This window comes from Monodelphis domestica, chromosome 4, assembly GCF_027887165.1.
Source record: "Monodelphis domestica isolate mMonDom1 chromosome 4, mMonDom1.pri, whole genome shotgun sequence".
NCBI classification, from domain to species: Eukaryota; Metazoa; Chordata; class Mammalia; order Didelphimorphia; family Didelphidae; genus Monodelphis; species Monodelphis domestica.
This window is the reverse complement of record NC_077230.1, coordinates 378,796,764-378,940,942: the sequence shown is the minus strand read 5'-3', so window position 1 is coordinate 378,940,942 and position 144,179 is coordinate 378,796,764. Positions and strand designations below refer to the sequence as shown.

General features: G+C 40.6%; 1 protein-coding gene across 3 annotated transcripts; it reads left to right on the top strand.

The window, feature by feature from the left end:
• The first annotated feature begins 49,249 nt into the window (after positions 1 to 49,249).
• Positions 49,250 to 126,974, top strand: WDTC1 (WD and tetratricopeptide repeats 1). 3 transcript variants are annotated; one of them, XM_007491383.2, is made up of 17 exons: positions 49,250 to 49,906; positions 53,447 to 53,509; positions 60,395 to 60,542; positions 64,701 to 64,784; positions 102,329 to 102,375; positions 103,317 to 103,428; positions 105,298 to 105,485; positions 108,303 to 108,485; positions 108,830 to 108,924; positions 110,100 to 110,215; positions 111,705 to 111,780; positions 112,307 to 112,403; positions 114,864 to 115,037; positions 121,055 to 121,290; positions 122,175 to 122,340; positions 123,793 to 123,985; positions 124,943 to 126,974. In XM_007491383.2, exons 3-17 carry the CDS (start codon positions 60,435 to 60,437, stop codon positions 125,138 to 125,140), a joined length of 2,073 nt encoding a protein of 690 aa, XP_007491445.1. In that variant the 5' UTR covers positions 49,250 to 49,906; positions 53,447 to 53,509; positions 60,395 to 60,434; the 3' UTR covers positions 125,141 to 126,974. The 3 variants fall into 3 exon arrangements, with proteins under 3 accessions (XP_007491445.1, XP_001363872.2, XP_056651441.1); XM_001363835.3 differs by lacking the exon at positions 53,447 to 53,509 and having other exon boundaries at positions 49,251 to 49,906; XM_056795463.1 differs by lacking the exons at positions 53,447 to 53,509; positions 60,395 to 60,542 and having other exon boundaries at positions 49,254 to 49,906.
• Positions 126,975 to 144,179: the final 17,205 nt, after the last annotated feature.

The following is a 144,179-nucleotide window of genomic DNA, read 5'->3' as shown; positions in this document are numbered from 1 at the left end:
TGTATTTTCAGCACTTAGCACAGTGCCTAGCATATAGGGTGCTTAATAAATGCTTGTTGGCAAGGGAAACTAGATGGCTCAGTGAATAGAGAGCCAGTTTAGAGACAGGAGGTCCTGCCTCAGAGTCTGACCTCAAATTTCCTAGCTGTATGACCTTGGGCAAGTCACTTAATCCCAATTGTTTGGCCCTTATCTCTCTTCTGCCTGAGACTTATACTTAGTATATTGATTCTAAAACAGAAGGCAAGAGTTTTAGAATAAACAAAAGCTTGTTGTTTTCATTATTTACTACACTACTGGGGAAGAGGGAGATAGATGTATGTAGATAATAATATGTGATCAGGGAGCACATTTGTAAGTAAGTAGCACTAGAGGCCAGGGAACAGGAATAGCTTTGGAATCTGCAGAAATGCTGGCTTCCTCTGGTGATGTCTTTGCTTTGCTTTCCACTGGGTACCTCCCCTGAGATGATCTAGGAGATGTCTCCAGGCTCTGCTAGGCATTTCTGCTCTCTGCTGCCATCTGTTGGTTCTCGGTTATGATGCAGTTTCTCTCTAGTTCAGCTACTATCTGCTGCCACCTGCTGGTCCTTACCTACAATGTGGCTTCTTCACCACCAGAGCAGGAATTTGCCACTTCTTTAGCATCCAGCCCCCAGGTCTATCTCACCTTTTGATGTTACTGACCTCCCTGAGTCGTACATAGTTAACCAATCAGAGAAGTCCCTTCCTTTTCAGCTCCTTTTCTCTACTTCCCTGTTCCTTCATTATTAAACTTTATTTGACTCAAAGGGAGAAAATGTCTCAGTCTCATTCCACTGTCCTGAGGCCAGTTGTGTCCGGGTCAGCCTTCAGAGCCTTGCTGATGCTTGCTTTCTGGTCCTCCAACTTGTTGAATTTCACAAGGCTGCAGCCTAATTCATTCCATCTTCAATATTCTTTCACCTAAGAGTAGGAAAAAAGAGATATTAATGGACAGAGAAAAGAAACATCATCTCCTATGTCTTGGCCTGAGTTTAGGATATACCTCACTCAAATTCAACCAAGAAACAGAGAGATCAAAGCAGCCAATTAATGCTTGCTGGTAGCATTCTCACTTCTGGCTCAGCAATGACTCAAAAGGTTTCTTCATGTGGTAAGCAGATGAGAAACAAAACCTGCTTATGGAGATTGTGTCAGGCAGAAGACACTGAGCATTACTCATTTACTGGCTCACCCTGAATTTGTTCCCTGAGCCCCCTTCCCTTCTTTCCCTATATCCTCCCTTCACATCCCCTAAAAAACCTTTCTCTTCTACCTTCTGTTTTAGTATTGGATCCAAGGTAGAAGAATAGTAAGGGTTAGGCAACTAGGGTTAATTGACTTTCCCAGAGTCACAGAGTTAGGAAATATCTGAGTCCAAATTTAAACCCAGGATTTCTAGACCTGGTTCTCTATCAACTGAGCCACCTACCTGCCCCCTTTCCCTATCCTCTCTAGGGGATTCCATCAGATTTCATTGAAATTAATGATTATTTCTGTACAAATAGATCTGTGGATCTTAGCTTCACTTCTACATCACTAACTGCCTATTGAACATTTCAAAATGTATGTCCCAGAAACATTTCAAACTCAACATATGCAAAATAGAACTCTTCATCTATCCTTTCCCCCAAACTCCTTATACTTCTCTTTTATTTTTTTTATCAGAGATACCACCATATTTCCAGTCCTCTGGAATTTCATCTCAATGTTGTCCTCAACTCTTCATTGGCCTTTATCACACACGTCTGATCCCTTTCTAGATGCTCGTGCTGTTTCCCAATCACTTGCCCCATCTCCCTGCTCTCGCAGCCATCACTTGTGTTCAGGGACTCATCACATATAGCTTAGAATTCAGCATTGGCGAAGTATTAGCACACGTGCTGGTCCCAGCCCTGAGGGAGTTGTCGTGTTCCCCCTCTTTCCAGCACCTGAGGACAATTTTTTCATGCCCTGCCCCTCTGTCCAGCTGCCCAAAGCAAGCACTTCCTCCCACTGCTCTTGGGTAATGAGGTGGGGAGCTCACAGACAGCTTGAAGTTGCCCTCTGGGCACAAGAACTAGAAAACCTTGGCCAATGCTGGCTTAGATCATTACACCACCACCAGTGTCTCAGGCCTCTTCTCACTCCCAGATATCCTCATGTCCATACTGCTGTCAAGGTGATTTTCTTTAAGCACAGCTCTAGTCAAATGGCTCTCTTACTCAGTTAACATTAGTGGCTCCCTACTGTAAAATATAAACTTTTCTGTTTAATTTTTAAGGCCTTTCACAACCTGGTCTGCATCTATCATTCTAGCCTCATTGGATATTTCTCTGATTCCCACACATTTTCTTTTTAAACACATATCTTCTGTCTTGGAATCAGTACTAAGTATTAGTTCCAAGGCAGAAGAGCAGAAAGAGGCATTAGGGCTTAAGTGACTTGCCCAAGGTCATACAGCCAGGAAATGTCTGAGATCAGATTCATCCACTCTTTTTGATCCAGTAACACTGGTTTTTCTATTCTTCACACATGCCCCTCCACATCCCAGCTCTTTGTCTTTTCACTAGCCATCCTTCATGACTTGAATGTTATTTTTTCTTAAGCTCTGTCTTGTAGAATCCAAGTTCAGGGGTAGGTAGGTGACTCAGCGGATTGAGAGCCAGGTCTAGAGATGAGATGTTCTGGGTTCAGACTTCCAGATAAGCATGGTGGCAGTCTAGACATGGAACGTTTCCCCTCCTCAGACCCACCCATACAGGTGACCTAAAAAGACCCCAAAATCCATTCTCATAAGAATGAAGGGACTCTACAGTAGGGTGCAGCATTGAAGGCACTTGGGATTTGGGCATTTCCACACTATAAGGGAGTGAAAAAGCTCCCACCCAAACTTGAGCTGATCTACCCTCCCCACCCCACCTATGGAGCCAGAGTTAGAGCCAACACTTGCCAGAATCAACAAGTGAGCAAGGGGCACCTCTGGAATGAGCAAAGGGAAGCTCTAGGTCTTGGGAGCCGACTAAGACCACCAAGGACCTACCCATGAGATCAGTTACACCCGAAACCCCGGCGGGTGGGGGAGCTCAGACCTTGGGCACCCCCAGGAAGGTAGCACAGCTGCAGAAGAGCTTGCCTCAGGCAAAAGCCTTGCTCCTTAGCTCCATACACAGAGAGCCTGCCCTCCTCACTCAAATTTCTGACTGGAAAAGGAAGGAAAAACTACCATAGTGATGGCAAACAGTGCCCAGGAACAACTTCCCAACACCAATATAAACAAGAAGAAGGGGTTGACCTTGGATAATTTTTACAGAGGAAAAATACAGACTACAGAGAAAATAGCAGAAGAGGAAATCCAAATAAATGCTTCAAAACCTTCCAAAAGAAATGGAAATTGTCCACAAGCTCTGGAAGAATTTAAATTGGAGCTTATCAAAAAGAGATGTTCTGGGTTCAAATCTGACAAGATTCCTCCTAGGTGTGTGACTCTGGGCAAATAACTTAACCCCCATTGCCTAACTCTTTACGTTTTTTCTGCTTTGGAACCCATACATAGTATTAATTCTAAGAGAGAAAGGAAGGTGTATTTTTAAAATCAAATTACTTGCCACAGGTGGAAAAGGAGAAAATTTGGAACTCAAAATACTAAAAAATATTGTTTAAAAATGTTTATATGAAATTGGGAAAAATTTGGTGAAATAAATAAAATAAGTTTTAAAAAGAGAAAAAAGATATAATATCTCAAGTACTACTTTCTATCTAAAACCTTTCTAGATCCTGACCAGCAATTGCTAGTATCCTCCCTCCCTCCCTCCCAAATTACTTTGTATTTTTATTTTACCTATAACATATAATAACAAAGTTCCACATAGGTTTTCTGAAGTTATAGGATGAACTTGCCTCTGTCCCTCACTTTCTTTCCCCCTCCTAGAACTGTCAAGCAATTTGATTTGGGTTATACATGTATTATCATGCAAAAATATATTTCCTTTTTGTTCATCTTTGAAAGTGAATATTCATATAAAACCAAATAATCCTTTGAATTTTTTTCAAAACCCTTACCTTCCATCTTAGAATCAATACCATGTATTGATTCCAAAGCAGAAGAATAGTAAGGGCTAGACAATGGGGGTTAAGTGACTTGCCCAGGGTCACACAGCTAGGAAGTGTCTGAGGCCAGATTTGAACCTAGGACCTAGGTCTCAATCCACTGAGTCACCCAGCTTCCCCCAATACTTTGTATTTTTAAATACATATTCTATGTTGTTCACTCTCATTCAGTTGTGTCCAGTTGTAGCCCCATGAACCATGACTAACCATGGGATTTTCTTGGCAATGATATGGGAATAATTTGCCATTTCCTGCTGTGTGTGTGTGTGTGTGTGTGTGTGTGTGTGTACACACTTGTAGATTCCAGTTAGAACATAAAATATTTGAGAACAGGGATTGTTTCATGTTTGTTTGTGTTTTTAATCCCCTGCATCTAGCACAGTGTTTAGCTTGAAGGAGGTACTTAATTAATACTACTACAAAATATTCACCACATTGAGGAGGCTGAAAGAACTAAACTGCCTCATAAGTAGACTTGATCTCTTTGTCAAGCAGAGAGATGGAGACCTGCAGCTTATCTGATTTGAAGATGACACAAAAGTAGGAGATGTAGGTAACATGCTAGATGACATGGTTAGGATGCAAAAAAAAAATCTTGACACTGAATCCGAATCTAATAAGATGAAATTTAACAGGGAAAAAATTAACATCTTACATTTGAGTTCAAAGAACCAACTTCTCAGTTATAAGATGGAGGTAGCTGATAGTGACTGTCTTCATCCTGGAAAGTTTGGTTTAGTTTCCTTTTTATTTTATTCTATTCTGTTAGATTAAAATCAATATCTTCAAGTTCTTATTTTCCATAAAGTTTATTAATAATCACTTGAAACAGAAAAGGTAGATAAGCATAGATTTAAAGTCTCTTTCTTACTCTAAATCTAACCACATGTAGCTCATCCTGCAGGATTCCCCCTCCGTCTCAACTGCCTGCTCAAGCAAGTAGTGACCCCGGTGGGCTCCACTCACACCCTTTTATTTATGTTCATGGATGCAGCGCTGGCATGTAAAAAATGGGATGAACCAGGTCGGCAATCCAGGAGGGGGAGGGGATGAAATTCCCTCTACACAATGCACAATAAATTATGTGATCACAGCTGTCTTCACTTCTAGCAATACATTGGCAAGTGACCTGAGAAAGTATAATATTTCATTGAGTCAGGGCTAAGTCTGCTGTAAATAGTAAATTTCATTTTTTTAATATTTGGATTAATATTTCATTTCATCCCTTAAATTTAATACATAACACAACTAACCAAAGTAGAGGACATGGAAGTAGAGAAAGTCACCAAGATGTTTGTTGAACTAAAGAGTTTCTGTTCTCAAGAAAGAACACTGGAAGATGGTAGAAAAAGTAAACAGTCCCTTTTTTTGCTCTTTACCTAATTACCCTCCCCAAACCTATGATATAACACCTCATAACAAATTTTGGAATAGCATAACCCACAAAAAGACAAAGTCAAATAATTTTTCAGCCCCAAACGACTTGGAAGACCAGCATAAAACATCTATGGCATTAGGGTGGGAGTAGAGTACATAGCAGCACCCCAAGGCAGGCCCCTCAATGGCAACAGATCTTGGTGGCAGCTGAATAATCAGCAAAGACTTTCAGTGTTCTCAGACATAGATGGTAAGAGGGATTGGACAACTACTCAGAGGAAGATGAAAGGGGTCCCTTTGCTGGTTCTATGTGCAAGACTTGTGTTGCAGTACCCATACTCAGAACCAGGTAAGGAGTCCTGGGGCACAGTCTGAGTGGGGAAGAGCACCAGTATATACCAGCACTTGCAGCCACAGGGGAGTAAGGGACTCTGGTCACGGTTCTAAGGGATAAAAGAATGCTTGTGATTAATCAGAGACCAGAGTATACTCCAGAAGAGTATTAAACACACCTCTCCTTACATCATACCATCTTGGAAGAATTAAAAGCAGATAGATTCCCCAGAACTAGCTCAAGAACCTGAAGCTTGGAAAAATGTTCCCTTTACCACAGGAACAAAGAGCCCACCTGTAACCATTTTTTTAAGTTAAAAGAAAAGAAAAGAAAAAGGCTAGAAAATGAGCAAACAACAATGACAAAAACTCAAAATAGAAAGTAATTTTGGTGATAGGGAAAACCAAAACACAAACTCAGAAGACAACAAAGTCAATACTGCTACATCCAAAGCCTCCAAGAAAAATATGAATTGCTCTCAAGCCCAAAAAGAATTAGTGTAAGAGCTCAAAAAAAAGAATTTTAAAAATAAAATAAGAGAGGTAGAGGAAAAATTGGGTAGAAAAATGAGAATGACACAGGAAAATTATGAAAAAAGAGTCAATGGTTTGGGAAAGGAAGCACAAAAAAATACTGAGGAAATTAATATCTTAAAGAATAGAATAGACCAATTGGTTAAAGAGGCACAAAAATCCAAAGAAGAGAAGAACTTTTTAAATAACAGAATTGGCAGGGCAGCTGGGTGGCTCAGTGGATTGGGAGCCAGAAGGTCCTAGTTTCAAATCTGGCCTCAGACATTCCCCAGCTATGTGACCCTGGGCAAGTCACTTAACCCCCATTGCCTGGCACAGTGATGGTGCATCTTTTAAAGACCTCATGCCATGCCCCACTCCCACCCCCACCTAGAGATCATATGTATTACCCCAGCCCCCCCTTCCCTCTCTTACTCCAGATGGTAAAGAAAGAACTCCCATTGGGCATTGGGCAGAGGAGTGGGGGCAGTGAAAAAGTATCCATAGGGTTAGGATTAGAAGTGAATTTAGGGTTAGAAATGACTTTAGGGTTAGAGTTAGAATTTAGGGTTAGGGTTAGAAACAAATTTAGAGTTAGGGTTAGGAAGGGGCATGAGCACTCTATTCTCCTCCCCTCTAGCTCTGCCACCTATGACCCACTCACCTTATCCCAGACAGGGGAGGGAACAAGTGCTCCCATTGAGCTGCTGGGCAGAGGAGAGAGTCAAGTGAAAAAAATGTCCTCACACTGGTGGAGAGGGGGAAGGGAGTAGTTCAACTCAAGTCCCTCTGCCTTCCTAGTAACAAACTCTGGGGGCAACGAGTGTGTGCCCACAGAGAGGTTTCTGTGTGCCTTTTCTGGCACATGTGCCATAGGTTCATCATCATCATCATAGGCCTAGTCCTTGCTGCTCTTCTGCACTGGAACCAGCACAGTATTGATTCTAAGAGGGAAGGTAAGGGTTAAAAAAAATCAGAATTGGACAAATGAAAAAAGATATACCAAAGTGCACTAAAGAGAAGAATTTCCTAAAAGGCAGAATTGGCCATATAGAAAAAGAAGTACACAAATTCACTGACGAAAGAACTTTTTTGGGTAGCTTTTTTGACTATGTTTTTTTTACCATTTCTATGTAAAAAAAATTTCCACACAAGTTTTCCTAAGCTATAAGATTGAACTTATCTCCCTCTATCCCTTCCCTTCCCCCTCCTGGTGCTGACAGGCATTTCAATCTGGGTTATGTATTATCCTGAAAAATATTGAGGAAAGAACTTTTTATAAAGTAGAATTGGCCAAATGAAGAAAAGGTACAAAAGCTCACACAAGTAAATAATGCTTTAAGAATTGGAATTAGATAAGTGGAAACAAATGACTCCATGAGGCATCAAGAAACAATCTAACAAAGTCAAAAGAAAGAAAGAAGAAAATGTGAACTATTGCATGGGAAAAAACAACTGACCTGGAAAATAAATCCAGGAGAGACAATCTAAAAATTATTGGATTACTTGAAAGCCATGATTAAACAAAACAGAATAGACATCATCTTTCAAGAAATTATCAAGGATAACTTCTCTGATGTTCTAAGAACAGAGGGTAAAGTAGAAATAAAAAGAATCCACCAATCACCTTCTGAAAGAGATCCCAAAAGGATAACTCCCAGAAATATTATAGCTAAATTCTAGAACCTCCAGGACAAGTAGAAAATATTGCAAGCAGTCAAAAAGAAACAATTCAGATATCATGGAGCCACAATCAGAATAACAGAAGATTTAGCACCTTCCACATTAAAGAAGCAGAGGGCCTGGGATATTCCAGAGGACAAAGAAGCTAAGACTTCAATCAAGAATCACTTTCCCAGCAAAACTAAGAATAATCCTTCAGGGGGAAAAAATGAGTATTTGGCGAAATAGAGGACTTTTTAAAGTTCCTGATGAAAAGATCAGAGGTGAATAGAAAATTGGGCTCTCAGATATGGGACTCAAGAGAAACATAAACAGTAAAAAGGAAAGAGAAATCAAATGACATTCAATAAATTTAAACTGTTTATATACCTACCTGGGAGGATGATTCATGTAACTTCCAAGTACTTTATCATTATTAGGGCAATTAGAAGGAGTAAACTAGACAGAGAGCAAGGTGGTGAATTGAATATGATGGGATGATATCAAAAGTTAAATTAAAGCATGAGAAAGAGGAATTAACTGGGAGGAAGAGAAAGGGGAAAATAGAATGGGGTAAATTATCATACATAAAAGAGGCATGAGAGAGTTTTTATAGTGAAAAGCTAGATGGGGGAGGTTGGGAGGGGAACATGTGAACCTTAGTCTCATAAGAATTGGCTCAATGAGGGAAGAACATACAAAATCAATTGGGTATAGAAAGCTATCTTATCCTATACGAAAGTAAGAGAGGAAGAGGATAAGAGGAGAGTGGCACATAAAAGAAAAGAGGGCAAATTGGGTGAAGTGATGGTTAGAAATTATATAGGGAGAAATAGAATGGAAGTAATACACAGTAATCAGAATGGTGCAAAAATTTTTACAAGTTTCTCTAATGAAGGCCTTGTTTTTTACATATATAGAGAAATGAGTCAAATGTATAAGAATACAAATCATTCCCCAACTGATAAATGATCAAAGGATATGAACTGGAAATTTTCAGACCAAATAATTAAAGTTCTCTATAGCCATGCAAAAAATGCTCTAAATCACTATTAATTAAATACGACTTAAAACAATTCTTAGGTACCAGTCCACACCTAACATAGGTTTTAAATCAATGTCCAACACTCCATATATTATATTTTATAAAGTTTATTAATAATGATTTGAAGTAACCCTTACACTATCAGATTAGCTATTATGACAGAAAAGGAAAATTACAAAGCTTGGTGGGGAAGTAGGAAAATTCAGACACTAATATACTTTGCGGGGAGTTGTGAACTGATTCAACCATTCTGGAGAGCAACTTGGACCCATATAATAGAGTAAAAAAAATTGGGTTAAGTTTCATGTTTCTAGCTTAAGCCACATTTCCCCACCTCCACATCAGCAGCACATAACAAGTAACACATGATAGGTTAGTCCTTTAAGAGGTTAGCAGGTGAAGTTGCTTTGATTGGTTAAAACTCATGTGAATGATCAATGGGGTAATGAGGCATTGTAAATTGTGCCCATTCTGATCAGCTTGTAACTCTCTAGGAACCGGCCAATGGTGAGCAAGGTTAAGGATGGATTTGCATTAGGAACTAGGATAAAAGGGAGCCTGTGTGTCCTCATTCCTTATACTTGCTGGCTGGCTAGGATGGTGGCTCATGAATACCTATTCTCCTGAGAAGGAAATAAAAGCTTTTGCCACATTAATGCTGAGTTCAAGATTCTTTTGAGTAGGGAATCATCCCTCTCAGAAGGTAAGGGGTTAAACAAAAGTAATTGGAAATTAACAAAATTAATAAAAATGCAACATAGGTAATGCTGATTTGTGGTTTACTATGTCAACATACAGCCTGTGTCTATTCTATTGTCTCTCTTAAGAAGTGGATAACATGATTCATCATAGAGCCCAAGGCAATGTGGTTGCTCATTACATTGATCAGAATTCTTGAATTTTTTTTAGTTACTTTTCTTTTCTAAATCAATATGTGGTCCATGAGGATCTTTATGTATGATTTAGTGACCCCTGTTTCTACTTGAGTTTGACCCCAATGGAGTAAGGCTTGGAGGGAGAAGACATCAAATAAACTTCATTCCTATCTGAACTAGACAAAGGAAAATTGAATACACAAATACACATGCTTTTTGGTGCAGAAATATATTAGTCTCAACAAGGAAACAGATGTAGAAGGAAGAACAGTTACAAGAACAATAACTTTCTTATCTGAAAAGGAGGGATTAATTCCTTAATATTAAATTTTATTTTAAGAGGGAAAATAAAGTAAAAGAAACTAAGGAAGTGCTCATTAATTAGGGGCTGGCTGAACAAATTGTAAGATATGAGTATAATGGACTGTTATTGTACCATTAACAAATTAAAAAAAAAAAGATGATTTGAGAACATCCTTTATGTTGAGTCCAAAACACCAAGGGAAACACTGCAAGGTGTCAGAGAGGAATAGCTCAGCAAGGACTGTGAAAATAATGTAAAAATGAGGCAGAGAGCAGATTGAGGGTTTGAGGAGGCTACAGCTCTAGCTGAAGCATTTATTAGGAAAATCAGTCATGATGAAGTAAATCATGTCAGACTAGGGTAAGCAACACAGATGGCTACTTCAAAGGAATTCTTTTGAGATAACAATGAAATCCAGATTAAACAAGGGTTTGCCAAATCCTCCTTACAGGTAAAGCTCATGAATAAATTCATGGCTACGTGACTTGGATAGGAAAGATAGAGATGGATGATCAATAAGAATAAACAGACAGATACTCCAGGGGACATTGTGAGGTGCCTTTGAATCTGGGGGCAGAGATGTCCTTTATGACATCCTGATCGTACTGGGATCTGCCTGGGGACATAAAGATTCCTTAGTTTTAGGGGACAAGCAGATGTCTGATAGGATCGAGGTGTGGTCTGAAGGTGCATCTTTCTGACCATCTAGAGGACGATCAGAGGGAGATAGTCATCTCAGGACCCTAGGTGGGGTCATTGGGTGTTTTTAGGCTCAGAGTTAGAAAAACAACAAGGGAGTTTCCTTGACAATATTTCACCTGGGTTTCTGGGGTACAGTGCCCATGCCACCATCTGCACTGCAAGGGTGTAATTGCTCATGAAATCTCTGTCCAGTGGTTTCTCTAGGAATTTAATTAATGGAATCATTAACTCATGAGGTTTTTCTGAAATGTTCACAAGAAGAAAACATTTTTGCACTTTAAATGACCAACTGATTCATAATGAAGTGGGCAGAACCAGAACAATTTTATACAATGACATTTTGATAAAAATAATTCAAAAAGACTTAAAAATTCTGATCAAATCAATGATGCATGTAAAACCCAGTGGAATTGCACATTGGCTGGGGTGGGAGGGGAAGAGGGAAGGGAAAGAACATGAATCATGGAACCATGGGAAAATATTCTAAATTAATTAAATAAATTTTTTCAATTAAAAAATAAAATGACATTGGAGACAAAAAAAAATTCTGATCAAAGCAATGACAGGATCTATGATGAAGCATGTTACCCACTTCCTAATAGAGAGGCAATAGGCTCAAAGTGCAGAAAAAGACATATTTTTGGAGATATCTCCTGTGGAATTGCTTTGTTCAGCCATTCTTATTTATTACAAGGGCTTTCCCCCCCTCTGCTTTTAACTGGGAGGGGGATGGTTGTGGGGGAAACTAGGAGGGTTAGCAACAGTGGTGCAAAAATAAGTCAGCCACAGAAAGTGTTTAAGATGCCAAGCTGAAAAAACACAGACCTAACAGAGTAGTTATAATAGAACAGATCTTTAATCAGGACAAGGGAGACAATGCTCATAGGCTACTAATGGAGCCATTGCTCTGGGAACACTTTCTCAAGAAAGACAGAAATTAGGGTCATATATATGTATATATACTTTAGGGAGTATGGACAAGGAAGGACAACTGCCCAGTTACTTAGAGGCTTGGGGAAAAGGATATAGCCAGACTATAGAATACCTGGGAAGAAGCCTAGATACAACAAGAGAAGCTAAGACAAAAAGGATACTTGAGTTTTGATTATGTCTGCTAATCCTATCTAGCTTGAGGGTTTATTGTTCAGTCTAAGGTGTCAACTTGAAATCTGGAAACCCCAATTCTGCCCCCCCCCAACCAGGTCCCCAGAGAATTCACAGGAGGGAAGTCACAGATTTAGCCATTTCAGATTGAATAATAGACCTTAAAGTACTTAATGGTCCTAGTTGGGTGGAACCAGTAGACCAAAACCAAATGCTAAGTATCCTTTTAGTCTTGGAAGTTTCCCCTATTCCCCCAAACTACAGCCCGCAGGCCACATTCAGCCCCCTGAGGACATGTATCTGGTCCCCACTGCACTTCCAGAAGGGGCACCAGTTTAATTGGTGGTCAGTGAGAGGAGCACTGTATGTGGCAGCTCTGCAAAGGGAGGCATCTCTCATGTACAGTACTACTTCCTGTGACATAATCCTTTGCATGGCACCTTGTTCTGAGAGTAACTGAACAAGAACGAGGTGCTGCACAAAGGTTTATGTGGCTGAACTATGGAAGACATCAGCATGGTGAGTGGCTATCTGGGGGAGGGGATTCCGCACTGTGCATACTGCTGCCCTGTATAGTGGTGGCTGTGGTGGGCCTGTGCAAGGTGTGACTGGCCCATCACAGCCAGCACTGCAGCCTCTGCTATCCCAGACAACGGTATACAGATTTGTTCATAGTTTTGTTTTTTTTTTAATAGTCCAGCCCTCCAATGGTCTGAGGGACAGTGAACTGGCCCCTGTGTAAAAAGTTTGGGGACCCCTGCCCTATTGTATCAGATAGGTTCCCCAAAAGACCAACACCAGTGCAGGAACTATCCTTTTAGTATCTATTGTAAGTATCTCTCCCTGATACCCTACCCTCTGGCTATGGTTTCTTTCCCAAGTCTGTTTTCATCCTGTCAATGTAGGTTGGATCTCTCATTTCCTTGTAGCCATGGCAATGTCAATCAATCATACTTCCCTGTCCTTGGTTCCCCAAATGATACATAAGTTCCCCAAATTCTATTATTCTTTGGAGAATCATCTAGCACAGTGATCCTCTCAGAGATACTGTTCCCAGAGTGCCAGAGCCTTTAGCTCTGGGTGGCTTTTAGGCACTTGACTCTGTGTGGCAGCCAAAATATTGAACACTATCTCTTTCCTGATTAAAGACTGGGTTTTTCTGACTACTTTAGTAGTTCTGTGATTTTTCTCAGGTTAACAGAGGCAAGGAGAAGTTAGGGACTTTCTTTTCATTTTTTTCCCATTTGAATTAATTTATTTAGTCAATTTAGAACATTATTCCTTGGTTACAATGATCACATTATTTCCCTCCCTCTCCTCTACCCACCCTTCCTATAGCCAATGTGCAATTTCATTGAGTATTACTTGTGTCCTTGATCAGAACCTATTTCCATGTTGTTGATGTTTGCACTAAGATGTTCATTTAGAGTCTACATCCCCAATCATATCCCCTCTACCCATGTATTCAAGCAGTTGTTTTTCTTCTGTGTTTCTACTCCCACAGTTTTTCCTCTGAATGTGGATAATGTTCTTTCTTTTTTTTTTAAACAATATTTTATTTGGTCATTTAAAAACATTATTCATTGGAGACAAAGATCATTCCCCCCCCCCCCCCCCCCATAGCCGATGCGTGATTCCACTGGGTTTCGCATGTGTTCTTGATTCGAACCCATTTCCATGTTGTTGGTATTTGCATTAGAGTGTTCATTTAGAGTCTCTCCTCAGACATGTCCCCTCAACCCCTGTAGTCAAGCAGTTGCTTTTCCTCAGTGTTTTTACTCCCACAGTTTGTCCTCTGCTTGTGGATAGTGTTTTTTCTCCTAGATCCCTGCAGATTGTTCAGGGACATTGCATTGACACTAATTGAGAAGTCCATTACATTCGATTGTACCACAGTGTATGTCTCTGTGTACAATGTTTTCCTGGTTCTGCTCCTTTCACTCTGCATCACTTCCTGGAGGTTGTTCCAGTTTCCATGGAATTCCTCCACTTTATTATTCTTTTAAGCACAATAGTATTCCATCACCAACATATGCCACAATTTGTTCAGCCATTCCCCAATTGAAGGGCATCCCCTCATTTTCCAATTTTTTGCCACCACAAAGATTGCAGTTATGAATATTCTTGTACATGTCTTTTTCCTTATTATCTCTTTGGGGTACAAACCCAGCAGTGCTATGGCTGGATCAAAGGGCAGATAGTCTTTTAGCACCCTTTGGGCATAGTTCTAAATTGCCCTCAAAAATGGTTGGATCAATTCACAACTCCACCAGCAATGCATTATGTCCCCACTTTGCCACATCCCCTCCAACATTCATTACTTTCCATAGCTGTCATGTTAGCCAATCTGCTAGGTGTGAGGTGATACCTCAGAGTTGTTTTGATTTGCATCTCTCTGATTATAAGAGATTTAGAACACTTTTTTATGTGCTTATTAATAGTTTTGATTTATTTTACTTAAAATTGCCTATTCATGTCCTTGCCCATTTATCAATTGGAGAATGGCTTGATTTTTTGTAAAATTGATTTAGTTCTTTATAAATTTGAGTAATTAGTCCTTTGTCAGAGGTTTTTGTAATGAAGATTGTTTCCCAATTTGTTGCTTCCCTTCTAATTTTGGATGCATTTGTTTTGTTTGTACAGAAACTTTTTAATTTGATGTAATCAAAATTATTGATTCTACATTTTGTGATTTTTTTTTCTAACTCTTGCTTGGTTTTAAAGTCTTTCCTTTCCCAAAGATCTGACATGTATACTATTCTGTGTTCACCTAATTTGCTTATAGTTTCCTTCTTTATATTCAGGTCATTCACCCATTCTGAGTTTATCTTGGTGTAGGGTGTGAGATGTTGATCCAAATCTAATCTCTTCCATACTGTCTTCCAATTTTCCCAGCAATTTTTATCAAATAGTGGGTTTTGGTTCCCAAAACTGGGATCTTTGGGCTTATAGACTGTCTTGCTGAGGTCATTTACCCTAAATCTATTCCACTGATCCTCCTTTCTGTCTCTTAGCCAGTACCAAATTGTTTTGATGACCAGTGCTTTATAGTATAGTTTGAGATCTGGGACTGCAAGTCCTCCTTCCTTCACATTTTTTTTTCATTATTTCCCTAGATATCCTTGATCTTTTGTTCTTCCAAATGAACTTAGTTATGTTTTTTTCTAATTCAGTAAAAATGTTTTTTGGCAATTCAATGGGTATTAGAGACTTTCTTGAAGCTAGGTTATCAGGGACAAGAGTCAATTTGGAGTCTCATAAAACAAAGTTCCCATTCCCCCCTTCTAGTCATAGTGATTCCATCACTGACCATAGCAAGGAATAAGGGCAGTATGTGCAGAAGGGCTCCAGAGTAGCTCTCTGTTACCAACAGTAGAAGGAGATAAGAGGCCTTCTTAATCTGGAAAAAATGTGTGAGACAGAATTGAGTGTGCTATTCTCAAGATGAGCATTGGGTTTACAAAGGCATATTTGTTACCTTTTGTTGATTGGAGGACTTCAGGACAAGCTTGGAGGGAAACTGATGTAAGACAGAAAGGGCAATAAACAACTCCCTTAACTCACCTGAATTGGGTTGGAAGCCCAGGTGTTTTCATTTATAGATCAAGGCCTGGGGGGAGGGGGAAGGAGTTGGGGAGGCCTGCTATGGGAGTGGGGAGGAGCCTTGTGTATATATTGCCTGCTTACTGCCCAGTCAGTCATCACTTCTTAGTCCATCATTGAAGCACTCTCTTTCAGGAAGGGGAATAAATAACTCCCTCTTTTAACTCCTACCTTCTGATTGCAGATTTTGTTTATTTGAGTGAGTGGGGCACTTGTCATCATTTTTTCTCACAGTGCTCTTATGGCCAACACACATAGTCATGCACACATATAACACCACAGCAACCTAAGCTCTGAGACTGGGAACACAGTCAGGGAAAATGTACCACAAATGAGAATTTCCATCAAACTGGAGCACTTGAGGTCTTAAATACACTGTAGGGAGTATAGGAGAGGAAGAACAACTGACTAGTTCAGTGATGGGCAACCTTTTGATCTTGGTGTGTCAAAATTTGCCAAAAAACTAAGCATAATTTGGGTGACAGGTCACTTCAGGGAAAAAACCAACCCATAATTTCATGATATTTATAGTTTAAATAACAAAAGTGTATAATTGTAACATATAACTGTGTTTAATAAACCAAAAACTAATTATTTAACTTACCTGCTTAGTGACTTCTTTGTTCATTTCAGTTGGTTTCTTTTGTTGGTCTTAATATTATTTAACTTTTGTATGGGGTGCCATGAACTTACATAAGTGAGGGGGAGGGGAGAATTCTTTAACTAACCTACCTATTAGTGACTTTTTTGCTGCTGAATTTCATTGGTTAAATCTTCAATTGAAGGTTGGTATTTTGTACACTTCAAGCCCAAGCAAGCACTACTAACTTCATCTGTCAATCTGTTTCTTTTGTTGGTTTTGATATTATTTAACGCTGAGAATAAGGTCTCACAAAAGTATATAGAAGGGAAAAATCATGAGTAAAACCATTGCTATATTTTTCAGGGTGCTAAAAGTGTCTGATAATTGGTTCCAGGAATTCTTCCTTTCCATGGGGGCTGGAGCCCCACCCAGTATTCCCCTGACAATCAGGGTCAGGTGGAGCCAAGAAACTCTTCTTATCTCCAGAAGCCTCTCCCATTGTATCACACCCTCCTTTAGAGTATCAAACTCAGTACCTTCAGCTTACAAGATTGATGCACTGCCTACTGCTCTAAAGAGTCACTTGGCTTGGCCCCCACCGAATTGGGATTGCCATTTACCTTAGGATCCATTATTCAGTCTGAAACTGCTATCCTGAGATTCTCTTCAGGGTGGATTCTCATGTGAACAGAGAACAATTACAAGCTTTGGAGTCTCCAACTTATAAGCTAGTCCTAAAACTTGGGGTTCATCAGATATTACTAGGCTACAAGTTTGGGGTTTCTAGATTCCATGTTGACACTTGTAAGCAAGTTTCCATGGGACATGGTCAGCCTATGCATGGAGGTGCATTGACAGCCAGAAAAGGGGCTCTCCACTTCAGCAAAGTCTTAAAAGAGAAAAAGTTTTCCCATTTCTCATGGTCTAACATGTCTTTCAAGTCTTGGGGGTCTGCGGTAGACATCAGTGACATTCTTCTTCCATAGAAGTCTCCTTTGCAATGGATAGGTTCTCACACAGTTTCATTGCTGGAAAAGAAAATATGCTTAATCTATAATCAAATTCTCAAATGGGAACCAATTGACTCTGGGTATTTGCTCATAAGTATAGTAGATAGGACTAAATTATGCTGCTGGCCACAGTAGGTAGTAATTTGGACAGATTGTAAAGTTCTGATAATCCTTTTATATTAATGCTTAAAGAATAATAATGAATAGGTAATCTTATTAACTAGTTTTTAACAGCATCTTATTATAATTCCCTTAAAATCCACTTGTAGCAGGCAGAAATATACTTTACCTAAAATACCATAGTAGCTGCAGAGTAAAAGCAACATTAAAAATAGATAGACTAAACTATAGAAATATAAAAGCAAAAAAGCCACTGCACAGGTTTATCAAGGTTTGTAAACCTGGAAATGCCCTCAATCACCATTTGTGGAAAGAAATAATAAGAAATATCACCTAATACTAAATAACAATTCTCTCTTTAAAAAAACAACAACAAAGAACCCCCCTTACCTTCCATCTTAGAATCAATACTGTGTATTGGTTCCAAGGCAGAAGTGTGGTAAGGGCTAGGCAATGGGGGTCAAGGAACTGGCCCAGGGTCACACAACTGGGAAGTGTCTGAGGCTAGATTTGAACCCAGGACCTCCTGTCTCTAGGCCTGGCTCTCAAGCCACTGAGCCACCTAGCTGCCCCCATTAAATAATACTAATTGAGTAGTCTATCATAAAACCAAAACAATATTTTTAAATGCTTTTTTAGGCACATATCAGATTACCATTGCAAGATTTACATGCTAGGCATTTTATGTGAAAATTTTTAGTGTCAAAACAAATTAAAATTTTAATTAAAAATTCTCAAAATTACACATTAAATTCAAAAATTTTAAATTAAGCTCAACCTTTTCACTTCCCTTTGTGGAGAATGAGGTGCTAATTCACCTATGTCCTCCAGGAAGAATAAGTAATAACTTAACCCTTTTGAAATCATCGCATTCAAATCAAAAGAATACCTAGGATAAAGATGCACCTCATTACCAATCAACAACAGCAGTATACACAGTATTTTCCACATTCACCATGACAAAAACTATGAACACTAAAATATAAAGTCAGGAATCCTCCTGGCCCTTTCCTTTGGCTTCTGCTAGAGATTCTGATACTCAATCACAAGTTCTATATTCTCAGCAGTTGGGAAATCAACAGTTAGTACAATTTCAAACAGTATTGCCTAACATTTAAAGTGCAACCATTTAAGGCCATTAAAGAGATAATTAAGAAATACATTAAAAATACAACATGGACAAACTTTAGAACTTAAGTTCTCAACCTTCTAGAAGAAACTTTAAATAAATTTACAAATTTATCATAAAAAACTTAAGTTATAGCATTTTATACCATGAGCAACCTTCCTCCATTTTAATTGGTCCAAAGCAGTTACTCCAACTTAGATTAAACAAATTGGGGTTTAATAACCTAGATTCCAACACTCTAGCTCAGCTTCCATTCAGAGCTTCAGCCAATCATCCAAACTGATTGTTCTGCACTGCATTTACATCTCTCATCTGTACCACACCAGCCCCTCTCCTACTATTGTAGGATAAGAATGGAGAGAGACACACAGATACCCTGCTTCACTCACACACAATTGAACACACATCTTTGAGTGTGGATGTGGCAAATACAGGCCAGACTGAATTCCTTTTTAGCCAAAAGTGCTCAGGGTAAGATTTAGTTCACTTTTGCAAATTATCTAAACACCTACAGGTTTTTGGCCCATAGTTTGAGGACGTATATCCAGCAACCTTCCCCTACATGTTGAATGGCCAGGGAAGGCAGGAGCAGGTGAAATAATGCCTCCCAGAGGAGATGGAGTTTAGGATACTTATACCCTCCTGACCATAGGGTATACGTGACTAGAGATGAGATGATGGTGGGGTGATAGAGTGATGTTTCAGGGACTCTGGGACCCGAAATGGGTCATGTGCTTATGTCCTATGCCTCAAAGTCAAAAGCAGGTGAACTTGTCCATTTTAAGGGATGATTAATAGGAGCAAGCTAGGAGATCTATGTTCATTAAGAATGAGGGGAAAGGCCAGAAGGGATAGCCCTCTCAGCTCAAAGTCACCTTCCCTTAACAATGCAGGAATGCAAAGGAAAATGAATTCTTTATGGACTGTCTGACCTGGGACACCTTTGGGGGTTTGCGGGTATCTAGGGGAAACCCATACCTCCATATTGTGAACTTGGAAATTACTCCACCCTAATTAGACATACTTTAGGGGAAGATAAAGTTGTAAACTCCTGATTGAACAATGAAGGTACTTAACTCATACCTTATAGTGAAGCTAAAACTTAAGCTAAGTCTATTTTTAGATTTAATACAAAATGGTGTTAAGTGCCTATAAAGGTTAAATTAATCACAAAAAGGTCAAGTAACTCACAAAAGGTAAGCTTAACAAAGAAGTGTGAAGTACCTCAGAAGATATAATCTAACCAGAGAAGGTGAGAACTAAAGATTGGACAGACCTGGAGAAAATCTAATCAAAGAAGGTGAGAACTAAAGAACGGGCAGTCCTGGAGAAAAGCGACTGCTATGATTTAGGGGAGGTGACATGAGAGAAAGTTTATTTAAAAGGAGGCTAAAAAGTCAGTTCAAGCAAATGAATTCAGTTCAGAGTGCAATTGGATTCAGAGTTCAGTTCAGTGAGGCCTGGAACTCAGCCTGGAGGATCTCACTCAGGCAGCTTCCTTAGAGACAGTCTCATGGTGAGTAATAAGACTGATTCCCTTTCCCTTAGGCTCAGGGAGGCCACTTTGGCTAAGGCCTTTAACTACTGCCTGGCTCAGCCTGAGCCAGAGCAGTTTAAATTAATTCTTCCTTCTCTCTCTCTCTCTCTTCTCTCTCTCTCTCTCTCTCTCTCTCTCTCTCTCTCTCTCTCTCTCTCTCTCTCTCTCTCTCTCTCTCTCTCTCTTCCTTAAAATCACCATAATTCCTAGCTGACTTGGGTATTTTATTATTTGGGAATTTTCCCTGGTGACCAATTATTTAGATTTTCAAGTCACAAAGCTAAAATCATCTTTACAATATCACAAATGCATTAGAATTTGTGGTAGAAAGTTCATTCACTCAGCCAACCTGCCAAGACTCGATTAGTTCCTGTGGGCATTGAACATCTGGGGTCACTTTAGCAAATGACTCAGGAAGCAGAAACTTGAATCTTGAAGGGCACTCCAAATAAATTAATTAGAAAAAAACACAAACAACCAAAGTAGTTATAATAGAACAGGTCTTTAATCAGGACAAGGGAGACAATATTCATAGGCCACCAGAAAGAGCCACTGCTCTGGGAACACTGTCTCAAGAAAGACACCAATAAAGGGAATTTCCATCAAACTAAAGAACTTGAGATGATATATATATATATATATATACACTTAAGAGAGTATAGGCAAGGAAAAATAACCTGCCTGGTTACAGAAGCTTGGAAAAGAGGATGTAGGCAGAGGCTAGAATACCTGGAAGCAGCCTAAATATAATAAGTGAAACTAAAAAGACAAAAAGAGTGTTTAAGATTTGATTTGAGGGTTTATTGCTGAGTCTAAGACAAGGATCTGTCAGGGAGTTTCTTAAAGGCAGGTTATCTAAGTGTATCAGTAAGTACTGAAGGAAGTTCAGAAGGAAGCATAGATAAGCAGCATAATTTGCATAATAAATTGTGGAAATATAAATACACACACACACATATACACATATTTTGACAACCTGGTTCCTTGTCCCTGCTAGCCTATCTCTAAGAAGCCCCTCTACCTGACCCTTGTCCCTTGATCACTTTAGATAGGATTAGCAGATATAATCAAGTCTTAAATACCCTTTTTGCTTTCTTAGTTTCTCCTTTTGTATCTAGGTTACTCCCAGCCTTTGGCTATTGCATCTAGACCTCTCCTAGTCAGTTTAGATAGTGATGGAAAACCTATGACATGGGTGCCAAAGAAGGCATGCAGAGACCTCTCTGTGGGCATAGGCACCATCCAGGCAGAGGTAGTTACTAGAAAGGCAGAGGGACTCTGGTGGAGCTTCTCCCTTCCCTATCACCACTGTGCCTCCCTGTCCCTCTCTGTTAACACCGTTCCCTGAGCTGAGTGCTCAGACCACTCCCCTCCCTTTCTCCTTCCCCTGTTTGGGACTAAGGGGGATGGTGGTGGAGGGGGGAGGACATCTCCTCTCCCACCACCAGGCCTGGCCCTACCCCTTAAAAGATCTCTACTTTCCTTCCTTCCCTACCAGCCATCAGTCTGGGGGGGTAACCCCAGCTCCAAAGGCTAACTGCATTCCCTCCAACCTCTGCTCCCACCCTCATATGAATTGCAGCCCAATAGGCAGCCCCCTCGCTTGGTCCCAGTGCATCTAGATGCAGCAAGGGTCCTTGGAGGCAGGAGGTGGTCCCTGCTCCCAGGGACATGAGCCTAGGAGCCTGGCTCTTGCCCCCCCAACATAGGGAAGGGGCAATCTGTCTGGGGGGGGGGGGAGAACAGCATATGGTCTCTAAAAAGTTCTAAAAGGTTTGCCATCACTGGTTTAGATTGTGGCTAGTGTAGGTCCCAAGTGAGTGATAGGACATAACCCCTCCCTGTTCTTCAAAGTCTATATAAGCACCCTCCTTTCTGTTGCTCAGTGGAAGATCCAGGTCTGAGGTTCTATGCAGCTTCCCAGGTTCATCTTTCTACTTCAATTAAAGATCCTTATTATAATTACTTTGGTAGTTTTGTGTTTTTCTTAGGTTAACAATTACAAAAGTGAATAGTAGGAAATGGAGATTCATGATTTTATAGGAAAATCTCTTTTTGTGTTTTGTGGTATATATAAAATGCTTATTTGTGTGTTTTATTAAAAAAATAAGGTTTCTAAGAATGTATTTGCTGGGTGTTTTGCAAATCTAAACAAAAGCTACTAGTAAATTAGATGAGAGGAGAGTATTGCCTATATAGATATTGGTGAGTGCTCCATGAGATTTCAGCAAAAACTGAAAGTCTACAATGGCTAAAGGAAAAGTTATTGAAAAAAAATTTAATTGAAAAGTAAAAGGGAAATTCTTCAGAAGAGAAAGAGACACACTGCACCCCACCCTAGAAAGTATGGAAAATAGAACTATCTTAATTGCATTTGAAGAGGCCAACTGGAAATGAAATGCCTCCTGGGCCAGATTGCATTCACACCTTTGTCCCTAGCCACTCATCTAAATAAGAGTCCTAGGTATGGGAAGTTGAAAGAATTAAATTGAAACTAATCATTCTAAGGTAAAATGGAGTGCTTTATGAAAGGAATGATGGGATTTTGAGCCAGGATATATTTCTCAAAGAAGAGGCAAGCCTTCTTTCATCTCTTGCTTCTAGCTGACCAAATAGAAGCTTTCAAACAGTCATTGCCTTAGCTGAAAGAATATTCCAAATCCCATGTTTTTGACACAGCTGTGGAGGCTTGAAAGGGTCTAGCCTGATGGACTTCTGGACCTCACTATGGGCTGGTGTGAGGGTATGGGACTTCAAGGGGTTGGTCTGAGGTGCTCTTTTGCTGGTTTAGCCCCTGTCCTGAGATCCCAAAGTTAGCCTACACTCAATCACAGAACCTAGCACAGTGGGGGGATGGGGGTTGACCAGCACTCCTTTGTATGAAGTTTTGCTTCCAGTTCCCCCTTATCTGTGAAAGTTAACTCTCTCTCTCTCTCTCTCTCTCTCTCTCTCTCTCTCTCTCTCTCTCTCTCTCTCTCTCTCTCTCTCTCTCTCTCTCTTTCTCTGCCTACCTTTCAAGTTATATCTAGTGGGAGAGCCCCCTGACTCGGTCTTGCTGTTGGATTTTTATTCCTGTCTTTTTTTAAGTGATTTTAAAAGATTGGTTTAGAAGGATAGTCAGAGAGATTATAGTTTTTGCTGCTACTAAACCACCATCTTGGTTCCACTCCCCCCCCCCCCCATACCCATGTGTTTTTTTGTTTTTGTTTTTAAAAACCCTTACTTTCTTCTTAGGATCAATACTGTGTCCATTTTTCATGGCAGAAGAGCAGTAAGGGTTAGGCAATGGGGGTTAAGTGACTTGCCCAGGGTCACATAGCTAGGAAGTGTCTGAGGTCAGATTTAAACCCAGGACCTTCCATCTCTAGGCCTGGCTCTCAATCCACTGAGTCACCCAGCTGCCTCAATATGAATTTTTTTTTTTTAAGAGAATGTAGTATCCCCTATTGGAGTCATTGCCCATTAAAATGTGAGACTAATTTGACCATCTAGAAGAGGTACCTGCTGACTTGAATCAAAGAAGACTACCAAAATAGCAATAATAAAGGTCTTTAACCTAGGCAAGGTGATTGGGAAGGGGTGGGATTAGGGAATGCCCAAGAAGAATAGCGGGAGGCAGCATTAAATATATTTAGGGAGTCTCAGGGAAAGCACAGTATCCAGAAACTGTTAAAGTTGTTTTACATAACAACCAAAAGTCCACAAAGGAGGTTTGGGAGACTAGGAGGGGCAGCAATATCCAGACTTGGGAGGCTGGGAAGTGGTTATATCTGGTTAGAACAGCAGACTTCAGGAATAGACAGTTTCTCTTCTTCCTTTAAAAAAAAAAACGAAAAACAACCAACTGATTTGGATCACCCCTAGACAATTGTGATTCTGGGATCTGAGAAAGATCAGCTCATATTTAGCAGCTGCATTTAACACACCAAACCCAGCTGAGTAGTCTGACTGGCCCTGTCTGACAGTTACTATCTGTGAGTCGAACTGATAAGTATTTATTAAGCACTTATTAGTGCCAGGCATTCTACTAAGTGTTGAATATATAAAAAAAGGGGGGGGGGATCCCTGCTTTCAAGGAACTCCCAGTCTAATGAGGGAGACAACATCCAAACAACTATGTACAAATGAGATATATATGGGATAAATTTCAATTTTAAAATAATCTAGGAGAGAAGTTACTAAGGTTAAAGAGAACCAGGAGAGGCTTCTTGCAGAAGCTGGTGTTGTCCTTCATTTTTCCATGTGGATCAATGACATCATAGGGTGATGTCTTGACTTGTGTATGAATTGGATTTAGGTGAGTCAGAGTTACCCAAAGCCATCAGCCACACTCTCTCTTTCAGAGTCATCAAAATCCAGTGGCAAGACAAAAGTCAGGATGACTACAGATGGCCCGGGATACAGTGGAAGGCCATGGCATCTTTGAGGTCTCACCAAGCTCTAAGTGCTCTGTAGCACCTACTTCTGTGACTTTCATGGTCATTAGAAAAAAATGCTCTCATCTGCCTATTACATGGGGGAAGCCTTCACATGCCTGGGACAGACACCCCACTAACTCACCAACAGATTTGTGGTCCATTAGTTGACCTCAACCAGGTTTAGCCCATCTGCTAAGATGATTTACAGCGGTGTGGGTGCTATAGCTTCATGGAGCCATATGGGAGAGTTGAGGGCCAAGTAGATACCAAAGGTAGATAAGCAGCCCTGAAAATAGCTTAGCAAGCCCCTACACCAAAGGCTATAGTCCTCCTAGAACACATCAAATATACCCCTCACAGAAGGGAGGACTTTAGCGGAGTCTCTATTCCAATGGCAGTGTGAATTAGCCCTGAAGGATATAACATTTATCTATCAAACAACTAATGAACTCTTTTTTTTTTAACCTTACCTTCTCTCTTAGAATTGATTCTAAATATTAGTTCCAAGGCAGAAGAGCAGTAAGGGCTAGATAATTGGGGCTAATGACTTCCCCAGAATCACACAATTAGGAAGTATTTGAGGCCAAATTTTGGACTCAAGGCCTCTCAATTGAAGGCCTGGTGCTCTATCCACTGAGCCACCTAATTGCTCCTGATAAACTCTTGAGTACAGATTAAAGCATACTTTTTTCACTTACATTATTTTTCATGCTGCTTTTTTTTTTGTTTGCAACATGTCTAACATGGAAATGTTTTGTATCACTTCACATGTATGACTAGTATCATATTGCATGCCTTCTCAATAAGTAGGGGGGGTGGCAGAGAAAGGAAGAGAAATGTTAAAATAAAGTATAATTTTTTCAAACAGAAAAACATTTATTTCTGGCTAAATGCTATTATTACAATTATATTATACAGTTTATAATATAACATACAACTATATTATAAGCTAAGTACAATAGAGGAGCAGCTAGGTGGCTGAGTGGATAATGTGCTGGGCCTGGAGTCAGGAAGACTCATCTTCCTGGGTTCAGATCTGATCTCAGATACTTTCTAGCTAGGTGACCATGGGCAAGTCACTTCATCCTTGTTTGACTCAGTTCCCACATCTGTAAAATGAGCTAAAGAAGGAAATGATAAACCACTCTAGTATGTCTGTCAAGAAAACCCCAGATGGGATCACAAAGAGTTGGATGCAACTGGAAAAAGTCTGAATAGCAAATAAAATAGACTATAGCTACAGTGAAGGAAGAATAACAGTTGAGACACTAGAGATAAAAATCCAAGAAAGGAGACATGTTTGCAAATATCTATTCACAAGTGTCCAGAGTTTTGGTAACAAGAACTAGAGATCCAAACAGTGTTAAATCAGGAAATCATACAGGAAATTTTCACAGAAATATTGGAAATAGATAGCAATAAAAGTTCAAGGGAAGCCATAAAATGCCAAATACTCCAAAGAAGGAAACAAGTTCCACTCACCAAGAAACAACATAGTCAAACTTCAGAATTACAATATCAAATAAATTATAAGGGGAATTTTTTTTCATGTTCCAAGGACACTTTGTTTATAAGAAATCCAAGGAGACATTAAAATATGATCTTCTGAATGTGGGGTTTTCCTTAATGGACTTCCCTGACCAGCAGGGTCCCACAAGGGAAGGGGCTCACCTTTGTGATGGGACCCGAGGAGAGGTAGGAACTGAGAACCAGGGTGGAAATGAAAGACACAGACAAATCAGTGATTGGATAGGGCAGGCAACCCCTATGATACTCCCCTTGATAGGAGAGTATGAGTACAAAGGAACACGAGGTGGATGAGGAGATTGAGATAGGGAATGCAGGCCGAGATGGTTACAGCCTCGGGGAAGGAGAAGGTCAAGAGGAGAGAGAGACAGTCATTGAGGAGCCCAGTGGAGCTCCATGGAAGGGAGAGAAAGCCAAGAGGAAGTTCATGGGTTTGCCTCTGAATTTATTCCTGTCCTGCTTGGGCGGTACTCCCAAGCACATAGTAACCATATCACAAAGTATAGACACTTAAGATTGGGTGGCAAGGTAGAGGGAACACCTTTGGGTGTGTAGATTGCAAACCGCGCTTTCCCCGGGGAATTGAGTCTGAGCATGTTAATGAGTTTGTCTTGGCCAAGGGCCGCATGGCCAGTTCAAGGTTACATTCACAAACCTCATTGGTATAACCTTATGCTTGGAGACACAGTAGCCATACAGTCATTTATATTTCATAGATGTGAATATGCTTGGGATGCTACACTGAAAAACCAGATCAATTGGTATCCCAAAATAAAAGAGCTTTCAAAGCTGAGATCTAAGCATCAAAGAAAATAATTGAATGTTAAACAAAAGGGAAGAATTTGAATTATTTTTCTTAAGAACTGAAAAGTAATCTGGGTATTTAATATATAAACTAACTCAACAGAACCAAATTAAATACTGTCAGATAGCAATGAAAGACTAAAAAACGAAATGTTTGTTTTTCTGTGTCAAAGCCATGTATATGGGATGGGAGGTCCTTTTAAACAAAGTTTCTCTAGACAACTCCCTACATGAAGAGGGGATACTCTTCAAGCATTGGAATGTTTCATATGTAGTTACTTTTGTGCAATGTATTGTTATTTTTTTGTTGATTTAAATAAATCTTTTGGTCAAAGGATATGAACAAGCAATGAACAATATGAAGAAATCAAAGCCTTCAATTTCAATCATATGAAAAAATGTTCTAAATCAAATGCAAATTAAAACAATGCTGAGGTATCACCACACACCTATTAGATTGGCCAGTATGACAATAAAGGAAAATTTTAAATGTTGGAGGGGATGTGGCAAAATTGAGACACTAATGCATTTTTGTTGGTGGAGTTGTGAAGTGATCCAACTGTCCTGGAGGGCAATTTGGAACTCTGCCCAAAAGGCTATAAAACTTTGATCCTGTAATACTACTACTGGGTCTTTATCTCAAAAAGATAATTAAAAAAAAGGGGAAAGGACCTGCTTTTACAAAAATATTTATAGCAGCTCTTTTTGTAGTAGCAAAGAATTGGAAATTGAGGGGATACTCACCCATTGGGGAAAGGCTGAACAAATTATGGTACATGTTGCGGATGGAATACTATTATGCTATAAGAAATAAGCAAGATGCTTTCAGAAAAAGTTGGAAAGAAGGACCTCATACAGAGTGAAATAAGCAGAACTGGGAGAACATCATACAGAATAACAGCAACATTGTACAATGATTATCTATGAAAACTTGGCTACTCTCAGCAATGCAATGATCTGGGACAATCCTGAAAGGCATGATGAGGAATGCTATCCACCTCCAGAGAAAGAACTGTTGGAATCACCTTTCACATCAGTGTATTATTGTTGGTTTTATTTTGGAGTTTGGGTTACATATGAGTTTGCTTTTACATCAATAGACAATATGGAAGTGTGTTTTGCATGACAAAAATAAAAGAATTCCTTGTTATAACAAACAGTTCTTTAGGAAACAGAAGGAAAATAAATTGGGGGAAATTAGAGCAATGTAGAAAAGAAAACACATTGATAATTTTTTTTTAATTTCTCTTAAAAAGGGGAAACTAGGTAGCTCAGTGGATTGAGAGACAAGCCTAGCAATTAGAGAGGTCTTGGGTTCAAGTCTAACCTCTCATCCCTGTGAGACCCTGGGCAAGTCACTTAACCTTAATTGTCTAGCTCTTATATGAAATATTGATTCTAAGATTCCAAGGTAAGAGTTTCTTTTTAAATTTCTCTAAAAAAAACCCCCAAACCTCAAAAAAACTCAATTTATCTAGGAGACATTAAGAAGGCAAAGAGAGCACTGACTGGTTAAAGTATTGAAATAGCAGAAGATATATATGGTAAAATCAGGAGAAGAGTAGGAGGAAGAAGAGAATATTTTAGAGGCAAAAAAAAACTCTCACTCCTTTGTCAGTAAAATAATATTGTTGGGGGTGGGGGGAGATCATAGTAAGAAATTCCTCTTTGGCAAGGGGAAAGGGTGGGACAGGGGCACCTAGAAAGTGATTCATTAAGAAGAGGTAGAAAAAATTATTTCAATGCTCCTCCAACCTTTTGGGTGGTGAGAAAGTAATAAAATGTTTGGGGTGGGTCCATGAAGGAAGATTGGGAGTTAAAGTGACCCACTGAAGTCATATAGTAATATGAACTTCCCACTAGAGGGGAGGAAGTGGTTGTATCCCCCAGGGAAGCACAGTATGGAGAGGTACTAGTTTCAAAGGGAAGATCACATGACATTAAAATGCACAAGACACAAGCATGTAAGATTGGGGTAAGGTAAAAAGTAGATTTATCCTCCCTCCAATATTACCACCATCCAATACAAATCCCCATCACCACACACCTGGGCTATTGTAATAACCTGCTGATTGGTCTCTGTGACTCAAATCCCCTTTCCACTCCAGAACATTCTCTACTTACATAGCAAATTGATCTTCCTAAAATCCAGGTATAACTGTGTCATCTTCCACTCTTCCACTCTTCCACTCAGTAAAGTTCAGTGGCTCCCTATTACTTCCAAGATCAAACAATAATAATAGCTTACATTGATATAGAGCCTACTATGTGCCAGGTACCAGGTGAAGCACTTTACAGTTCTCTCATTTGATCCTCATGAACCATGGAAGGTAGTGGCTATTATTATACCATTTTTATAGATAAGAAAATTAAGGAAAATAGAAATTAAATGATTTGCCCAGAGTCAACCAGCTAGTATGTGTCTAAGGCCAGATGTAAACTAATCTGATCCTTTTGTGTAATTGGAATCTGAACCCCAGAACTACAACTCCCAGCACCCTACTCTCCTCACATTAAGTGCTGATGTAGGCAGAATATAAATTTTGAGTAGCCTCACCTCTCATGCTCTCTTCCTATGATCCCGTTTGGTGGAGGTGGTATGAGGTGAGTGGCAGGAGGATCTACTCATGTGGTTTTATATTTTGTTAGATAATTACCTTTTATTCCTTTACTTCAAATTTTATAAAATATAATACTTGGAGTATTGGACATTAATTTAAATCCTACATTTTCCATACCTTTCTAGTCTCCTATTCTTTCTCATGTTTATTCCCCTTCACATACTGTGTAATTCAGTGACACTGACATTCATGCTTTCATTGAAGTGATTGTCCTCTAGATTGGAAGTATCAAAATCATTCTAGCAAAACTCCTAGAAACCCAATTAAAACATAATTGGGAAATGTTTAACAAAATAAATAAAAATACAATATACATCTGTGGTTTTCTAAATCAATATACAGCCAATAGGATCTATTTCCATTTGAGTTTGCCACCACTGCTCTGGACAGTTAAACCCAATATGTCCTAAACCTAACTCAGTATCTTTTCCCCACAAGTCATCCCTTATTCCTATCTGCAAAAGGGAGTGATTTAAGGAACAGTAATTAAGCCACTTTGGATATATAGATTTATTCTGCATTTGAAATATAGATTAAAAAATAAAACCTATACTTTAGAATCAATATTAAGTATAGATTCTAAGGCAAAAGAGCAGTTAAGGGTTTAGCAAATAGGGGTTAAGTGACTTGCCCAAGGTCATATAGCTATGAAGTGTTTCAGGCCAGACTTGAAGTCAGGTCCTTCCATCTCCAGACCTGGCTCTATCATCTGAGCCACCTTGCTGCCTCTGAAATATAGATTTTTTTTTAAGAAGGTATGGCATAATTAATCCTAAAACTTAGGAAGATTATTTTGGCTACTATATAGAGAATGGAGAAAAGAGAGTAGAAATGGAAAAAATTGATTATAAGACTGTATCAGTAATCTAGTGGAGATGGATGGACAAATATAGCGGCCATGGGAGTGGAGAGTTAGGAATGAAAGAAATGTTGTGGGTGAAAATGGAAAAGCCACAACAACAAATTAGATGCAGGGGAATTGAGGGAGTGGAAGGATGACTATAAGATTATGAAACTACATGATCGGAAGGATGGTGTCAGGTTATGACCCATATTAAAGAATGAGGAAATTGTAGCAGCTAGGTGATTTAGTAGATAGAGAGCCAGGTCAGGAGGGAAGAGGTCTCAGGTTTAAATCTGCCCTCAGATAGCTCCTAACTGTGTGACCCTGGGCAAGGACCCTTTCCATTCTTCTGCCTTGGCACTGATATCTATTATCTATTCTAAGGCAGAAGCTAAGGATTTTTTTTTTTTAAAGAGAGAATGAGGAAACATAAAACACATTCAGGAGTGGAAAGATAGGATTGGCCAGGATCAAAGGTTTGAGCGATTTGATGGAGTCTAGCACAGTAATTCCCAACAATGATTTTGTAACTACCTAGGAGTCTCCAGTCTTTTATCTTAAGGAGTATCCCTGAATTATCAAGGCAAATCCAATTCCAACTCTTAAATAGAGATAGAGGAATCTGCTAGAAGGAGCACTGACATTGGGACACAGGGTTATCTAAAAGAAAGACCAATTGATTTGGACTGAGAGTTTGTGTTCAAATCCCAGCCAGTTACTGCTTGTGTGAATTTGATCAAATTACTTTCATTCTCCAGACCTTGGATCCCTCATCTGGAAAAGGGAAGATATTGGAATGGGTTCTGATTTCTTGATACAATTCCAAATCAAAGGATTTGAGACCTGAATGTAACATAAGGAAGCCAGTCAATAAGCATTCATTGCCTACTCATTGCCAGGCAGTGTGCAAAGAAAGGTAAAAGATAGTCCTTGTTGCCACAAATGAATGGTTCTAAGGAATCTGTTGTTCACAAGGTAGGGTCATTATACCCATTTCCACTTCCTTAAGGCCTCCTCTGCTGAATGAGGTAGAACCAGGTTCAGTCTTGGGGACTCTGACCTCTAATGAAAGGATTAGGCTCACTTATCTCATACAATTCTCATTATGGCTTGGGTTTTGGTTTACATCTAGTTTTCCTCAAAAGGAGAGGGGAGAAATGTTGATTTGTCACCAGAAATGTCACAGCAATCTGAACATTTATTTAAGACAGCATAGTGGGGGTGGGGCGGGGGGAAGCTAGGCAACATTGTAGATAGTCAGGAGGACTTAGATTCAAATCTGCATAAAGACACTTCCTACTTGTGTGACCTGGGGCAAGCCTTTTTTTTTTTTAAACCCTTACCTTCCATCTTAGAATCAATACTGTATATTGGTTCCAAGGCAGAAGAGCAGTAAGGGTTAGGCAGTGAGGATTAAGTGACTTGCCCAGAGCAACCTAAGAAGTGTCCAAGGTCATATTTGAACCCAGGATTTCCCATTTCCAGGCCTGGCTCTCAGTCCACTGAGCCAGCCACCCAGCTGCCCCCATACCTGGGGCAAGTCTTAATCCAAATTACCTAGTCTTTATTGCTCTTCTGTCTAAGAATTGATATTAAGACATAAGGTAAAGGTTTAAAAAAATAAATAGCATAGCAAGAAAAAAGGAGAAACAATCACCCTTAGGCAAGCTGCAGCCCTATAGGATTCCAAGAAAAGATGAGAGCTTGACAAAGAAGCAGCATCTTTTTATACAGTGGGTCTACAAATGCAGTTTGGGACAGTTTGTCTTATTGGAATTCTGCAATAGTTTTATCAAACACTTCTGCTTCCTTTATATATCAGGGGTCTGTCCAACATAAGGTCAAAAAGGGGTTTATTTTTAAAAGGGTTGGTCTTGATTATTTAAGAGTGGTTGACAGGAATTTAATTTAATTTCAGAGACAATTATTTACAAAATGTAGAAAGAGTGAAACAAGAAATCAGAGAGAGGATAAGGTAAGATATCTAGCCTGAGCACTAATTTAATTTGCTTCTGGCCCCTGGGCAGGGAGAGTTAGTTCTTACCTGGAGGCGCCTTGGCCCTTGTAGCCAAGGCCCTGGGTACACAGGGAGCCTCTCTCAAGAAGATAAGTCTTTCCTGAAGCCAGTCTCTTCAGAGAAAAACCAGCAGTTAAGAGTCAGCTTTTCACTCACCACATGTCAGTCCAGTCAGGAACAGGGTCTCAGGTTCAGTCAGCAGATGAAAGAATGAAGAATTTCTCTAGTCTCCACTTCCAAAAGATGAAGAACTGTCCCTCACAGGAAGTAACAGCTCCTTTTAAAGACTTTTCTCTTATGTCACTTCCTGTGCCTTCCCCTAATTCAACATCTATCAATCACAATTGAAGTCCTGCTCTAGGACTGCCCAGGAGGCAGTCAGTTGATTCTGATTCATCACCCACTATCATATACAGACCTCCCACTTCATGATTAAGTGGGATATTTGCACTTTTGGTGATTAGATCTAAAAATGGGCAGATCTCCACACTCAACTTTAAGTTCTGTGTTTACTCTTAATGGGATTAAATCTAAAAATAGTCAGATCTTAAAATTTTATCTTCTCAATCAGGGGAGAGCTAATTATTTTCATTGTTATAATCATGGGAGAGTTAAATTTAATCTTCACACATCTTAGCATGCCTGGACCCATACTTTGGGGTTGGCCAAATATTCAGGTTGCTCTTCAAGGGAGGATGTTTGAACACCTTAGGTTTCCTTCATTAGAATATATGGTTGGTCACTGTCTAGAATGGGTTGAATCAGTCTTATTAGGGCTACCAAAATTTCTTCTGGAATGGAAGCCATGGGTCTCTGCCATTGGACTTAGCAGGAATATGAGCATTACCAACAATTATATTCTATACTATTACAATGTAAACATCACAGTTATATCTATATTATATTTTAAATATTCACAGTTAACAAAAGGTACTCCATATACAATGTAAATCAGATAGAAGGCAGGTATTTATTTTCTATACACAGAAGAAATAACACAAAAGACTCATAGCACATTTCAATAAGGTTTCAGAAACTTCTTTTGTTGCAATTTCTTGTGAAGCTAATAATTGAATCTCATCAGAACATAGAACAATTTGTAGACCTAGCAAATAAGAATTCACATTTATCCTTGGGTTTGTATAATTTTTTTTAACTCTTACCTTCTTTCTTAGAATCAATTCTAATGCAGAAGAGTGGTAAAAGCTAGGTGTTGGGATTAAGTAACTTACTTCCACTCAATAAATCTGATGGACCTCTAAACATACAAGGGCAAGTCCAAGATGGAATATGTCCTTCTGGAGTGAAGAATAATGTTCAGTTATTTTATTTCGGATAGGAAACAAAAGGCAGAAAATATGACCGGGGCCCAGGCAAAAGCTCAACTAATACTTGGGGTCCACACTCCGTAGGGAGCAGTCATAGGTTCCCAGAAAAGAGTATTTATTGTTCATTCCCTTCCTCCCCATCTTCTTATGGGAAATCTAATGAAAGGGAATACCATTAGGCATAGAAGATTATAAGGTTGTCACTAAAAGGATTAGCAGAGTCTTTTCTAGAAAGATACTCACTTTATAGAGTTAGATATTATGTAAGAAACAATTATTTATTTCTTCTACCATAAAAGAAATACTTAATATTCCAGATACAAGTTCATATTAGCAAATACTTAAAATGTGAGCCAGTAAGCTACCACCTCTATCATACTTCTTTCTAGAAGGTTAAAAACTCCTAGGAAACTTATGGAAGATTTCATATTCACCATAGATTTATGCTATCTGAGCAAATAAAAAATTCCTTCTATTTTAGCCATTCAAGTATGACTTGGGTTTTCTTAGTCCTTTCAACTATACTAACCTCCTGGAAGAAGTCATCTCCTCTGAGAAGAGTGTAGCTACAGAAAGCATCTCCTTCTGGGCAACTAGCCCTGAATCAGGAACCCTAGCCCACTCCATCAAGCTTGGAAACAACCATCTTCCAGGATCACTTTTTGGTCACCTGTGCTCAAGGTAAGAAACACAAAACAAAAGGAGCCAAGGACTCAAGGCCCTATCTCAGTCTCCCCTAGGAAAGCATCTATTGGTTGTCATTGCCTTGTGCTCCCTGTAGGCTGCTAAAGCTGCCTGGTGGGGAGTGGGGAGTAGCTAGCAGGGAGTGGGGGAAGGATGGAGAGGGAGGAAGGGAGAGAAATTATTAAATGCATTTTATTGTTTCAAAGGTTTTTCAAAAGATTGCATTTTGTATTTTGCATTTCTGTAATTGTATGTTTTGTACTTGCAGTTGTGCAAGTATATTTTCATTGATTATTTGTTTTCTTGAAACTTTCTTTTCTTGAATTTATATCCTTAGTGCAGGTTAGCATAGATAAGGTATAGCAATAAGAATAGGATAAGATAAGCATAAGATTAAGACTATTTGGGGGGGGGATGTAATAAAAAATAAAGTTAGGTTTAGCTTTAGAATTACATAGAATAGTGAGCATATGAGAGAGATTTTTTTTTTTATCTCTCCATATGCTTGAAGGGAGGAAATTACAAGGATGATATTAGAAATTAAGTCTTGTTATATTAGTTTAGAGATAAAAAGTAGAGAAGCTGGCTTGAGAAAGAATTGGAATTTGAAACAGAGTTGAGACAGTGTCAGTTTCAAATGTTGACAGTCTAACAGTTTTTCTGTGGCAGTTGGTCTCTTGTGAAGATAGGATTAACTCTCCCCTGCCCATTTTTAGATTTAATCACCAGAAGTGTATACACCCCACTTATTCTTAAGTATGGGGAGGTTTGTGACCCACATATGCTATAGTGAGTGATGAGTCAGAAACCCACTGACTGCCCTTTGGGCAGTCCTAAACAAAGCTATAGCTTCAATTAGTCTATGTAAAGTGGAAGGAAGACACAGGAAGTGACAAAAGGAAGGGTTTTTAAAAGTGGCAAGAACTTCCTGTGACCAGCTCTTTCACCTTGGAACTTGACCTTAAAGGAGCTCTGGCTTGGGGACCTCAGACTGCTCTTTGATTTTCCCTTAGAATTACCACGTGGGTGAATGAAAAGGCTGACTCTCTTTCCTGGCTTTTCTGGAGGTGCTAGCCTCTGGAGAGGCCCCTTGTCTTGGGAGGAGGCCTCATGGCTAAAACCCTTGTTTAATTTATCTCTGGGCCCCCTTTGCTGGGGCCTCTCAATCCCTGCCTGGTTTAGACCAGGCTGGAGTAAATATCTACTCTCTCTCATTTTCTTATTTTGACTCTTTCCCTCTATAACTAAATTGCTATAAAGTCATTCTGACTTAAGTAGTAATTTCTGGCAACCACACTCTTAAATATTTAGTCCAAACCTTTAATTTTTAACCTCTACTCTCTGGCAGTTGGACTCTCTCTCAGAAAACTAGGAAGATTTGACATATTTTTTCTCTCTCCTCACTGTCTGAGATAGAAGAAAAGGAGGGAAAAACTTGAAGGAGCTACATGATTTTCCTTTTCCAACTTGGGAAACACTAGTGTGAGATTAAAATGGTTGAGGTCTTAAACTGTAGTGATTAAAATAGTGGAAGATATAAATTGTGATAGATATAAGAGAGGGTGAGTAAATTTGACCACAGAAATATGTTTCACTACAGTGTCTTGGTTTTTAAATCAAATATAAGGTGGTCGCCAGGGAAATATTCCCAATTATTCAAATACCCAAGTCAATTGGGTTTTATAGAGATTTTTAATTAACAATACAATGAATAATCAGAGAAGGAGAGAGAGAGTAAGAAAAGAATCAGTTTTTTAACACTCACCACAAGGTCTGTCTAAGTAAGGATTTCTAATGACACCAGGCCAGCAGCATCTCAGCTGCTTTCACCAGCTCCCTCCTCCATATGAATGTTTCAGAATCAGTCTCCTCAGAATGAGTCTCTCCAATCTGAATGTTTCAGAATGACTTTTCAGCTCTTCCCTGAGCTCTTATTTTTAAGGGCAAAATCTTCTCTGTCACCTCCCCTAAGTCCTTACATCTACCAATCACTGTAGATGTTTCTAAAGGACCACCCATTTTGAATTCACAGCTGAGTAGTTTTAATCTCTTTAGTAAGTCAGGAAAAAAATGCTGCTGTGTCGACAAATTTCATTAGAAAAAACCTCTGAATAAGTTATCACCCTTTTAGGTTTAAGTAGTTTACAAGTTGCCCCACCTTTATAGGTACTTAGTATCCCATTGTATCAATTCTAAAACAGTCATGACTCAAAGAACTTCCTGTCCCTTCCATAAGCATGGATCAAAGTACTTCCATTGTTCTCAAGGAGCTCTCTGTCCTAAAGCAGTTCCAAGTAGGGTGGAGTAGGGATATTTCCAAGGCAAGGAGCCCCCACACTCAAGTAGAGTTCTCACCATCTGCTAGGGAATTTTTTTAAGTAGAAGATTCCCCAATGGGGGAAACCCCTAACATTCATAAGTCTGAGAAATTTTGAGGTTTGCACTCTTTTCAGGAGAAACAAATATCAACAGCTCATAAGAACTCCAAAAAGGATGTAAATCCTAGTATCTGAGTAGATCATTGGCAGATATACTGACAACAGAGAGGCAAAAAAATAATAATAAGTGGAGGGGGCAGCTAGGTGGCTCAGTAGATAGAGTGCCAGGCCTGGAGATGGGAGGTCCTGGATTCAAATTTTACTTCAGACACTTCCTAGATGTATACCTGTAGATAAGTCACTTAACCCCAATTGCTGAACCCTGTCCTGGAACTGAGGTTTTTTCTAATGAAATTTGTCGACACAGCAGCATTTTTTTCCTGACTTACTAAAGAGATTAAAACTACTCAGCTGTGAATTCAAAATGGGCGGTCCTTTAGAAACATCTACAGTGATTGGTAGATGTAAGGACTTAGGGGAGGTGACAGAGAAGATTTTGCTATCCTGGAACTGAAATGTATTGACTCTAAAACAGAAGATAAGGGTTTTTAAAAGAAAAGAAATGGATTAATGAATAATTATTCTCTTTTTCATTTTTATTAATATCTTTTGTTTTTACTTTGCCTAGATTCCTACTATATCTGTTCCCTCTTGCCTTCCCTTATAACAAAGAATTTAAAAACCCAGTTCAGCAAAATTAACACATTAAAAAAGTCTTATGTTATCTCTAGAGTTCCATACCTATATCCCCAAACTCCTGCCAAGAAGGTAGTTAAGTGCCTTTAAGTTCCTTGTTAATAGAAATAATTTTATCCATTATATTTGTATCCCCACTGCCTAGCAGAAACAATTAATCAATAAGCATTTATTTATTTTAATAATAATTTTAATACAATTATATAATAGTAATCATAGTAAAGAATTAATGTGATTTTAATAATATTTAATTTATTTACAACTATATATAAAAACAATTTTAACACTTTTTTTAGTTCCAAATCCTCTTTTTTCCTGAGATTGTTAAGCAATCTGATATAGATTTTACATATTAGTAATTTTATTTCTTTTTTAAATATTTACTTTCTGTCTTAGTAGCAATTCTAAGACAGAAGGGCAAGCTAGGCAAGGATTAGTAACTTGCCTAAAGTCATACAACTAGGAAGTAACTGAGGCTGCATTTGAACCCAGGTCCTCCCAACTCCAGACCTGGTATTCTATCTACTGTTGTATAATTTGAATCTGTTACCCTAAAAACCCCAATCCCCAGCAAAATTATGATTCCCAGCACCTTACTCACTTCCTGTCGTTACATGCTGAAGTAGACAGGATATAAATTGGGTGGAGTTCCATGTCTAGCCCTTTTTTCATTCCTGTGGTTGCTTTAATATAGAGGGCTTTTTTGAGCAGGTAGAAAACTTAGTCACAGGGTTCAATTTTGTTAGATAATAAACTTTATAAATATAATACTTGAAGTATTGCATGTTAATTTAAATCCTACAATTATGGTGACAAGAAATGGGGTTCATAACCCTTAATTCTCTCTGAGTAAATTAGTTTGAAAAGAAACCACGTTTTCTCCTGCCATGACTTTTTGCCACCACCACCCCTAACCCACCAGGAATTCTCTTTGTTCCCAGCACTGCTGCTGCTGCCTGTTGCTGTAAATCCAGCCTCCTGCTGCTATCTCCCTGGGTGGTCTCAGCTGCCTGCTCCTGCCTCCCTACCTGGGTGGTTCTTGTGAAGCCATTGCTTCTACTGCTACTGCTCCTGCTCCTCCCGTTACTGCTCTCTGGAGGCTTGGAAAGTATAAATCCCTCTTTTCCTTACATTGCCAACAGCTGAGTGCTTGCTAGCTGTTTACCTTGGAAGTCTGGATGTGTTTTCCTTAGGCAAAAGAGCTTCTACCCTCTTAACTCCCTGTTCACATGGTAGGGGAAGCAAGCTTACTCTTCTAAACAGGAAGGAGAATTGCAAGCATGACTCACTCTATGAAAGAGCTGTGCATTACCTATCTCAAACAGCTCCCAGGTGTAGGGTATCTTTTCTTCCTACTGTTCCTGGGTGCACTGGTCCATATGATTTGCTTGAATAATCCTGAGATTCAGGGGAGAAATTCATCTTCCTACATCCCTTTGCCATTCTGGCCTGCCTAGTCTTTACAATACATCTAATATGGGATTCCTTCACACTATGTTCAACAAGGAATTCTCCCTCACTATGGGAGATCCCAGAGGTGTGACCAAAAGGAATCAAGATGGATGGTGATACTGGGGAGGGGACAGAACCATAAGGAGTCTGGAGGTGGACTTGAAGCCTTTTCAGACTCCATTGTTTTACAAAAATCTCTGTATTGGAATTAGAAAAAAAAAGGACTCTTGAATTCAGTGTCTGTATCCTGTCACATATATTGTATTTGCAGACTGCTTTTTTTAAGATTTTATTTTATTTAAGTTCTGTTACACTATGTTGCTTTAAGTTACTGTGTTTTGACAATTAGCTATATGTGCTGTTATATTCTCTTTATTTGTACCTCCTCATATGACTGGACTGGAGAAGATACCATTATAAAAGTACCTTTGAGTTGTTTGTAACAAGAGGTAAGGGTCCATTTAGTAACTAAAGTGAAGTGTGATCGTACTAATCCCCACCTCCACATTTATAAAAATGTAATGGATGAGACATATAAAGACATGCCTTTTATAGCTGTTATCGTCTCATACCAGAGGAGCTAGGAAGGTTTTCCTAGGGTGTGGTACCTCTCCCAAGAGGGAGAATTTCCCATGAAGACTAAATAACTTATGGGTGATTTTTAACTCTTAAGTTTACTCTACCTCTACCAGAATGATCTAGATTCTTGGTGACATTTTAGACCCAAAAGGTTTTCTTGAATTAGCTGCTATACTACTGTTTTTTATAAAGCTATTTTCTTAGTGAAAATTAATGTATCCTGAGTTGATTAGTGTGTTTGTCAATACTCTCTTCAGAGGTGATTGTATAATTGTCATAAAATTCTAGTTTTATAAAAGTTAAGAAACTTGCTACCTCCCAGAATCTAGGAAGTGAACTGCTTGGACAAGGTGCCATGGAAATGTCTGCAGAAACCTCACACTGTATGAAAAGATCCAGAATGAACTTTGGGTTGTAGTGAAATTGAACTGTGGGGGATTATAACACATTTATTTTTTATGTATACTCTTCTGCTAAAGGGGACTTCCCCCCAATTAGCCTTTTGTCAATGCACCTAGTAATCACTGGTTTTGTTATTTTTCCATTTTATTCCCAAATTATTGTAATTTATAAATTGGTTATGTTTATAAGATCCATTGGGGAGACTAGTCTTCCAAAGGATCTCAGGGGTATTTGAGTAATTTGAATCTGTTATCCTAAAAACTCCAATCCCCAGCAAAACTACAATCTCAAGCAAAACTATGATTCCTAGTACCCTACTTACTTCCTGTTGTTACGTGCTGATGTAGACAGGATATAAATTGGGTGGAGTTCTGTGTCTAGTCCTTTTTTTTCCCTTCTTGTCATGGCTTTGATGAAGCAGGCTTTTTTGAGCAGGTAGAAAACTTAGTCACATGGTTCTATTTTGTCAGATGGTAAACTTTATAAAAATAATATTTGAAGTATTGCATATTAATTTAAATCCTACACTGTGCTTACTAACTTCCACATAGCATTCAGTTTTAATTGTTTCATTGTTGGTTTTTAAAATTTATCATATATATTTATTATAATATTTATGTTATATATGTTTTATAAAAATATTTTTTGGTCTACTTATTTAAATTTCTATCAAATGGTATGCCTTCCCCAGCTCCTCTGTATTCATCATAGTTATTGTTTTTTTTTCTTTCTCTTTTTTTTTAAACCACAACCTTCCATCTTAGAGTCAATACTGTGCATTGATTCCAAAGCAGAAGAGTGGTAAGGGCTAGGCAATGGGGGTTAAATGACTTACCCAAGGTCACACAGCTGGGAAATATTTGAAGCCTAATTTGAACACATGTCCTCTGGTCTCTAGGCATGGTTCCCAATTCACTGAGCCACCTAGCTGCTTCCTTCATAGTTTCTTTTTTTAAAAACCCTTACCTTCCATCTTAGAATCAATGCTGTGCATTGGTTCTAAGGTAGAAGAGTGATAAGGGCTAAGCAATGGGGGTCAAATAACTTGCCCAGGGTCACACAGCTAGGAAGTGTCTAAGGCCAGATTTGAACCCAGGATCTCCCATCTCTGGGCCTGGCTCTCAATCCACTGAGCCATACAGCTCTCCCCCCCCCCCACTGCATAATTTCTTAAAGCACAGTCTATTTATGTATTACAGCTTGTTAAACCTTTGCAATACAAGTCTACCTATTTTGTTTTCAGTTCTTGGCTTGGGGTGTATGGGGTGCTCAGGGAGGGGTAGTATCTCTGGTATGGAGGGCTTGTTGTGCCCTCCTAGGGCAGCTCTCCAGCCTCTGACCCCCACCTGACACCCAGCTCTCACTTGTGGCTCCCAGTAGCTGTTAGCATGCGGCAGCGGCCACACCCTGGGCAACGGCTTCGACAGGCCAGCTAAACCTTGTGAGGGTAGCCATCGGGTCGGTGACCCCTGGTGAACCAGGGCTTTGCTCACCCAGCATGTGAAGACTGTTTCAGCAGAACAGGCGGAAGAAACCAACAAGAAGTTTCAACGGCTGAGAGGGCGACACAGCAAAGCACTGTGGAGTGCTTAGGGCGTGTTGGAGCACAAAAGACAACACGGCCATCCAATGCAGCTGAGAAAGTCTCCAGGCGTAACAATTTTTCATGCCAATGGACCCAGGCTTCCAAAGCCGAGAAAGTGGGACTGTCTCTGTGCATCGACTTTTCCACTTAAATCTCTTTCACGCACAAGTATCTTTGTGCACACTCATCTATCCTAACTCCGTCCACCCTCTTCAAGACCTGCGGCGATGGGGGAGTGGTGACGCAACAGGTGGAGGTGACCACTGGCAGTTGTAGTCACGATCCTGCACGTAGGCGGCCCACGGACCAGTGGTCGCTTGGCCCTGTAGGGCAGCAGGGAAGTTTGGCAGCATCCTGGGTGACTGAGCAGCCCTCTCTAGGACAGCACTGCTTACCCTAATCAAGGGACAGGACTAGAAAAGGTGTCCCAAATATTGCCTGCACTACAAACACCCGGTCAGCACACCATGGCTGGCGGGTCATCCCTTTAAGTGGTTGAAATCAAAAGAAACAAAATATAAAGAAACTCCTACTAGGCGCATGGAACATCAGAACATTACTTGATAGAGAGAACACCCCAAGACCTGAGAGAAGAACAGCTCTAATCGGTAAAGAACTGGCGCGATATTACATAGACATTGCAGCATTAAGTGAAACATGCTTACCAGAAGAGGGATCACTCAGCGAACCCACCACTGGATACAACTTCTTCTGGAAAGGTAGAGCCTCAAATGAGGACAGAATCCACTGTGTTGGCCTGGCTATCAAGACCAGTTTGCTCAAACAGCTGCCAGACTTGCCTGTGCCATTTGCCTCTCAGCAAAGACCGGTATGCCACAATCATCAGCACTATGCCTCAACACTGACCAGCACAGAAGAGACCATTGAGCAGTTCTACTCTGACCTGAGAGCCCACAAATGACAAGCTGATACTACTGGGAGACTTCAATGCCTGCGTTGGCCAGGACCATGAAAGATGGAAAGGAGTGCTCGGCAAACACGGCATGGGCAAAATGAACAACAACGGCCTACTGCTACTCAGCAAATTCTCAGAGTTCGAACTCACCATTACAAACACTGTGTTCAGAATGGCGAACAAATATAAAACAACATGGATGCACCCACGATCAAAACAGTGGCATCTCATTGACTACATCATTGTCCACCGGGGAGACATCCAGGATATAAAGATCATCAGAGCCATGAGAGGAGCTGAATGCTGGACAGACCACCAATTGATTAGAGCAACTCTTCAAATGAGCATTGCGCCTCGCCATCCAAAACGCGCCCAGACAGTTCGCTCATTTTACAACGTGAGTCGTCTTAGAGATCCATCTTATTTAGGAACATTCCAGTCCTGCCTGGACAACAAGCTGTCTGTCAAGGGACCACTTCCCTGGAAGCTCAACCAAGAAATGGAACCAGTTCAGAGATGCAGTGAAGGAAACATCAAAGGCAGTCCTAGGCCCCAAACAACGCAACCACCAGGACTGGTTTGAGGAGAACAACACTGCTATTGAAGACCTATTGAGCAAAAAGAACAAAGCCTTTATGGAGTGGCAAAATAACCCAAACTCTGCTCCTAAAAAGGACAGATTCAAGTCTCTCCAAGCCATGGCACAATGTGAGATCAGGAAAATGCAAGACCGATGGTGGGAAAAAAAGGGAGAAAAAATCCAGCGCTTTGCTGATACGAAAAACTACAAACAATTTTTCAGTGCCCTCAAGACTGTCTATGGGCCATTAAAACCCACTACCAATCCCTTGCTATCCTCTGACGGTGACACTCTCATAAAAGATAAAAAAGGCATCAGCAACAGGTGGAAAGAACACTTCAGTCAGCTTCTCAACCAACCTTCTTCAGTCGACCAAAGAGCCCTTGACCAGATCCCCCAAAACTGCTCCATTGAACAACTTGACATCCCTCCTTCAATAGAGGAAGTCCAAAAAGCCATTAAACAAATGAGTAAGGCACCCGGTAAAGACGGGATCCCAACCGAGGTGTACAAGACCTTAAAGGGAAAGGTGCTTCAGGCATTCCACATAGTGCTGACCAGCATATGGGAAGAGGAAGACATGCCCCCAGAATTCAGAGATGCCTCCATCGTAGCCCTATACAAGAACAAAGGTGCACGAGCAGCCTGTGACAACTACAGAGGCATCTCACTACTCTCCATTGCTGGAAAGATCCTCAGCCCTGTTATACTCAACAGACTCCTGTCATCTGTTTCGGAGCAGAACCTGCCTGAATCACAATGTGACTTCTGACCAGATCGCAGCACCATCAACATGGTCTTCAAGGTGAGGCAAATGCAGGAAAAATGCCTTGAGCAGAACCTGAGTCTCTACATTGTCTTCATAGACCTGACAAAGGCATTCGACACAGTGAACAGGGATGCATTGTGGGTGATCCTCAGCAAGCTCGGTTGCACAGAAAAATTTGTCAAACTGATCCAGCTCTTTCATGTCGACATGATAGGGGAAATCCTATCTGGTGGAGAGACTTCCGATCGCTTCAATATCTCCAATGGCGTGAAACAAGGCTGTGTCCTCGCTCCGGTACTATTCAACCTATTTTTCACCCAAGTATTAAGACATGCTGTGATGGATCTAGACCTGGGCGTCTACATCAAATACCGACTAGATGGCTCACTATTCGACCTTCGCCGCCTGACTGCAAAAACAAAGACAACAGAGAGACTCATCCTGGAAGCTCTCTTTGCAGATGACTGTGCTCTCATGGCCCACCAAGAAAATCATCTCCAAATCATTGTGGACAGGTTCTCCACTGCAATAAAACTGTTTGGCCTGACTATCAGCCTCAGCAAAACAGAGGTGCTGTTCCAACCTGCACCAGGGAGGTCAACTAACCAGCCGTACATTACAATCGATGGCACGCAGCTTTCTAACGTCAACACTTTCAAGTACCTGGGCAGCACCATCGCCAACGACGGGTCTCTAGACCACGAGATTAATGCCAGGATCCAAAAGGCCAACCAGGCACTCAGGTGGCTGTGCTGCAAAGTCCTCCAACACAGAGGTGTAAGCACTGCGATGAAGCTCAAAGTCTATAACGCAGTGGTCCTCAGCTCGCTCCTGTACGGTTGCGAGACATGGACACTGTACCGGAAGCACATGAAACAGCTGGAGCAATTCCACCAATGCTCTCTCTGGTCAATCATGAGGATCCGATGGCAGGACTGAATCACCAACCAGGAAGTCCTCGACAGAGCCAACTCCACCAGCATCGAAGTCATGGTCCTCAAAACCCAGCTACGATGGTCTGGACACGTCATCCGCATAGACCCACAGCGAATAACAAGACAGGTATTCTATGGTGAACTGTCAGCTGGACTCGGGAAACAAGGCCGACCAAAGAAAAGATTCAAGGATCAGCTAAAGTCCAACTTGAAGTGGACTGGCATTACACCAAAGCAACTAGAACTCACTGCCTCTGTCAGAAGCAGCTGGCGAACCCACATTCACCATGCCGCCGCCACCTTTGAAGATGAATGACATCGACGTCTTGCTGCTGCATGTGAACGCCAACACCAGGCCACAACCGCACCTCCCGAAACAGCTGGCATCCCATGCCCCATGTGCCACAAACTTTGCATCTCAGTCTTTGGACTTCAAAGCCATATGAGGGTACACCGTACACACAAAGACAATTGTCATTCTCGGTCACCGAGAGACTACTACTGAACTGATACAACCATTCTGGAAGGCAATATGGAAGTAGGTTCAAAGGGCCATAAAACTATGTATGTCGTTTGACTCAGCAACATCACCACTAGGTCTGTATTCCAAAGATATCAGAGATAAGGGATAAAATATTTTTAGCAGCTCTTTTTTTTTAGTGGCAAAGAATTGGAAACTTGAAGAATTGTCTATCATTTGGGGATTGGATAAACAAGTTGTAGTATATGGCTATAATAGAATACTATTGCACCATAAGGAACAAGGAATAGGATAAGTTCAAAAAAACTTGGAAAGACTTCTGTGAATTGATGCAAAGTGAAGTGAACAGAATCAGAACAGTGTATATAGTAACAGAAATATTATATGACGATCAACTGTGAAGATCTAAGCCATTATCAGTAAAACAAGATTGCTCAAGGGATTCATGAAGAAAATGCTATACATAGCCAAAGAAGAAACTGTTGGAATCTGAGTGCAGGCTAGAGTATGCCATCTTCCACTATGCATCCTTCATGAGATTTCTATTGTATGTGTGATGTGTCTTCTATCATGCCAAAAGCAATATGGAAATACGTAATACATGAAAGAATGGGTATAACCTATATCAGACTATTTACCACCTGAGGTGAGGGAGGATAGAGAGGAAGAAATTTTGAATTTTAAAATATCAAAAAACAATTGTCAAAAATTGTTTCTACTCGTAACTGAAAAAATTAAAAAAGAAGAGAGGACAGCCTAGACACATATCTCACCTGGCTGTACTCATTTTAGACTTTCTTTTGATTTCTTCACCTGTGCTGAGTACCTTTCCCTTTCTTCAATTTTTGTGTGTGTGTTGTCTTTCCCACATTAGATTATAAGCTCCTTGAAGGCAGTGACTGTCTTTATTTTTCATAATTGTATTCCTAGCACAGTGCCAAGCACATCACTGTCATTTAGTTGTTCAGTTGTGTCTAAGTCTTTCTGGACAATAGCAAGCCAATACCATCCATGGGGTTTTCTTGGCAAAGATACTGGAGTGATTTGATATTTCCTTCTCTGGTGGATTAAAACAAAGAGAGTTTGCAAACAAATTAAGTGATTTACCCAGGATCACACAATTAGGGAATGTCTAAGGCTACATTTGAACTCAACTCTTCCTGACTCCAGAGTCAGTGCTCTATCCCCTGAGTCACCTAGCTGCCTGACATATAGTAGGTGCTTAATAAATGTTTATTGACTATGATTTGATTAAAGACATATTGCCTTTGGAATTGAACTGAGTTTCCCCTAAGTGCAAGGGACAAGTTTTCCCAATATACTTGAGTTCTCCTCAAAGAGTAATCTCATAGGATCACAGTTTAAATAAGTGGAAGGGCCTTTAAAAGTCACTTAGTTCATTTCTTTATGTCAGAATCATAAGCCAATCATAAGCATTTATTCCTGTTACATTCCATGTACTAGGGTTACAAAGAAAAAACTTTGGCAATTCCTGCTCTCAAGTGCTTACATTCTATCAGAACAAGGAAACCAGAGCCCAGAGAATTTAAAGTAACTTGTGGAATGTTACACAGGCTGGTAATTAAGTTACAGAACAAAGAATCAAACTGAGACACCCCACACCCCCTCACCATTTGTGTCATTGTATATGCTGCCTTATTTCTAAAAAAAAAAAAAAACAAAAAAAAACCACCCCTTATTTTCTGTCTTAGAATCGATTCTACGCATCCATTCTAAGGCAGAGAAGCAGTAAGGGTTAGGCCATAGATAGTGAACCTTTTAGGGATAGGAGTGCCAGGCCCCACCCCCTACAGATTGAGTGCTGTGTCCACCTCCCCAGAGACTATGTGCTGTGCCCCTCCCCCCACCAAGTGCCAGGCAAGCCCTGCCCCCTCCTTACGCACTGGGGGGAGGGAGAGGTGAAGTGAGGAATGTCCTCAGTGAGTGTAGAGAGGGGGAGGGGAATGGCCAGAGCTTTCTGTGATCCTCCAGCTCTGCCACCTGTGTGCCACCCACCCATCTTACTCAGTGTGTTCCCATTGAGTACTGGGCAGAGGGCCGGGGGATGTGAAAAAATGTCAGCAGGTAGGGTGGAGAGGGGGAGGGAAGCAGCTCTGCTGGAGTCCCTCAGCTTTTCTAGTAAGGAACTGGGGAGGGAGGCAGTTGGGTGCCCACAGAGGGCGCTCTGTGTGTCATCTTTGGCACCCACGCCATAGGTTCAATATCACTGGGCTAGGCAGCTGGGGTTAAGTAATTTACCCAAGGACACACATTTAAGAAGTATCTGAAGCCACATTTGAACCTTGGTCCTCCCAACTCCAAGCCTGGTCCACTATCTATTGTGCTACCTTATCTATTCTGTCTTATTCTCTTCTTCCCCATCACCTTTTACAGGACTGGTTCATAGCTTAAATTAGATTCTACATGCAAAATTTCCAAACTTTAAAGGACCATATAAATCTTAATTGAAGCAGCTAGGTCACACAGTAGTAGAGTGCTGGACCTGGAGTCAGGAGGACCTGAGTTTAAATCCACCAACCTAACCCTGGGCAAATCATTTAATCCTGTTTGCCCCAGTTTTCTCACCTGTAAAATGAGCTGGAGAAGGAAATGGCAACACACTCCAGCATCTTTGCCAAGAAAACTCCAAAAAAGAACATGAATTGTCAGCTAAAACATTCAATTTAACCCCCTTCCTTTTTTTTTTTAACAATTGAGGAAACAGAGATATTAAATGATTTGTCCAAAACCACCTAGTAATATGGAATAAGTTAGATTCAGTGCTGGTTAAACTTAAAGGAAGGTGAGATGGGAGAGTAGCCCTTTAAATCGGGTTCTTCCTTTTTATTGGTTTCTTTCTCTTTTCATCCTTGTAGAGGAAAAATGTTATCTCATCAATCACCTAAAAAGCTAGAACGAAATCACAGATGGCTTAAAAAAATCCTTACCTACCATCTTAGAATCAATGCTGTTATTGGTTCCAAGGCAGAAGGGCAGTAAGGGCTAGGCAATGCAGGTTACAGGTCACACAGCTAGGATGTGTATGAGGCCATATTTGAACCCAGGATCTCTAAATCTCTAAACCTGACTTTCAATCCACTGAGCCACCTAGCTGCACCAGATGGTTTTTAATCTAATCCATTCCTGAAAAGATAATCCCTTCAACCACACCGTGGGCCCCAAAAAGTCATTCAGTCCTTGCTTTGAGACTATCCTGGAGGGGGACCACTTTACTTCCCTAGGCAGCCCAATCCTCTTTGGAATCGATCAAATCATAGTGTTCGATGCAATTTTCACTCCCTGATCCTAGTTCTTGACTCAGAGGGCTGAGCAGAACAAATTTAAAATCATTGGTTTAGCTTTTAAACTCTTCCATTAACAGGTCCCTTCCTACCTACTTAGTCCTTGTACTTCCAACCCCACGTAGTCTGCCATCCGGTGACACTGACCTCCTAGTGGTTCTTTGAGCAAGCCACTCCATCTTCTGACGCCAGGCATTTCCTCTGGTTGTCCTCCATGCTTAGAACTCTTTCATCTCTGCCTCCCAACTTCTCAGTTAGAATTCCATCTTCTGCAAGAAACCTTTGCTGGCCCCCTCTCCCTTAATTCTAGTGTCTAAACCCCGTAGTTTATCTCCGATTTATCTTGTATATGGCTTGTTTGTACCTAGTTTTTAGCGCGTTGTGTTCTCTATTAGACAGTGAGCTCCTTAAGAGTAGAGACTCTTTTACCTTTATCCCCAGCGCTTTGCATAGTACACAAAGTGGCGCTTAATAAATGCTTGTTGACTGACTCCTTGAGGAGTTTTCCAGCAGCCACGGTGGCCGGGAACTTTGGGGTTGCGTGGTGCTAAATAGGAACAGGTCACTGCAGGTACTTTCAAACCCAATATGAAGGGATGGGGTGGGGAGGCACTTGGTGAATAGCTCTTTTCGAAACTTTGTATCTCTTCACCTCGCGTCGAAGCTATCTGCGAACTGCAGGGGCTTAAGAAATGCGGGCTGCGCCGAACGGAACGTGTTAGAGGGTTCGCGACCGCTACGGCGGAATCTTTCTGGATGGTGGTGGGGACAGACCCCTAGGTGTCGCTAACGCAAACTGCGGTGGCGGGGCAGCCCGCGAGAGTCCCAAGAGGCCCGGGGAGGCGGAAAAACTACCAGTCCCGGCATGCCCTTCGGGCGCGTCCCGCTTCCCCCTCCCCTCCGCCCATACCCCTCAGCGGGCGCGGAAGCCCATTGGCCGCGGCCTGGCGAGGGTCGCTCCCTCCCACTAGCAGGTTAGTGGGCGCCCCCGGCAGACGTTGACCAGGGCGGGGGGCCTCCGCCATTCTGCAAGCGGCCTCCCGCTCTCGGCGTAGCGTAGGGCCAGCGGAGAAGCGCAGGGCGGGGGCGCAGACGGCGTGGCGCAGGCGCACTGCGCGGCTTCGCCCGGGTCCCCAGACAGCTGGCGGAGATAAACAGAGGAGGAGGGAAGGGAAAGAGAGCAGTAGAGGGAGGGAGTGCGTGTGTGTGCGTGTGTGTGAGGGGGTGAGGGCGGGCGGGCTCGCGTGTGTGTGCGCGTGTGTGAGTGTGGGTGAGGTGAGGGAGACGGACGGTGGGAGCGGGTGCTGGGCCGGGGGCCCGCAGCCCCAGCCGGGCTGGCCGCGGGGAGCATGGGAAGGGCTTAACGCGTTGGACCGACCGGCGGAGCGACCGAGCAGCGAGCGGGCGACAGGCGGACGGGCGGGCGGACGGACCGACGGACGGACCGGAGGACGGACCGGAGCACGGGCTGCCGCTGCCGCCTGACGGGGCCGGCCCGGCCCGCAGCCCCCCGCCGCGCCGACATGGGCTCCTGAAGTTGCACCGGCCACTCGCTGCTCCGTTCCGGGACAAGGCCTGACAGGTAAGCCCGGCCCGGTCCCCTGACCCCCGTCCGGGTCGGACAGAGGCCTGGGGGGAAGGAGGAAACGCCCCCCCTCTCACGGGACACCCCCAGTTCCCCAGCTGAGGGTGAGGTCGGGGGAACTGGGGGAGTAGAAAGACGGAGAGACTGGTAACCGGAGGGAGAACTTTGGGGGAGTCGAGGGGTACCGTATTAACTAGAAGAGGGACTTTGGGGGAGGAGAGGGGACCCTGGAAACCGTAAGGAGTACTTTGGAGGAACAGAGAAGGACTCTGACAGTCAGAGTGGGGGGACTTAGGGGAGAAGAGAGAGAGCCTGGTAACCAGAGACAGAACTTTGAGGGAGCCGAGGGGGACCTTAGCAACCAGAGGAAGGACTTTGGGGAGGAGAGGGGAGATTTGGGGGAAGCAGAAGGAACCCTGGCAACCCCAGGGAAACAGAGAAGGGACTCTGGCAATCGGCTGTGGGGTAGGGGAGGACGAGACTTGGGGGAAATGGAAAGAGAGCCTGGTAACCAGAGAGAACTTTGGGGGAGCCCAAGTAACCAGAGAGAACTTTGGGGGAGCCCAAGGGGACCTTAGCAACTAGAGAAGGGATTTTGGGTAGTAAAGAGATTTTCTGGGAGCAGAGAGAGAGCCTGGTAACAGAGGGAGAACTTTGGGGAAACAAAGGATGGACCCTAACAACTAGAGGGGGGCACTTTGGGGAGTAGAGGGGAATCTTTGGAGGAGCAGAAGGACCCTGGCAACCAGAGAAGAGACTTCGTGTGAGGAGAGGTGTCCTTAGGTCCCTGAATCAAAACTTTTGAGAAGAAAGGAATTACTTGGATCCAGAGAGAGGAGATGGGTCACTGGATCCCAGAAGAGAGGGATTTGGGGAGAGAAGAGGAGTCATTATATTCCAGAAGGGGAATTTTAGGACAGAGGAAAGTAGAAGGGTCACTCACTGGATCCCAGAGGGGAACTTTGGGAGAGGAGAGGGGGTCATTGGTACCCAGATGGGACCTTGGGAAAGAAAAGGGAAATTTAGGGGAAGGGAGAAATGAACTTTGAGGATTGAAAATGGCATACTAGAACTGACAAGCATAGGGGAGACACTGACTCCTAGAAAGGAGATTTAAAAAGGAGAGCAGGCCTTACCCATGCTTAGGCACTTAATAAAAATTTATTGACCTAAGAAGTTTGAAGGGGGGATATAAAAAGAAATTTCTTTTTCCCTGGATACTGAAAAAAATGTAGGACCCGGGAAGTTAAGGGATCAATGAATATGGAGTTTTGGAGATTCCTTTTAGATGCCTGGAGTAAGGAGACAGAGCTGAGAGAGTGGTTGGAAGTCCCACAATCACGAGACTTTGAGCAGAGTTTTTGTTTGACATCTGATCTGGCTCAGAGTTCAGGAAGAGGGGGCAGGTGGAAATGCTGGGAGGGCTGCCACACTGACCTGACCCCTTCTGTTTCCTGAGTGTGTGTGTTCAAGTTCAGCTGACGAGTTCCCTTTAATTGTGCTTCTGTGACTAAACTAAACTGTCCAGGTATGCCCCCAACTGATACTGACCAGTGACAAAGTCAACTTTTATGTGTAAATACCCTATTCAGTCATCAGTTACAATGGTATGGGAGACAGACACTTCAGTGAAGGAGAGAATCAATGAATTCCATTTCTTTTTACTGAAGCAGCCTAATGGGACCCCTTTGGCTATTCCCCTGGATGTGCTTGGCCATTACTGGTCTGATCCTTGGTCTAGCTTGTACTTTCACTTATCAAACCTGCACTTGTCTCTAGCAACTTAAAAGAGCGCTCGCTCATGAGAGGCTTGGAGAACTTTGGCATATCTTATCCAGAACATCTTACTTTGTGATCTGCTGGGCCAAGATTGGGATAGTGTTCAACTTGTTAAAAAACAAACCAAACAAACCTTCTTTTTCAGTGCCAGGAGTTTGAAAGTCCCTTGCCTATTGGGAATGTCTGTACCAGTTGGGATATTCTGACAAGTTCGAACTGGAGAGGTAGATTGCTTCTCTCATATACAAGAGCTGAAATCTAGATCAAAGGAAAACATTGGCCAGTGATTCTCCATTTTGATCAGTAAAACCTAAAACCGTTATGAAAATTTCCTGGGTAACTAGACATTCAAATAGGTAGAACCCCAGTAATCCTAACCAAATTCACACCTTTCTCTCAGCTTTTGTTTCCTCTCATTTGGCTAATCCAAAAAGTCATTCAGATGATAGGATAGGAATCTTTGTAACTACATCAAATCCAACTTTATTATCTCATTATTTTCTTATTCTTAAAAATCACACTGTTAGAACCCATAGGAACTTTGGAGATCATCTACTCCCAACTCATTAATTTTAAAGAGAAGTGAAATTTAAGAAAGGGGAAAGTTAGTTAGGAAAGTCAAGATTAGATACTGAGGTACCTGATTCCTGATCATTTGCTAGTTCCACAATAACAGGCTGTGCCTCTCATGTTTGAAAAAGTTCAGATTAGACACATGATTTTTAGATTTAATAGCTAGACTTTTTTTTTTTAAGCTTTTACCTTCTGTCTTAGAATTAATACTGTATATTGCTTCCAAGGCAGAAGAGCAGCAAGGGCTAGGGATTTGGGGCGGGGCGGGGCGGGGAGGGGGGGGTGGTACACAGTTAGAAAGGATCTGAGGCCAGATTTGAATCTAGCCTCTCTTAAATTGACCATGGGATTAATGGATTCATTTGGGTGGTAGTTATCTGTTGGGCCTTTCTTAATGTTCATATTGTAAATTTTTTTTTTTAAGTCACCCTTTTTGGTGCTGGACACTTGAGATTTTGGGATTCTTTTAGAGTAAGCAATTTCTTTTTACTCTTTAGAGAAATACGGTTAACCTGAGTTCATCTGAACAGTATTATACAGAGGTCATTCTATGAAGAACTAAATCACTACATTTTTACCTTCCTTGGTTGCAATCCTGTAGCCTCACAGGATAGATCTGGCTTGGGGTCATCTAGAAGAGCAGAACATTTTGTATAACATAGTTTATTGAGTAGCAGGGTGGACTTTGAGTCAGGAGACTTGGATTGAGATTCCATCTCAAACCTTTACCTCTGAGTAACCAGAGGCCTTTCAAAGCTTCAGTTTCTTCATCTATAAAATCAGAGAATAGATAGTTAAGTTAAGTTACCTGCCTCCTAAATTTGTTTTGAAGAAAGCACTCTTTAAACCTTAAATCTTGCATAATCCCTAGAGATTGATCATTTTAGTATTGTGTTAATTATAATGACTTTTGGTACCTCTACTTTTCCAGCCCTCATCCTAAACCTGTCAGCGAATCAGTTTTTATTCCTAGAGGAAACTCTTAGCATTGGTTCATTAAAAGGTTGCATCCCTTTTGTATACAGCTGTTTCGTGTAGAGGCAATTGGTTGTCATGCTTGAGTCCATCTGGCTATTGAGGCTCATTGGTACTTTGTGTGCTATCTGCAGAAACAAATCCAAAGCTAAGGACTGGTGTTTAAACTCTAAACATTGTTTTTCCCTTTCTTCTTTCTAAACTTAAAAGTGACTCTGTTGTTGAATAGAACATTGGAGAACGGGAACTGCTTGCAACATCAGTGGGGCCCAGGTAGGAAGAGTCTTGATGTCTTCCTTTTCTCTAATATTGATCAATTTTATAGTTTATCTCAATTCCTCTCTCCTTCATTCTTTGCTTTCCCAAATCACCCCCTTGCTTCTTTAGGCTGTTGCTTTTGATCACTGGCAAACTCCTGGTTAGAAGACATTTTTATTAACTATTACCACCTTCTTCTGTATGGACTGGAGATATTGCTGCTATAAGATAAACCCAGCTGTTGAATTTAAAAACTATTAACAGGGGCCAGTACTGATTTGTCCCATGTTCCTGAGTTTCAGAGTCCATTTTGTGCTATTAGTAATAGTTGTAAACTTCACACTGGGCTTTTTGGCATTAGTGACTAATAGCTTAAAAACTTTAGGGCTGAATATAGTCCTAGAACTTGTTAAGTGAGTGGAAGTGTCCCAAATGTGTATAGAAAATCCCTATCCCATTACCATCAATGGAATCCCTTCAAGTCTTGACTCTTTTCATGCCTTTAAAAAAAAAGAGGGGCAGCTGGGTAGCTCAGTGGATTGAGAACCAGGCCTAGAGACAGGAGGTTCTAGGTTCAAATCTGGCTTCAGACACTTTCCAGCTGTGTGACTCTGGGCAAGTCACTTGACCCCCATTGCCTAGCCCTTACCACTCTTCTGCCTTGGAACCAATATTGATTCCAATATTGTGTATTGATATACACAATATTGATTCCAAGACAGAAGGTAAGGGTTTAAAAAAAAAAAGTATAACTCAACAGATTGGTGCAGTTTTCCTCTAAAGGGAAGTCAGATATGATCTGAGGTGAAAATCCTATTTGGGTAATGCCTCTGAAACTTAAAAAAAAAAAAGAAGTACCTGAGAGTTTTGGGTTAAAAGGGGTCACATTAGATGAGGGTCAACTTCTTGTTTTCCCAGGACTAAGGACACCTCTTCTGGAGCCTTGATAGGAGAGTTACTAGTGCTGAGAACAACAGTGAACCACAGATGCTTCCATTTGGGAGACATATTAACCCCATTTCCCCTGGGGAATGGAAGGGGGAGCCCAACAGCAGGAATGGACTGAGTTGGGACTTTGCCGAGGTTTTTATCTTCTTTGCTGGTCTGTCCTTCAACTTCTGAATCCATTTAAACTCAGCTTCCACTGAACTGCTGTAGAATTCTTCCCTTGCAGCTCAGAAAAAATGTAGGCTAGTCATTGAGGTGCTTTCCTGGTGATGCTGAGTTATTCAAGGGCCAGTGGTCCTCTCTCCCTATGGGAGGACTGAATTTAAAAGCAATTCTAGTATAAAAGAAGGGATTTCCATCTGGTCCCCTTGAGTTTCCCAAGTCTCTCTGCCAACATGACTGTATTCAGAGAATAAAACTTCAGTGTTGGAACTTCCCAGTCACTTGTTTCAAAAGTTCTACGAGTGTCACTTTAACCAGGATCATTCCAAATCCTGACACAATGTAAGGCAAGATCCATTGAGCAGACAGCCTTTAAATGTGGTGAGAAAAGATAGTTATTAAATAAAGACCCACTTCTCTCTGTCTCCTATTAGCTTAAGATAAGTAGGGATGAAGGAAGTGGGGAAGTTGGAGAAACTGTGATAATTCAAAATCAAAATCCTGAAAACCTGAAGGAAAAATTGTTACAAAGAGTAAAGCACTTTAAAAATTAAATAATCACAAAGAAAAACTTTAGGGTTAAAGCAATATTGGCTAGTTTTCATCAAAAGTTCTTTGGAAAATGAAGCATTTTTTGATGAGCCAGATGATTTTGGAAAAATATGGAAGGAGTTACATAAAGTGATGCAAAGTGAAGTGAGCAGAACCAGAAGAACATATACACAGTGACAGCAATATTTTTTAATGAACTGAATCATCTAAAGATTCTCAGCAATGCAGTGATCTAAGACAATCCTAGAGACTCATGTTGAAAAATACCATTTGCCCTCTGAGAAAGAACTGAATGAGTATGAATAATACAGATTGAAACATACTAAATTTCACTTCTTTTTAGTGACTAATATGGAAAAATTCTTTACATTATTGCATATATAAAATCTATATTAGCTCACTTACCTAACTAACACTCAGGAAAATGGGGATAAGAGGGAAAAGAGGGAGAGAATTTGAAACTTAAAGGTTTTTTAAATTGATATTAAAATTTGCTTTTAGATGTCATTGGAGAAAAATAGAATATTATTTTTTAAAATAAAGCATTTCTTGGGAGAGATTATTCCAAACAAGGGAAAAGCTTGCCTAACTACTCTAAGACTGGATTGACCAAGATGAATTGATAGTCTTAAAATTGACATGAAAACTCTATAGATCCTTATGCAAAGACAGTGTCCTATAAAATGATCTAGTTTTAAAATTGGAAGGGACCTTTCAGGTCATTTAGTGTAAACTGTACCTGAATAAGAATCCTCTAAAATTACTCCTCCCCTCTCAATGGTTATCTAGCTTCTGCTTAAAACGCCTCATTATGTTCCACTTTTGGAAAGTTCTTCCTTATGTCAAGCCCAGATCTACCAATTTCTACTCATAGTTTCTCCTTTTTGCTGTCTGGAGCCAAACAGAACAAATCAGATATTTTTTCTATAGAATATTTTGTAAGTATTGCTTACTTTGTAAGACAACTCTCATATCACCCTTATATATTCTCTTCTCTGGGCTAAACATAATCAGTTCCTTCAACCAAATTTCCAGTGGCATGGTTTGTAGGTTTCTTTCCTTCTGGTTATCTATTCAGAGGGCCCCTGTTTTGTCAAGGATCTTCCCAAAATGCAACCTCTAAAACACTACTCTAGATGTGGTAAAAGGGTTGCCATTCCCTTATACAGCCTAGTGTGTCTGTTGCCATATCATGTTATTAATTCATTGAGCTTGTAGTTCACTACAATCTCTTCATCTTTTTCATAGTTACTGAGATATACTTCCCCTGTACTTTGCCTGGAACTCCTTGTCTGAATATGATTCCTTTTTGTGGATATAAAATAATACATAAGGTTCAATTACCTTAGAAGTAACCACTTTATGTGAAGTATGACTTAAAACTAGGTTACAAAATTCTAGTGCTTAGAAGGGAATTTGGAGATCATCTAGGCTTCTTTCTTCGTTTTGTTGGTGGAGAAGCCAAGGAAGACAGACCATAGAAGGAAGCAAGGAAGCCCAAGAGAATAATGGTGATTCCTCATCTTCTATTTTGTAAAAAGTCACAGATCCTTAGTGATCCAGAGAGCAGCCCTAGGCAGATAGCTTCCTTATACTTGTCTAGCACTGTTGAGAAAAATTTGCCCTTCATCACATATATAAGTGCATTGATTATACTTATCTTTTTTTAAGCCCTTACCTTGCATCTTAGGATCAGTATTGATTTCCAGGAAGAACTGAACTGTAAGGGCTAGGCAATTGGGGATAAGTGACTTGCCCAGGATCACATCTCTAGGAAATATCTGAGGTTAAATTTGAATCCAGGACCTTCTCCTGTCTTCAGGCCTGGCTCTATCTACTGAGATACTTAGTTTCTCCCATACTTACTTCCAAGTAGTATGTCCCAATTATTTTCATAAATCTTTCTTTGAACTTTATAAACTAAAATGTTGGTAGATTCTCCCTACCCAGTGTGAACTCCTTATAGAAAGGTTAAATATGAACTATTGTTAAATTCTCTAGATAGAAATGTATCTAGTTGTATTTAATGTCTGCAGAACTTTAGGACTTAAGGCTTCTTTGTGACTGAATTCAAAAGAATCCTAGCTCTGCTGTTACTGATGTCTGTGACCTTGGGAACATCACTTAGCCTCTGTAGGCCTCAGTTTTTTCATCTGTCAGATGGAGATTAGACCAGATGATCTTTGTTTTCAATATATTATTATGTCAGTCTATAACCAAACATTTGTGAAGCATCTACTATGAGTTGGGTCTTATGCTGGCGAGGAAGGAGAACCAGGCAGGTAAGTGAAGGGGAGGTGAAACATTTATTGAAGAATAAGATATGATTCTTTGCTTGTGAAACAAATACTTCACTCATAAATAATAAAAATAGACTTCCTCTATTTTGAGAGAAGTATGTGAGAACCAAGAACAAAGATAATTTTTGACTTTTAGCATCTGAATTGGGTCTTGAAACATGTTTAGGATGACAGCAGAAGACATGGATTTGGGAAATAGCTTTCCAAGCATAGAGAATGGCATAAAAAAAGACAAGAAATGGAAAGGCATGCTGGGAATGGCAGCTTCATTTAGGATCATAGACCGAGCTTTCCTCTCTGGCCAAAGGCCTCAGCTAACTAAAAACTACGTAGTCAAATCTTGTTCCCGCCTTCATGTCATCTTTTCTGTATTTCTCTCTATTCACACAGCTACCACCCTAGTCCAGGCCCTTATCCCCTTTCACCTTGGACACTTGGATTGTTATAATGATCTTCTTGTCTCCCTGCTTCAGATTTCTCCCCACTCCAGTTCAGCCTCCACTAAGCTGCCGAAGTGATTTTCCTAAAGCACAGGAACTCCAGTACTCACATAAAATATCCAATTTTGTGTTCAGAGTTCTTCACAGCCAGACCTCTTCTTACCTGTCCAGTCTTCTTGAACTTGGCTCTTTTCCATGTACTCTGTGATCCAGCTCCACTAGCCTACTTGCTGTTTCCAGCACATAATACTCTAGCTCCTTCATGCCTTTGCATTGATTGTACCCTATGCCTGAAATGGACTCCCTCCAAATTTCTGCATTATAGCTTTCTTGGCTTTCTTTAAGCCTCAGCTCAAATCCCATCTTTTGCCAAGAAAGCAAGCCTTTCCTTATCTTTGTTGCTGATAGGCCCTTCTTTCTTAGATTACCTTTCAATTATAGAATCTATATCTTACATGGTTATTTACATGCCTCCTCCATTAGAAGAGGAGTTCCTTGAGGGCAAATCTTGCTTCTCCTTTTATAGTAGAGAGATCTGGGATAGCCTGTTAGTGTAATACCTCAGTAGCAATTGCTCCAGAAAACTCAGCAATTACTTTGTTCCTGATTGAACCCTCTCCATTGTTATAGGTGATGGTATAGACTTTTTGCTTTTGACTTTTACATAACATGCCAAAATGGTAGGTGTACTTGGATAGTCTTTGGCTCTTGCTAATCATTTGAGTTAGTTTTCATTTGAAACTTCTGCTCCAAACCTAGGAAATTAGAAGGCCTAGGGCATCTTTTTTTTTTTTAAACCCATATTTTCTGTCTGAGAATCAGTACTTTATACTGGTTACAAGGCAGAAGAGTGGTAAGGGCTAGGCAGCAGGATTGAGTAACTTGCCCAAGGTCACATGGCCAAGAAGTGTCTGAGACCAGATTTGGACCTAGGCTCTCAATCCACTGAGCCACCTAATTGCCCATGTAGTAATAGTTCTAAGACAGAGGGGCAAGGGGTAGGCAGTTAGGGTTAAGTAACTTGCCCAGAGTCACAAAGCCAGAAAGTGTCTGAGGACAGATTTTAACTCTGGACTCCAGGCCTGATGTGCTATCTACTGTGTTACCTAACTGCCCCTGGCCTGGGGTATCTTAGGATGTTTTTTTGTAATGATTTTTTAAATCTTCTTTACAAGTATCAGTGCCCAGTAATTGATGCGTGCTTAATAAGTTTTCATTGATTAATTCATGAGAATGGAATCATACACTCTTAGAACCAGAATGGACACTAAGAAAGCATCCAGTCCAACTCCTAAGAGGTCCCAAAGGAAGGGAAGCAACTGGCTCAAGGTTTCTTGTTCAATGGCAAGAAGTTGAAATTTTAGGTATTCTGGCTCCCATTCTTTCCTTGTGCTCTTTCTACCTCATTAGCTAACAGGTTGCACATACCTAGTGTCCTGTCTGAATATTAAGACAAGGCTGTCCTTGCCCCACTTTGTGGGCTCACCAGGGCATTTGATAGGATCAAGTAAGAACTACACTGCATGTGGGAATGTGATTATGTTTCTATTGCTTTAGCACTGAGAATAAATCTAGATTGTAGGTACAGACTTCATACCAAGTTTGCAGTTGCTATTAATGTTTCTCAAAGGAGTCCTGCTGACCAAATGCAGATGAAATTCTCTGTCTCTCTCTGTCTCTCTGTCTCTCTCTGTCTCTCTGTCTCTCTCTGTCTCTCTCTGTCTCTCTCTCTGTCTCTCTCTCTCTCTCTCTCTGTCTCTCTCTCTCTCTCTCTCTGTCTCTCTCTCTCTCTCGTCAACTCAAAATTTAATTGTGAAAAATGTATGTGGCCTTCACACACACACACACACTCCTTTCTGATCATGTGACCTGTAATGGGGGTGGGGGGTGATCCAGATCCTGTGCTCTGAAGGAGAATAGCTAGGAAAACCTTTCTTTAGGCAAGGGCTCATTGTTGCTGAGAAACAGTGTGGAAGCATGTAAGATGGCCTTCTGGATCTTGGAACTAGCCTAAAGAATTAGCAGTGGGAAGCATGTGGTGGCTACTCTGTTCATCACACTAATTCAGCTTGGAGTAGAGTCTGGTATGTGGAGGAAATGGGCTAGGGGGCAAACACTTAGAAACCCATCAATTTGTCAAGCATCTATTATGTTCTAGGCATTATGCTAAAAAACTGAAAATACTCTGAAAGCCCCTCCCCCAAATAAACAAACAAATAAACAAATATACACACACATACATATATATATTCTTGTGAAATATCCATAACCCCATTAGCATTTATTCACTTTTCTAGTAATTAGCCATTGCTTTCCACCCCCATTCCTGAGATTCTTCTATAACTTGGAATGGAACTCATCAAGTATTAGAGGAGCAAGACTCTATTTAGACAGTAGTTCATTAGCTAGAGTGTGCTCTAGGAGGGATAGAGAGGGATTCTGATACCCACATTCACATATTGCCCAGCCAGTATTTGATGATGGTTTTTTCTTTTCAGGTAATTACATGTGTGCTCCCTGGTCCTGGGCTTGGCTGGAATGCTTGGGGGTACAGAAGATCCTTCTAGAGCCTCTCTTTTCCTACCCCATTTTGAAAAGATGGCAAAAGTCAACATAACTAGAGACCTCATTCGGAGGCAAATAAAGGTAAGCAGCACAAGGTCACAGGGTCTCAGGGTCTAGGGGCCTACAGAAGCCATGGAGTCCAACCCTTTATCTCATAGAGCCAAAAGATGTTGGAGTTGAAAGGAACATCAGAATATGGAGTGTTAGAGATAGAAGGGCCCTTAGTGATCATTAATCCCCTCTTACAAATGAGGAAACTAAGGCCTAGAGTAGTAACTTTATAACCATATAGTGGGTTAATAGCCATACCCTCTTCCCTTCCCTCATGGGTTTGGCTTTATGGAGACCTTCAAGTGGCTGCTTGTGACTTGACTGCTAAAAAAAGCTCACAGCCAGGTTGGTGAGGAGGAGGTATGTGTGAGATTGAGCAGCCCTGGAATGGAATAGATGACTGATTGCCATACCAGGTCATCATGCAGTCCCACTTCAGCCACAGAAGGGTGGATCTTGATCAGACAACTTTGTTCTTTTCAGAGCCTACCCTCTTGGAATGAGCTGAGATAGAATGGGACAGAAACCTCTGTTTAATTTCCTATGTGACCTCCACTAAGTCTTTATACCACCTCTCTGGGACTCAGTTTCCTTATCTGTGAAATTAGTAGGTAGTTAACCATAAGGGTCTTCTTGAGCCCTCTCCCAAGTTGCCTCATCTGAACTTGGAGGCTTTATTTAATTCTCTGTGTTGGGAGAGGCAGCACAGTGTCCTGAACCACGCACTGGAGCTGAGGGTGGAGGAGCCTGGGGTCCATATCTCCACTGACTGGCTGTTTAACCACAGTGAGTTGTTTCATTTCTCTGACCTGAGGTTTACTCAAATGTAAAATGGGGTTGTAAATACAATATTTAGAGTGAGCAAGATGGTTAGAGTAGAGACAGTCAGGGAGACCTGAGTCAGGACACCTTTCTTGGGAAGAGCTTGAGTAGAGACACAGGGTAGTCAAATGACGACTATGGACTTGGAAGTTGCCTCTTGGGTTTTAGTCCCAGTTCTACAATTAATTATTTGGTGACTGAGGGAGGTTACAGAGGAGTGGCCAGCATGGCAGAATAGCACTAATGGACTTGCTGTCAGACTAGAACCAAATTCTAGGTCTAGAACTTGGAACTTACAGTGACCTCTTGGGGTCTCAGTTTATCTATAAATTGAGGCAGAGGATGGGGTATGTATATGGACTGAATGGTTTCTGGAGTCCTTTCTAATTTTAAAGCTATGATCCTCTAATTTAGTCTAACCTATACCTGAACAGAGACCAATGGGTAGCAATTATAGAAGATGGTGACTAAGAAAAATTTCCCAATAATGAGAACTGTCCTAAAAGTGGAATGAGTTATCAATGGATGTATTAACTTGAAGGCTGGTTGGCCCTTGTCAGAAATTTGTAAAGGGGATCTCTGTCCTTCTCCCTCTCTCCTCTCTTTCTGTCTCCCTCTGTTTCTGACAGTGCGTGGACACACACACACACACACACACACACACACACACACACACACACACACACACTCACTCACTCTCTCTCTCTCCCTCTCTCTCCCTCTCTCTCCCTCTTGTCTACTTCAGGGTAAATGACTACACACTGCCTTCAGCTGATCCATACACTATCATGCCATCATTTTTTTAAAAACCTTTACCTTCTGTCTTAGAATGGATACTAAGTATCCATTCCAAGGAAAAGAGCAGTAAGGCTAGGCAATGGGGTTAAGTGCCTTGCCCAAGGTCACACAGCTAGAAAGTGTCTGAATTCAGATTTGAACCCTGGACCTCCCACCTCCAGGCCTGACCTGAGTCACTAGCTCCCCTATGTTATCATTCTTGTTGCCATGATCACAGTATCACTTAGCCACTCAGAACCTCATATTTCCTTCACTGTTAAATGTTGATAATTATTAATGTTACTGTCTAATTGTGAGAATGAAATCAGAAGGCATTTGGAAATCTAGAATGTGCCACATTCATACAATATGATGATATGCCTTTACCTTTTCTGAGCTTTAGTTTCCTCATCAGTCAAATGAGAGAGTACTCATTATTCTTACTACCTGATATAACTGTTAAAATTGTAATGTTTTAAGTACAAGTTTTTTTAATGCCATCATGAAGAAACCATTTAGGATGTGCCTCTACCACAATCCCTATTCCCCAAGAATAGCATTGTTTATTAATAGGGACATATGGTCCATTAATAAAAGATGGGTCCATTGCATCTGCCTTTATCTTGGAAAGATGCTTCATAAGCCCTGACTCTCTTATAAGGAAGTGTGTCCTCTCTCTGATTGGCCTGATGGTGCCTATTTTTGCTTGGGCCTGTGGTTAAGGCTAGTTGATTTGCTCTTTATAAAGTTAGTGAAAGCTGCAGAAAAGCAGATTTAGAACCTTCTTAGAACTGTGCAGAAATGGAATAGGCTGCCTCAGGGAGGTAGTACGTGAGTTCTCCCATCACTAGTCTTTGAGTGGAAGCTGAATGACCATTTGTGAGTGTGGCGGTAGAAATTCTTTCTAGCCCTGAGAGCCTAGGATTCCCAGGTCATAGCCGTAGCTCTAGAATCTTAGTGTTGAAAGAGATTTTAGAAGTGAAATAGGCCTTATGTTAGTACTTGGCTCTATAGACTCAGTCTTTAGTATAGGATTGTATTATAACAAAGTAATTAAGTACTTAGATATGGGATCCAAATCCATGTCAAATGGGCTCCTAAATTATTCTCAAAATTATAGTGTAACTCTCCTGTAATTGTATCATATTTAGGGCATTGGATGTGTGAGGGCAAAGGCTTACCAATTCTAGGGAGAATCTTCATGTGTAAATTCTATGCTCAGATAGTTTAGGATGATAGAAATTCTTTAAATCTTCTCCAGTTTAAATGAAGGAATACTGTATGGAAGAGGGAAGATTTCAGGCATACTTTTAAAGGAGATGAGAGCCTAAAATAGGGAGGTTTAGGAAATGAATGGAAGCTCCTTTGGGGGGAGGCTTCAAGGAGGCACCAGTGGATTAAAGAGATCATGAGCAGATGTTTCAGAGAAGCCAAAGGGATGTGTTGGTAGGTAAAATGTCATGAATTTGAAGGGGTTTTGGCATCTTTGGAAAGACTAGACTTTAAGCATCTGAAAACCTGAGTTCTAGTCCGAAAGGTGTGAAGTTGATGTATAGAGATAGGTATGCCGTCCCTCTTCTCACTTGTCAGAAACCTTCAAAGCTAGTTCAAACTCCAGCTCTTCCTTTCCTAATACTCCAGCTCACAGTGTACTTTCTTTTTTCCATTCAAAAAATGTGTCTTTTATGTGATAGGCACTGATTGATACTGAAAGAAAAAAAGTCACTTATGCTATGTGCAAAGTACTATGCCCAAGGGCTGATGACACAAACAGAAAAGTCAGACAGACAGTCCCTGCCCTCCAGGAGTTCACATTCTTATAGGAGAGACAGTACATACAGGATGGCTCAACAACAGGATGGTCATATGGAAAGGACCATGGTTTTTAGGGGCAGCAGCAAAACAGATGTGAATATCTCTTCTTTAATGGCATTTGCACTTATCCATTTCTGATGTTGAACCATATAATAGGGAAAAGGAATTTGATGGTGAGTAACTTTCTTTTCTGGGTCTTTAGCAGTTGTGACTATTACTCCTCCACCCCACCCCACTCCACCCCCCCAAACAATTACCATGTGGCCTTGCTTCCCAGGATGACAGAAGTTGGATGTGTGGTCTGGAAGGAACTCCCAGGGTTCTTGAGTGATGCAAAGATGGAAAAAGATTAAATCTTTGACATCATTGATCTTCAAATCATGGTGGGGGAGTTAGACATATATACAGACAGCTCTAACACAAACGGGAGAGTATTTAAGGGCATGAAAAATGAGTAGCATTGGAAAAAAAATGAACCAGTGCTAGGAAGAAGCAAAACCAGAAGAGCACCTAACAACAGTATTAACAGAACAGTAAATACAAACTAACCCCAACACAACTCCATAGAATTAAAGAAGCATATCTTCCTTCTTTCATTGTAGAATGGAGCCTCAGGGATGCAATGGCCATGGGATGTTTTATTTGGTGACGGACACGGTTTAACTGGTGCCTGGTTTTGCTAAACTATCTCTTTCATATTTCCCATTCTTCTTAGCACTCTGCTGGATATTGAACTGAATTTGATAAAATCTTAGCTTTGTTTCCATTTTCTAGGAGCGGGGTGCATTGAGTTTTGAAAGGCATTACCATGTCACTGATCCATTTATCCGGCGCCTGGGCCTAGAAGCTGAGCTGCAGGTAAGAGTACAAACTGGTAACTTCATCACCAAACCTACTCTTAGGGGACAGGAAGAAACCCACTTTGTGCATCAGAGCACCTTTTCAAAACTAGCTAGTTTTCTCTTTCAGGTCAGTTATGTTTCTACCTCACTTCTCCCCACTCTACCCCTAAAATTCAGCTAAAGAAGTAAAGCTGCCCCCAAATCAGAATGATTGCAGAAGACATAGAAATTCCTTCTGTGCCATCTATGGCATTGTTATGTTGTTTGTCTTATATACTTGAATGAAAGACTGTTGATCATACAACTCTTCTTTTTCTAATCCTGGCTTTGGTGGTTTTATGGTTTTACAGGGATGTACAGAATTAGAATCACAAAACATTCAACTTCAGGAGGAGCTTAAAACATAGAATTTCAGAGTTGGGAGAGTCCTCAAAAGACTTCTAATCCAATTCTTTAATTTAACTTTGGATTTTCTGTTTGATCCCAGAGGTGATAGGGAACCACTGGAGTTTATTGAATGAGGGAAGGAAAAATGATTAGACCTGGGCTTTAGGAAGATGAATTCTACAGATAAGTGGAGTTCATATTGGAGTGGGGAGTGACTTATGGCAGGTAGATCTACCAGGAGGATGGTTGGCATGAGGTGATGCTGGTTTGCACTTGAATGCCAGTATCAGAGGAGAGAAAGGAGCATGTGAGAAGGTAGAATTGATCAAAGGATGATAAATTGATTTAGTCAGATTTACTCTTCCAAGGCTAACTTACTACTTGTTAAGGCAGCCTAGTTTGTTGGAAAGAGCACTAGACTTTTGTTCTTTTATTTCTTCTATTTCAAGCGATTAATAATAAATCTTATGAAATATAATACTTGGAGTTATTGGACATTAAATCTTACATTTTCATAATTCATGATTTCCTACCCCTCTTCCCTCCCCCTCCCAGAGGTGACAAGCAGTTCCACTGGGTTATACATATATCATTGTTCAAAATCTATTTCCATGTTATTCATATTTGCAGAAGAGTGATCTTTTAACATCAAAACCCCAATCACATCCCCATTGAACCACGTGATGGAATATGCATTTTTCTTCTGTGTTTCTGCTTCCACAGTTCTTCCTCTGGATGTGGATAGTGTTCTTTCTCATGAGTTCCTCTAGATTGTCCTGGATCATTGTGTTGTTGCTAGTAGAGAAGTCTATTACTTTTGATTGTGCCAAAATGTGTCAGTCTCTGTATATAATGTTTTCCTTAACCCTTCAAATATTCTGTAGCCATTTCCCCCCCCATTTTAGTTTGTTCTTTCACCCATCCATCACTCCCAACCATATCCTAATGAACTAATATTGATCTTTTTGCCTAAAAACAATATTATAAAGATTATTCTAAGCACCTGCTTCTTCCCAATTATCTCTCTTCAGTTTTCCTTCCCTAGTAGTGTCTGATGAACCTTTTCACTAGTTAAGAGGCAGTTTGCATTTTATCAGAATACTGATCTCAGAGACTGAAGACCTGCCTGCTTACTGTCTGTCTCTCTCCCTGCTTCACCCATATTGGAAGGACAGCAGCAGTTGACTACCTATTGGAGCTCACTGCTGGCTCAGCACAGAGCTTTGACCTGCTTTCTTTCCCACCTGGGCCAGTTTGCTCCTCTGCCCTGACTCCCTAGCTTTGGTGGCTCTGCCATATTAATGCTGGACTTAGTACTGGTGTCTGATCAACTCTGGCCCTCCTGGAGTTCAAGAGATGTGCCAGTCTCAGCCTCCTTCCATACCACCCCACCCCACAACCAGACCTGTTTTCTAATGCCAGCTTTCTGTATATACCCTGTACAGAGGCAAGCTTTACTTCTCTGAGCTGGTGTCTCCACTTATGAAACAGGAAATTGGGAATAGTTATGGTTATGCCTACCTTACAAGGTGACTCTGAGGATGAAATTCAGTCCCATGCATATAGCCCTCTATATATCTTCAAACATTGGTGAATGAGAAGCAATTAGACTTGTACAGAACTGAATGCTTTGGGCAAACACAAAAGTTGAACGGGCTGCCTTGAGAAGTCATCACCTCTCTTGCTCCCAAGCAAGGGCTTCTGAAAGATAGTGGATAATCACCTGTTAGGGGTGGGTTTGAGATCATTTCTGCTCCGTTAAATTTGTGCATAGATGTCCTTTGAAATCTCTTCTAGATTAGATATTATCTAAAGAAAATTAATTTGTGGTGAGCATTTACTAGGAGTTCATCAGTTTGATTTATTAGTCTTCCATCCATCTCTGATTTCATCTCCAAACAAGTAGCCCATAACACTCAATTAATCTAGCCTAATTTCCACTTTACTGTTTGCTTTCAGGTCTCTGTGTAGTTTGGGGTGTAGCCAGTTTGACCTTTTCTTCTTACTCTGTCTGATAGTGTTTGTTCTTATGTCCATAGGACCATCTGTTTTGAAAAGTTTCTAAGTCTGAGCTAAATGGCTCAGTGGGTAGAATGCTAGGCCTGGAGACTAGAAATCCTGGATCCAAATATGGTCTCAGGCACTTCCTAGCAATGTGGCCCTGGGCTCCAATTAACTCCAGTTGACTAGCTCTTCTTACTTGAAACCAATACTAAAAAAAAGTTTTAAGCTCTAATATTTTGTTTCTTAGACATTTCCCTCCTAAGATCTTTCTACTTTTAGGGCTCTGGGCTTTTTAAAACTTTGATATGAGGTTCATCACTTTTTTTTACTTTGCACATTGTTGCCCTTTTTTTAGGAAGCTGTTGTCATGTGACTTCCCATCTATCATTTTCTTCTTAATTCAGCCCTCCCTCTTGGTGGAATTCTAATTCATTTTGCTATACTAAGAATTGATCTGAAACCTAGTTTTAAACCTTTAAAACCTAGTTACTTGCTTATTATAAAAAAAGCTATTTGCAGAATATAGTGTAATAGTTATTTACCCCCATCTCTACTGTTACAAGGGAATCACTTTAAAAGACTGATATATATTAATTTAAGGTCGCCAAGGAATCAGCTATGTAATTCCTAAATGAAAAACTCAAGTCAGCCGTCAGCCTTTTTGGAGTTTAATTACAATAGGAGCAAGAAAGGAATTAGAGATATATATAGAGAGAGAAAGGGGAGAGAAGGGAATAGGGCTTAAATACCCCCTCTGTTTAGGCTGGGCCAAAAGGCCCAAGCCCTTAGATAGCTGGGGCAAAGAAAAGAGATCAGTCCCTTTCACTCACGTGTCCAAAATGGAGAAACAGTCTCAGAGGCCCCCACTTTCAGCTTCCTTCAGAGCAAGCTTCCTCAGAGCCCAGGAACCACCGACCAAAAACTCAACCCCCTCTCTCTCGAGTCTCCAGACCCTCCTATCTTTAAGGACACCATCCAAGTTGCCTCCCCTCAGTCCTCACATCTACCAATCACTCTTCATCAATTTCCCTGTCAATGGAGGCTCTCGCTTAACCCAGGACCGCCCAGAGGTTTCTGGCTTTTGCACATGTCTGTTGAAGGTCATATTTTCAAATGATTAAATCTATACTCCTTTGCTACAGCCCTTTCTAAATCCTGTTAACTTGAGTATGGTAGAGATTGGAATAATTAAATTTTGATCTAGGCTGCAGCCCTTACTCAATCCTATTAGGACTGAATAGGGTGGAGATTTATTCCAAGTATCTCCATTGTATCAATTCTAAATCAATCAAGACTCAAAGAAATTCCTGTTCTATGCTTAAGCATAGGTCAAAGTCCTTTCCATTGTTCAGCAAAGGGTTTCTGTCCTAAAGTAATCTTAAGAAGGGAAGAGAAGGAACCTCCCATGCCAATGGAGTTCCCATTCCAATAGACTATCAGTAAGAAATTTTCCAAGTATGAAATATCCCAATGGTGAAATTTCCAACATTTATAAGTCTAAGGAAATTTTGAGGTTTACAATCCCCCCTGATGATCATTGGGAGACTAGTCTCCCCATTGATCATTTAACATAATCATTTTGTAGTTCTAAATTCACTTCTAACTAAAGATATACACAATATTCAATTTTCTAAGAGAAATTAGAATAGTGAGAGAGGAAATAGAAAAGAAAAGAAAGCAAAACCAATGTTTGCTAGGCGTATTGACAGAAAGCCAAATTAGGGGCAGTCCCTTTTGGCATAAATGTTACAATAAATGTTCAATCAAAAGTTCAGTCCAATCAATCACATCGAAACTTCATTCTTAATCTTCTTGATGAAGTGTAGGTTTTTGGCATCTTTCTGCAACAGTTCATTCTCTGGATATAAAAGTTTCAAGCTTCTTTCTTGAAGATCTTTTCTCGAACAAAAAAAAAATCCTTGAAATTTTTTTTTTTTTATAACAGTAAAATCTTAAACAAAAGTCTTGGATTTTTATAAAAATACAATCTCAAACAAAAAAAAATTCAAAAATTCTTAGATTTTAAATTAAAATACAATCCCCCCTGAAGTAAGTATTAAAAAAAAATATCAAGTTTAGCTCAGAATGCAATGTTCAGTTATGGGGTTGTATGTGTCAATTATCAAAAGAATAGAAAAAATAATCAAAAACATAAGAAAAACTCAAAATAGACCTTGTATAGGTCCAGTTTAAAGTAATTTCTATCCCACAAGTATGTAGAACAGAATGCAGTAATATTTCACTTAGCCATTTGTAGCCAAGACTACAGGAAGTTGCCATAATATAAGAAGGAAAGAATTAGAATTCTATTTTGATGGGGAAATGTCATTCCCTTGTCTGATTTTTTTCCTTCAGAGATATAGGGAGCCAGCATGATAGTCAAGCTTTGTACTTGTTTGAGTACTTCAAAAGGAGTGTAGATACAAGGAAGTCCTACGACTTAAACATAAGTTAAGCGTCGCAACCTTGAGTCTCACTTTAATATTTCATGTGTGCTCTATTGGCACTATTCAGGTTTAGTCTGTGCTCCTTGTTTTTATCCCTTTTCCTGGAATCAGACACAAACATTAATCACAGTCCTATAATATTTTATCAATAAATGGCAGGTTCCCATAGTTTAAAGCTTTTAGGCATATATTGATATTATAGCAAGAGTATATATATTAACTTGTATTACTGCAGGGAAAAAAATAATATTAATATTAATTATGTGTACCTTCAGTACAAAAAAATGAGAAAAAAATCAAATATTCTGATAAAAAATAAAAGAAAAGAAATAAGAAAAAATAAGAAAAAAAATCAGTAATTCAATATATTCTTGAGAGAAAAAAACCAGCATCCATTTGTCTATGGATTATTATCTCCAATTCTTATGATAAGATAGAGTCACAATTCATATGATAGGATAGAGTCAATCAGTCTCAGCAGAAGATGCTTTCTTCACATGTGAGCAGTGAATCCAAGAGTCTCTTTCTCCAATCTTTATAGATGTTGGAGTAGTTAATAATATTTGGAATGGTCCTTCCCATGAAGGTTCAGTTGCTCCAGTTCGCTTGAAATTCTTGATATAAACTTTATCTCCTGGGTTCAGGTCATGCAGAGAAAAGTCTAATGGTCCAGCTTGTACTGCAGCTCCGGATTCATGAAGTTCACGTAGTTTGTGCTGTAACTCCTGTATATAGGAAGCAATAGTAATATCTCCCCCTAATAGCGATGTATAAGCCGGGGAGAAAGGCTTAGCCTGTATAGGCGGATGTCCAAAAAGCATCTCAAATGGTGAAATATGTAAGTCTCCTCTAGGCCTGCTTCTAAGATAAAATAGGGCCAGAGGGAGAATTTCAGGCCATTTTAAATGGGTCTCAGTGCATAATTTGCCAATCATAGTCTTAAGTTCTTTATTCATCCTCTCCACTTGGCCTGAGCTCTGGGGGTGATATGGAACATGGAATTTTGGAGTTATCCCCAAGCAAGAATATATTTGATTTAAGACAGAATCGGTAAAATGACTCCCTCTATCGGAGTCAATACGTGCTGGTAGGCCAAAACGAGGGATAATTTCTTTTAAAAGTATCTTTGCAACAAAATCTGCTGTGGCTCGGGTTGTAGGAAATGCTTCCGGCCATCTGGTTAGTTGATCTACAATTACTAGACAAAATTTATAACGTCCAGCCTTTGGCATTGTTATGAAATCTATCTGTAGATGTTCAAAAGGTGTGTAAGCCAGAGGACGTCCCCCAAAGGCTTTTCCACGATATGCATGTTGGTTATATGCCTGGCAAATAGGGCAGGCTGAACATACTTTAGAGGCTACAGTAGTTATACCAGGGGCTATCCATACTCTCTTGACAGAGTCCACGATGCCCTGGGTGCCAAAATGACCATTTTTATGAATAGATTGGCAAATTTGGTTATAGAAACTTCTAGGGAGCAGGGGTTTTCCTTCAGGTGACACCCATACTCCATTAATTTGTTTTGCTTTAAATTTTTGTTTCCATTTTTCCACTTCCTTTTCATTATAGGAGAGTGATAAATTTAAATTATCAGTGGTTGTTAATGTTAAAATTAATCCAGGTCCTTCTATGGCTGCTAGTTTTGCAGCGGCATCTGCTCGGTCATTTCCTCTAGAGACAGGGTCAGAGCCACCTGTATGGGCAGAGCAATGAACTACAGCTAGGGCTTTAGGCAGTTTGAGAGCAGAAAGAACTTCATTAATAATTTCTGCATTAGCTATGGATTTTCCAGCTGAGGTTAAAAATCCTCTTTGGAGCCATAGCATCCCGACTGAGTGACAAATGCCGAAAGCATATCTAGAATCTGTATAAATTGTTGCCTTTTTATCCTTGGCAATTATACAAGCTTGTTTTAGAGCTATGAGTTCTGCTCCTTGAGCGCTAATGTTAGAAGGTAGTGAAGCTGACCATTCAGTGGCAAATTCTGAGACTACGGCCGCTCCAGTGTAACGTATGCCATCCCTCATAAAAGAGGAACCATCGGTAAATAAAATCAGATCTGCATTGTCTAAGGGAGTGTCCAAGAGATTATCTCGAGGCTTTTCTGCCATGGACACTAATGTTTCACAGTTATGTAGTGGTTCTCCTGAAGTGGGTAAATCTGGAAGCAAGGTGGCAGGGTTAAGAGTTGAACAGCGTTTCAAGGTAATATTTTCACTATTTAATAAGGTTATTTCATACCTTGTAATTCTCTGATCCGAGAATGCCTGTGTTCTATGTTTTACCAATAATGCTTCAATCTCATGTGGGCACATTATTGTTAATGGACATCCCAATACTAAATCAACGGTTTTTGTTACTAGTAAGGCTGTAGCAGCTACTCCTCTAAGGCATGGTGGTGCTCCTGCTGCTACTGGGTCTAGTTGGGCAGAATAATAAGCAATTGGGCGCTGAGAAGGTCCCAAAGTCTGAGTTAACACACCAGAGGCTACTCCTCTTCGCTCATGCACATATAAAGTAAATGGCTTGTTGTAATCTGGGATGCCTAGAGCAGGGGCAGACATGATAGCCTTTTTCAGATCTGTTAGAGCTGACAAGTGTTCAGGCTCTAATTTGAGGGGTTCAGGAACCGAATCCTTTGTTAATGCTATAAGGGGTTTAGTGATTTCCCCATAGCAAGGAATCCATTGTCTACAAAACCCTGTTGCTCCTAAAATTGCTCTCAGCTGTTTCTTAGTGGTAGGAGCACTCAATTTTTGAATGTTCTCAATTCGTTTTGGAGAAATATAACGAGCACCCGCAGTCAAGATGAATCCCAAATATTCTACTTTTTGGAGACACCATTGAACTTTATCCTTAGAGATTTTATGTCCTCTTTTGTGCAATTCCAAAAGAAGGTGTTTGCTATCTTCTTGACATGTTTCTGCATCTGTTGAAGCCAAGAGTAGATCATCTACATATTTGATTAATTTGCTATTTTTAAATGTTATATTGTCTGTGTCTTGGCTCAAAATTTGCTCAAATAAGCTCGGACTTTCGACATAACCCTGTGGCAGCCGACACCAGGTATATTGTGAGCCCTTCCAGGTGAAAGCAAAAATATGCCTGGAGTTTTCATGTATTGGTATGGAAAAGAAAGCTGAACACAAGTCTACTACTGTAAAGTATGTAGCTGTGCTAGGAATAGATGAAATAATAGTATGTATGTTAGAAACTACGGAGTGTCTCTTTATAACGTGATTATTCACTGCCCTTAGATCCTGTACGAATCTATAGATGTGTTTGCCATCGGGTCCTTTTTTTGGTTTTTTAATTGGCAGGATGGGCGTGTTGTATTCAGATTTGCAAGGGATTATTATTCCCTGTTCTATTAATGAGTTAATAACTGGTGTAATACCCTCAATTGCCTCCTTTGAGAGGGGATACTGAGGGATAGAAGGAGGTGGGCTAGATTTAGTTTTTATCTGCACAGGAACAGCAGATTTAAGTAAGCCTACATCAGAAGAAGATGTGGCCCAAAGAGACTCTGGTATATCTTTAGGTATTTCAAAAATGGAAGGTTCTTTTGCCTCCTGGTTTTCAGAGAGAAGTACAGGGAGTAAATTTAAAGATTCCTCTGGTACTTCTAATGATAATGAGCCATCTGGGGAGCAGGTTATTGTGGCTCTGAGTTTGCATAGAAGGTCCCTCCCCAGCAAATTTAAAGGGGAGTCAGGCATCAAAAGGAAGGAGTGTTGTACCTCTAGGGGTCCTACAGACACCATTCTAGGAGGAAGTCTTTTAACTCTTTGGGTTATTCCTGATACTCCCATTACATTCTCTGAGCCAATAGAATAACATTGTAAATCAGGTGTTCTCTTTAATACAGACCAGGAAGCTCCGGTGTCTAATAGACAATCATAATAGGTGTTACCCACTTTTAAGGTAACATGGGGTTCATTAGTATGGGGAGGGCAGTGGATAGGGACAACGGGTAGTAGGACATCAGGGTCTGGGAAATCAAAGGTTGTATCCTCTGATTCCTGTGCCCCAGCCCCCCCCGGGCACCATCATTGTGTTTGGGATATTCCTTGGGCACCCCCCTGAAGGGCACCTCTCTGAGGGTCATTAGTACCTCGAGTAATTTTTGGACGAGCGCCATTTCTCATATATTGTTGAGTATTATCATTAAAATTTTCTTCAATTTGAGCATTATCATTAAATTCCCAATTCCTATTTCTATAATTCTGGTTTCTAAAGCTCTTATTTCTATATTCATTATAGTTATTTCCATAGTCATTATTATAATTTCTAGAATTTTGGTTTCTATAACCATTATCATAATTTCTATAGTTATTATTTCTAAAACCATTATTAAACTGTGTATTCCTTCCAAACATCTTAAGAAAGGTTCTACATTCCATCATTTTGTGGCCCTTCTTCTCACAGAAGTGGCAAGTAATGGATTGATAATTGGATTTCTGGAGAGGGGCAATTGTCGTTGGTTCATTATCATGCCCACTTTCTAATTTAGTTATCCTATCTATTACACATCTCATTTTTTTCTTCATTTCCTCCATGTCATCATTATTCTCTTTCTCCTTTTCTTCGTTTCCCTTAAAAACATATATAGCTGTTTTTCGCAATTCTTCAAGGTCCATATCTGACCATCTTGGGCATTGTGTTTTAAAATAATTTTTAATTACTTTGCATGAATTATTTACAAAGATTCTTCTAACTTGTCTTAAACTATTCTCTTTATTTAAGTCCCAATCTAAGTATCTGTCCCCAAACTCGATAATTCTGTCCATAAATCTGGAGGGTGTTTCGTTTTCCTTTTGCTTAATTTTTTCCAGTTCCATCCACTTATCTGTACTGTCCGCACATTCCTTCATGGCCGTGAGGATGGCCTCTCTACAACGGTATAGTTGTAGATAGTCCTCAGGATTATTATAGTCCCATTCGGGATCCTGAGATGGCCAATGTGCTGCATTACGCCCCCGGGTTTTGTTGACATGAGCAATTATTTTATTTTTTTCACGTTCACTTAAAAAAGCCTGTAGTAAGCTCTCAACGTCCTTGTAAGATGGATTATATTGAAAAAATATGTCTCCCATCTTTTTTGTTACTAGAAAAGGATCTTGTTCATATGTGGGGATATTTCGTGTAAATTCATTTATTTCTTGGGGAGTAAACGGTATCCTATGTCTTAAAGTCACCACATCCCCATTTCGTCCTATTTCAGGTACTTCTCTTAGAGGAAACAGGCCTCTAGTTGAATTTTGCACCTGTGGGTCAGTTTGACAAGGACAGGTTTCTCTAGGAGGACAAGATCTCCCTTGCATTGGAATTTGGTTTTCTGTAGGAGAAGGAACATGAGAAGCTGGGATTGCAGGGGAAGGGTTTTGGGGATTAAATTCAGACAAGATTTGCACTGCACGAGAGAAGCAGTCTGTTAACTGGGCTATAGGGAAGGTGTTTTCCATCTCTATTTCAGGGAAGGAAATTTCCTCATTCAAAGGTTCAGAAACAGGTCTGTTTCTGGTAGAGTGGGTGTTTGCCCATTGATCCTGTAAGAAACATTTTAGATCTTCTAATTGGGCTTGCATTTTTTCCTCAATTTTTCTTATTTTATCTTCCATATCTCCCATTTTATCCTCAATATTTCCTATTTTATTCTCAATATTTCCTATTTTATCCTCAAGTTTTTTTATTTTATTCTCAATATTTCCTATTTTATCCTCAATTTTTTCTATTGTATCCTCAATTTTTTCTATTGTATCCTCAATTTTTTCTATTTTATCCTCAATATTTTCTATTTTATCCTCAATATTTTCTATTTTATCCTCATTTTTTTCTATTTTATCCTCAACATTTTCTATTTTATCCTCAATATTTTCTATTTTATCCTCATTTTGTTTTATTTTATCCTCATTTTGTTTTATTTTATCCTCATTTTGTTTTATTTTATCCTCAATATTTTTTATTTTTTCATCTCTAAATATAGTATTGAGGAGTACAAAAATGACAGTACCTATTAATATAAAAATTTGGAGGTATCCTTCATTCCTCAATGCCCCTACTTCTTCAGCTGCCATATAATTGTCAAAGAATATAGTACTCATTTTTATATGTATATTTTGTAATTTCACAAAACACGTGGGGAGCAGGGCAAAGCAACAAACTTTCCACAGGGTTTTTTTTTTTTTTTAATCCAGGAAGTTGTTCCTTAAGGGAAAGGATATTTAGAAACAGTTCTTCCAGCCAGGACTTTAGAGTCCTGTTGCTGAGATTTAAAAACAGCTGTTTTCTGTCTATCAGAGTCACACAGCTGGGAAGTATCTGAGGTCCGATTTGAACCCAGGACCTTCTGCCTCTAGGGCTGGCTCTCAATCCGCTGAGCTACCCAGCTGTCCCTTAAGATTAAAGGGAAAAAAAAGAAAAAACTGCTGATTCCAATTTAACTTAAGGAGAAAAGAGAAAAAGTTTTTTATACTCACGTGTTCTAGCAGCTGTGTCTTTAAGCCAAGTTGTTTTTTTTTTTTTTTTTTAAAAAAAAGGACTAAGTGGTGAAACAGTATAGTAAAAAGGCAAGGAAAAAGTTTTATTGAGAGGATTCTTTAGACTCCCGTGTGGTCAGCCACAATGTTACAAGGGAATCACTTTAAAAGACTGATATATATTAATTTAAGGTCGCCAAGGAATCAGCTATGTAATTCCTAAATGAAAAACTCAAGTCAGCCGTCAGCCTTTTTGGAGTTTAATTACAATAGGAGCAAGAAAGGAATTAGAGATATATAGAGAGAGAGAAAGGGGAGAGAAGGGAATAGGGCTTAAATACCCCCTCTGTTTAGGCTGGGCCAAAAGGCCCAAGCCCTTAGATAGCTGGGGCAAAGAAAAGAGATCAGTCCCTTTCACTCACATGTCCAAAATGGAGAAACAGTCTCAGAGGCCCCCACTTTCAGCTTCCTTCAGAGCAAGCTTCCTCAGAGCCCAGGAACCACCGACCAAAAACTCAACCCCCTCTCTCTCGAGTCTCCAGACCCTCCTATCTTTAAGGACACCATCCAAGTTGCCTCCCCTCAGTCCTCACATCTACCAATCACTCTTCATCAATTTCCCTGTCAATGGAGGCTCTCGCTTAACCCAGGACCGCCCAGAGGTTTCTGGCTTTTGCACATGTCTGTTGAAGGTCATATTTTCAAATGATTAAATCTATACTCCTTTGCTACAGCCCTTTCTAAATCCTGTTAACTTGAGTATGGTAGAGATTGGAATAATTAAATTTTGATCTAGGCTGCAGCCCTTACTCAATCCTATTAGGACTGAATAGGGTGGAGATTTATTCCAAGTATCTCCATTGTATCAATTCTAAATCAATCAAGACTCAAAGAAATTCCTGTTCTATGCTTAAGCATAGGTCAAAGTCCTTTCCATTGTTCAGCAAAGGGTTTCTGTCCTAAAGTAATCTTAAGAAGGGAAGAGAAGGAACCTCCCATGCCAATGGAGTTCCCATTCCAATAGACTATCAGTAAGAAATTTTCCAAGTATGAAATATCCCAATGGTGAAATTTCCAACATTTATAAGTCTAAGGAAATTTTGAGGTTTACACTACCAAATCTTGATCTAAAGGCACACTGAAGAGTTCATAGAAAGTTAAACTTAGATGGGTTGAATCCATTCTCTCATTTTACAGAAGAAACAACTGAGGCCCAGCAGCAACAGGAAGGGCCTATGCTCACAGAGCCATTGGTGTTATCTGGGACTAGAAACCACGTTTCAGGCTCTGTTAGTTGTTTTTTACATCCTTTTATGATGCTTTAAGTTGAAATAGGAAAGACTTTCCACTTTTCTTCCTTGATCTGGAGATCTCAACATATTCCTTAAATGAGATCATCATCTTACTTTTCTTCTATCAGACACCTAACAGGTAGATTCTCCTTCCTGTTTCCTGGGCTTCTCAACTTAAATTTATCCTATGTGTATAAGACTACCACCTCCCATTTCTTCCTGGATAACTTCTGAACATCCTGTGCCTCTCTAGGCATGGGCATGCTATCTTGTTATGGCCTACTTATTCTGATTATTTCCTAACTAAAAAAAAAATCTGTTTCCTTTATCTTCCTGGCATCAGGAAGACCCATATTCAAGTCTGGCCTCAGCTACTCATTAGCCAAGTGACCCTGTGTATTGGCTCAATTGAAAACTGGGATAATGAGCACTTATCTTGCAGGGTTGTTGTAAGGATCAAATGAGTTAATATTTGTAAAGTGCTATAAAAATGCCTATTTACCTCTCTTTCCCTCTTTCTCCTTGGTGCAATTATTTGCAAATACTATAGGCAGCCATGGATTTTGCTTTTAGTTTTCATTCTTGGAAGCTTCTGTGGCATCTTCCTAGTTACCCTTAGATTTGGGCTTCCCCATAGCCCATTTTATTTAATTTACATTTTGTGCTAAGCTCTGTGGAACATAAAATATAAGATTCAGGCTTTATTCTTAAAGAGCTTAGTCTAATGGAAGATAAAAAATGTAGACATTTAAAACAATTAGTAAATTATATGAACCCTATAACACAAGTATAAGATCATAGCATTTTAAGAGTTGGGAAAAGGCCTTTGATATTCTCTATGCTAGTAGTGTTAAACTCAGATAGAAATGGGGGTCACCATACCACACGGAAAGATCCCTATTGGCTGGAGATTGACGCAGAAATCCCATTTTAACATTATTTATATTATACTGTATTTTGTTAAATGTTTTCCAATTCCATTTTAATCTGGTTCCATCTGCCTTATGGTCTACTCTTACCCTCTTATTTAATGTCTAAGGAACCTGAGACCTAGAGGGATAAAGTTAGTGACTTACTCAAGGTTGACTTACTACCAAGAGTAGGAGAAACAGGGCTTGAGTTCAGGTGTCTTGGCCCAAATCTAATGTTTTCCCATTCTGCCCCACTGCTGTCTCCCTCCCCCATTCCCCCCCAGCCTCTGACTAGATCTTTTTGTCTGGTCTGGCCTCTACTTTTCCCTTTTCTCTTTTAGCAGTGGGGTAATACAAGGTTTTTTTTTTTTTTTTAGGCATAGATGATTTTTTTGTCACTGCTCAAAATCCTCTTAATAGCTGCCTTTTGTCTACTGAGGAAAATTAAAGCTATTTAGTTTAGCATTGATGTTTTCCAACTGTTCAACCCTGCCAGATACTCTGCCCTCAACAAATGACTTTTCACAATCCTGCTGCACTTTTATGCCTCTCTCTGGTTCCTGACCTTGGAGTAGCCATATTACTATCTCACCCACCTTTTGAGTTCCTCCCTGTTCTTTAAAGCCCAATTTAAATCTTGAATCACCAGAAACTCACCCTTGATTCCCCTTTTCTATTTGTACCTCTCATGAATTTATGTTACTTTGTATTATAGGCATCTGTAAATGTATCTCATCCCCCTGCTAGACTGTAAAGTTAAGGATTTTGTGTTATCTAAATTTTGTATCTGCCTAAGTAGGGAACACAATGTCCTGTACAAACTTGGACTTAAGAAAATATTTGAGGATTAGTCAACAAATATTAAGAATTACTATATGAGTATAACAATGACTAGCTTACTTTCTTCTCCCTAAATAGTCATGTTATTTCTTTATATGCCATCTTACTGGGTTAACTTGAATTCTTTTTTTCTTTCTTGGGAGGACCTGTGTTCAAATATAGTCTCAGATACTTTGTAGCCATGTGACCCTGGGCAAGTTACTTAATCCCAATTACCTAGGTCTTATGGCTCATCTGCCTTTGAATAAATAGATACTAAGACACAATGTAAGGGGAGAGAGGGGGGTGGGAGAGAGAGAAGAGAGAGAGGAGAGAGAGAGAGGAGAGATCAGGTGTGATTATCAGATATGCAGCTAAGGCAGAAAACCAAAGTGGCCACTAATCAGAGAGGAGACCATATCAATATTTTGAAGTAGTCTTAACAGGATGGCATACTAGATTCAAATCAGTTCGCGATGTAATGGGAATTAATTTAATGTGACATATTTTAAAGCTGCATAAATGCAGGATGGAGTCAGTTAATCATCACACATTTATTAATCATATAGTGTATGTCAGGAACTGTAATAACTGCTAGGGGATATGAAGAAAGGCCAAAAATACCTTCTGTCCTCACGGAATGTATGATGTTGTAGGATTATAACATCATTATAGTCAAAGATTGTAGGATTTAAATTTGAAGGGACTATGGATCATGCATGTAGTCCAGCCTCCTCATTTTTCAAAAGAAGAGTAGGGAAGGACAGAAATTAACATCTCAAAAAGGGACTTCCCATCAGTAACACAATAGTAAAGTTAGAATTTGAACATAGATGCTCTGCCTCCTAGACCATCCTACTTCATAGAGGATGTGTTCTGGGTTAGACCGAATGCATTCATGTAAATAAGATTCCAGAACATTATAAAGCAAATCATAAAGTAGTTGTGAGGAGTTTCAATTATCCACACATGTTCTGGAGCACTTTCTCTGCAAAAAGCAGAGCTGCTGATTTTTCTTAGACTTGCCTTCATGGCAGTGTCATCTTTTAAAAAAGGTAGGGTCATCAGAAAGTGAAAGTTTTATCCTGGATCTGATTCTCAACAACAGAGAGGAATTGGTTGCTAGGGTGAAAATGATGGGAAACTTGGTGGGGAAGTGACCTTTCCCATTTACTGAAAGACAGGAAAGCTGGGCATGATGTTACATGTGCTTTAACTTTTGAGCTAGCATATTTCAAAACCGTTTTGGTTTTCATGGTTTCAAAAACCATGGAATAAATTCATTTTATAAAGTCAGCCAAGGAAACTCTTCAAGTTTAAAATGCTGAAGACACAGAGAAATATGAAGGAGATGAAAAGATAGTCATCTAGAAAAATCAATGTAGATACACAAGGAATGAACAAATTAATTTTTTTTAAGACTTGGAAAAGATAAATTTAAAATAAAGGCACAAGAAAAGGAACCAAGGGCAGGTAACAATTAATACAAAAACGTAGTACAGAACTATGAGGATAATGTTGGAGTGTTGAAATCTCAGACTGAGTTAAGGCTTACAATGAGAATCAAAGAAAATAAAAAATATTTGTTTTTAGTTATTTTGTGGGGAAAAGGAATCAAGGAAGGAATGGGAAACTAATTGTGATTATTAAGATCCTATCAGTAATAACGTGAAAGACTGGCAAACAAGAGCTTTTGCCATACAAATAGAGAAGAGTCTTTAAGAAAGAGAGAGAGAGAGAGAGAGAGAGAGAGAGAGAGAGAGAGAGAGAGAGAGAGAGAGAGAGAGAAGGAAGGAAGGAGTCTGTAAACTAAAGGCAAATGAGATTAACTCCAATTCCTGGCAAAATTCTAGAATGTGTTACTAAAAGGATAGTTAGTCAACATCTAGAAAAGGAGAGGTGATGGCAAAAAACTAGTCTGGCTTCATCAAGAATAGGTCGTGATATTTATAACTATGCTTTTTGTGGTAGCAAAGAACTGGAAATTAAAGGGATATCCCTCAATTGGAGAATGACCGAACAAATTATGGTCTGTGATGGTGATGGAATACTATTGTGCTATAAGTAAGGAATGATGGACAGGATGACTCCAGAGAGAAATGGAAAGACCTACATGAATTGATGCATAGTGAAATAAGCAGAACCAGGAGAACATTATACACAGTAACTGAAATATTGTGGAACAGTCAAATGTGATAGACTTTGCTACTAACAACAAAACAATGATCCAGGATAATTCTGAGGGATTTATGAGAAAGAATCCTATGTACCTCTAGAGGAAGTATAAATGCAGATGAAAACATTTGATTTATCACTTGTTTATTTGGTTATATGATTTAGAGTTTTGGTTTATAAGAATATTCACTTCCAAAAATGTATAATATGGAAATATGTTTTGTGTGACAATATAAGATTAAATTGCTTGTCAGTTCTGGGATAGAGGAGAGAGGGAAGGAGGGGGAGATAACATGAATCATATAACTTTGGAAATTTGTTATTTTTTTAAAATGCCATTAAAAAAAGCCAGTCCTCAGTTGATTCAATTGATATGAACACCCAGTTTTCAGAAGAAGAAATCAAATCTATCATTAGTCACATGAAAAAATTGTTCTAAATCACTACTGATTAGAGAAATGCAAGTTAAAACAACTAAGGTACTATCTCAGACCTATTAGATTAATGACAGAAAAGAAAAAAGACAAATGTTGGTTGGATGGGGTATGGCAAAATTGCAACACTAATGCACTAGTCCAACCATTCTGAAAAACAATTTGGAACTATACCCAAATGGCTATAAAACTGCATACTTTTTGACCCAATACTAGGTCTATATCCCTAAGAGATCAGAGGAAAAGGGAAGAAACCAATTTGTGCAAAAATGTTTATAGCAACTCTTTTTGTGGCGGCAAAGAATTAAAAATCAAGGGTATGCTCATCAACTGGAGAATGGCTGAGAAAGTTATGATATATAATTGTGAGGGAATATTTTTGTAGTATAAGAAATGATGAGCAATATGGTTTCAGAAAAACCTGGGGAGGATTTATAACTCTTGCAAAGTGAAGTGAGCAGAGTCAGGGGAACATTGTACACAATAACAGTATCATAAGAATGATCCAACTATGAAAGAATTAGCTTTCTGATCAAGACAGCGAACCAAGACAATTCTTTATTTCTTTTTTAAACCTTTACCTTCTGTCTTGGAATCAATACTGTGTATTGGTTCCAAGGCAGAAGAGTGGTAAGGGCTGGGCAATGGGGGTTAAGTTTCTGAGGCCAGATTTGAACCTAGGACCTCCCGTCTCTAGGCCTGGCTCTCAATCCACTGAACTACCCAGCTGCCCCTGAACCGAGATAATTCTTAAGGACTCTTGATGAAAAGTGCTATCCCACTTCCAAGGAGAGATTGAATTCTGAATGCAGATTGAAGCATACTTTTTAAAACTCAGTTTTTATTGATTTGTTTTGTTTGTGTTTTCTTTTGCAGCATGGCTAATATGGAAATGTTTTACATGACTTTTCATGTATAATTGAAGGGAGGAAAATAATTTGGAGCTCAAAATTTTTTTAAATAATGGTTAAAATGTTTTTTACATGTCAGTGAAATAAATAAGATTGGGAAATATTCAGTGAAATAAATGGGATTTTAAAAAATAGGTCATGGCAACATGTAAAACCCAGTGGAATTGTGTGTCGACAAGGGAAGGGGGGAGGGGAGGGATCAGAAAGAACATGATTCTTGTAACCAAGGAAAAAGATTCTAAATTGATTAAATAAAGCTTTAAAAAAAATAGGTCATGTTATAGCACCAAGATCATATAATATTATCAGGCTAGATCTGTGATGGTGAACCTGTAACGTGTGTCAGCACTGATACATGTAGCCATTTTCGATGACACGTGTCTGCATGCGGACTCAGAGTGCCTCGGAGCCATGGAGCCGCCTGGGGAGCTTCATGCCCACAGCCATGGCTGTGACCATGCCCTGGCTTGGCTTTGGGAGGAGGGCTGCTCCACCTACTGGCCACAGGGGTGTGGGGGTGCATAAGGCTCCTGTGGGGGCGGGACGAGGAGCGAGCTTTCACAGCACCCCTGGGCTAGCCTGCTGGAGAGGGGAGGGATGGGCCAGGCCAGTGGAAGACTGTGCAGGGCTCTGGCCCACATGCAATAGAGTACCTGAACAGATTACCAGACACTTTTAGCACCTTGAAAAAATATAGCAATGGCTTACTCACAATTTTTCCCTCAACGTACTTTTGGGAAACCTTATTCTCAGCATTAAATAATATCAAAACCAACAAAAGAAACAAATTGACAGATGAAGTTAGTAGCTCTTACTTGGGCTTGAAGTGTACAAAATATCAATCTTCAATTGAAGATTTAGCCAATGAAATTCAGCAACAAAAAAGTCACTAATATGCAGGTTAGTTAAAGAATTCCCCCCTCCCCCTCACTTATTTCATGACACCCCACTCAAGTTAAATAATATCAAGACCAACAAAAGAAACTAACAGATAAACAGAGAAGTCACTAAGCAGGTAAGTTAAATAATTAGTTTTTGATTCATTAAATACAATTATATATGACAATTATACATTTTTGTTATTTAAACTATAAATATCACACAATTATGGGTTTTTTTTCTCGAAGTGACACACCACCCAAGTTATGCTCTGTTTTTTGGTGAATTTTGACACACCAAGCTCAAAAGTTTTCCCATCACTGGGCTAGGTTTATACAGGGAATTAAGGAGTGGTTCAGTATTAGGAAGACTGTAACAGAATTGACCATATTAATAATAACAACAAAATCATATAATTATTTTCATAGATGCAGAAAAGGCTTTTGACCAAATACAATACCAATTCCTGTTAATAATACTAGAAAGCCTGGAAATAAATAGAGCTTTCCTTAAAATGATAAGTAGTATCCTTCTAAAACCAAGAGTCAACGTTGTCTGTAGTAGAGTTAAGCTAGAAACCTTTCCTAAAAGATCAAGGATGAAGCAAGATTGTCCATTATCACCATTTGCTATTCAATATCGTACCAGGAATGGTAGACAAGGAAAAAAAGCATAAGCAAAGAGGAAACAAAAATTAGTTTTTTGTAAATGATATGTTGTGTAAGAATATAAAAATTTAGGTTTTTATGCTAATATGAAATTTCTAAAGTAATATTTTGGTTGCCAATTTTAAAATATTGCTTAAGACAAAATGAGTTTTAGTAGCTTTATTTACAAAGAGGTAGAAAGAGTGAAAGTGGAGAAATGTAAGAACAGGATAGAGAAAATGTCTAGCCTGTCACTCTAAATGTTGCTTTGGTGTCCAGCTCAGCCTTGACAAGGCTTGGTAACTTTCAGCCAGAGAACCTGGTGGGGTCATCATCAAGGGTTCTACCAACACAGCCTCCTCCAGGAAAGGAAGGCCTCTCCAGAACCAATCTCTCCATAAGCCAGGAAAGGAAGAACAACTAACTACTTACCCAGCAAGCTGTCACAGGATCCAGTGAAAAAGTCTCCGCCTCAATGTCCTCCAAAGGCAAAGTCCAAAAACCAAGTCCACAAGTCCCAAAGAGCTCCCGTGGAGGAAGTTCAGGACTTTTTATAGTCCTTTTTCCATGTCACTTTCTGTCCCTTCCTCCACTTTATGGGAACCAATTGCAGTCTTTCAATTTGCCAAGTACTGCCCAAGGGGGTTGGCAGTACTTGGCAAATCTTTGGAGGTGTGAGCTTACTCTAGTAAGTAACTCCTGAATTCTCTGGCTTAGTGTTAAGTAGAAGTGCTTAAGTTCTTGATTAATTAATTCAAAAGTTGATGATTGATAGACAAAGGAAGTTTGATTCACTCTTCACAATTGATAATTTACTCAAAGAATCCTAGAAAGTCAGCTAAAAAACTAATTGAAACTACTTCAGCAAAGTTTCAGAATATAAAATATACCCACATAAATCATGTTTTTGTATACTACTATCAAAATCCAGCAATAAAACAAATCCTATTTAACTACAAACAATATAAAATTCTTGAGAGGCTCCCTTTTAAGACTTTTTATGAATGATTTTATGAATATAGTTATAAAACACTACACAAATAAAGACATCTAGATAATTAGAGAAATATTAATTACTTATGGGAAGGCCAAGCCAGTATAAGGAAAATGACAATGCTACATAAATTACTTATTTAGTGCCATACTAATCAAACTACCAAAGAATTTCTTTAGAAAGGTAGGAAAAAAAATGTATCTGGAGGGGGAAAAAAGGAATGAAGAGAGCCTAGCACTACCTCATCTCAAACTATCAGAACAATTTGTTACTGGATAAGAAATAGAGAAGTTCATCAATGGAATAGATTAGCTATACGACATATAGAAACAAATCAGACAGTAACTTAGTCTTTGATAAACTTAGCAATTCTATCTACTGGAGTAAGAACTCACTATTTGACAAAAAAAACTATTGGGAAAAACTGACAGAAACTAGGATCTCATTCTGTATACCAAGATTAGCTACAAATAGGTAAATGATTTAGATATAAAGGGTAATATCATGAAGTAAATTAGAAGAACATGGAAAAATGATATTTCAGACTTTTAACCAGACGAGACAGATGTTCACAAGAGGTAAAATGGACAATTTTGATTCTATAAAGTCAAAAAAGTTTTGTACAAACAAAACCAGTTCAGCTAAAATTAGAAGAGAAGCAAGAAACCGGGAGAGTGGAGGTGGGGGGGATCTTTGCAGAAAGTTTCTTTGATATGGTTATTTCTGATATGTAGGGAATTGAGTCAATTTTATAAGAATAAAAGTCATTTGCCAGTTAATGGTCAAAGGACAGGAAATCCAAGCTATGAATAGCCATATAAAAAGTGGTCTAAATCACTAATTAGATAAATTAAAATTTGGCTAAGTTGACAAAAAAGGAAAATGGCAAAATGGTAGAGTAGGGTCTGGGAAAACAGGTATACTGATTTACTATTGGTTTAGTTGTGAATTAGTTCAACCATTCTGGAGAGCACTTTGGAAATGTGCCCCCAAAACTATTCAACTGCACATACTTTTTGACCTGACAATACCATGACTATGAATATGTCCCAAAGAGACCAAGGGAAAGAGGGAAAGAACTCATAAGTACAAAAATATAGCCACTCTTTGTGTGGAAGCAAAGAATTAGAAACTTTGGCAGTTCCTATCAATTAGTGAATGACTAAACAAGTTACAGCATATGATTGTGATGAAATATTGCCGTGTTAGAAAGGACAAAGGAAATGGATTCAGAATAACCTGGAAAGATTTAATTTGAACTAGTGCAAAATAAAGTGAACAGAACTGGGAGTAGCAGTCTGCCTAATAGCAATGTTGTAAGGACAGTCAATTCTGAAAGACTTAGGAACTCAGATCAACTCAGTGAGCCATCATGTTGAAACCTGTTTTATCCACACAGAGAAGGAAAGGGGTGCATAGATGGATTCAAGTAGCAAATTGAAGCATATGTTCTTTTTCTTCTTTGTTTTTCTTTTGGGCATTGCTAATGCATGAATTTGTTTTACAACACTGTATATATTTATAATGAACTTTTCCCTCCTTTGTCTTATCAGTAGGAAGGGCAAAGGTAAAGTGAGAATTTGGAACTGAAAATAAAAGAAAATTGGGGCAGGGGGAGTGGTTAATGTCCAACTAACTTTAGGTGCTCTATTGATAGTAAACTTAGGGATCAGAGAGATGTTATAGGTAGTTTACCTGGAATTTATATGATAAATTTTCATGAATTTTTTATAGAATAAATAGAGTGATGCAAGAAAGATGAAAGTTAGATGGATATAGATCTGTTTAAAAGCTGGATCCATGTAGTTGTGATTCATAGTTCAGTGTCTGCTTGGAAGCATACCAGTGGAGTGCCCTAGGATTCTGATTGGCCCTATGCCATGAACTTAGTTACTGGAATAAGGGTATAAATGGCATCTATCAAATTTACAGATTATATAAAGGAGGGAAAGATAACAAACATACAAAAAGGCAAGGATTTTAGGATTAAAAAAAAAATTTTTTTTAAACCCTTACCTTCCATTTTGGAGTCAATACTGTGTCTCCAAGGCAGAAGAGTGGTATGGGCCAGGAAATGGGGGTTAAGTGACTTGCCCAGGGTCACACAGTTGTGAAGTGTCTGAGGCCAGATTTGAATCTAGGACCTCCCATCTCTAGGCCTGACACTCAATCCACTGAGCCACCAGCTGCCCCCAATCTAAAAAATTTTTGAAAGAGTAGGACCTAGGGCTAACTCTAAGATCTAGATAGAGATATAAATATAAAACCTTACACATAAGTTTGAAAGATCAGTCTTAATCTACCAAGTATTTATTAAATTTGTATTTCTGTAAGTATGAAATACTGGCATGGCTTTATAGCAATTTATATGGGGAAAAATTATCTGGAAGTTTTAGTTAGAAGTTCAATGTGAATTAATAGTATATTTGGTATTACAGCCCAAAATCTAAACAAAAGGTCATATCTTCTAGGAATAAAGAGGTGATATCTGCCCTGATCATACTATTTCTGGATTTGTGCTCATTTTTTAACATCGCAGCTTAAGAAAAATAAGAAGTTGAAGAGTGTTTGGAGGACACCCAGAGAGTGAAGTCCTATAGAAATGAAAGCTGTGTATTTAGGGTCAGGGTGAATTTCTTTCCTTATGTAATAATTAAAATGGGTTTGACAAGTATAAGAATTTAAAAAATTATTGTGGTCGCCGTTTGTAAAAATTAACTCTTAAGTCAAAAGGCTGTAAATAGCTTTAGTAGCTTTATTACAGCAAGATAGAGATAGCACAGTGGAAAATATAGGAAGGAAGTAGAAAATATTGCTTAGCTAAAAATACCGTAAGTCCTAATCCTAGTACCTCCAGACTGCAAATGTGAATCCAAATTCGAGTCTCACCAGTTCACAAGAGTGTCTCCAGTTAGGAGTTCTAACAACCAAAAACTGATGCTGAAGAGGCTGAGCTGCAAAGGAAAGTCTCTCATGCCAAGGAGGCAAGGGTCTCAACTGAGTAAGTGTCCCTCTTCAGCCCAAATTTCCAATGCAGGAAGCTGAATCTTCATTAGAATCCAAAGTCCGGATCAAGAAGCCAAAATCTGAAGAGCCAAAAAATGCTGAAAACCACTGAGAGCCTTCAGCTTACACGAGGCCAAGATTGCCAAGAATCCCTCCAGAGCTCACGCTCCTGTGGTTAACAGCTGCCAATTATGAAGAGCCAAATTTCCCAGGCTCTTGCTTATATACAATTTTTTCTGCCCATCAGCTTTCCTCCTCATATTTCATGAATCAATCACAGCCTTTCAATTTGCCTAGCACTGGTGGGTGTGGGTGGGAGGGGCAGTGCTTGTGGCCTTTTAGGATGTGAACTTTCTTTGTTAGTGACTTACTAAGTGTTAAGTAACTTCCAGTTCCTGATTGATTAACTTAAAATAGACAAAGGAAATAAAAATTCTCTTTCACAAATCCCCCTGTGATCCTGTTGGGAGTAGAGCATGTTGAAATCTCCCAGATTTACATGCCTGGTCTCACCAGTGAATCATTTCAGATATCCAGCTTATACGTCTAAAGATCTTCTAGCTAAAGGTACATATAATACTGTACTTTCTAAGGGGAAATTACAATAGTTGGAGATAAGAGGGAAATAAAAGAGGAAGAGAGCAAAATCAATAATTGGTAGGCGCATTGATAAAAAGCCAATAGGGGAAGTCACTTTTGGCATAAGAATTTACATTCAAAATAAATGTGTTCAACCCCCTTCAATTTGATTCATTATATCCCAAAGTTCATTTTGGATCTTGTGATGCAGTGTATGGTTTCTGCAGGATTCTTTATGGTGCCTTCTTTAAAAGAGTTCACTTTCTTGATTTGTGGAATTAGTGAGCTTCTTTTCCTGAAATTTCTCTCAAAAAATTTTTTTTTAATTTTGGATTTTACGAAAATTATGCAATCCCTGAGGAGAGTGTTGAACAACACCCAAAGAACCCAGGATACATGCCTGAGTTATGGGATACATGAATCAATTCTCAAAAGAAAAACCAAAAACGTTTTAAAAAAACCCAAATAGAAGAAAAAAAAATTAAAATTTCTGGGGAAAGATCAAGATCTATATACATATAAAATTCTGAGTAAGCAAGAATAAGCCCATAGCAGGTCCTTGAATCAGGGTCCAATTAAAGTGATTTATGTCCCATAAGCCCATAGGACAATTGCAGCAATATAGCACTTACCCATTGGTAGCCAGGACTACAGAAAATTGCCATACCATAAAGAGAAAAGAGACTAGATTTTGAAGTAAAAGGAAAAATATATGATTCCCTGGACTGATTTTTCCTTCACTCACAGGGATAGGGGAGCCAAAATGGCAGCCAGACTAAGATATTTGTAGGAAATCTGGCACAGGGAAGCCTAGCATCTGACATTGTCAAATAGACGCTTCCTTGAACCTCAAAACAAATCCTCTGTCTTGTTGCAAATTCTCATCACTCCCATAGGGATTGGTGGTCTCTTTGGCCTTGTACTTCTTGGCTCTTTTGTGATCCCTTCTTCTGAAATCAGACATGATTATTAATCAAAGTCACATAATATTTAATAATTAATGGCAGGTTTCCATAGTCTAAAGCTTTTGGGTATGCATCGGTATTAGGGCTAATAAAATCAAATATTCTATTGTAAATAGAAAGAAAAACAATAAAATTTTTAAGAATCAGAAATTCATAGTTTACATTCCATGACAATGTGTCAGCCAAAACAGTGTCCAACTTGTCTATGGGCTTTTAGAATGGTATTATCTCTGATCCATAGGAGTCATAGGAGTAGTACAAATAAAAAAAAATTGCATATGACAGAATATAGTCAATCAGTGTTGATGGAAGGTACCCATTTTACATGTGAGCAATGAATCCAAAAGTTCTTTTTTCCAATTTTGATAATGATTGAAGTGGTTAAAAATACTTAAAATGGACCTTCCTAGGCAGGCTGAGTTCCCCCAGTGCACTGGAAGTTCTTTATGTACACCTTGTCTCCTAGGTTTAGGTCATGAAGTGAGAAGTCTATAGATCCTGCTTGTACTGCAGGTCCAGATTCATGCTCGCAATTTGCTCTGTAAGTCCTATATATATGAAGCAAAAGAAGTGTCCCCTCCTAGTAATGATGTGTATGCAAGAGAAAAAGGCTTAGCCTGTATGGGAGGATGTCCAAAAAGCATCTCAAATGGTGGTGAGATGTGTAGATCTCCCTGGAACTGCTTCGAAGATAAAATAAAGCTAGAGGGAGAGCTTTCAGGCCATTTTAAGTGAGTCTAAGTGCACAATTTTCCAGTCCCTTTCACACTTGTCAGCATTTTATAGTAGTAGTAGTAGTAGTAGTAGTAGTAGTAGTAGTAGTAGTAGTAGTAGTAGTAGTAGTAGTAGTAGTAGTAGTGTCTCAGTAACCGAGGATGACTATTGTCTTTGTGTGTTTTTGTGCACGAAGACACTTGTGCATGAAGATTTAAGTGGAAAAGTCGATGCACAGAGACAGTCCCACTCTCTCGGCGTTGGAAGCCTGGGTCCAGTGGCACGAAAAGTCGTTACACCTGGAGACTTCCTCAGCTGCATTGGATGGCCGTGTTGTCCTTTGTGCTCCAACACGCCCTAAGCACTCCACAGTGCTTTGCTGCGTCACCCTCTCAGCTGTTGAACCTTCTTATTGGTTTCTTCCGTCTGCTCAGCCAAAGCAGTCTTCACATGCTGGGTGAGCAAAGCCCTGGTTCACCAGGGGTCGCCGACCCGATGGCTACTCTCACAAGGTTTAGCTGGCCTGTCGAAGCCGTTGCCCGGGGTGTGGCCATAAGGTGTGCTCAGGGAGGAGTAATATCTTTGGTATGGAGGGCTTGTCGTGCCCTCCTAGGGCAGCTCTCCAGCCTCTGACCCTCACCTGACACCCAGCTCTCACTTGTGGCTCCTAGTAGCTGCTAGCAGCATTTTGTAAAAAGCATCTTATGGAAGGGGCTAAAGAGCCATTGGAATTTTGGAATAGGAGTTGGGACTTTAGTGCAGATATTCTCAGTGTTTCTGTTTTTGCTGTGCTCTTTGGCACTCAGTGCCAGCTCAGGGAGAGAACCTAGTATTCTCAAAGTTTCATTGGAGAGGCAGAGACTTAAGGAGCCCTTGTTCATCTCTTGGTAACTACCTCTTATCTCCCTCCTTCTGACATCCTGATAAGACACTATTTTGAGCTGCTCCCTTCACCTGTTTATTTGCCCCCCTCTGCATAGCAAACTTGGTTTCTTCTCTTATATTTTAAAAATATAATTACATATTGTGTGCCTGTACCAGAGCCAGCCTTGTTAATCAAGACCAGAATAATTTGTGGCAGACGCACTGTTCTCTCATAAAGCAGATACTTGGGCAAATGCTCAAAGTCATAAAATCCTTTATTGGCATTTTTCAGCAGTGTGATTCTGTGTGTAGTGAAGCTATTCTGAACTTCGTGTGCTTTTCCCATTTCATATCCTCTCCTTTCCAACACTTTTCCTGCCCCTTGCTCCCTAATTTCTGGACCAAAATCAACTGTGGCTTGAATGTTCACTGTGGTCCCTGGCTAAAGGTCCTTGTTCAGTCCTAGTGTCCTTGTTCAGTTACACACTGGAGTCCCAGGAAGGGGAGAGCTTAGTATTAGTTGGTTTTGCTCTTTAATGAAAGGATCCCAGAAAGCACATGCTTTCAGCTGATTTGTTGCTCTTGCATCCTACAGCTTAAGCAGGAAATGTGAGAGAGCAAGGATTCAAAAAAAAGAAATGGATTTGGGCTCCTAAATAAGGCTTCATGTACAAAGAAGAGCCAGTACTGGAGACAGGTCTTTCTGGGGATTCCTTGAGAGTATCCCTTAGTGCATATTACTATAGGAGAAAGAGCACTTGATCTTAGAATTGATAGACCTACTTTTGAGTCCAGCTTTGTGGTTCTGGACAAGTTGTTTAATTTCTTTAAAGCCTCAGTTTCCTTGTTTGTAAAATGGGCATGTTTTCATATGCACCCCTAAGGAAAACATTGGCAGATCTTAAAGCAATATATAATTCAGCAATTATTAAACTAGATAGAAAGGGGACAGCTCCAAGGTGGTTCAGTAAATAGACATCCAGACCTAGAGACAGGAGGTCCTGGGTTCAAATGTGGCCTCAGACACTTCCTAATTGTGTGATCCTGGCAAGTGTAACAATTAAAATGGGTTTTACAAATACAAGAATTTTTAAAAGTTGTGGTTGACATTTATAATAATTAAAAATTAAACTACGAGTATCTTAGTAGCTTCATTACAGCAAAATAGTGATAGTAACAGAGGAAGGAGATAAGGAATTTTCTAGCCTACCACTCTGTCTGCTCTGAAGAAATCTAGCTTGCTACCCCTACAAAGTTCTAATCTCCAGCCAGAACAACAGGAGAGTCTCAGCCTCCAGGTTCCTATCTCCAGGTGGAAGTCTGCGAGAGGCTCTTCCACCCAGGCAAGTCACCAAAGCCAAAATCCTTGAGCCAACAATGCTGAATCACCACGCAGAAGAATCCCTCTTTCAGCAAAAGCCACCAACGCAATAGAAAGCCAATGCAGAAGTCCTCCCTTAGCAAGAGCCACAAAGGTAGCAGAATCAATCAGAATGCTCTCAACTGGCTTTTATAAGCAGTTTTCTCCATGTCACTTCCTGTCTCTCTGATTTCTAGTTCCTTTCACTGTGGGCTGGTCTATCACATCTCAGGAACCAATCATAGTCTAATTTGCCTAGCACTGGGGACAGTGCTTATGATCTTTTAGGACTAAGTGTTAATGACTAAGTAAGTGTGAAAGGTGGGGGACTCCAAGTTCTTGATTGATTAAGTTAAAATAAACAGTTTAAATTCTCTTTCACACAAATCACTTGATGTCAAGTGCCTAGCCATTACCACTCTTCTGCCTTGGAACCAGTACTTTGTATCAATTCTGAGATGTATTTTAAAAAATAGAAGGAAAACCCTTAAATATAGTTTGGAAAGTAAGGGTGAGAAGAAAAAAGCATTTCTTTTCAGGGATTTTCCTACCAGTGATTAGCTTTCCTTAGCCTGCCAATACCCCATAACATAATTCCTGACCCTATTTTTTACAACTTGTAAGCTGTTATTTTAAGAGAAATGGTGAAACCAGCAAATATAACTTTTTAAAAATTGATATCACTATTTAAAATAGATGCTTTGCCACATTGCAGAAAAGTACAGAAAATTCAAAGGGGCCCCAAGTGAGACCTTTGCCTCAGTTTCCTCTAGGAGACTTCCCGACCCAGCAAAATGTTAGATTTGCCTCTCTTAAGCCTCTCCTTTTACAGAGAATGTACTTAGTTGCATGTCTCTCAATAATTTGAGACTGGATTTAAATCATCCCTAAATCATATCCAGTTTGTGACTCATTCACAGCTTCCTCATCAGGAATCTTCTCCCCTTTTTCTCTAGCTTGACTGCTGACTAATGGAGTCCAGCCAGGATTGGAAGCACAATGGGGTGGGGCAGGAAGGAAAGATCCCATTATCACCCATTGAGAGCTCAGAGGGACCTTATACATTATCTCATTCTCCCTCCTCCTTTTAAACCTGAAGATGAGACCCACACAGATAGAGAGATTTTCCCAAGGTTATATAGGTAGTAAGTGGGGAAAAATTTGGAATCCAGGTCTCAAATCTAGATGGGTTCTACATTATGCTATATCTCCAAAAATGGCAGGAGTCAGAATGTATATTTGATTTTTAAAACCCTCACCATCCATCTTGGAATCAATACTATGTGTTGGTTCTAAGGCAGAAGAGCAGTAAGGGCTAGGCAATGGGGGTTGAGTGACTTGCCCAGGGTCACACAGCTAGGAAGTGTCTGAGGCTAGATGTGAACCTAGGGCCTCCTATCTCTAGGCCTGGCTCTGCTGCCCCCTATGTGATTATATTTTGATGGATCCATGTTGCTGGTTTGATGGGTGCTCTGGTAACTATTGTAGACCGTACCCCATCCATGCCTTCTCACCCTTTGTGCTTCGTGTTGATACCCATAGCCATTGATTCCTGATATTTTTTTTGGATAACTTTGTACCATATTATCTGTTATTTCAAAGGGCACTGTGAAATTCTCTGAACAAAATTAAATTTAAAGAAAAAAACAAACTATACCACCCGAATTAGATTCAAGTATTTAAGTTTCTACCACAAAGCAGAAGTATTTTTCCAAGTCTTCCATGTGAATTAGTCTTCCTCACAATCTTTTGTGTAGAAATCATGAATGTAATAGCTATCAAATAGAAATTATTTTTAATGATCTGATATGTAGTATAGTCTGTGCCTTCTCTCTAGGTCTCTATTAATGTAAACAGTGCATCATTATTTTTATGATCTAGATTAAGAAATAAGAATAAAAATAACATAATGAACTTAAATAGTAGCTTCTTTAAAACAGCCTATTGGGTAGGCAAGCAAGTAATGTCATCACTATTTACAGTTGAAAAAACTAAGATCCATTCAAGAATCATTTAATGACTTGCCATACAGTAGTTGGCTGATCACATGTATTTAGTTGGTGTCCTTTGAACATAGATCTTATGACCTCAAGTCCAATTTAAATCAACAAACATTAAAATGCTTTCTGTGTGTAGGACCCTGAGAATATAGAAATGAAAATAAGATCTGCCCTCAAGGAACTTGCAGTCTTAATTTGGGAGTAGGAGTTTTAACATAAGTAAAGAGAGCATATATAATGTGATTTAAATTTTTTTAATTTTATTTTATTAAATATTTCCCAATTACATTTAAAAATAATTGTAACTATCATAAAATAATTTTGAGTTCCAAATTCTCTCCCTCCTACCCCTCCCCACTCATTGAAAAGGCAAGTAATTTGGTATTAATTATATATGTGAAGTCTTGGAAAACACTTAACATGTTAGCCATGTTGCAAAAGAAAACAAAAATAGTGGAGAAAAGTTTTCTTCAGTCTGCATTCAGAGTTCATCAATGTTCTCTGTGGAGATGGATAACATCTTTCATCATGGATGAATCTTTGGGAATTGTCTTATAATAGATATAAAGTAGCCAAGTCTTTAACTTTAACAATTGATCATCTTCACAATATTATTGTTCCTTAATGTTCCCCTTTTACTTTGTGTGAATTTGTATAAGTCTTCTAAAAGTTTTCTAAAACTATCTTGTTCATTATTTCTTATAGAACAATAATATTCCCACACAATTATATACCACATTTTTTTCAGCCATTCCCCAATTGATGAGCATCACCCTTGATTTCCAGTTCTTTGCCCTCATAAAAAGAGCTGCTACAAATGTTTTTGTATAAATTGTTCCTTTTCCTTAGATTTCTTTAGTATGGCAGTAAATAAGTAAATTATCTTATATAGAATTATCATTTTTATTATATTATTTCTGGGCCAAAGAGTACAGGGGGATAGTTCCAAATTGTTCTCTAGAATGTTTGGACTAGTTCACGTTTCCACCAACAGACAGGACAATTAGTGTCCAAATTTTTTCACATCCCCTTCAGCATTTGTTCTTTTCCTTTTCCTTGTCATGTTAGCCAATCTGATAGGTGTGAGATGGTATCTCAGAATTGCTTTATTTTGCATTTCTTTAAATCGGTACTATTTTGGAGCATTTTTTATGTGATGATTGACAGCTTTGATTTCTTTGTCTGAAAACTGGCTGTTTATATCCTTTGACCATTTTATCAATTGGGGAATGGCTTTCATTTTTATAAATTTTATTCCATTCCCTACATGTTGAAAAATGAGGCCTTTATCAGAGAAACTTATAAAAAATTTCTCCCCCTTTTCCATTCTAACTTTTGCTGCATTAGTTTTATTTGTGCAAAAGCTTTTTAGTTTCATGTACTCAGAATTATATATTTTACTTCCTGTAATCCTCTCTACCTCTTGTTTGTTCATAAACTTATCCATTGATCTGATAGGTCCATTTTTCTGTACTAACCTAATTTACCTATATTACCCACTGTCTAAATCATTTATCCATTTTGATCTTATCTTGGTATACAGTGTGAGATGTTGATCTATGCCTAGTTTCTGCCAAACTGCTTTCTACTTTTCCCAGCAATTTTTCTCAAATGTTGAGTTCTTTCCCAAAAGCTTGGATCTTTGAATTTAGTAATTTACTGTTGTTTATTGTGAACTTAATCTCTTTCCATGATCCACCACTTTCTTGGCTAATACCAGATTGTTCTAATGATTATCATTTTGTAATATAATTAGAAACCTAGAACTGCTAGGCCTCCTTCCTTAACATTTATTTTTCATTGATTCCCTTAATATTCTTGATTTTTTTCCCCCTCTAGATGAATTGTTACCATTTTTTTCCCTAGCTCTATAAAATCTTTGGTAGTTTGATTGGTATGGCACTGAATAAGTAAATAATCTTGGGAAGAATTAGTGTTTTTATTATATTGGCTTGGCCTGTCCATGAGCAGCTAATATTTTTCCATTTATTTACATCTGTATTTTTTTTTAAGTGCTTTGCAATTTTGTTCATAGATAGACTTCCAAGAATTTTATATTGTCTACAGTTACTTTAAATGGAATTACTCTTATCTCTTCCTTCTGGGTTTTATTGGTAGAATATAGAAATGTTAATAATTTAGATGGGGTTATTTTATATACTGCAACTTTGCTAAAATTGTTAATTGTTTCCATTAGTTTTTTAGCTGATTCTCTAGGATTCTCCAAGTATACTTTCATCATCTGCAAAGAGTAATAGTTTTGTTTCTTTATTGCTTTTTTTAATTCCTTCAATTTCTTTTCCTTGTCTTAGTGCAATAGCCAGCATTTTTACAATATTGAATGATAATGGTGATGATGGACATCTTTGCTTCACTCTTGATCTTATTGAGAAGACCTCAAGCTTATTCCCATTACAGATAATGCTTGTTCTTGGTGTTTAAATGATAATACTTATTTTAAGAAAGGCTCCATTAATTCCTTTGCTTTCTAGTGTTCTTAATAGGAATTGGTTTTGTATTTTGTCAGTGGCTTTTTCTGTTTCTATTGATATAATCATATGATTTTTATTACTTTTGTTATTGCTGACAGTTAATTATGCTGGTAGTTTTCCCAGTGTTCATTTAGTGCTGCATTCCTAGTATAAATCTCACTGGTCGTAGTGTATGTGCTTTGTGATATATTGCTGTAATCTTGCAAGTATTTATTTAAAATGTTCACATTGATATTTACTAAGAAAATTGGTCTATAGTTTTCTTTCTGTTTTTGTTCTCTTTATGATTATTAGGTACCAAAACCTTATAAGCAGGGGCAGCTAGGGCTCAGTGGATTATGAAACAGACCTGGAGATGAAAGGTCCTGGGTTCAAATTTGGGCTCCAATACTTCTCTAGCTATGTGGCCATGGGCAAATCACTTAGCCACCATTGCCCAACCTTTTCCAATCTTCTGCTTTTGGAACCAATGCCAAATAATTGATTCTAAGACAGAAGGTAAGGTTTAAAAAGGCAGGAATGAGGGAGAGCACAGACCTAGATGACTCAGTGGATTGAGAGCCAGGCCTAGAAATGGGAGGTCCTGGGTTTAAATCTGGCTTCAGATAACTTCCTAGCTTTGTGACCCTGGACAAGTCACTTAAGCCCCAATGCCTACTCCTCATCTCTCTTTTGCCTTGGAACCCACACACAATATTGACAGAAAAAAGACAGAAGGTAAGAGTTTTAAAATAATAATTTGCTCTGTTTGAACCAATTTATCTGTGAGTTAGAATTGAGCATTGCCCATCCTACCCCCATTTGCCATTTCTTCCATTGTAAAAGCTCTTTATTGCATACCTCTTTTATGTGAGATAATTTTTCACACTCTTCCTCTCCCTACCCCCTTTCTCCCAGAGCATCCTTCTTTCTGGCTTATTTTTTTAATCACCCTAACATAATCTCACTCCCATACTATCTTTCTATGTAAAATCCTTCTAATTTCCCATAAAATTATAAAGTTCTTACAAGATTACACATATACTTATTGAAGTCTCTATTATTTCTTTGTAATGTTTACTTTTTTTTTAATGTTTCTCTTGTATTTGAAAGTTTTTTTATTCAATTCTGATCTTTCCATCTGGAATGTTTGAAAGTCTTCTATTTCATTAAGTAACAATTTTTTTCCCTTGAAAGATTATACTCCATTTTGCTGGGTAGGTTTTTCTGGTCCAGCTGTTTTGCCTTCTAGATTATTATATTCCAAGACACCCCCCTTCCCATTTTTTATGGTGGCTGCTAAATCTTGTGTGATCCTGACTGTGGCTTCACAGTATTATAATGGTTACTTTCTGGATAGTTGAAGTATTTTCTCTTCAACCTGAGAGCTCTGGAATTTGACTGTAATATTTTTAGAAGTTTTCATCTTTGCACCCCCCCCCCCAGGTAGTGATTGGTAGTTTCTTTCAATTTCTGTTTTACCTTCTGTTTCTAGGATTTCTGAGCAATTTTCCTTGATAATTTCTTGAAATATGATTAGACTCTTTCTTTTTTAAACACTTACCTTCCATATTAGAATCAATATTTTGAATTTATTCCAAAGCAGAAGAGGGCCAGCCAGTAGGGGTTATAAGTGACTTGCCAAGGGTCACACAGCTAGGAAATGTCTGGGACCAGATTTTAACCCAGAACCTCATGTTTCTAGACCTGGGGTTCTCAATCCACTGACCTACCTAGCTGCTCCAATAAATCTCAATCCACTGAGCTACCCAACTTCACCCTCTTCCCTACTCTTGAACTATGTGTGTTCCAGAATTATTGGATTACTTGTAAGTCACGATCAAAGAGTCTGCATATCATATTTCAAATATATAGGCAATTGCTGAACCATATCTGTTCCTGCATCCAGTACTAACACAGTAGTTCCCTGTTATCCTTTTCTGACCATTTGCTAGGTCCCCTTATCGTCTCTGACTTGAGAGCTCCCAAAACTGATGCTACTTCTGTCACTACCACTTAGTCCCACTATTGGTATTTCCAGCCTCTTCCATGTGTCACAGATCTCCTGTGTTATCTTGAGAATGTCTCACTCTGACCTTTGAATTCAATTTGAAACATTATTTTAAAATTGTTTGGAGGGGAATATTGGGAGAGCTCAGCAATATGCTTTTTCTATTCCACCTTTTGGACTCCACTATAATGTAATTTCATGGAAAAGAAAATGTTATCTAGTCAAGGATGGAGGAAGTGGTCCTATGGTTAGTGGCACCTGAGCTTCACTTCAAAGGAATCTGGAGATCCAAAGAGTCAGATGTGGAAGGAGAATATTCCAGAAATTAGAAGATAGATTGTAACTCCTGGAGAACAACTATTAGATCAATTTGACTAGAATGTAAAATATGTATGAGAGAATAATGTAAAATAAGACTGGAAAGAAGGCAAAAATGTAAATTTAATTGCCAGACTTATTTTATTTATTGGAGCAGCTAGATGATGGAATAGACAGAGCACTGGGCCTTTTGTCAGGAAGATAATACAAATCTAGCCTTAGATACTTATTAGCTTTGTAACCTAGGCAAGTCACTTACATTCTGTTTCCCTCAATTTCCACATCTATAAAATGGGGATAATAAAAGTACCTATCCCCAAGATTTGTTGTGAAGATCAAATGAGAAAATAACTAAAACACTTAGCATAGTGTCTGTCACATAGTAAGCACTATATAATGTTAATAAATCTTAACTATTAAAAAATGTTTTTATCTTAAGCACAATAAGGAGTCATTGAAGATTTTTGGATACTTTCCACTGTGCCTTCTGGAATTCATTTTCTACAGTGAACAAACTTCCTTTCATCCTGCACCTCTTTCTGTCACATTCTTTCCACCCATTAGACCTGGTTCCCTTCAGACAAATCTGTATCCCCAGCTTTCCTGGCAGTGCCAATATAATGATCTTGCAGAGGAGTCAGACCATTCCCTGCTCCTCAGTGCCATTTCCATGCCTTCCCTTTATCTCTTTCACTCAGCAACTTTTCTTTTATATTCTACTCAAAATTTTCAACTCATTCCTCATCCCCAAGTCATTTTCAAGTAGTTCTTGAAAGTTCACCATCTTTCTCTCCTTCCCAATTCCTGGCCTTATACTAAGAGCCTTTAATATTTACTTAGATGCACTCTCAAACTCTTTAATCTCCCAATTCCTCATCCTCAAATTTTTTGACCTACTCCTTCACACTCTAGATCTCAACATTACTCAGAAATTCTCCAGTTTCCTAATTAGACACTGAAATGATCTTTTCTGACTTTAACCTCCTATTCTTTTAATGCTTAACCCCTCTTAAATCTATATTTTGCCCTCAAGACCTACAGTCCCTCTCAGATTATTCCCTTGCTCAGACTTAAATTTTCTCTTTTACCAATCTAAACCAAATATTCACTTCAACTTGGCAGCCTCCTTTGTTCTTCAGCCCCTTGCTCTCTTGATTTACCATTGATCTTTTCTTGTCCCATCTCAATTCAATGTTATTCCCCTCATCCACTTCCTGTGCTTCTACTCATGAACTGTTAAATGCAGCTGAAAGAAATGTTACAATATTGCTGGTTGGTACATTATAAATTCTTGTTACTCAGCCTCAGTTGACCTTTGTTCCGTTGAGACAGATTTTCTTTTCTCCCTCAACTAATTCCCTATTTCATTCCCCACAGATGTTGTTCTAGACCTTCTCTTCTTTCCTCAAACCTTCCATACCTCTCCCTCATCTCTTTTTCAGCTTAGGATGCTTGCCTTTTATTTTCAGGATATTGAAACCATTCAGTGTAGCCCCTTTCCTTGTCAAAGCCAGTTCCTTTATATATATATATATATATATATATATATATATATATATATATATATATGCACTTCATCCCATGCCCTTTAGTCCACCTGTTTTGGGGATTGGGTAGTTTCCCTTTAATCTCTAGTCCAGGGGTCCCCAAACTTTTTACACAGGGGGCCAGTTCACTGTCCCTCAGACTGTTGGAGGGCTGGACTATAAAAAAAACCATGAACAAATCCGTATACCGTTGTCTGGGATAGCAGAGGCTTCAGTGCTGGCTTTGATGGGCCTGTCACACCTTGCACAGGCCCACCACCACCACCACTATATGAGGCAGTTGTATACACAGTGTGGAATCCCCTCCCCCAGATCGCCACTTACTATGCTGATGTCTTCCATTGGGCAGCCACATAATCCTTTGTGTGGCACCTCATTCTCGTTCAGTTACTCTCAGAACAAGGTGCCAGGCAAAGGATTATGTCACCGGAAGTAGTACTGTATGTGAGCAACGCCTTGTTTTGTAGCACCGCCACATACAGTGCTCCTCTCAGTGACCACCCATGAAAGAGGTGCCCCTTCCGGAAGTGTGGTGGGGGCCGGATACATGGCTTCAGGGGACTGCATGTGGTCCGCAGGCCATAATGTGGGAACTAGAGTCTAGTCCATCTTACTTTCCTTAAGTGTTAATCTGCCTGTATGATTGCCCCCTCCCCCCATACTCAGTGAACTCCAGTGACTTCCTATTGCTTCTAGATTCAAATATGAACTGTTCTGTTTAGCTTTTGACCTCTAACATCTACCCTTAACCTTTCTGTCTAGCCTCATTGAACATTACTCTCCACCTTACCTTCCACTATCCTGCCAAGCTGGCTTTCTCTTTGTTCTTCACATAAGACACTATCTCTACTCTCCATGCCTTTGTACTGCCTATCTCCAGTGCCTGAAATGCCTTCCCTCTTTAACTTATGCTTCAAAAGTCCCTCTCTTCTGTAATCTGCTGCTCTTCTACATGAAGTCTTTCCTAGTCCCCTAAATACCAGTGCCCTTTCTCCCAAACTAATTTGTACATATTTGTATTTATTCACTTTATTTATGCCAAATACATATTGATAGATGTATGCACCTTCCCCATGAGAGTGGGGCTCTACATAAATAAGGACCATTTTATTCTTCACACCAGGATCCTTTTTGTCCAGCATAGTGCCCTGGCATACACAAGGCACTTGATGATTACTTGTGGAGCCACTCCTGGGCAGCAGCCATCTCTGTGCTATATCCTCCTTGGCCCAACACTACCTCGAGTTTGATCCCTCTAACAGTCTCTATGTGTAAGAGCATTCTACAAGAACTGGTGTCACTAACTCTTCTTCCTTTCCTTCCTCTTTGCCTCTCTCCATCAGGGTCACTCAGGATGTGTAAACTGCCTGGAATGGAATGAGAAAGGAGAGTGAGTATCAGCCCTTGGGTTACCCAGGAGATGGCACTGAGGCTGAGAGAAGCAAGGCTGGCCAGAGCTAGAGAGGCTTTTTTTCTAGAGACCTCTTAGAACAGTCCCTGATCGGACTGAAAATGTAGGGGGAAGTGGATCCAGAGTTCTTTCTCTGTTCCCTAACCCACCCTTGAAAGATTATTTTCCCTTCTTTTCTGGCTACCTGATAAAAATCTCCTTTAGTTCCTTAGTCCTTCAAACCAGTGGTTCCCTAACCCAAGTTTTATGATGGCATGTAACATTTCTTTTTCAAAAACTGTTTTTGATGCATTTTTTCATTACATTGGAGGGGGAGAGAGAGATGCAAAAAAAACCCCAAATTTTCCCCTTTTCATGATTGAGCTTTCCTTTGTATCATATTATTTAAAAAACCAGCTTGAAATTCCAAAAATAAAATACTTCACTTTGTAACTTTAAAAAATTATCACCTTGTACCTAGCCCTCTAGTCATAAGCCTTTCTAAGAGCAAAGATAGTTCTTAAGCCTTTTTAGCTTCTTGTAGGCCCTATTAAAGTTTTGCTCTGCTAGAAAAGTAAAAAAATTATGGTCTTTTCCATGTTGTGATAAGGCATTGGAAGAAGATTTCAATGGAGCAAAAACAGCTAGATTATTTTTTTAAGTTTATAGTATATAGCACATTTGACATTTATATGGGATGTCATGACGTCAGACTAACATTTGAAAAGAATGGGAATCTCTAGTATGGCCTTACTTCTAGACAAAGGAAAGCCTGGGAGGCATGAGAAGAAAAAGCCTGCCTAGAATCTTGGAATATTAGGGAAGTAAAAGCACCAAAGAACCCTCAGAAGTAGACCCTAGACTTAGCTCTTGATCTATGGGAGGAATGGCAAGGTTAATTAGTTCGAGGAACTCAGTATGTCTCCTGCTCTGATCTCCAGCTTGCTAGCATCTGGCTCCGATGACCAACACACCATTGTATGGGATCCCTTACACCACAAGAAGCTTCTTTCCATGCATACAGGGCATACAGCCAACATCTTCTCTGTCAAGGTGAGTGGAAGCTAGAGGTGCATTAGGAAGAAGTGGAGAGAAAATGGTTGACAGTTGAACACAACCCAGTATTTGGTTTGAGGCCATGTGATATTGTTGATATCTTTTGAAAAGCTGGGGGCTTAAGCCCCCAAATTATAGTCTTTGTTAGGAACAAGAACCAGTGACATACCTCAGGCATTGTCATGCATCCAGATTGGAGAGCTCAAAACTATCCTTAGAGCAGATCAGATACAAGGATCTTAGAATGTCAGAGCTGAAAGAGGCCTTGGACATCTAATTCACCCTCTTCCTTTTGGAGGGTGGAGCTGGAAGTACAGTGAGAGTAAGTGATTTGCCAAAATGATCAGGTAGAAAATATTGAAGCTGGGAGGCAACTCCCAATTTTCTGTTGTAATTCATTCCTCTTCTCTCTGCTAGAAAAGACCACCCACATGTAGTCCAATTTCATCATTTTTACACATGAGCAACGGAGATGTAGAGAAAGGAGATAATTTGCCCAACGTCACATGGCTTGTGATACAGGTGTCACCTTGGATCTGTCCAAAAACAAGGGAAATAATTTTCAAAGTGAGCTTATAGTTTTGCACCTTGTTTCAAATTAAATAGGCTCCAGTAGAGACAATATAGTATTTCTGAAATGCCTTACCAGCTGCATGACGGAACAAGTCCTGTGACTAGGCAGGTTGAGTGCCATTTCTCAGGCTCTGCAATCTGGTTTGAAAAAAGGTCCTAGATAAATAGGGCCTCCTACATCCCACCCAGATCAGAGTAAGAGTCTATTGTAAAGCTATAGCAGGACCACAGTTATGTGCACTGCCACAGCTCTCCTTCTGCTTATCTCCACTCTGGATCAGTGTTTTCCATCCCAGGCAATACTGAATTCTTTCTCCTAAAGTTTCTGATAATCCCTAAGTACCAATAAATTGGTTTTGGATGGCTTTCATATAGTCAGCAAACATTTATTAAGTTCCTGCTATGGGAAGGGCAGATGGAGGAAGAGATCATTAGTGCAGTAATGGCTTCTTTTCAGTTGTGGGCTTTGTGTATATAAGAGTAGAATGGTACATAGACAGCCTGTGGAAAAATCCCCGAATATCATTGTTTCCAACTAGCTCACATTTCTGTAGCACTTCTGTAGAAGGCTAATTAAGGGCTTTCCTCATCACAACCCCAGAACTCCTGTGTTGGCAGCACCCTACAGTTTATAAAGTGCTTTCCTCACAGCCCTGGGAGGGAATTATGACAAGTGTTATCTCCATTTTATGAATGAGAAAATTGAGCCTCCAAGAAGTTAAAGGTCTTGCTTTAGTGTCACTGCCAGCAAATGATCTCAAATGGAGCTCTTTTGACTCCAGGTTCAATGCTTTCTGCTGTAGCATTTCTTTCTGCTGTAGCAGATTTAAAGTTCTGAGAAAAAAATAATTTTCATGTTAAATATGAATGTATGATGTCTACAAAGCTCTGACTTGGGGAAGAGAACCTCTCTAAGGGAAAGAATTGGAGGTATGAGTACCTTATTAATATTTCCCAGACTTACAAGAGACTCATACTCTCACTGAGGGAAGTCAGTATGTAAAAGTTGACCAAAGAGGGATGAATTCTATATTCTAGCTACTCTTTCTAATAAAGGCTCTGGGGATGGTATCCAGGGAATATAATTTTGCTTTTGTCTGTATTCCCCAACACATAGCACAGTATCTGGCATATAGCAGATGCTTAATAAACGCTTTTTGCTGGTTGTTTGGGAAAGAGAATCCTTTTGTCTAAAGAAGAGATGTTGATAAGTTGAGTGGCTACCCGAGTCAGAGCTGACTTTTTTTTCCCTGTTTCCCTCCTCTCCCTGGCCACAATATTCACCCAAACCAGTTTCTGCCTCATGCTGGGGATCGGATCCTGATCACTGGAGCAGCCGATTCTAAAGTGCATGTACATGACCTGACTGTGAAAGAGACTATTCACATGTTTGGAGACCACACGAACCGAGTGAAGCGCATTGCCACAGCTCCCATGTGGCCCAACACATTCTGGAGTGCTGCTGAGGATGGGCTCATTCGGTAAGAGTCTAGGCATTCTTCCCTCCCCTCTAGTGGCTGGCTTCATGTGGAGAGCCTGGCCAGCCCCTTCCTTCTGGCAAGTTCTTAGGGCTTTATCTTGCTGCCCATTGTAGAAATCTGTTTCTTTTCTAGAATAGGATTATCTAAATATATTTAAAGCAGCAAAAAGAATCATTAAGGATTTTGCAAAATAGTCAACTAATTAATATTTACTCTGTACCTAACCTTATCCTGTGTAATATGGCAAAGGGAATGAGAAGTTATCCAAGAGGAGTTTAAGTCTTTTACCCTTAATCAGAAAGAAGACAAGATACGAAGACACGTAAAACAATTAGCAAATGATACAAGACAAACCTCCTTAATCCAGGCTCTCATTATTGTCCAATTGCACTTTTGTAATTTTCTTTTTGTAATTCATCCTTTACACCAGTACCAGAATAATCTTCTGTTTTTATAGATCTGGCCATAACACTTCTGCTCAGAAATTTTCAGTTGTTACAATGTTCCTTTTAAATAATGTTCAAATTCTTAAACTTGGATTTTAAGGCTTCTCATGATCTGGTACTGCATTCTCTTTCTTTCCATCATTACTCCCTCCCAAGTACTCTTCCCTCCAGCTAATATGGATTGCTCACTACCCTCTGTGTATTCATATCCCACCTCCCCAGCCCTGTGATTTTACCTATCTTGTGCCCTTTGCCAAAAATACTTTCCTCTCCCCACCATACCACATCTGTTGAATTCTTACCCATTTTAAAAACTGAACTCAAATACCTCTTCTGTGAAGCCTTTCCTGACTTTCCTCTCCTTCTTCCCCGTCACTGAAATATGACCTTTCCCCCACCTTGAACTTCATATAATTACTCAGATTGTTCCTTCTTTATGCATGCACACACACACACACACACACACACACACACACACACACACAATATTTTGTATCTTAGTTATTTGTGTGTATAACCTACAACCAGACTGTAGGTTCCATAAGGGTAGGGACTGTTTTATCTTTACTTTTCATTTCCCCCAGAATATAGCCCAGTCCTTATAAGCACTATTAAATGTTTTGATTGAATTCATTTGAATCAGAATTTGGTCATTCAACAAACATTAATCAATTATGAAGCGGCGGGTATGGGGCATTTCAACAGATATAAAAACAAATAATGTTGTCCCTGTACTTAAAGTGAAGATAAAAAGCAGGCACAAATGTACTACAAAGTAGAATTTGATGAGCACACAAAGGAGTACAGAAAGTGCTTTGAAATTTGGTGGAGGGAGAGCTCTTTCTAGTTGAAAGAGCAAGGAATGGCTTCATAGGGAAACTAGAAAAACCCAAGGACATGTTCAGGGAGCAAAGAGTAGCTGACTTGGCCAGAACAGGGCATGCCAAGGAGAATGGGAGATAACACTTTAAAGGCAGACTGGGGACAAGTCAAGGAGGGCCTCAAATGCCAGATAAACAGGTTTTTACTTTGTCCCAGAGGTTTGGGGCAGGGGAATAGCATGGAGTTATAGAACATTAGAACTGATTGGACTTTGGCATCATGATCATTTATGCATTAGAAGAACTTATCTGGCAGTCTGTATTGGAGAAATTGGATCAGAAAGATTCAAGTCAGGGAGAAACTTTCACAGTCTACTACAATCCAGGCAAAAAGTAATGAGGAGCAATGGAAGTACAAAGTAGAAAGCATTTATAGAAGTGGAATTGGCAAGACTTGGCCATTGGGTATGTAGAAAAAAAAGAGTCAGGGATGATTCCCAGGATTTTTAAGCCCGATTACCTGGAAGGCTGGTGTATACTATTCACAGAAGTGGGGAAATCAAACACAAGAGCCTGTTTGAAAGAGTAGTACAAATTCAGTCTCAGAGATGTTGAGTTTGAAGTTCCAGTGGGATATTCATTGCATTTGTTCAGGCAAACAGAAGTTTGATTCTTAAGTTTAGGAAAAAGATAAGAAATTAGATTTGGGAATAGCTGCATAATGGTTGAAGACATGCAAGGGAAGAAATAAAGAAAGAGAAGACTGAAGATAGAACTTTGGAAGATAGGAGGGAGGGGGAGAGAGAGGGGAAGGAGAGAGAGGGGGGAAGAGAGGAAGAAAGAAGGAGAGAGAGAATGAATAGAACAGTATTCATAGTATCCCTTAGAGGAAGATTTCCATAAGGAAAGTCTGATCAGTGTAGCATGATAAACTGCAGAAAGATCAGGAACACCGAAGACAAACAGTTTCAATGGATTTGACAATTGGAAGTCATTGGGAACCTTAAGTGCCATTTCTGGAGAATGGTGGGGTAGAAGACAGATTGCAAGAAGTGAGATAAAGGCAACATATGTATTAATGTTCAGTAACAAAAGCAGAGAGAAGATGGTTTGAGGACTGTGGTAGAGGAGACTATGGGGTGGGTGAGTGGGAGGCACAGGATACATCTCTTCTAGTAAGACAGGAGGAAAGAAAAAGAAGACAAAGTAAAGAATCAGAAAACTTCAGAGATGTGGAATAGAAGAGTTGAGAAAAGTTTACTTTGGATGTCCTTGACTGAGGGTGGGGCCTTGAGGGAAATTGGGAAGATTTGAAACAGTCACTGTTTCATGTTGAACTTATTTATTTTGATGTGAAAATCCTTGCTTATTAATTATTCCAGGTTCTGGTATAGTAAGGCCCCCTCACACTCCTTCCCCCTTTGAACTTTCATGTTGCTAGCTTTTACCTCAAAGGAGATACCTAGAGCCTGCCCCTTTTCCACAGAAGACTTCATCTCTCTGCTGCATCCCACAGTAACTCTCATCTTCCTGACCCTTCTATCTTGTAGCCAATATGACCTTCGAGAAAATAGCAAACATTCGGAGGTGTTGATTGACCTGACTGAGTACTGTGGCCAGCTAGTAGAGGCCAAATGCCTCACAGTCAACCCCCAAGACAACAACTGCCTGGCAGTAGGAGCCAGTGGACCTTTTGTGCGGCTCTATGATATCCGAATGATCCACAATCACAGGTATGGCCAGGGTCTCCAGGGTCTCCCTTATGGAACAGTCTACCCCAGGGGGTAGGCAGAGATCATGGACTAATCATGGAGGGCAACTCACTGGGTAAGATAGGGAAGACATTGCAGGACCTAGTGAGGAAAGAAGAACCCACCATCTACATGGCACTATGCTGGGTGCTAGGGTCATCCCTTAAGGCCAGGGACTGCTTGATTTTGTCTTTACAAGCCAGCACTAAGAAGATCCCCAGTACAACTATTTGGTCCTCCACAAGGAAGTCAGCCTCATGTAGCCAGTCATAATACTGCCCTTAGGTAACAATTCTTAAAGGTTTTATGGTTCTCTCTCCTGGCAGAAAAAGCATGAAGCAGGGCCCTTCAGCTGGCGTGCATACATTCTGTGACCGACGGAAGCCTCTCCCTGATGGTGCTGCCCAGTATTACGTAGCAGGTAGGACTGTTCAGCCACAGACCCTGGAAAACCTCCTCATTAGTTTGAGGCTGTTTTTTTTTTTTTTGGAAGAGTAAGGAGTATGACTGACCTTAGCAATCCCACTATCATCCAGGAGCAGAGAGCTATTGGTCCTTTTTGGTAAGGTGGAATGGCCTGATAGTTTATGGAAAGAGCCTCAGCTCTGCTCATTTGCAACCAGTTCTGTGATATTTGCCATATTCTACAGTTGCCTCATCTCTTAGCACAACTTCCTACTTCTAGCTGACTAAAGAGGCAAGTCATTTCATGGTAGGCCAACCCTTTCAGTGTTAGCAATCAATGGTCTGGAGAGTTACTCTTATTGTGTGGCTCATTTATTTGTCTGTACAGTTATGAAGGACCCAGTTCTAACGATTGCCAGAGAAGCAGCCATAGGAGGATTGATAGTCTAAGTATGGGAGTTAGACAGCTCAGGGTAAGACAGCTCAGGGTAAGAACTCTTCCATTAACTGGTTAAGTGACTTTAAGGAAACCAAATTAAGAGACTGGCCTATTTACTCTTCAATGATGGAGCTGAGAGATCATAATCCTCCTTAACCCAGAAGTATGTTGTTAGGATCAAATGGATGTATGTGAAAGTGTATTGGAAAGCAATTCATGTTTTAAAGCATTAGGAGAGTAAGGCAACCAGGTGACTCAGTGGATAGACAACTAGGTCTAGAGATGGGAAGTCCTGGGTTCACATCTGACCTCAGGTACTTCCTAGCTGTGTGACTCTGGGCAAGTCACTTAACCCGAATTGCTCAGCCCTTATTACTCTTCTGACTTAGAACTGATACTTAGATTCTAAGACAGAAGGTAAGGATTTAATTTTTTTTAAGTCACTAAGAGAGTGAGCACAGAAATGGTGTCTGAACTAGGAGAGAAGATACCCAGCACCTTCAGAAAAGAGAATTAGGCAAGGGAACTTTTCCCTTTCCTTCCTTATTCTGGCCAGACATGAAGTCTGTGATGTGTTGAAAAAGAATGAATGCCATAGTTAACTGTGTGGTGTGTCTCCAGGGCTGTGGGTGGGTCTCTACTAACTCATTCATAATATCTGGCTCTGGGCTAATGGATGTTAGAGGAAGGTGATGGATGAGTGAAGTTGGAGTAGAGACGTTATTTGCCAGTGGTTGACCTGTCTCCCACAGGGCACTTACCAGTGAAGCTGCCGGACTACAATAATCGCCTTCGAGTGCTGGTTGCTACCTACGTCACCTTCAGTCCAAATGGTACTGAGCTGTTAGTCAACATGGGAGGAGAACAGGTAGGCACTTTAGTAGGAAATAGCTGAGCCTTACAGGTAGCCTTATGTCTAGCTAGTTGAAGTGGTACTACTGTCATGACTTTTATAACCAGAGGTCCCCAGGGAATGGTGGCTCTCATTTTATTCAGTTTGCTTAAAAAACAAAAGGTCAAAGTAGACCTGCAGAGGTGAGTAAGAGAACTTGCTTGGTAGACCAAACAAAAGGGTAAGGGGAGTGAGCATGCTGCCATACTGTTGGGGATGGGGCCTTACCCAGCTGGCATACCAGCATACATACTTTTATGGGGCAGGGGAATCTGAAGGGGAAACAGGACATATGCCCATGGTGAACAGGTGGCAATTTTCTCTCATCTAGTTAGATGGGTCTTAGATAAAATAAGCCTTCAGAAAGGTGGTGGTCTGTCCCCCCCTTTATTTTAGGAGTGCCATGATAGCAAAAATCTGGTCTTACATATCTCTGTATGGCCCCTAGAACTGAACACTAAGCCCTGCACACAGGAATTTAATAAAGAGTTGGTTGAATAAATGTCCTCAGGACCTAAAGAGCTTTGGGCCAAATTTATCATATGCTTATTGAGCATTCATTTCTTATTTTAATCTAACTGCAAAATGAGGGTAACATTTCTTGTACTGTCCCCCTATTAAGGTTATTTAATGTGTTGAGTAAGCACTTTATAACCTGTAAATAGGCATGAAGCATTTCATTACTTGTTGCCTTATAATATCATTTAATCCCTAACTCTGCTGCTTAGTGGCTGTGTGACTGGGTAAATCACACTCCCACTCAAGGTCCAATTGCATCTTCTAAAATGGTGGAGTTGGGACTTTGTTTTCTAAAGTCCTTCTAGCCCTGAGATACTGTGATCCTGAATAAGACAATATTTAAAGGTTCAGTCACTCAAAAAGGCATAGGAAGTTGTCATAGGCTGGAGGAGCTGGGGAGAGTTTTCTGTGTATGTTAAGCCTTCTCACTTAGAGAGTAGCAGGTAAGTAAGGAATGTTTCGTTTGGGAGCCAGAAGAGTACACTAGGAACATGGGTGTGGAGTCCATGGAACCACATCCCTTAGTCTCCAAGCTTTGTTTCCCTAACCTGTGAAATGAGGGGGAATAGTATCAGAGATTATTCTTGTCAGGATCTCATAAAAGAATTATAGGAAGCACTTTGTAAACCTTAAAGAGCTACATGCATTTCAGCTGTTAATAACTCATGTCTTTTAGTATGACTTGGCCAAATATTCCTCAGAGACCTCTCGTTCTGGAGCTGCCTAATAATGCCTTGGTAGTTCCTTGTCTGGCAAGGTATCAAGCACTATTCGCTATGAACTCTTTCTATTATCTACTTGGCACCTACTAGATCCTGACTTTTTAGGTCTGCCCCAAAGAAGATAGAGTCTCTGCCTCTTATTAATAACTATGAGACTTTCCTGGCCTCCATTTGTGTCTGGCTTTTATCTCTGTCTCTTTCTCACTCTCTCAATTTGCCTCTAGGTCTATTTGTTTGACCTGACATATAAGCAGCGACCATACACCTTTCTCCTGCCAAGGAAATGTCATTCATCAGGGGGTGAGTGTGAGTTTCTAACACTAGTTTTCTTCCTAATCAAGCTCAGAATGGAAGCATTAATGATTACCTTTATTGTCAGGGTGATCCCATAAGGACCAGGTCTCAGTCCTATATAGAGACATCTCGAGATTACTTGCCTCTATTTTCCTTGTCTCTGATTCAGCTGCAAATGTATTTTACTACTACTATTCCTCCTCCCCAACTACCAGGCTGGGTTTGTACCCCCTGGACAACCATCATAGTTATGTTGATCTTTCTTAGATATTGATAGGGTAGATTGTCAGACTGTCTTTTCTTCCAACCTTCTTCCATTATGGAACTTTGTCCTTTGGAACAGTGCTCTATGACTCCCTCCCCTTTCTAATGGCATGGCTGGGAGAATCTTTAAACCTATTATGTCTGCCATCCAATGGACTTTGCCTTCAGGTGTCCAGTGCCTGGGTTTAGGGGGGAATAGAAGCAGCAGAATCTTTGCGCAGAATTTAAGCTGTCCCTTTCTCCTTTCTTCTTCCCCCAAACCCATCAGAGGTCCAGAATGGCAAGATGCCTACCAATGGCATGTCCAACGGGCTCCACTTGCACAGCAATGGCTTTCGATTGTCAGAGGGCAGATCACATGTAAGGTAATGTCATCTTTTAGGCTGCAGTATTTCTCCCTGTTGAGGGTCAAAGCAGGGAGGCTGGCATGTCCCCCCTCAAATGATTTGGCACCTTTTATGGTCTTCCCAAAGAGGGAGGGAAAGGATATGGATCTGCTTAGAGACAAAAGCTACGAGAAGCTGGTGTGGAATGGCTTGTGGGTGGAGAAGCTGCTTTGTTCCTTCTTCCTAGTCAGGCCTCTGGGACTGAGGAATGTGTCACATCAGGGTTGGCGGCCCCAGAGTTTGCTTTGTCCTCAATCTAGCCTACTTTGATTTTCTCCCTTCTCTGCTCTCTCCCCTATAGTTTCTAAGTTTCTATAAAAATAGGATAGCTAGGAACCACTTCCAACACACAGGAACTGGATGAAAGAGATAATGTAATAGCTGAGGAACATTTGGAGATTTTCTTGGGAAATAGGATTGGCATTTTCTAGCTCCTTAGCTAGAGGCCAAGAAATCTTGACCAGGGAGTTGGAACTTTCTAACTCATGAGTGAAGCATTATTCTGTGACTCTCCTCTGCATAGCTTTGATAGGCATTATTAATTGTATGTGTTATAGAGGCAGGGAGATGACTCGAGCAAGGGACTTGAATCTATGATCAAGAAATTCACTTCAGTTCAAAACACATTATTAAGCACCTACCATTTTGTCAAGATCCCCAAAGATCTTGACAGTTGTTAGGCTTAATCTAACAAGAAGTTCAGAAAAATATTCTAAATTTTAAAAAAGGAAAAAAAAGAAGTTCAACAAGTGATGAACATGAAGCCTTATACTTTGCTTCTAAAAATTAGCTTCAAAGAAAAGATGAGGAAGGCAAGGTTAGAAAACAGTTTGCCTGGAAAAGAGCTGGGGATTTTAGTGAACCACAAGCTCCATATGAGTCAGCAGTATGATGTGGCAGCCAACCATTCTAATGCCATTTCAGGCTACATAAAGAGAAACATTGATTTCAGTAACAAAGGAATTATAATTTCTGTTTCTTCTGCCCCAGTCAGAACAAATCTGGAGTACTGAGTTTATTTCTGACTTCTAGAGCTTAAGAAGACCTCATCTGGAGAGCATCCTGGGGTAAAAGCCCTTGAGTTCATGCCATATAAAGATCAGTTGAAGGAATTGGGAATGTTTATTCTAGAGAAAAGATTTAAGGGAACAGGATAGCTGTTTTAAGATAACAAAAGGCCTTTATATGAAAGGCAGAATCAGATTTGTTCTGTTTATTCTCAGAGGACCAAACCAGGAGCAATGTTTGGAAGCTTCAAACTTTCTAATACAGAGAACTGTCCAGAAGTAGAATGAATGGACTACCTTGGTAAACTGGGTTCCTCCTCATTTGGAGGGTTTATATCAGAGCCTAGAAGACCCACTTGTCTGGAAATTCCATTTAGGTTTGGGTTAAACTAGATGTCTGCTGAGGCACCTCTCATCTCTAACATGGGATTCTGTGTTAAACATTCAGATGACAGAGGGACTACGGTAAACACCTGCCTTCAAGGAGCTTATAATCTAGTTAAGGAATAAGGTGGGTGTACAAGTTTCAGCAATTAATAATTGCACAGGAAGGGTCAAAGAAGATGGCCAGACTGAAAATCAAGAGCGCTCTTAGGGGAAATAAACTTGCAGAATGATTGATGGGAGCAGCAAGACCAGAGGCACGAAGGTCCAAAAAGAAATAGTGAGGTGTTGGAATCTGGTTGCAGATCCAAACATACTGTCCATCACTTTATTTCTGCCGTGAGTTTTTATTGTATATGTGATATGTGTCTTCAGGCCCATCATGAGCAATATGGAAATACATATTGCATCAAAGCACTGATATAACCTATATCAAGCTCTACCCCCTCAGGGAGGGAGAGAATCTAAATCACAGAAAACAATTGTCAAAAATTGTTTCTATGTGTAATGAAAAGAAATAAAATGTCATCAAATAAATAATGAGGGCTTGATCTTAGTAGTAGAAAAGGAGGGGCACACAGGAGATGGGTACTAGAAGTACAATCCATAGGAGTAAGTAGCTAACTGAATGTGAAGAGGGAGTCAGAAGAGTGAAATTTTGAGCCTGGATGAAGGGATGCTGGATGGCATCTCCACCAATGGACAAGCCAGGCAAGTTTTGAAGAGAAAGATGACGAGTTTGAGTTTTTAGTTATCTAAGTGTAGATATCTAGCAAGCAATTTGAAATATGAAAATGGAACTGGGGAGGGGGATAATTACGTGGAGTTTTGCTAACATAATTTAGTTCATTCTGTTCTTTTATCTGCATCTCTAGGGCAGGTGCCAGAGCCTGCCCTTCTGAGTGAGGTTTAAGGAAGGGGTAGCCAAGTTCTCTGGCCACCACTACACGTCTAGCAGGGCTGGCCTTGTCTGCCCTGTCCCAGTATACAGGGTTACTCCCTGTGCTCTCCTGCCTTGACTTTCTCCCCTGTTTTCTCTTTTCTGTAGTCCCCAAGCAGAGCTGCCTCCATCCTTAGAGCGAGTGAAGCAGCAGGCTAATGAGGCTTTTGCCTGCCAACAGTGGACTCAGGCCATCCAGCTTTACAGCAAAGCCGTGCAGAAGGCCCCCCACAATGCCATGCTCTATGGGAACCGAGCTGCTGCCTACATGAAGCGGAAGTGGTAAGTGAGCCCTCAAGCCTGGTTAACTGTGGGACTAGAATACTTGGGCATCCTTGGGCTCAGGTTAGTATCTGGCCAATCTGGCTCCACATTCCAGGAAGCAGAATAATTGAAGCTAAGCTCATCCCTAGGTCACTTTGGGCCAGTCACCACCATTCTCTGGGCTTCCCCTAGTTCTAGAGAATTTCTGAAGTCCTCTCAGCTTAGCTCTGCATCACTTCCCTGTATGACTCTCAGTTACCTCATTTGTAAAGTAAGGATAATAGTTTTGGTGTTAGCTGCTTCCTTCTAGGATCATTGTGAGGAAAGGGCTATCAAGCACTCTGGTGTCAGCTGCTATTTGTGGGGCTTTCTCACTGTTTTCCATGGGCCAACTTAGCAAAATTCACAGTCTTAGCAACTCATAAAGCCCTTCTGAGTCCCAGAGGTATTGTGGTCCTGGAGGCTATGCCTTATCCCTGGGAAACTTGGCTTTCCCCAGGCAGGGGGAGAAGCAAGAGAATCCCCACCCATTGGCCCTGAGCCTGTGGCCATAGCACCTGAATTCCACATTACTACTAAACTCTTCCTCTAGTCCAGCTGCACACTGATTAAGCAGAAGAATTTGGGGGCTTCCTTGAAACCAAATGTTTGGTTTCAAGGCAACAACTACAAAAGATGTAGTACAGGTTCTAGGCAAGGAAGCCCATTGGTGTCGTCCATCTAGAGAAGTGATTCTCCAGCTTTTTTGACCCTGAATGCTTTTAATCCAGACAGAATCCTAGAGACATAGGGCCTTTTGTGAGGCTGAACTTCACAAAGCTCATAGGTCTACGGGTTGGACTTTTGAAAAGGGTCTCTCTACCCTTTTGGCAATCAAATGAGATAATATTTATAAAAATGTGTGACTCAGTGTCTGGTACATATTGGGTATTATAAAAATGCTTTTTCCCTTTCCATCACGTCCTTGAGGCATAAGAGAACTTTTTCTGGTTATAGGAAAGTGTATATTGAAATCACTTTAAAAGACTGATATATATTAATATAAGGTCACCAAGGAATTCACTTATGTAATTCCTAAATGAAACACTCAAGTCAGCCACCAAATTTTTATGGTGTTTTAATTACATACAGGAGGAAGAAAGTATCAGACAGACAGACAGACAGACAGACAGACAGACAGACAGACAGACACTGAGCCAAAGCAGGCTTTAAGGCCTTGGATAGGCAAGGAAAGGGATTAGTCCTCCAAGCACTAGCCTCCAAATGACTCTCGCCCTCCTCACAGGAAGTCCCGAGAACTCCAGAGGCTGTTCTCTACCTCACTTCCTGCATCTCACATGTGCCAATGGAGGCTCTAGCTTGACCTAGGACTGCCCAGAGGTCTCCTTTTTTTGCACATGGTCTGTTGAAGGCCATTTTCTCAAATAATTCAATCTTGAGTTTGCTGCAGCCCTTCCTAATCTTGTTACCCTGAGTAGGGTGGAGATTGTAGTTTCCAAGACCTGATTCAGTTATTCCAAGTATCTCTATTGTTATTGATCAGGAAATAGCTAAATCTGATCTTCTAAAGAATGGTCTGAATAGGGTAGAGTAGTTTTGAAATTCACAAAAGTTGGGTCTACATCCATTTCTTTTCTTTCTGGCAGCTACTTGCTCAAGAGAACACCACTGGAAAAACCCAGTGAATGCCCAAGACTGGGCACCTTTCTGCTCATAACTCCTTCCCCATGGTTCTCAGTCCAGCTTCATACCAGTCCCTGATACATAATAATGTCCTTTTCTAGCCACTGATGGAAGCCTAGATTTTCCTAAAGTTAGATAATATTTCATTTGAATCCATGGGGTCAGTCTGAGTTGTTTTTATCTTTCCTGCTGCTGGTGGTTTGTTTTGCTAGTTCTGTCCAGGAGGACATTCCCATTACCCTCTATTTTACCATCTTCTGAACATGTTCTATCTTTTCAGCCACCTTTCTAAAATGTGGCTCCCAGCTCTGAACACTCTATACCATTATAGAGCAAGGAGAGCAGATGCCCCCTGACCTATTCTGAGTTCTAGTGAAGCTTAGATTGCATTAACTTTTGATTTTTGGCTACTAGGTCATGCTATTGACCCTTACTTGGTTTTTTGTGGTCCTCAAAGGGAGGAAAGCTGGGTCTTTATGCTTCAACACACCTTTGAAAATCACACTCCTCATGCTTGCTCCCTTCCAGCTCTGATTTACTCCTCTGTTGCTGATCCAGCTTTCCTACCCCATGGGTGTTTCTTGGCTTGGTCTTTAGACTGACTCATTCTCAAGCAGTTCCCAGTTTCTTTCTCTCTGTCCTTGCGCCTTTGAGAGGGACACCTTGTAGAAAGTAATTGGATTTCAGGGCTGCAGCAGTTCCTGAGTCACTCCCACTTATTCCAGTGTCTGATGGATCATGATAGATTCTCTGTCTCTGCATGACTGCACCACCTCTTCCCTCTGCCATTTTATTGTCAGATAGTCCTAATCCAGTATGGCAGCTTCAGAGGTCTGATGACCCAAACACTACATTCTTTTCCTTCTGCCTTAGATGCTGAGAAGTTCCATAGGAACTCTGAGCATCCTTCCTTATTAACCATTGACGTTGCATGTGTTATGGCCAAAAGCATATATCTCTGAATTTTTCTTGCTTTGTTTGCACTGTGCCAGCCACTGCTGTCTAGAAACTCTGAATATTCATGTCTAGCCTAGATTGTCCTAGTTGATCTTAATCTTTTTTGGACTAAAGGTAAGGCTTCTATTAGTATGAATAAAGAATCTCCTAAAGTTGTGGCCTTATTCAAATTTGCACATTTCCATTGGGCTGGAACCAATTACAGGTGGTTCTCACTTTATATAAATGGGTTCTTCCACAGACCTATATATAAAGTTATTTTTATATAATGTGAATTTGTCTGCAGACATGGGGAAGAGAGGGATGTAGTAGGCCAGCACACCTAGGTTCTGTGAAGAGAGGTAAGTCTGAGGAGGAGAAATACTCAAGAACTAGGGCCAGCCATGTGAGGGCCTGGCTAGAACCGAGAGGAAAAACACATAGGAGGCAGATACATGACACAGTCAGAAGACAGGGTTAGACAGTAAATACTAAAAGGAGAAGACAAATAGGACTGGATATGAAGGTAGGTAGTAGAACAGGGCAAAAGTCTCTCTTTGCCAGAGGTCACAGGCCAATACCTTGTTCCAGCAAGTCCTCAACAGCAATAGGAAAATTGAGAAAAGGGCTTAGTTTGGGGGGCCTTAATGAGTTCTGTTTTGGACATGGTAAGTTTGAGATACCTGTGAAATTCCCAAGTCAAATTGTCTAAAAAACAATTGGTGATCACTTCTAGGTAGCTCCTTGGATAGAGAGTTGGGCCTAGAGATGAGAGATCCTGGGTTCACATTTGACCTCAGACACTTCCTGGCTATATGATGCTGGGCAAGTCTCTTGACCCCAGTTGCCTAGCCCTTAGCATTCTTCTCCCTTGGAACCATAGAGTCATCTGCTTAGAGATAATTGAACTTATGGGAACTCATACAATCAATCAAGATAGCAGGAAGAGCACCAGGAGAGATTAATGTCACAAAAACTTTGAGAGGAAAGAGTGTCCTTTGGGAGAGATGCTGATCAATAGTGTCAAAGGCCATGGAGAAGTCAAGAAAGATAAAAATTTTGAGGCAACATCATTAGATTTGGCAATTAAAAGATTACTGATACCTTTGGAGAGGGCAAATTCAATTGAATGATCAAGTCAGAAGCCAGATTATAAGAAAAGAAGTGTAGGCACCATATAGCACCATATACAAGTATAAGTGCTGTTCTTAAGTTTAGCCAAGAAGGGGAAAAGACATATTGAACTATAACTAGAAGAATCGATCAAGCAGGCGTTTTTTAAGAATGGAGGAAGATATATATTGACAAAAGTTGAAGAAAAAATAGCAGATGTTCAAGGGGTTATGGGAAAATATACATGAAATAAACTATTGGTGGAGCTATGAACCGATCTGACCATTCTGGAAAGTAATTTGTATTGAACTATTGAACTGTGCCATAGCCATTGACCCAGTAATGCCATTATAAGTCCTATCCCAAAGAGACCAAGAATGAGGAAAAGGACCCATATGTACAAAAATATTTATAACAACTCTTTTTGTGGTAGCAAAGATTTGGAAACTGAGAGGATGCCCATCAGAGTGGCTGAACAAGTTATAAATGTGATACATTACTTTTGTGCTGTAAGAAATGTTGAAGTGGATGGTTTCAAAGAAGCCTGGGAATATTTGTATGAACTGATAGCAGTGAGCAGAAACAAGAGAACAATTGATAGAATGACAATAATATTGTAAAGGCAAGGAATTTTGAAAGCCTTAGGGGTCTCTGATCAATGTAATGATTGGCTACAATTCCAAATGACCAGTATTCGAATGTGGTGCTCAACTGCTGACAGACTTGAAGAAGTGCAGAAACTTTTTTTTAAAGGCCAATGAGGGATTTTGTTTTACTCGACTGTACATGTTTTAATAGGATTCTATTTTGTTTGCTTTCTCAGTGCAGGGAGGGAGAGGGAATACAGATTTATTGATTTAAATTTTTTTAATTAAAAAAAAGAATGGGAGGGAGACAGAGATAAGTTTGTAGATATCAGAGAAGGAACCAATAGATAGGGAGAGACTGAAGATTAGTGACAGTGGGAGTGCTAGTGGGTTTAATGTGCTGTTATCAGATTAACACCATGGGCTTTTAATGAGTCTTATTCCTAGAATAGAGCCAGGTGACCAGGGCATGGCCTTACCTTGGTAATGGTGATGGTATCAGCAGATTTTGCCATGACCTGGTACTGGGCAGCACTGTGCAAAGCAGTTTGGCGTGCACTATGACCTTATCCTCTGTCTCTGAACAGGTTTGGGTGGAGAAGAGGGGGTGCTATGGCTTTCCAGGAGGACAAAAATATTAATAGGGATAAAGTGCTCCCAGGCCTTCTGCTGTGGCCCTCTGCTGGCCTCATTCCCTTTCTCCTCCACAGTTAACCAAGGCCAGCATTTTAAAGCGTATAGATTGACTGGTAGAGGGAGAGAAGCCCTCCGAGACAGCGTCCCCTGAGATTTATGTGTACTCCCTTACCCTCACCCTATGCTAGGCCTCCTCCACTTCCCACTGAGGAACTGTTGGCAGAAAGAAGAGACTTCTGAAAAGGAGCAAGTGGATGGATGGTGTCTGGGATGGCAGCATGCCTTTGGGATGTTTGCCCACCAGGGGGCAGCCTTGCCTTGTTCTTGTTGTCAAGGCATGTGCTTGCTTGCAAACTAGGAGTCATTTGGCTCTTTTCTTGGATATGCCTCACGTTTTGGAGAGGAAGGCTGGGAAATAGAGAATCCTAGATTAGCCAATTGAGGCTGGGGGCCCAGCCTCTAGAGAGCCATTAATAGCTGAGATGAGGAGACTGCTGGGCTTGGATTCTCTCATTCCATCCTTCTAGGCCTCCTACAGGGGATATCTCCATTTGTAGTTAGGAAAATTGTCTCTCCCAAAAGTTGGGACTCCCATGATTCACTGCTAAGGTTCAAACCAGAATTCAAAGGGGTCTCTTTGGCATCAGGCTCTCTGAGCCAACTCTCTCATTTTACAAAGAAAAGAACTGAGACCCAGAGAGGTGAAATGAGTTGACCAAGGTCACACAGTCAGTGACAGAGCCATAGCCAAGACCTCAATCTTTCAAGACCCCTTCACTTCTACACTTGATAATGGGGTTTTTTTCTTCTCTGAAGTCCTCCATCACCTGTCCACGAGCTAGCTAGAATGCCCCAGTGAGCTCCCTAAATGAGATTGGAAAGAAGATATAGGTTGGGGACAGGAAAAAATGAAAGGGGAACTTCTACCCCCCAGGGGTTTGACCCTCACTGCTTCCTAGCCCTGTTCCTAGTTAGGCCAAGGTTTGGGCTTAGGGGGAATAAAGGGACTAGTGAAGGTATCATTTCTTCCCTCTTTTCTCTTGCCTCCATTCACCTGCCTGTGCTATCCTGTCTCCTTAGGGATGGGGACCACTATGATGCCCTGAGGGATTGCCTCAGGGCCATCTCCCTGAACCCTTGCCATTTGAAGGCTCATTTCCGCCTAGCCCGATGCCTCTTTGAGCTCAAGTATGTGGCTGAGGCCCTGGAGTGTCTGGATGACTTCAAAGGGAAATTCCCAGAGCAGGCCCACAGCAGTGCCTGTGATGCTCTAGGCCGAGACATCACTGCAGCCCTCTTCTCTAAGAGCGATAGCGGTAAGTGGAGTGGGTGATGGAGCCAAGCCCAGAGAGACACAATGATTCTCAGGTTTGTATTGCTACTTAACCCTACCTGTGCCAATACCTTCCTTCTGCTTTATCTCTGAGCCAGACATCATCAAGGACAGAATTAAGTTGGGCTCAAGGCCTAGGCAAAGATTTCAGAAGGGTCTTGGAGATCATCTGGTCCAACAAAAACCCAGAGGGGGCAGTGACTTTCCCATTGTCCCGCAGTTCTCAACAAAGTCAGGCTCCAAGTGCAGGTCTCCTGTGTGTGCTTCCCTCTGCACATCTTGTTTTGGGCTGGTGTTAGTCTTATCCCAGCTTGTGTTGCTATGAAGGCAAGAGACTTGGACCATTTTCTTGATTGGGGTCCTTAGCAAAGTATTAAATCTCTCTGGAACTTACTTGCCTGTTCTGTAAAATGAGAATGGCAGTTCAGTTTGGGCCAACAAACACCTACTATGTGCAAGACCCATGGATGCAAAGAAACAAAAAACAAGCCCTCTTATCAAGGAGCTTACATTCTCTGTTGAGACTTCACATGCATGAAGTCCTGGAGTTATCTAGGCCCTAGACAGCTGGGACCCCTCCTAGCCAGTGTCCAAATTTCCTTGAGTCCTAATGATGACTAGTGAGTACCCAAGCCCTCTTCCCCTACAGGGCAGGAAGGAAGAATCTTAGGGAGAGGCTTCTCTGTCCTCCACACTATTGTTCATTGTGGCCACCTCCAGTAAATCTGATTCAGCCCCACCCAGAAATGTCCCTCCGTCCTTGTTCTTGGTGAGCTCTGTCCTGGCACTGAGACCAAGTTTTGTACAAAGCATCCGGGCTGAAAGCAGAGCAGGCTGCTCATCGTCTCTGCCTCCTTCTCCCCACAGAGGAGAAGAAGAGTGGTGGTCCTGTCCGATTGAGGAGCACCAGCCGAAAGGACTCCATCTCAGAGGACGAGATGGTCCTGCGGGAGCGGAGCTATGACTACCAGTTCCGGTACTGTGGGCACTGCAATACCACCACAGACATCAAGGAAGCAAACTTCTTCGGCAGGTCTGTGAGTTGGGATTCCTTCTACTCCGAGCCCTGGCCAGTGGCAGGAGGACAGAAGCCTCTGTGCACACCAAGCTGGCTTTCCTTACCCTAGAGGAGAGCCAGTAAGGACTTTTAGAACCTGGCCCTACTGGGATTTGGAAAGGGAGCCCCTGAAATCAGTGCTGGGAACCCTGTGTGCCTAGTCCTGTAGGAGGTACCAGATGAGGGGCCTGGGGAGGAAAAGAATACCACACAGTGAGATCATCTCATTTATGAATGCCTTCTCCTGGGCAAGAACCCTGTGCTAGCATGTATTATTCTGAAGTACAAAACAAGGCCTGACTGAGTTCTAGAGGGGTGGCCAGTCTTGGGCCAAGGGAACAGGGAATCCTCAATAATGACCACTGCCACCAGTATTTATGTAATGCTTTAACATTTGCAAAGCATTGGGCAGCTATTCTCTTATTTGGTCACATAACTCCTTTTTTTGGAGGAGGTAGCATTTGAATTGGCTTTTAAAAACTGCATAGGAGGATACTAATATACTGTTGTTTTCCCACCATTTTGGAGAGCAATTTGGAATTATGCCCAGAAAGTTCTAAAACTGTACCCAAGGCGATCAGGGGAAAAAAGAGAACCTATATATTCCGAAATATTTATGGCAGTTCTTTTTGTAGTGGCAAATAGCTGGACATCAAGGGGATCAACATCATTTGGGAAATAGCTGACCAAGTTGTGGTATATAAATGTGACAGAATACCACTGTGCTGTAAAAAACAATGAGAAGGTTAATTTAAAAAACAATTTGGAAACTCCTATGTGAAGTAATGGAAAATGTAACAAGTAGAACCAAGAGAACATTATATATAGCTTCAGAATTAATATTTGAAGAATGATTTTTGAATGTCCACCTCCAGAGAATGAACTGATTAATAGAATCACAATATATGTGCATATCTTTGTCAAGTGATACCTTCTGTGGTGCAGGGAGGAGAAGGAGAGGCTGAGATACTTGGGAATAAATTCTATTTTAAGAAAATGGATAGGAATTCATCAGGTGAAGAAGGCTTAAGGAAGACGTCACAGGCCCAGGGAACAGCATGAGGAAGGTACAGAGGTGGAAAAGTCCAAAGTATGTTTATGGTGGTGGTGTGGAAGAAAGTGGATTGGAGTTCAGAGACTTGGGTTCGGATCCTGCCACCTCAGAGTCAGTTTCCTTATCTATAACACTCCCAAGGCTGTTTTCATAAAAATGGTTTATTCTTATTATTCATTATCAAAATATGGTAGTTTAGAGTAGAGCAATACTTGGGGGCTCCCCTGGCCCTTTCCTCTATTACTATATTCTATTTCTCTCTGCTCCTCAAGTCTGGAATCCCAACAGCTTCTGGAACTAAAGTCAAGGTTGTAAGATTGTGAATGCTGGTAGTGACTACCCACAGTGATGGATTTCCTCCTTTCCTCCCCCAGCAATGCACAGTATATCGTCAGTGGCTCTGATGACGGCTCCTTCTTCATCTGGGAGAAGGAGACTACCAACTTGGTGCGTGTGCTCCAGGGGGATGAGTCCATCGTCAACTGCCTGCAGCCCCATCCCAGCTACTGCTTCCTAGCCACCAGCGGCATCGACCCTGTTGTGAGGCTCTGGAATCCTCGGCCAGAGGTAAGGGGCAGAGGAGAGAGAGAGATCTGGGTGTGGTCTTGGAATGAAAAGGCCTGAATCCATTCCCCAACTCTTGGCCCTTCCTAACTGGGTCATCTTAAGCATCCTGAGCCTCCTTTTCAGAAGGAAAACCCTGTACATCCCTCTCCATGTTGTTTTGAGGGAAACCTTGAGAAATTCTATCATCTTTGTCTTCCCCTCTCTGAGGAGCCTCATTTCTCCCAGAATTGATCAAGCCCCTGCCATTTCCATCCCTGAGGAAGATAGCAGAGAACTAAGAGCTAATCCCTTCCTGAGAGTAGCTTACAGCCTCAAAGTGCAGACGGAACTGGCTGTGCATGTGAAACAATTCATTGAGTGCTGAAATGAGCAGCGCCCCTTAGAGGGAAGGGAGTGCTGTAAGAGCCTTGGAAGCCAAAGGAAGTCAGCCCAATGATTCACATTTCTTGTGTCCTTAAAGACTGACCATACAGCCCTGGGAGTGTAAACATTGTAAGGGATATGATCAGAGAGATGAAGTTACCTGTCCACAGTCGTACACCTAGAAAGTCAGGGAAAAATTCCTGGAGAAGTGAGCCAGTGTTTGGATTCTTTGGACTCAAGAGCTCTATGGGACGCGTGGCTTATGTAGACTGTCCCTTCTAGGCTGGCCCCTGTGCTTTTCCCTCTTCTCTTGGAAATCAGACAGTTTTCTCACTGCAAGTAGAATTTGCCCCCACTTTTACCAGGAAACCCAGCAGGCTCCATAAGACAGTCAGAAAGACTCTTGCTCAGTCTTTGAGGTTGACAGCTTGACAGCAGGGGCGGCCATTGCCACCACAGCAAGTCTCAGCTCAGGCCTTTGTCCCTTAGAGCAGGGTTTCTCTAGGCCCATTTCTCCCAGGTAGGAAATAGGTGGAACTTGCTTCCCTCTCAACCCATGTTCTCCCTTTTTCTACCCTCCTGTCCCCTCCTCAGAGTGAAGACCTCACGGGACGAGTGGTCGAGGACATGGAGGGGGCTTCTCAGGCCAACCAGCGCCGGATGAATGCTGATCCCCTAGAAGTGATGCTCCTCAACATGGGCTATCGGATCACAGGCCTGAGCAGTGGAGGCGCTGGGGCTTCTGACGATGAGGACAGCTCTGAGGGCCAGGTCCAATGCCGGCCCAGCTAAGGCCCAGCCCATGCCTCCCATCTCCTCACAGAGGAGGAGGAGAAGGAGGAAGAGGAGGAGGAGGGGTTTGGTTTTGGTTTTTCTTTTTGTTTTTGGGTTTTTTTTTTAATCCCCCTCCAGGCTCCCCCACTCTGTTTTGTTTGTTTGTTTGGGGGTGGAGGGTGGGGGACAGTACAACTCATTGGCTTCCAGACTCTTGGGGGTGGCAGCCCCAGGCCCAGAGCAGAAGCTTCTTCCAGCAGTCTTCCTCCTCCTGCCCTTAGCAGCAAGTCCTCTGGTGTCAGGCTGCTAGGAAAGGGGCTAAGGCATGTGTGAGGGCAAGAATGTAGCCCCAGTTAGTGGAGCCCTTCTCTGACTACAGAGGGGATCACGGTGTGTGAAGAAGGAATCTTGGGCTATGAATGCCCTTGGCTGTGGTCAGTTTTTGCCCTTGAATCCCTGGAGAACTGGCCTGTCTCCCTATGTCCTCCAGGGGGCTCAGGGATGAGGCCTTGGCCAAGTCTAGCATCTGCTCAGCATTCCTGTTCACATCCTCCCTATAGGGAGGGTCCTAAGGTGGTGGGAGCAGACAGGGAAAGAGAAACCTCAACCCACCCTGGCTGGTTTATCCAGCCTCATAGGAGGGGAGCTTCTTGGTCCCCACGAATGTCCTGGCCCTCAGCTCTCTCACAGGCAGCCTCAATTAACTCATTCCCTTTCTCTTCCTGGGAAAGTGGTTGAGGCCTAGAGCCACTGGCCCTGGCAGAGAATAGCCTTTCACTAGCTAATGCCCCCTCTCCAACTCTGCTTGGCCTCACTGTGACCTCTGCCCCAGAGCCTCTCGTCATCCTCCCCTTCCACTGCCCCTCATCTCTTTCGACATCCAGGCTAAGCATACTGCTACACAAGGGCTCCGTTCCACCACCCCTCCCAGCTGTGGAGTTCTCTCTTCCTTTCCCATTCCCTCTAGTTTCCTGTTGTGCTGAGCCTGACCACCAAGGAAATGACAGCTTTTCTGTGGGTCTCCCGCTCTGCAGGGGCCGCCCCACCACACAAGGACACCCACATGTGCCCTCGGAAAAAGGCAACTGAGGCTCAGCCAGCTTTGGGTAGAAAGGGGGTCTAACTCACCTTTGCTGCCAAGCCCTCCTCTCCCCATAGAGTGCTTTACCCCACTGCTCCTCAGGCCCATGCTCCTCCCCATCTCCAAACCAAGGACACTTGGGAAAGTGGATGCCGTTCTCCAAGATATAGGCTCCAGCCACATGACCCTTTGGAGGGAGGACCCCCTCTGAACCCCTGTCTCTGCTGGGTAGCAAGGCTGGGGATCATTTTTAAATCCATTTCATTGTTTTAAAAATAAAATTGGGAGGTAGTGTAGGAGGGAAGATGGACAGTAAAGGTCTGGGGGCCTCTTTCTACAGCTTCACTTCCAGCAAGGCAAGGGGCAGCTTCTCCCCACTTTCTTTCCCTCGCCCCTCCCTTTCCTCCTTCCTGTCCTTGCTTGGTAATGAAGTATATTTATTGGTGAAGGAGACAGCTGCTGCTGGGACCTGATCTCTTCTCTCTTTTCCCCGACTTCTCTAGCCCGGAGAGGGAGGGGGGAAGGCAGGGCTCCCTGGGGAGGTGAGGCCTGGCATCACCCCTTAGCTTTCCTGATCACTCACTCTGCTCCAGCCCAGGGCTCCCTTCCTCTCTCTTCCCCCACCCCCACCCCCCACAGTGTGGAAGAAACACAAAAGCCTTACTGTCCACTTGGGCAGGAGCAGAATATTTTTGTTCCTCTGCCCCCCCCCCCCCTTACCCCAGCAGAGTGAGGGTGATGATGCAATTGATTAAAAAACATTTTGTTCTAGGTGTGGATGTGGAATTTATGGAAGGAGAGGGGAGGCTTTGGAAGGCAGCTCCCCAGGACATAAGCTTTGGGCCCCACAGGCTCATTTTGAACCTGCTTTCTGCTGATGCTCCCGGGTGGCCAGCCCTGGCTTTACCAGGGGCCAAGCTGTGCCCTGACTGGGCTCTCCACACTTGGGTGTTTACAGGGTTTGCACTTGGCATGTGATCCCCTCCAATTCTGTCCTGGTTAGTTCCTTCAAATCATAGAGCGGTATGATTTAAAAGCTCAAGAGGCCCTTGGACCTCATTTAGTCTCTTGGAATCATGTTGATTATCATCACCTGTCATTTTGCAGTGACCTGCACAAATGGCCAGAGCGAGGGCGGGGTGGAAGGAGACAGGCTGGGATCAGGCAGTGCCTCCATACCCACACCTATGCCCCTTCACGGAAATGCAAAATCCAGAGGGTCATAGAGCTCGAGAAGGATTTCTGGGGCCATCCGAGTCCAGCCCTAGCCTTTCTAAAGATTAACATCACAGAAGCAGTGAATGAAGAAAAGTGGGATGTTTTCTACTTACTGGAAAGAGGAAAGAGGGCTGGCTCAGAACATCGATGACAAGGGCCCTTAGAACATAGACTGTCGGAGCTGGAAGGACCTTAGAATTCTGTTGACACTTTCCCCTAGAAGAAACTGAGACCCAGAAAGGGAAAAGCCCAAGACCTTTTAAGTGAATTTGCAACCAAGGCAAGACCAGAGTTGGGGTTCCCCAATTCCCAGACCAGTGGCCTCTTTGTTAGAAGAGTTCCCATGGCTCCTTGGAGCTCTTTCTGAGTGTGCTCACATTTAAGAGCTCATTTGTTTCTCGCAGCGTCCCTCTGATTGAGGTTGGCCAGGCACCACTGTCCCATATTTTACAGATAAGGAGATGGCAGCTCAGGGCAAAAAAAATTTTTCCAAGGTCATTGTGGAATAGTCATCAGACTTTAGGTCTGTGGGCTCCTAGCCCAGCACCCACTGTACTGATTAATAAATAGCTGAAGCCTGAAGTGCTCTAAGATTCACAAATCTTTTTCACACCTTGTTTCCATATGTTGTCAATAGATACACCACTTCTGATATGGCAGCAATTGTGCCCAATGTGAGCACTAACCCTGCTTGATACTTAATACTTCAAAGTCTGGCACATTCTCTGGGTCAAAGGAGGCAGTGCTAAGCTAGAACAATATTGCTTTGGTACTTCCAAAGATGTGGAATATCTTTAGCATGGGTGCTTTCCTCTAGAGGTGAGCAACTATACCCCCCCCCCCAAAAAAAGAGGACTTCAATGATGTTTGAAGATTCTGCATCTCTTCTATGGTCAGAAATATTCTAGAGTTCCTTTCCAGTGACCCAGGGCCAATCTCTTTCTGAGCATCCAATGGATGGTGCTTCCTAGAGAAAGCTGGTTAGGTATATGTATATAACAAGGAAGAAGTAGTAAACAGTGCTGAGCCATTGGATGTAAAAAATGGACACTTTAAGTCACTTTCTGTCTGCTCTTTTTAATACGTTAGATGCTGTGTTGGACTAGGAGCTCACTAAGGACCCTTCCAAGCCTAGTGTTTTGTTTTTTAAACCCCTACCTTCCATTAAAATCAATACTGTGTATTGGTTCCAAGGCAGAAGAGTGGTACGGGCTAGGCAATGGGAGTTAAGGGACTTGCCCAAGATCACACAGCCAGGAAGTGTCTGAGGCCACATTTGAACCCAGGACCTCCCATCTCTAGGCCTGGCTCTCAATTCACTGAGCCACACAATTGCCCCCCTAACATTATTTTGTGACTCCAGGAGTATATTACAAGTGAAAATGTATAACTGCCCTCACACCATCCGATTGATTCAATTCAACATTGTCAATTTTCAACAATCTAATATGCTAGGCACTTGAGATAAAATTGCAAAAACGTCCCTGCCCTCAGGGAGCACATGATACATTAATCCAGAGAGACCCAGGCAAGAGCACAGAAACTAGGGAGCTTAAGGAAAGCTCCATGGGTTTTTTCAAGAAAAGCAAGAATTCTAGAAAGTGGACATAAGGATAGTTAGGTGACTTAGTGAATAAAGCATCAGGAGCAGAATTCAAATATGTCCTCGGGCACTTCCTAGATCAGTGATGGTGAATCAGTGGCATGGGTGCCAGAGATGGCATGCAGAGTGCTTTCCATGGGCACACTTGCAATCCTCCCCCCCCCAGTTTGTTAGTAGAATGGCAGAGGGACTAGGGCAGAGCTACTCTCCTCCCCTCTGCCATACCTGAAGACATTTTTCCACGTCCCCCACTCCTGCTCAGCAGCCCATTGGGAGTGCACAGGGGGTAAGGTAGGTAGCTCACAGGTGGCAGAGCTGGAGGGAAATGGAGCACTGGGGTCACTCTCCTCTCTACACTCACCAAGGACATTTCTCATTTCATCCACCCAGCAGCCCAGTGGAAGTGCTACCTCCCTCGGGGGTGAGGGTGGGCACTGTTTGAAAGGTTTGCCATCACTGTCCTAGATAAGGTAACCCTGGACAAGTCACTTAACCCTGTTTACCACCCTCAGGCCTTGGAACCCATTGTCAATTCTAAAACGTATGGATTTTTACAATTTTGTTAAGATGACATAGTGCATCCTATCTGTGTTTATAGCCTGGAGGTCACCTGTCAAAATTCTAAGCAGCAAATAAACCAGATAGTCTGAAATATATGATCAAGACCTTAAATGCCACCAGCCTGGCTAGTTAGCATTTTGTCTTAGTTGTATCAGGAGTGACTTCTGGCCTGTTCCCTGGATTTGACCTACAATGGGCAGCTCATTTTTTTTGCCACTCATTTGTTTCTTGGATGACATCCTTTATCCAGCTGCTCCCAGAATAATCTGAGGTTTATAATACTGTTTTAAGCTCCTGATGTGTGCTAGACACTGGTGGATGCAAAGAATAAAATAACAAAAATGAAACCCTCTGTTTTTGTTCCAGTAGGAGACACCAATGTGTTGATCACTAAGCTCAAATAATACACACTATATAGAAGGTTCAGTCCCTTCCTCCTTTGGGCTCCAGCTGTACCACTGCCAAGAAGCAAGCAGTCTGGTGCAGCATTGGAGTCAAAGGATCTGAGTTCAAATCACAATTCTGGTTCTCACTTCTTGTGGGACCACAGGCAAGTCATTTCTCTCCCTCTGGACCTCAGATCCCTCAAGTGTAAAAAAGTTGATAGATGATCTCTGTGGTATCATTCAGCTCTTAAAAACTATGATAAAGTGGAGAGAGAATGTGAAGCCAGGTAATACAATTTTGGAGAAGCCTCTGTGGATCAAAAATGGAGGGATGGGAGGGAAAGATTGGGGTGGGGATGGACAGTGTTTGACCATTGGCCACTGGACCTCCATAGTCTCGGTGGTACCAAATGCTGATTGAGTAGATCACACAGGCCAGGCCTTGAGTGAAGTGCTGGCTTGTGTAACTAGACCTACACAACCCCAACACAGAGCTAGATGGGACAGTGGATCTGAGTGCAGGTCCGGAGTAAGAAGACTCATCTTCCTGAGTTCTAGTCAGGCTTCAGGCACTTAGGAGCTATGTGGTCCTAGGCAAGTCACAACCTTATTGACTATTGAGTTTCTTGAGCTGTCAACAGAGGTGAAGAAGAAAATGGCAAATCCCTCCTGGACTGTCAAGAAAACCTCAAAAAGGGTCACAAGTAGTCAGGTACAACTGAAAAGTGACAACATATACAACCCGTTCCAAAGAAAGTATGGAAAACGCTTGGCAAACATGAACATGCTATGTAAATGAATTCTTCATTCAGTATACATTAGGTGTCTAATACATGCAGGGGAGACATGCAAAAATGAAAGCCCCTTTCATATAAAAATATGGTGGTACAAACTAATTTCAAAAGTGGGACAGCATGCTAATGCCTGGGGAGATGAGGAAGAGATGAGCTTTGCTTTTAAGGAGGCTGAGACTGGTAAGTAGGGAGTGGTGAACAACCTGTGCCAAAAGTACGGCCGCAGGAAGCGGGATGTTCATAAGGTAGAACTGCCTCTGGGACTTTTCTTAAACCTTTACTTGCTATCTTAGAATCATACAAATATCAGTTCCAAGGCAAAAGAGTGATAAGGGCTAGGCAACTGGGGTTAAATGTCTAGTCCAAGACCACCCAGGTAATAGTGGAATTCTGATTTGAATACAGGACCTCCCATCTCCAGGCTTGGTTCTATCCACTGATATTAATAAATAATAATAAATTTAATGTTATAGCTGCTTATAATAATAATTTAATGATGCTATTTAAATACATAATATAAATATAATATTCAACCAGCACTAAATGCTGCTTAGATCATCAGTAAGTAGGGGGGAGAAAGGCAGCTGGGTAATGGAGAACAAGGCCTTGATACAGGGTTTAAATCTGGCCTCAGACACTTCCTAGCAGTGTGACCCTGGACAAGTCACTTAAACCCCAATTGTCTAGCCCATACCACGCTTCTGCCTTGGAACCAATACGAAATATAGAAATATAGAAATATAAATATTATATAGAAATATAAATTTCTAAAATAGAAGGTAAGAGTTAAAAAAAATAAGTAGAGCATAAAAGGCTTCTTATAGAAGAAGGCACCAGAGGGGTGCTTTGATGTAAATCAAGGACTTTGGGAAGTAGAAGAAAGAGACAGGATGCAGACTAATTCCAATTATGCATGAGAGGAAGTCTGAGATGGAGTCAAGTGGGACATTTGGGCTAGAATATTGAGTGGATGAAGGGGAATAAGGTGAGATGTCTGGAGCCAAGCTGTGAAGGGCTTTGATTGCCAAGCTAAGAAATTTGTATTTTGTCCTAGAGGCAGTAGGGAGTCATTGCAACTTCTTGAGCAGGGAAGAGAGTGATAAAATCACTTTAAAAGATCTTTTTTCCTTTCCTTTCCTCTTTTCTATTTTAAAAACTCTTTCCCTTTCTGTCTTATAATTGATACTAAGTATCAGTTCCAAGGCAGAAGAGTGAGGACTAGGCAATTAGGGTTAAATGACTTGCCCAAAGTCACATAGCTAGAAAGTGCCTGAGGTCAGATTTGAAGCCAAGAACTCCTATCTCTAGGCCTACATTGCAATCCACAAGCCACCTAGCAGCCCTAGAAAGATTCTTTTGACAGCTGTTAGGATAGATTGGAGAAAATAGGGACGGGAAACAAAGAGGCCAATTATTAAACAAGTATTGCCTGGTATCATCCAGGCAAAGGGGAATGATGACTTGAATTAGGATGAGTGGTGCCTGGGTGAGTGGAGAGAGGGAATGGGTGGGAGAAAATATTAGAGGTCCCTAAATCTCAGAACTGGGACTGTAGAGATCATGTAGCAAGAAATCATGGCATGGACTTCCAGGTAAGCATGGCGGCAGTCTAGACGCAGGATGCTTCTTCTCTTCAGACCCACCAATATAGACTACCTCAAAAGACCCAAAAAAACATTTTCATAAGAATGAAGGGACTCTACTATAGGGCGCAGCATTGAAGGTACATGGGATTTGGGCATTTCCACACTATAAGGAGGTGAAAAAGCTCCCACCCAAATGTGAGCTGATCTCCCATCCCCCACCCCATCTACAGAGCCAGAGTCAGAGCTGGCGCCCGCCAGAATCAGTGAGTGAGCGAGGGGCACCTCTAGGTCTTGGGAGCTGACTAAGACCACCAAGGACCTACCCCTGAGAGCAATTACACCTAAAAACCCAGTGGGTGGGCAAGGGAGCACAGACCTTCGGCACTCAGAGCCAGTGCATGCCAAATCAGTGAGTGAGAAAGGGGCACCTCTAGGTCTTGGGAGCTGAGTAAAACCACCAAGGACCTCCCTGAGAGCAGTTACACCCAAAACCCTGGCGGGAGGGTGGGGGAACACAGATCTTGGGCGCTCAGAGAAAGTAAGTGCCAGAATCAGCAAGTGAGTGAGGGGTACCTCTAAAGTGAGTAAGGGGGAACCTCTAGGTCTTGGGAGCTAAGACCACCAAGGATCTACCCCTGAGAGCAGATACACCTGAAAACCCAGTGGGCTGGGGAGCACAGACCATGGGTGCTCTTGGGAAGGGCAGCAAACAGCTGAAGCTGCTGAGATTCAAGAGCTTGCCTCAGGCAAAATCCTTGCTCCTTAACTCCATACACAGAGAGCCTGCTGGTCTCACTCAAATTTCTGACTAAAAAGGGAAGTAAAAACCTCCACAGTGATGGCAAATTGTGCCCAGGACCAACAAACACCCTCCACCAAAAAAAAAAAAAAAAGCAGTGACTCTGGAAAACTTTAACAGAGGAAAAACCCAGACTACAGAGGAAACACAGGAGGAAATTCAAATAAACCAAAAACCTTCCCCCCAAAAATGGAAATTGTCCACAAGCTCTTGAAGAATTTAAATTGGAGCTTATCAAAAAGATGGAAGCCTTCTGGCAAGTAAAGTGCGAAATAGATCAAAGAGAAAATAACAGTCTGAAGGACAAGAACTCCCAACTGGAGAAACAGCTGGAAGCCACAAAAAGCAGGATAGACCAAACTGAAAAGGAAAACCAAAAGATTAAAGCAGAAAACCAAAAGATTATAACAGAAAACCAGACCTTAAAGACCAGAATTGGGCAACTGGAAACCAATGATCTTGCAAAACAGCAAGAATTAATAAAGCAAAGTCAAGAGACTGACAAAATCGAAGAAAACATAAAATATCTCACTGACAAGCTGACAGATCAGGAAAACAGATCATGATGAGACAATTTGAGAATCATTGGTCTACCTGAAAAGCCAGAAATAAACAGAAATCTTGACATCACAGTACAAGAAATCATCCAAGAAAACTGCCCTGACATCCTTGAACAAGGAGGCAAAATAGACATTGAAATAGTTCATAGAACACCCTCTACACTAAATCCTCAAAAGACAACTCCCAGGAATGTAATTGCCAAATTCCAGAACTTTCAAGCTAAGGAGAAAATTCTACAAGAAGCCAAAAAAGAGACAATTCAGATACCAAGGTGCACCAATCAGGATCACACAAGACCTGGCAGTTCCACACTAAAGGACAGCAAGGCCTGGAACACGATATTCAGAAAGGCAAGAGAATTGGGTCTTCAACCAAGAATTATCTATCCATCAATATTGACTATATATTTCCAGGGGAAAGTATGGGCATTCAACAAAATAGAAGATTTCCAAGTAATTGGAAAGAAAAGACCAGAACTAAGTGGAAAGTTTGATATCCAAATCCAAAGATCAAGAGAAACATGAAAAGGTAAATGAGAAAGAGAGGGAAAGGGGAAAATTTTTTTTATTCAAACTCTCTTCTCTAAGGGCTACAATTAGATCAAATTATATATATTGGGGAAATGTTACTTGCAACTCTCAAAAATTGTATTCATGAGAATAATCATTCATAGGAAGAGATTGGGGCATTAAAAGCTATAAGATAATATGCAAAAAAAAGGGAAAGGGGGAAATCAAAGATGGCACCAAGAGATACTTGAAGAAATAAAATAGGATAGTCTTTATCACACAAAGAGGAAGGGAGTGCTAATAGGTAATACTTAAACCTTACTCTGAGTGAAATCAATTCTGAGAGGGAAGAGCATCTAGATCCATTGGGATCTTGAATTCTTTCTTATCCTACAGGGTAAGTGAGAAGGGAAAACTAAGGGGGGTAGGGGGAAGGGAGCACAAAAAGGGAGGGAAGGAGGGAGGGAATGGAACTTAACAGACTCCAAAAAACAAGGAGGAAAAAAGGAGGGACCAGAAAGGGAAGCATATTAAGGGAGGGAATTAGGGGGATTGACTAAAAGTAAACCACTGGTCTAAAAGGATATATCAAAAGAAGAAAGGACAAAACTAGGAGAGGATATCAAAATGGTAGGAAATTCACAAGTGACAATAATAACTTTGAATGTGAATGGGATGAACTCACCCATAAAACATAAAAGAATAGGAGAGTGGATTAGAATCCAAAATACTAACATATGTTGCCTACAAGAAACACACCTAAGGTGGGTAGATACTCACAAGGTCAGAATTAAAGGTTGGAGCAAGACCTATTGGGCCTCAACTGATAGAAAGAAGGCAGGAGTTGCAATCATGATATCTGACAAAGCGAAAGTAAAAATAGATCTGATTAAAAGGGATAGGGAAGGAAAATACATCCTGATAAAAGGAAGCATAGACAATGAGGAAATATCACTAATCAACATGTATGCACCAAATGGTATAGCATCCAAATTTCTAAAGGAGAAACTAGTAGAATTGAAGGAGGAAATAGATAGCAAAACTGTACTAGTGGGAGACCTGAACCTACCACTATCAAATTTAGATAAATCAAATCAAAAAAATAAATAAGAAAGAGGTAAAAGATGCAAATGCAATCTTAGAAAAATTAGAGTTAATAGATATATGGAGAAAAATAAATATGGACAAAAAAGAATACACCTTCTTGGCAGCACATGGTACATTCACAAAGACTGACCATGTACTAGGTCATAAAATCATGGCAAATAAATGCAGAAAAGCAGGAATAATAAATGTAACCTTTTAAGATCATAATACAATAAAAATAATGAGAGCCAAAAAATGGAGAGCCAAATCAAAAATTAATTGGAAATTAAATAATATGATTCTCCAAGATCTGTTAGTTAGAGAACAAATCATAGAAACAATTAATAATTGCATTGAAGAAAATGACAATGATGAGACTGTATGGGATTCAGCCAAAGCAGTACTCAGGGGGAAATTTATATCCTTGAGTTCATATATTAACAAATTAGGGAGGGCAGAGGTCAATGAATTGGACATGCAAATCAAAAAACTTGAAAGCGAACAAATTAAAACCCCCCAGAAGAAAACTAAACTAGAGATCCTAAAATTAAGGGAGAAATTAATAAAATCAAAAGTGATAGAACTATTGAACTAATAAATAAGACTAGAAACTGGTATTTTGAAAAAAACAAAATAGACAAGTCTAATAAATCTATCTGGTCAATCTAATAAAAGAAAGGAAAGAAGAAAAACTAAATTAACAGTATCATAGATGAAAAGTGAGAGCTCACTTCCAATGAAGAGGAAATTAAGGAAATAATTAAAAGTTATTTTGCCCAATTATATGGCAATAAACATGCCAATCTAGGTGATATGGATGAATATTTACAAAAATATAAATTGCCTAGATTAATAGAAGAAGAAATAGAATTCTTAAATAATTCCATATCAGAAAAAGAAATTGAACAGGCCATCAAAGAACTCCCTAAGAAAAAATCCCCAGGGCCTGATGGATTCACAAGTGAATTCTAGCAAACATTCAAAGAACAGCTAATCCCAATACTATTCAAACTACTTGACATAATAAGCAAAGAGGGAGTTCTACCAAATTCCTTTTATGACACAAATATGGTACTGATTCCAAAGCCAGGCAGGTCAAAAACAGAGAAAGAAAACTATAGACCAGTCTCCTTAATGAACATATATGCAAAAATCTTAAATAGGATACTAGCAAAAAGACTCCAGCAAGTGATCAGGAGGGTTATTCACTATGATCAGGTGGGATTTATACCAGGAATGCAAGGATGGTTCAATATTAGGAAAACCATCCACATAATTGACCATATCAACAAGAAAACCAACAAAATCACATGATTATCTCAATAGACACAGAAAAAGCCTTTGACAAAATACAACACTCATTCCTATTGAAAACACTAAAAAGTATAGGAATACAAGGGTCTTTCCTAAAAATAATAAACAGTATCTATCTAAAACCGTCAGCCAACATCATCTGCAATGGGGATAAACTAGATGCATTCCCAATAAGATCAGGAGTGAAACAAGGATGTCCATTATCACCACTATTATTTAACATTCTACTAGAAACACTAGGGGTGTATGGGGTGCTCAGGGAGGGGTAATATCTCTGGTATGGAGGGCTTGTCGTGCCCTTCTAGGGCAGCTCTCCAGCCACTGACCCTCACCTGACACCCAGCTCTCACTTGTGGCTCCTAGTAGCTGCTAGCATGCGGCAGCGGCCACACCCCAGGCAACGGCTTCGACAGGCCAGCTAAACCTTGTGAGGGTAGCCATCAGGTCAACGTCGACCCCTGGTGAACTAGGGCTTTGCTCACCCAGCATGTGAAGACTGCTTCGGCAGAACAGGTGGAAGAAACCAACAAGAAGGTTCAACGGCTGAGGTGGCGATGCAGCAAGGCACTGTGGAGTGCTTAGGGCGTGATGGAGCACAAAAGACAACATGGCCATCCAATGCAGCTGAGGAAGTCTCCAGGTGTAATGACTTTTTGTGCCAATGGACCCAGGCTTCCAACGCCAAGAGAGTGGGACTGTCTCTGTGCATCGACTTTTCCACTTAAATCTTCATGCACAGGTGTCTTTGTGCACAAAAACGTACAAAGACAATCGTCATCCTCGGTTCAAGAGACAACCAACAACAACAACAGAAACACTAGCAGTAGCAATTAGAGAAGAAAAAGAAATTGAAGATATTAAAATTGGCAATGAAGAGACCAAGCTATCACTCCTTGTGGATGATATGATGGTCTACTTAAAGACCCCAGAGAATCAACTAAAAAAGCTAGTGGAAATAATCAACAACTTTAGCAAAGTTGTAGGATACAAAATAAACCCACATAAGTCATCAGCATTTCTATATATCTCTAACACATCTCAGCAGCAGGAATTAAGAAAAATTCCATTCAGAATCACCCTAGACAATATAAAATACTTAGGAATCTATCTGCCAAGACAAACATAGGAACTATATGAACACAACTACAAAACACTTTCCACATAACTAAAACTAGATCTGAGCAATTGGAAAAACAACTGCTCATGGGTAGGACGAGCTAACATAATAAAAATGACCATCCTACCCAAATTAATTTACTTATTTAGTGCCATACCCATCAAAATTCCAAAAAAACTTTTTTACTGAATTAGAAAAAAACCATAACAAAGTTCATTTGGAAGAACAAAAGATCAAGGATATCCAGGGAAATAATGAAAAAAAAAAGCAAAGGAAGGTGGCCTTGCAGTACCAGATCTCAAACTATACTGTAAAGCAGTGGTGATCAAAAAAAATTGGTACTAGCTAAGAGACAGAAAGGAGGATCAGTGGAATAGACTTGGGGTAAGTGAGCTCAGCAAGACAATCTATGACAAGCCCAAAGATCCCAGCTTTTGGGACAAAAATCTACTATTTGATAAAAACTGCTGGGGAAATTGGAAGACAGTGTGGGAAAGATTAGGCTTAGATCAACACCTCACACCCTACACCAAGATAAATTCAAAATGGGTGAATAACTTGAAGGAAACTATAAGTAAACTATGTGAACACAGAATAGTATACATGTCAGACCTTTGGGAATGGAAAGATTTTTAAACCAAGCAAGACTTAGGAAGAGTCACAAAATGTAAAATAAATAATTTTGATTACATCAAATTAAAAAGGTTTTGTACAAACAAAACCAATGTAACCAAAATTAGAAGGGAAAAAACAAACTGGGAAACAATCTTCATAATTAAAACCTCTGACAAAGGTCAATTACTCAAATTTATAAAGAGCTAAATCAATTGTACAAAAAATCAAGCCATTCTCCAATTGAAAAATGGGCAAGGGACATGAATAGGCAATTTTCAGTCAAAGAAATCAAAACCATTAATAAGCACATGAAAAAGTGTTCTAAATCTCTTATAATCAGAGAGATGCAAATCAGAACAACTCTGAGGTACCCCCTCACACACACACATTAGTTAACATGACAGCAATGGAGAGTAATGAATGCTTGAGGGGATGTGGCAAAGTGGGGACACTAATTCATTGCTGGTGGAGTTGTGAATTGATCCAACCATTCTGGAGGGCAATTTGGAACTATGCCCAAAGGGTGATAAAAGACGGTCTGTCCTTTGATCCAGCTATAGCACTGCTGGGTTTGTACCCCAAAGAGATAATAAGGAAAAATGCATGTACAAAAATATTCATAGCTGAGCTCTTTGTGGTAGAAAAAATTGGAAAATGAGAGGATGCCCTTCAATTGGGGAATGGCTGAACAAATTGTGGTATATGTTGGTGATGGAATACTATTGTGCTCAAAGGAAAAATAAAGTGCAGAAATTCCATGGGAACTGGAACAACCTCCAGGAAGTGATGCAGAGTGAGAGGAGCAGAACCAGGAGAACATTGTACACAGAGACTTATCAGTCACTTATCACTGTGGTACAATTGAATGTCATGGACTTCTCCATTAGTGGCAATGCAGTATTCCTGAACAACTTGGAGGGATATACGAGAAAGAACACTATCCACATTCAGAGGAAAAACTGTTGTAGTAGAAACACAGAAGAAAGACAACTGCTTGAATACATGAATTTAAGGGATATGGCTGGGGATGTAGACTCTGGGTAAACATCCAAATGTAAACACCAACAACGTGGAAATAGGTTCTGATCAAGGACACAAGTAATACCCAGTGGAATTGTGTGTCAGCTATGGGAGGGGTGGAGGGAGGGCACGGAGGAATAGAAAATGATTTTTGTAACCAAGGAATAATGTTTGAAATTGACCAAATAAAAATATTTTGATGACTAAAAAAAAAAATCATGGCATGTCCAATAAGTGGTCATTCATATCTATCAGTTAATTATAGAGTGCTTATTAATCCCCTACTGTGTGCTAGATGCCATGCTAAGCATACAAGAAAGGAAAAAAAACACTCTCCCCGCCCTCAAAGACTTCACAGTCTGGTGGGAGAGACAAATCACTCTGCATATGAGATAAATACATGGTGTGTATGTAAAGTAGAGGGCAGGGCTGGGCTTGGAGTCAAGAGGACTGAAGGTCAAATCTGCACAAGAAACTTAACCCTGTCAGCCTCTGTTTCCTCATCTGTCAAATGGAGATCTGGAGAAGGAAATGACTAACTACTCCAAGATGTCTGCCAAGAAAACCCCAAATAGGGTCACAGAGATTCAGGCTTAAAATGGAAGGTAATCTTTTCTTGAAGAACTCCAGTGAGCAGTGTGAATATTGGATTTAGCTATCTCCTGATGTAACAATGAAGATACTTAGCTCTTCCTTTATTGTAAAGATAAAATTGTAATCTCCTGATTGTAACAATGAAGTTACCTAATTAGCTCTTCCTTTATTGGGAAGATTGAATTATAATATACAATCTTTTTATATTTTAATCCCCAAAAGGTGATAACTCAGTATTTTAAGTACATCTACCCATTTTAACCACAAAAAGGTGTTAAGTAACTACAAAAGGTGAACTTACCAAAAAAGGTGTTAAGTAAAACAAAAAGATAAAATCTAACCAAAGAAGGTGAGAACTAAAGAGTGAGCAGTCCGGGAGAAAAGTGTCTGCTATGATTGGTAGATGTGAAATTTAGGGGAGGTGACACAAAAGAAAAAGTTTCTTTAAAAAGAGGACAAAAAGCCAGAAGAGGGGAGATATACTCAATTCAAGTTTCATGTGGATGGAGATTCTGACTCGGAGGAGAGACTGGAAGATAGACCCTTGAGGAGCAACCAGAAGACAGACACCCAGACTTCTTTGTCATCGTTGGTGAGTGAAAGGCTGTCTTAGTGACCCCACCTTTCTGGAGGCATGAAGCCTCCGGGAAAGGCCCATTGTCTTGAGACTTTCTTCCCCTGGCTGTGGCTTAGAAATTTCTGACTCAGAGGAAACCAGAGTTTTCTCTCTCTCTCATTCCTTAATATCTTCCCTCTATTGTAAATAAACTACCATAAATTCATTTTACTTTAATAATTCATTTGGGATTTAGAAATTTAAATCCCTGGCAACCACATATATAAATATTCAAAGTCCAACCACAAATAAATTTAGCAGCAGGAAAATATTGTCTACTTCTTCCTCCTTTGTCCCCTCGCTCCTCCACAAGCCAAATATTCCACTGTGGGTTACCTCTAATTATTAGAAATACTATTCCTCATAACCAGCGTAAATCTTTATTTCAGCAATGTCTACTTCTCTTTCCCTATCTGTCGCTCCTAATTTTGCCTGTTGGAGCCAAGCAGAATAGTGAAATCTTTCTTCTATGGCCCTGTCCTTTGAATACTTAACTGTTATTCATAATTCCTCAAGTCTTATCTTCTCTAGGCTAAATGACCCTAGTTCTTTCAAATGATCTTTCTATAGTATGAACTTTAAAAAAATAATCATTTATTTATTTGACCAATTACATGCAATAACAAATTTCCACATAAGTTTTCCAAAGTTATATGATCTGAATTATCTCCAATCCTCCCTTCCCTCCCTCTTCCCCAAACTAGCAAAGCAATTCGATCTAGATTATACATGTATTATCACTATAGCGTGAACTTTAAGTCTTTTATCCTCTGGGTCCTCTTTCTCTGAATGCTTTTCAGCTTGCCTAGTAGATAGAGGTCTGGGGCCTGGCCTCAGACATCAGCTGTGTGACCCTGAACAAGTCCTTCCATCTCTGCCTCAGTTTCTCCATATGTAAAATGGTAATAACAACATCTTCCTCCCAGGATTATTATATGAATCAAATGAAATCATATTTGGCATTTGTTTGTTTTGTTTTGTTTTTGTAGGCAAATGGGGTTTAGCCACTAGTGTCAGGCCAGTTTTGAATCTATGAAATATTTGGTTGTTTTTTTTTATTATTTTATCTTCATTTTATTCTAGTAATAAATGTTACACATAAATTTTCCAAGGTTCCATGATTCATGTTGTCTCCCTCCCCACTTCTGGAATTGACAAGCAATTCCATTGGGTTGTACATGTATTACATGAGATCATATTTGTAAAAAGTGCTTACAGGGCAGTGAGGTGACCTTAGTAGATTGAGAGCCAGGCCATGAGCATGTCTAGCCTCAGACACTTCCTAGCTGTCCGACCCTGGCAAGTTGCCTAACCCTTGCTGCCTAGGCTTGACTTCTCTTCTGCCTTGGAACCAATACTTAGTATTCATTCTAGGATAGATGGCAAGGGTTTGAACACACACACACACACACACACACACACACACACACACACACACACTCCTTCACAACCATGTGCCACCCCCACCCCCATCCTTCCAGTCTCAATGTACATTCCTCTGCCATCTTCACTCCATAATACAGTCAAATTGGTCTTTCCTAAATTCTCTACACACCTTTCATCTCAGGCAAGGTTTTTCCATTGATAATTCTGCCCTAGCTGTGGGCAGCTTGATGGGGCAGTGGATAAATTGCTGAACCTGGAGTCAGGAAGACCTGAGCTTAAATCTGGTCTCAGACACCCTGGGCAAGTCACTTGACCCTGTTTGCTTCAGTCTCCTCATCTGTAAAATGAGCTGGAAAAGGAAGCAGCAAATCTGTCTAGTATCTCTGCCAGGAACACCCAAATGGAGGTCACTAAGAGTCAGATGTGACTGACTGAAAGGACTGAATAGCAACAAAAGTCCCACCCAGGCCTGGAATGTACTGCCCCTTCCTCACTTCATAGACCCGTGATGGCAAACCTATGACACACGTGTCAACACTGATATGTGTAGCCATTTTCGATGGCATGAGGCCACATGCAGCCACATACAGAGAAGTAGGGGGCTGTATGCTGAGAAGGCCGGGAATATGGCGAAATTATGGGTTTTTTTCCTCAAAGTGACACACCAACCGAGTTATGGTTGTTTTTTTGGCAAATTTTGACACACCAAGTTCAAAAGGTTGCCCATCACTGTCACAGACACATCTCAGTCACCACCTTTCTAAAGCCTTTCCTGATCCCTTCAACTGCTAGTGTCCCCTCTCTCTCCTTCGCTCTCTTCTCTCTCTCTCCCTCCCTCTCTCTCTCTCCCCCTCCCTCTTTCTCTCTCTTACCCTCTCTCTCCCTCTGTTTCTCTCTCCCTCACTCTCTCCTTCTCTTTCTCTCTCTCCCTCCCCCTTCTCTCCTCCCCTCTTTCTCCCTCTCTCTTCCCCCTCTTCCTCTTCTCTCTCACTTTCTCTCGCTTTCTCTCTCTCTCTTTCCCTCTCTCTCTCTCTCTCTCTCCCTCTCTCTTCCCTCCCTCTCCTTCTGTCTCTGTGTCTCTCCCCTCTCTCTGTCTCTCTCCCTATCCCTCCCTCTATCTTTGTCTCTCTGCCTTTCCCTCTAACCGGATATTTACCTACCTCTGTATTTATTCTCTTTTTGATTTCTTCTGAATATACTTGTGAAGCAAATGCTCTAGAAGTACTCTCCCAAACCCCACTCATCCTGAGAGCCTGGGGGCCCACATGTCCTCTCAGGGTTCTAGGGGTGACCTTAAAGAGTTGGGAGATAACTTTCCAGTGCTATAGCTCAATCTTTACTTCCACTAATGAGCTTTCAATTCAATTCAATAAACATTTATGAAGGCCTACTGTGCCAAGTGCAGGGGATATCAAAAGAGGCAAAAGACAATCCTTGCCCTCAAGCAGTTTACACCCTAATGGAGGTGACAATGTGCAAACAAATATAGACAAAACAAACTATAGACAGGATAAATGGGAGATAATTAAAAGATTGAAGGCACTGGGATTAAGGGGGTTGGGGAAGCCTTCCTGGAGAAGATGATTTTAGTTGGGAATTAAAGGCCACCAGGGAGGTCGGGAGTCTGAGTGGAGGAGGGAGAGAATGCCAGGCATGGAGACCACCAGAGAAAAAATGCCCTGAGATGGAGTATCTTGTTCACTGAACGGTCAGGGGAAAAAGTATAAGAAGACTGGAAAGGTAGGAGGAGACTAGGTTATGAAGGGCTTTGAAGACCAAACAGCATTTAGTATTTGAAGATCAAACAGCATTAGTATCCTAGAGGCAATAAGGAGCCATTGGAGAGGGTGTTTGGTGTGTGTGTGACATGTGTGTGACATGATTTGACCTGTGATTTAGGAAAGTCACTGGTATTCTGAGGGACCTGTGACAAAGAATGCTCTCCACCTCCAGAGAAAAAACTGTTACAGTCGGGATGACATGATTTTTCACCTGTTTATTTGGGGTTTTATATGATTATGCTCTTACAAAAATGAACAATATGGAAATGTTTTACACAATAATACATGTATAACCCAAATCAAATTGCCTGCCAGCATAGGGAAGGGAGGGAAGGAGACATTTTGGATCCTGTAATTTGGGGAAGCATACGGAAACTTTAATTACATGTAATTGGAAAAATAAAAATATCTTTATAATAAAAAACTACAA

What these genes read in the sequence shown, in the direction of transcription:
- WDTC1 (XM_007491383.2), top strand. Translation starts at nt 60,435, where the DNA reads ATGCTTGGGGGTACAGAAGATCCTTCTAGAGCCTCTCTTTTCCTACCC. An exon ending in TGCCCAGTATTACGTAGCAG is followed by an intron (nt 108,925 to 110,099) that starts GTAGGACTGTTC and finishes TGTCTCCCACAG; the next exon opens with GGCACTTACCAGTGAAGCTG. An exon ending in GAAATGTCATTCATCAGGGG is followed by an intron (nt 111,781 to 112,306) that starts GTGAGTGTGAGT and finishes CAAACCCATCAG; the next exon opens with AGGTCCAGAATGGCAAGATG.